At 41.4% G+C, this 134824-nt stretch overlaps 5 protein-coding genes across 8 annotated transcripts; 2 read left to right on the top strand and 3 right to left on the bottom strand.

Moving 5' to 3' along the window:
* The first annotated feature begins 9297 nt into the window (after nucleotides 1-9297).
* arhgap20b (Rho GTPase activating protein 20b) lies at nucleotides 9298-50688 on the top strand. 2 transcript variants are annotated; one of them, XM_071338344.1, is made up of 15 exons: nucleotides 9302-9788; nucleotides 16312-16394; nucleotides 33186-33350; nucleotides 33595-33744; nucleotides 33841-33882; nucleotides 34020-34104; nucleotides 34303-34377; nucleotides 34796-34862; nucleotides 36084-36269; nucleotides 41683-41855; nucleotides 42041-42202; nucleotides 42391-42500; nucleotides 43801-43990; nucleotides 47520-47634; nucleotides 47737-50688. In XM_071338344.1, the coding sequence occupies exons 1-15, from the start codon at nucleotides 9714-9716 to the stop codon at nucleotides 49365-49367; spliced, it is 3309 nt and encodes a 1102-aa protein (XP_071194445.1). In that variant the 5' UTR covers nucleotides 9302-9713; the 3' UTR covers nucleotides 49368-50688. The 2 variants fall into 2 exon arrangements, with proteins under 2 accessions (XP_071194446.1, XP_071194445.1); XM_071338345.1 differs by lacking the exon at nucleotides 16312-16394 and having other exon boundaries at nucleotides 9298-9788.
* Nucleotides 50689-53298: 2610 nt separating this feature from the next.
* Nucleotides 53299-56578, bottom strand: fdx1b (ferredoxin 1b). The gene is made up of 4 exons (XM_071338346.1): nucleotides 56336-56578; nucleotides 55846-55973; nucleotides 55559-55688; nucleotides 53299-55288 (listed from the first exon to the last, which is right to left on the bottom strand). The coding sequence occupies exons 1-4, from the start codon at nucleotides 56500-56502 to the stop codon at nucleotides 55183-55185; spliced, it is 531 nt and encodes a 176-aa protein (XP_071194447.1). The 5' UTR covers nucleotides 56503-56578; the 3' UTR covers nucleotides 53299-55182.
* A 14343-nt stretch (nucleotides 56579-70921) lies between these two features.
* Nucleotides 70922-75007, bottom strand: LOC139537248 (putative nuclease HARBI1). 3 transcript variants are annotated; one of them, XM_071338350.1, is made up of 10 exons: nucleotides 74277-75007; nucleotides 73909-73979; nucleotides 73645-73821; nucleotides 73493-73554; nucleotides 73324-73410; nucleotides 73195-73236; nucleotides 72952-73126; nucleotides 72837-72872; nucleotides 71791-72738; nucleotides 70922-71696 (listed from the first exon to the last, which is right to left on the bottom strand). In XM_071338350.1, exons 1-7 carry the CDS (start codon nucleotides 74432-74434, stop codon nucleotides 72959-72961), a joined length of 765 nt encoding a protein of 254 aa, XP_071194451.1. In that variant the 5' UTR covers nucleotides 74435-75007; the 3' UTR covers nucleotides 70922-71696; nucleotides 71791-72738; nucleotides 72837-72872; nucleotides 72952-72958. The 3 variants fall into 3 exon arrangements, with proteins under 3 accessions (XP_071194451.1, XP_071194450.1, XP_071194449.1); XM_071338349.1 differs by having other exon boundaries at nucleotides 72837-73126; XM_071338348.1 differs by having other exon boundaries at nucleotides 71791-71902; nucleotides 71999-72114; nucleotides 72184-72738; nucleotides 72952-73236; nucleotides 73645-75007.
* A 174-nt stretch (nucleotides 75008-75181) lies between these two features.
* msna (moesin a) lies at nucleotides 75182-112051 on the bottom strand. Its single transcript, XM_071338347.1, has 13 exons — nucleotides 111731-112051; nucleotides 95798-95881; nucleotides 89409-89504; nucleotides 89024-89298; nucleotides 88837-88920; nucleotides 82498-82644; nucleotides 82243-82339; nucleotides 81404-81567; nucleotides 80863-80993; nucleotides 80429-80589; nucleotides 79989-80081; nucleotides 76398-76628; nucleotides 75182-76261 (listed from the first exon to the last, which is right to left on the bottom strand). Exons 1-13 carry the CDS (start codon nucleotides 111740-111742, stop codon nucleotides 76097-76099), a joined length of 1740 nt encoding a protein of 579 aa, XP_071194448.1. The 5' UTR covers nucleotides 111743-112051; the 3' UTR covers nucleotides 75182-76096.
* Nucleotides 112052-129599: 17548 nt separating this feature from the next.
* Nucleotides 129600-131296, top strand: las1l (LAS1 like ribosome biogenesis factor; the record flags this gene model as incomplete). Its single annotated transcript, XM_071337311.1, is given in 8 exon segments — nucleotides 129600-129693; nucleotides 129824-129919; nucleotides 130093-130312; nucleotides 130359-130481; nucleotides 130483-130517; nucleotides 130636-130755; nucleotides 130802-131020; nucleotides 131163-131296. Coding segments are annotated over 8 exon segments (1041 nt in total), but the record flags the coding sequence as incomplete, so codon positions are not given.
* Nucleotides 131297-134824: the final 3528 nt, after the last annotated feature.

The raw sequence follows: 134824 nt of genomic DNA on the forward strand, positions 1-134824 counted from the left end.
ATTGTTGCAAACACTTACTTTGGATGTATTGTTCGCAGTCGGGCTATCTAGCATGCTAACTAGATACTGTAACTCTGTGTTATGGTAAGCATAGCTAGTTAGCATTTGAATTGAATTAATTGCAGTTGATTGAATCGATTGCAGGTGATTGGTGACAATGACATGAACATACACTCAATTTATTAGGTACACCCATCTAGTACCGGTCGGACCCCCCTTTGCCTCCAGAACAGCCTGAATTCTTCAGGCCATGGAAACGTTGCTCAATTGGTATCAAGGGACCGAATGTGTGCCAGGAAAACATTCCCCACACCATTACACCGCCACTAGGCAGGATTGGGCCATGGACTCATGCTACTGTACGCCAAATCCTGATTCTGCCATCAGCAAGGATTTGTTGGACCAGGCAATGTTTTTCCAATCCTCAATTGTCTAGTGTTGGTGATCAGATGCCCACTAGAGCTGCTTCTTCTTGGTTTTAGCTGATAGGAGTGGAACCTGGCGTAGTCGTCTGCTGCTATAGACCATCTGTGACAAGGACTGATGAGTTGTGTATTCCAAGATGCCGTTCTACACACCACTGTAGTACTGCACCATGATTTGCCTGTTTGTGGCCCACCTGTTAGCTTGCACGATTCTTGCCATTCTCCTTCGACCTCTTATCAACGAGCTGTTTACGCACACAGAACTGCTGCTGCCTAGATGTTTTTAGGTTGTAACACCAGCCTTGGTAAACCCTAGACCAAGGGTCTCCAACCTTTTCTAGCATGAGCGCTGCTTTAAAAATAAAAATACATGTCATGAGCTACAATTTTTTTCTCCCATCTTTCAAATAGGCACATTCTTATTTTCTCCTCTCCCCTGCAACTCTTCCCCTGGTCCTTAGTGTGGCATACAAGAGAAAGCAGTGCACTGTTTTCTGTCAATATACTTAGTAAAATAATGGTTAATAAACAACTCACCAAATAGCTTTCTCAGTTTTTTTTCCTGGTTTTAGATTTTGTTCTTCACACTCAAAATTACAATTGTTCATAGAGAAACAACCAAATTGGATGTTCTGAGTCCATGTCAAATCTTAAATCACATCAGAAGAACAATTTTTTTGGTCTGGAAGAAAAACAAATTTAGATTTTTGGGGGAATTTCCTTTATTTGTGTATCTGGCCCTTTAATTGTGCATCTAGAACAGGCCTGGGAAATGATTTTCATGGAGGGCTACATTAGAACATATTTTTGCCATTGCGGGCCAGAATCAAATTACAGGATTATACATCATGAGTATGACTGTGTTGACAGATACAGTTGAAGTCGGAAGTTTACATACACCTTAGCCAAATACATTTAAACTCAGATGGTTTTGGAGCAGTGGCTTCTTCCTTGCTGAGCGGCCTTTCAGGTTATGTCAATATAGGACTCGTTTTACTGTGGATATAGATACTTTTGTACCTGTTTCCTCCAGTATCTTCACATGGTCCTTTGCTGTTGTTCTGGGATTGATTTGCACTTTTCGCACCAAAGTACGTTCATCTCTAGGAGACAAAACACGTCTCCTTCCTGAGCGGTATGACGGTTGCATGGTCCCATGATGTTTATACTTGCTTACTATTGTTTGTACAGATGAACGTGGTACCTTCAGGCGTTTGGAAATTGCTCCCAACGATGAACCAGACTTGTGGAGGTCTACAATTCTTTTGCTGAGATCTTGGCTGATTTCTTTTGATTTTCTCATGATGTCAAGCAAAGAGGTACTGAGTTTGAAGATAGGCCTTGAAAGACATCCACAGGTACACCTTCAATTGACTCAAATTATGTTAATCAGCCTATCAGAAGCTTCTAAAGCCATGACATAATTTTCTGGAATTTTCCAAGCTGTTTAAAGGCACAGTCAACTTAGTGTATGTAAACTTCTGACCTAATGGAATTGTGATACAGTGAATTATAAGTGAAATAATCTGTCTGTAAACAATTATTGGAAAAATGACTTGTGTCATGCACAAAGTAGATGAGCCTAACCGACTTGCCAAAACTATAGTTTGTTAACAGGAAATGTGTGGGGTGGTTGAAAAACGAGTTTTAATGACTCCAACCCAAGTGTATGTAAACTTCCGACTTCAACTGTGTCTACTGTAAATCACGTCCAGATTTGCTACTTAGTTTACTTTTTTAACATGCACAGAAATAAACCACATCCATGTTCTCCTTTTGGTAGGTATTTTCATTATTAAACATGCAATGAACTACACAGAGGGAAAAGTACACTGTGCATTCAGCACCACGGACAGAACTCTTGTTTCAGCGGGTATGCCGAAAAACACAAGAAAGAGAGAGAGCTCAACATTACATTTAAACTACTCAATCAGTATGAGGAGTGAAGTCTCTGATGGGCATTGACTAGAGTAGTGAAGTCAGGTATAGTTTCTGATGTCGCTATGCACAGGATTGCTGAGAGGTGAGAGTCAGTAAGAGATGATCTGTGCCTTGACTTGTTATATTTCTTCACTGAAAATGTATGTTCACCACACCATCTACCTAGAGAGTTTATCTGTATTTTTCGTAGCTGTCTACATACCACCACAGACCGATGCTGGAACTAAAACCGCACTCAATGAGCTGTATACCACCATAAGCAAACAGGAAAACGCTCATCCAGAGGTGGTGCTCCTAGTGGCCGGAGACTTTAATGCAGGGAAACTTAAATCAGTTTTACTTCATTTCTATCAGCATGTTAAATGTGCAACCAGAGGGAAAACAATTCTAGACCACCTTTACTCCACACGCAAAGACACATACAAAGCTCTCCCTTGCCCTCCATCTGGCAGATGAAGCAGATGCTAAACTACAGGACTGTTTTGCTAGCACAGACTGGAATATCTTCCGGGATTCTTCCGATGGCATTTTTGGAGTACACCACATCAGTCACTGGCTTTATCAATAAGTGCATCGAGGACGTCGTCCCACTGTGACTGTACATAAATACCCCAACCAGAAGCCATGGATTACAGGCAACATTCGCACTGAGCTAAAGGGTAGAGCTACCGCTTTCAAGGAGCGGGACTCTAACCCGGAAGCTTATAAGAAATTCTGTTATGCCCTTTGACGAATCATCAAACAGGCAAAGCGACAATACAAGACTAAGATCGAATCGTACTACACCGGCTCCGACGCTCATCGGATGTGGCAGGGCTTGCAAACTATTATTAGACTACAAAGGGAAGCACAGCCGAGAGCTGCCCAGTGACGAGCCTACCAGACGAGCTAAATTACTTCTATGCTCGCTTCAAGGCAAATAACACGGAAACAAGAATGAGAGCATCAGCTGTTCCGGACGACTGTGTGATCACGCTCTCCGCAGCCGATGTGAGTAAGACCTTTAAACAGGTCAACAGTCACAAGGCCGCTGGGCCAGACGGATTACCAGGACGTGTACTCCGAGCATGCGCTGACCAACTGGCAAGTGTCTTCACTAACATTTTCAACCTCTCCCTGTCTGAGTCTGTAATGTTTCAAGCAGACCACCATAGTCCCTGTGCCCAAGAACACTAAGGTAACCTTCCTAAATGACTACCGACCCGTAGCACTCACGTATGTAGCTGCTTTGAAAGGTGGGTCATGGCTCACATCAACACCATTATCCCAGAAACCCTAGACCCGCTCCAATTTGTCTCACTGTTGGATACTGCACCAACAGATCCACAGATGATGAAATCTCTATTGCACTCCACACTGCCCTTTCACAGATCTGCATGACCCGACTCTGTCTCTTCCAACAGTGAGACAAACTGCCTGTGGTTTTAAGATTTTGCTCTATGAAGTTTACCACTTTGGTGACTGTATCCACAACATGGCTCATTTTTAGTGCACCTCCTGATGAATAATGCAATGCAGGAAAATAATTTTCTGATCTGGGTGCAGCTCAGCTACTTGATCTTGTATCCTTTTCAAAAGGCCAAAAATTTTTCCTGTCAAGTTTGGGCACCCGTCAGTGGTCAAATTGGATAACTTTTCAAAACTCAGTCCCAGCTTTGCCACACACTTATTAACCTCCTCCAATAACTCTTTCCATGTGGTTGTGCTCTTCATTGACTGCACTGAAGCAAGCGCCTCTGTAATTTCAAAGTCTGGGGTTATGGCTCGTAAGTATATCGACATCTGCACCGTGTCACGTGCATCACTGCTCTCATCCAGGGCCAAGGAGAAATAAGGTAAAGGATTTCACCTGTCTTTCAATTGTTGTTCCATATTCTCTGCGATGTCCTCAACGCGCCGTGTCACTGTTCGTCTTGACAGGGAAACATTTTCAAACAGCTCTTTCTTGTCAGGGCAAAGTATTGGTGCAGAGTCAGCGAATGGCTTGTTATGTTTAGCAATTTTGTGGGTCAGTACATAGCTAGCTCTCGCAATTCCGTAATTTGCTGAATGCAGTTTTGTGAAAAGTCCTTGCTGCTCTTGCAGCTGAGAAAGCAACTCTTTCGATACACTTGCCTTCTGCTTAGAAGACATATTCCTATATTTCTCTACATGCTGTCTGGAAGTGTCGGGACAAGTTGTAGTCTTTCAAGACAGCGATGCTCTCGTTGCACACTAAGCACACAGCTTTCACTGATACCTCAATAAAGAAATATTTCGATGTCCACTCTTGCTGGAACACCCTACATTCATCGTCTACTTTCCTTTTCTTTGAAATCTTAGAAAAAAAAATTTTGTGCAATTTCTTGCTAGCTTCTATTTGTAACTGTGTCGTGTGTGTCAGCCTGTCAGTCACTGTCTGTCCTCGTGCAGTTGTTATTTATACGTGTCTTCAAAATAAATGTCCCACGAGCGGTGGGAGTTAAATCATTACACAAAGGTGAGTATTCATAGGGCTTTTAATTTGAATAACATAAGTTTTGAAAAACATTACTATCGCAAATTCTTTATGTGATCTGAGCATGATTCTGTGGGCCGTATTGGATCAGGTTGCGGGCCACATACAGCCCCAGGGCCGGCCTTTGCCCAGGCCTGATCTAGACGGTCTATTGATGGTTCTGTACAATTGCTGCTCCTTTCATAGCAAAGTTTGCAAATAACAAATAATAGGTGCAAATGATATACTTACTCTGCCAGGTAAACCTACTTTGCAGTTAACATTTAATTGAGAATGTTTTGGGGAAGGAATTTCTTTCAACACACAAAACGTTTATCAAATCAACTGGCTACACATGAAGTGTAACACTTCGATCATACCGACAGCGACATTGCATTTTGGTACACCAGAATTACATGAATTTTCAATGAAACGCTGTGTTTGCCTCGCAGCATTGCGTTTGGTGTGGTGCATACTGTACGTTGGATTTATCGAACGTATGCTTCAAACTGTATGCATAGAAGGCTTGACAGAAATGGTAGCAGAAGGTGAATGTTGAACTTTTGATGATGATGCTGCATACTATTTTGCACAATGACACTGTCAGTGTGTTCAAAGAGATAGACAAATATGCGCACCACACAGACAGACGGACAATAATGGCAGATACTGGACTCGGCTCACCTGGCACCAACGATCATACCACGCTCAAAGTCGCTTATGTCAATCTAACGTTTAATCGAACAGTAACTGGATGCCTGTCTGCCCGCTTTATATAGCAAGCCAAGGCCACGTGACTCACTGTCTGTAGGAGAAAACTATTTTAGTGAATGGGGTGGTGTACATAATAAACTGGCCGCACCATGACATTCATGCAAATAATATAATATACACTGAACAAAAATATAAGCGCTGTAACGATATGCGCTGAGAGTCGGGAAGCAAGTTCAGGTAGTGAGTGTTTTAATCAAATAAAACATCATCCAAACCAAGAAACACTAACAGCACACAGACATGAAACAGAAACAATGACCCCTGGGGAAGGAACCAAAGGGACTGACATATATAGGGAAGGTAATCAGGGAAGTGATGGAGTCCAGGTGAGTCTGATGACGCGCAGGTGCACGTAACGATGGTGACAGGTGTGTGCTATACCAAGCAGCCTGGTGAACTATAGGCCGGAGAGGGAGCACACTGACAGTACCCCCTCCCCGACGTGCCCGATCGAGCTGCAGGACGCCGACCAAAAGGACCGGTCACCTCTGCTGAGGCACGGGAAACCTGTGAGTCCGGCTGAAACGCGGGAGCATGGCGACCTAGAGCGCCGGAGAGAGCATACGTGATGGTACCCCCTCCCCGGCGCGTATCGGCTCCAGCCGCAGGACGGCAACCAAAGGGACGATCCCGAGGATCAGGAGCAGACCTGTCACCCCTGCTGATGCACGGGAACCTGACAGACCGGCTGAGGCATGGGGGCCTGGCAATCCAGCTGAGGAATGAGAGCCTGATGAGCCGGTGGAAGCAGGGGAGCCTGGCGATCTGGTGAAGGCATAAAAGCCCGACAAGCCAGCTGTAGCAGGGGAGCCTGGCGATCCGGCTGAGGCATGAGAGCCTGTAACGGCTCCCGGACACAACATTCCCACCAAAACAAAAAAACACTCCCTGATGCGCTGAGAGTCGGGAAGCAAGTTCAGGGAGTGAGTGTTTTAATAAACATAATCCAAAACAAGAAACACAGAAATTAAAAAGAAACAATGACGCCCGGGGACGAAACCAAAGGGAGTGACATATATAGGGAAGGTAATCAGGGAAGTGATGAAGTCCAGGTGAGTCTGAAGACGCGCAGGTGCGTGTAACGATGGTGACAGGTGTGCACCATAATGAGTAGCCTGGTGAACTAGAGGCCAGAGAGGGAGCACACGTGACAAGCGCAACAGGCAACAATTGTAAAGGTTTATTGAGTTACAGTTCATATAAGGAAATCAGTCAATTGAAATAAATTCATTAGTGCCTAATTTATTTTAAGTAGGGCAACACATCTCTTTCGCACAGAATTGATCAGGCCATTGATTGTGGCCGATGAAATGTTGTCCCACTCCTCTTCAATGGCTGTGCGAAGTTGCTGGATAATGGCGGTAACTGGAACACACTGTCGTCCACGTCGATCCAGAGCATCCCAAACATGCTCAATGCGTGACTTCTGGTGAGAATGCAGGCCATGGAAGAACATGGACATTTTCAACTTCCAGAAATTGTGTACAGATCCTTGCAACATGTGGCTGTGCATTATCATGCTGAAACATGAGGTGATGGCGGCAGATGAATGACACGATAATGGGCCTCGGGATTGTATTCGTTGTCCATAACTTATTCCTGCCCATACCATAACTCCACCACCACCATGGGGAACTCTGTTCACAACGTTGACATCTGCAAACCGCTCGCCCACACGACGACATACACGATGTCTGCCATCTGCCCGGGAATAGTTGAAACCAGGATGCATTCATGAAGACCACACTTCTCTTCTGCACGATCCCTCAAAACTTGATACAGCTGTGGCATTGTGACAAAACTGCAAATTTTATGATGAATACCAAGCACTGTATAAACATTCAGAAAATGCATCACATTGTTTGTATACATTATCAATTAGAATATGTACCAATTTTCCTAAGAACAACAATTTAAAATATATATATTTAAAATCAAGCTGAGAATGCATTCAATGAGCATTATTACTACATATGGTGAAAATGTTATGGTGAAAAATTATTGGGATCATTAAGTCTGAAAAAAAAAAATTATCGTAGCAAAAAGGGAGATATAGTGAATCAGACATTGTGCCTGCACATGTGAATTGAGAATGAAATTGTTGATACCTGACCTGTGCTATTTAGAATATGATGGTAACTGTTAAAAGTGTCAGATAGTAAAGCCAGGGCAACCATATTGTGTGCAATTTAAGTTTTAACACAAGTTTGGGGTCCCTCCCTCATATCATAAGGGAAGTATCAAACCACTACCTATCTTTAGTGTTGTTTGAAGAGTTGTTGGTTGGTTGCTTCAGAGATGCAGGTGATTATTTTCCATGATGTACTTCATTAACAATGAACTTCCTATAACACTAATGTACTGTACTTTTGATTTTCAGGCCTTAGGTATCCTGAGTGTTAGCATTTTTCAAAAATGTGCTAACAGACACTACCAGTCAAAAGTTTTAGAAGACCTACTCATTCAAGGGTTTTTCTTTATTTTGACTAGTTTCTACATTGTAGAATAATAGTGAAGACATCAAAACTATGAAATAACACATGGGATCATGAAATAACCAAAACAGTTTTAGGCAAATCAAAATATATTTTATATTTGAGATTCTTCAAATAGTCACCCTTTGCCTAGATGACAGCTTTGCACACTCTTGGCATCAAAAGTACAGTACATTAGTGTTATAGGAAGTTCATAGTGCAATTGTCAAATCATTGAATAAATTACTAAATGAAAGCTTCTAAGCTGTGGACATATGGATGGAAAGTTAATCCATGAAAATGTCATTGTTCATGTTTGATAGGAGAAGCACATCTGTTGTGGTAATTAAATCCATATCAATATTTGCCTGGCTACCCAAACTCCTAGCTCCAGCCAAACACTACGCCATACCCACGTACGTTAGTTTCTACTCCGCAATGAGGGGGTTCGATTAATCTCGCTCAGGTGCCTGGGTTAGGCCCATGCCAGAACACACGTGGGTAAAGCTGCGTTTTGAAAATGAATCTCTTATTGGTTAGAGATGATCCAGTCATTGATTACTTTGTTTTGTACAACCACCCTCATTTTGACGTCACCACCACAAACAACTTCAACAATGGCAGTCTGAGACTGAAATGTATAAAGAACATAGAGCAGTGGAAGAATTCAGTTTGAGTCGTCAGGCAATATCAATATACCCTCTCTCATTAGTACACAGAACACAAACAGGATTGTATTCCAGCAGATTCACTAACTGATTCTCATCAGCTGTAACTGTAGTTTGCCTAAGGTTTACTTGGAAAGTTTAGTTCGTTGTTAAAATTGAATTTACTGTTAATTTTGGCTTTAGTGTAAACTTAAATTGGGAATAAATTATTTGATCCTTTAAGGAAAAAACACTGGAATTTCTGGTGACCACATGTGAAATGTTCCAAAAACACATGGATTCACATGTGAAATTTAATGTGAAATCATGTGATTTTCATGTGGTTTTTCTGTAAGGGATACCAAGCTACGATATATTTTCTATATTTCAATTGATGCATTGATGAAGGTCAAAGGTAGGCCTAACGTTAGTACAATCACACGTCGTTTAGGTGCCGAACAACCTTAATGGACTGTACTAGTGTAACACAATGAGCGGTACCTGTTGCATTAGGAACTTGAATCCTCTCCAACCTCAGTCATACCACAGGAAGAGGTTGAGAGCACTGTGCAGCCTCAACTCACCACAACTCCCTCCTTAGTGCCCCCTGGGTGAAGGCTTGATAATAAAGTGTAACCTGAGAAGGTCCTCCTGACCGACTGTCTGCCCCATCCTCAGTGGGCTGCACACTGGCTACTGTGTGAGGAGACTGGGATGGGATATCCTTATTTAGTCAGTGAGGAGGAAAGAGGGAGGCCCAGCTCAGAAAGCAGTGAGATTTGGGAAAGGGCAGGAAAAGGGTGCCTCTTACGGTACCACTGTAGAGGGCTCTCAGTACAAGCAAATTCTTTTGTCCAACAAAGTGTGACAATGATTTTTTGCTACCTTTAAAAACTTTCCTCTGTAGTGAACGGCAGCATCGAAGTGCACCGGGACATTACACTGACAGCGTTTGTGACCTGCTTGGCTTAAAAAGATGACCCCTCAACAAAGCATTGGCTCCTACTCCAAAGTAAACTGCAATGAATCAAGGATTCCAGAGAAGGAGAAGGTAAGTTCTTCTTACTTCATTTTATTTCACTTTCTACATTAGGTACTGTGCAATCTCAAATCATTGTGTGTGTGTGTGTGTGTGTGTGTGTGTGTATGTGTGTTAGGATGCACGTACATCGTCAAAGTTATTTGTCAAAGACTTGATGAATGTTTAGAATGTAGATAAATGTTTTGTATTAATTTCTGTAAACCAAGCTGAAAGCTGTATCAGGCTTTTATATAACACGTCCTACAATGTAGATGTACAGTGCCTTCACACCCCTTGACTTTTTACACATTTTGTTTTATTACAGCCTGAATTTAAAATTGATTAAATTGAGATTTTGTGTCACTGGCCTACACACAATAGCCCAAAATGCGAAAGTGGAATTATATTTTTTGAAATGTTTACAAATGTATTAAAAATGTAAAGCTGAAATGTCTTGAGTCAATGAGTATTCAAGCCCTTTGTTATGGCAAGCCTAAATAAGTTCAGGTGTAAAAATCAGCTTAACAAGTCACATAATCAGTAGCATGGACTCACTCTGTGTGCAATGACAGTGTTTAACTAATTTCTGTACTCCACACATACAATTATTTGTAAGGTCCCTCAGTTGAGCAGTGAATTTCAAACACAGATTCAACCACAAAGACCAGGGAGGTTTTCCAATGCTACGAAAAGTGCATACCACCCTGCATACCACTGCTGGCTTGCTTCTGAAGCTAAGCAGGGTTGGTCCTGGTCAGTCCCTGGATGGGAGACCAGGTGCTGCTGGAAGTGGTGTTGGAGGGCCAGTAGGAGGCACTCTTTCCTCTGTTTTAAACAAAGATCCCAATGCCCCAGGGCAGTGATTGGGGACACTGCTCTGTGTAGGGTGCCGTCTTTCGGATGGGACGTTAAACGGGTGTCCTGACTCTCTGAGGTCATTAAAGATCCCATGGCACTTATCGTAAGAGTAGGGGTGTTAACCCCGGTGTCCTGGCTAAATTCCCAATCTGGCCCTCAACCATCACGGTCACCTAATAATCCCCAGTTTACAATTGGCTCATTCATCCCCCTCCTCTCCCCTGTAACTATTCCCCAGGTCGTTGCTGCAAATGAGAACGTGTTCTCAGTCAACTTACCTGGTAAAATAACGGTTAAAAAAAAAGAAAAAAAAAAAAAAAAAAAGAAGGTCAGCTATTGGTAGATGGGTAAAAAAATAAAAGCTGACATTGTCTATTCCACTTTGGATGGTGTACCTCCACACCTAGTCACTACAAAGATAGAGGCGTCCTTCCTAACTCAGTTGCCGGAGAAGAAGGAAACCGCTCAGGGATTTCACCATGAAAGAGTTTAATGGCTGTGATAGGAGAAAACAGAGGATGGATCAACAACATTGTAGTTACTCCGCAATACTAAACTAAATGACACATTTTTTATTCCAGAACACGCATTCTGTTTGCACTAAAGTAAAACTGCAAAAAAATGTGGCAAAGAAATAAATGTATGTCCTGAATACAAAGCGTTATGTTTGGGGAAAATCCAACACAACACATCACTAAGTACCACTCTTCATATTTTCAAGCATGGTGGTGTCTGCATGATGTTATGGGTATGCTTGTCATCGGCAAGGACTATGGAGTGTTTTTTAGGATAAAAATAAACTGAAAAGAACTAAGAACAGGCAAAGTCCTAGAAGAAAACCTGGTTCAGTCTGCTTTCCACCAGACACTGGGAGACAAATTTACCTTTCAGCAGGACAATAACCTAAAACACAAGGCCAAATATACACTGGTGTTGGTTACCAAGATGACATTGAATGTTCCTGAGTGGCCTAGTTACAGTTCTGACTTAAATCAGATTGAAAATCTTTGGCAAGACTTGAAAATGGCTGTCTAGCAATGATCAACAACCAACTTGACAGAGCTTGAAGAATTTTTTAAAGAATAATGGGCAAATATTGTACAATCCATGTGTGCAAAGCTCAGAGACTTACCCAGAAAGACTCACAGCTGTAATCACTGCCAAAGGTGATTCAAACATGTATTGACTCACGGGTGTGAATACTTATGTAAATCAGATATTCTGTATTTCATTTTCCATAAATTTGCTAAAATTTCAACAACAACAAAAAATCACGTTGTCATTATGGGTTATTGTGTGTAGATGGGTGAGAAATATCAATTTAATCAATTTTGAATTCAGGCTGTAACACAACAAAATGTGGAATAAGTCAAGGGGTGTGAACACTTTCTGAAAGCATCATATCAACAATGGCAGTCTCAATGTATTATCCTCACTTACTTAACATGTTAATGGGTTTGTTTGTGGTCTCTTTTCATCACTCGGCTTGAAAATCCAAGGTTGAAATTGTATGCAACACCCTACACAATACTGTATATACAGTGGCTTGCAAAAGTATTCTCTCCCTTGGCATTTTTCCTATTTTGTTGCCTGACAAGCTGGAATTAAAATTGAGTTTTGGGGGGGTTTGTATCATTTGAATAACACAACATGCCTACCACTTTGAAGATCTTTAATTGTGAAACAAACAAGAAATAATAAGAAAAAAACAGAAAGCTTGAGCGTGCATAACTCTTCACCCCCCCAAAGTCAATACTTTGTAGAGCCACCTTTTGCAGCAATTACAGCTGCATGTCTCTTGGGGTATGTCTCTATAAGCTTGGCACATCTAGCCACTGGGATATTTGCCCATTCTTCAAGGCAAAACTGCTCCAGCTCCTTCAAGTTGGATGGGTTCCGCTGGTGTACAGCAATCTTTAAGTCATACCACAGATTCTCAATTGGATTGAGGTCTGGGCTTTGACTAGGCCATTCCAAGACATTTCAATGTTTCCCCTTAAACCACTCGAGTGTTGCTTTAGCAGTATGCTTAGGGTCATTGTCCTGCTGGAAGATGCACCTCCGTCCCAGTCTCACATCTCTGGAAGACTGAAACAGGTTTCCCCTCAAGAATTTCCCTGTATTTTGCACCATCCATCATTCCTTCAATTCTGACCAGTTTCCCAGTCCCTGCCGATGAAAAACATCCCCACAGCATGATACTGCCACCACCATAGTGGTATAGTAGGGGGATAGTGTGCTCGGGGTGATGAGAGGTGTTGGGTTTGGGCCAGACATAGCGTTTTCCTTGATGGCCAAAAAGCGACATTTTAGTCTCATCTGCCCAGAGTACCTTCTTCCATATGTTTGGGGAGTCTCCCACATGCCTTTTGGCGAACACCAAACGTGTTGGCTTATTTTTTCTTTCAGCAATGGCTTTTTTCTGTCCATTCTTCCGTAAAGCCCAGCTCTGTGGAGTTTATGGCTTAAAGTGGTCCTATGGACAGATACTCCAATCTCTACTGTGGAGCTTTGCAGCTCCTTCAGGGTTATCTTTGGTCTCTTTGTTGCCTCTCTGATTAATGCCCTCCTTGCCTGGACCGTGAGTTTTGGTGGGCGGCCCTCTCTTGGCAGGTTTGTTGTGGTGTCATATTCTTTCAATTTTTTTAATAACGGATTTAAAGGTGCTCCGTGGGATGTTCAAAGTTTCGGATATTTTTTTATAACCCAACCCTGATCTGTACTTCTCCACAACTTTGTCCCTGACCTGTTTGGAGAGCTCCTTGGTCTTTATGGTGCCGCTTGCTTGGTGGTGCCCCTTGCTTAGTGGTGTTGCAGACTCTGGGGCTTTTCAGAACAAGTGTATATATACTGAGATCATGTGACACTTAGATTGCACACAGGTGGACTTTATTGAACTAATTTTGTGACTTCTGAATGTAATTGGTTGCACCAGATCTTATTCATGGGCTTCGTAGCAAAGGGGGTGAATACATACGCACGCACCACTTTTCCGTTTTTTATTTTGTAGAATAATTTTGAAACAAGCTATTTTTTGCAATTCACTTCACCAATTTGGACTATTTTGTGTATGTCCATTACATTGAAATCCAAGTAAAAATCTATTTAAATTACAGGTTGTAATGCAACAAAATAGGAAAACACCAAGGGGGATGAATACTTTTGCAAGGCACTGTATACAGGGCATTCAGAAAATATTTTTATTTTTTTCTCACACTTATTTACATAGGTATTCAGATGCTTTATTATGCGACTCGAAATTGAGCTCAGGTGCATCCTGTTTCCATTGATCATCCTTGGGATGTATCTACAACTTGATTGGAGTCCACCTGTGGTAAATTCAATTGATTGGTCATGACTCGGAAAGGCACCAACCTGTCTATATAAGGTCCCACAGTTGACAGTGCATGTCAGAGCAAAACCAAGACATGAGGTCGAAGGAATTGTCCGTAGGGCACCGAGACGGCAGTATTGTGTCACAGATCTGGGGAAGGGTACCAAAACATTTCTGCAGCATTGAAGGTTCCTCAAGAACACAGTGGCCTCCATCATTCTTAAATGTAAGAAGTTTGGACTCTTCCTAGAGCTGGCCGCCCGACCAAACTGAGCAATCAGGGGAGAAGGGCCTTGGTCAGGGAAGTGACCAAGAATCCGATGGTCACTCTGACAGAGCTCCAGAGTGACAACCAGCACATGACAACCCGCTTGGAGTTTGCCAAAAGGCATCTAAAGGACTCTCAGACCATGAGAAACAAGATTCTCTGGTCTGATGAAACCAAGATTCAACTCTTTGGCCTGAATGCCAAGCGTCACGTCTGGAGGAAACCTGGCACCATACCTACGGTAAAACATGGTGGTGGCAGCATCATGCTTTGGGGATGTTTTTCAGCGGCAGGGACTGGGAGACTAGTCAGAATTGAGGGAAAGATGAACGGAGCAAACTACAGAGAGACCCTTGATGGAAACCTGCCCTAGAGTGCTCAGGACCTCAGACTGGGGCGACTTTCCAACAGGAAAATGACCCTAAGCACACAGCCAAGACGACGCAGGAGTGGCTTCGGGACAAGTTTCTGAATGTTCTTGTGAGTGGCCCAGCCAGAGACCGGACTTGAACCCGTTCTAACATCTCTGGAGAGACCTGAAAACAGCTGTGCACTCCCCATCCAAACTGACAGAGGTTGAGAGGATCTGCAGAGAAGAATGGGAGAAACTCCCCAAATACACGGGTGCCAAGCTTGTAGCGTCATACCCAAGAAGACTCAAGGCTGTAATCGCTGCCAAAGGTGTGTCAACAAAGTACATAGTAAAGAGTCTGAATACTTATGTAAATTAAATATTTCAATTTTTTTATTTTGCATAAATTTGCAATAAATTATAAAAACGTATTTTGCTTTGTCATCATGAGGTATTGTGAGTAGACTGATGAGAAAACAAATCTATTTTATGAATTTTAGAATTAGGCTGTAATGTAACAAAATGTGTAAAAATTCAAGTGGTCTGAATACTTTCCGAATGCACTGTATATATAAAAGGTTGGAGAAGACACTATGAAAACCCTACACAAACATTACCCAATTAATTCTTCTACATAACAATCCGTGTGCACTTATACTGCATACCAGCTGGATTGTAAAGTAGGAAAGGTTTAAATTGCACATGGTAATCATGCAGATGGACGAACCAACAGAGAAAATATTGAACTTCCGCTTTCATTTAAGAATAGAAAAAGAAAATGAAGGTGAATAAATCAAATGTAAATAGATTTGCAATACCATAGAAAATACTTGCACAGCACATAACACAATATCTCAACCACACAGATTCAATATTGAGGAGTTTAGAACCTCCCTGCAGCATTGTGTAGCTCTACCCCATGGGCTAATAATACTGACGTGGTGGAGAGGGCTTCCTTCACCCCACAGCTGCCTAGCAGAGGCAGGAAACAGATGCAACTATACCACATTCTGCTTTCCATCACTGATGGAAAAAACATGTTATCTTTTATTTTTGCAGTGCTACAATTATATTGTATTGTATTCTATGAGATGCAGTAGCCTACATGGATGATGAGAAAAATATATGACTAACCATGTACCGAGTAGGCCTACAGATATCAATTCCTGGTACTAACTATTTTACAAGAGCTCAACCCAGTGGGCAAAATTGGTTAAAAAGACATCAGGCTTACCATGACTGCTGGACTTCACTACAAATTACATCAGTATGATGTCTCATGCATAGATTTTCTCAATTATAGCCAGGAGAGAATGTAGTCTGCAGATCATATTTCTTTACTTCTTTGCCACTGACTGCAAACTTATTTTCCTGCTGCGTTGTTGTTATAAATTACAGTACATGGTCAAATCAAGGCTCTCCTTGGTAAAATTAGATAGATGAAGGTCATTGCAAACCAAGTCATTATGAAACACAACCCAATGCTTTGAAGGTTGGTCATGTGTAATGAAATAATAACAAAATGCACTAACTGTAAATCGCTCTGGATAAGCGCATCTGCTAAATGACTAAAATGTAAATGTAAACAGTCTCTCCTGTTCCATAGACTACGTTCACGGTAAGGAATCATCTGTTGTTGTTAATTTGGAGGAACTACCCCTTTACCAAGCCACTTTTGGCTCCATGAATGAATGATCTGTTTATTTCATCCCTGATTGGAAAAGCTATGTTTTTCTCACAGAAAATGAGGACAGCACTTCAGCGAAGACATTCTGGCCAATCAGCCATCACAAAGGCATTCAGCAAACCAAAGGGCCACAGCAGGTCAGCCATATTAATAATGTCAAACCATATGTCTGTCTGTCTGTCTGTCTGCACACTTGTCTCCAGACTTGTTTTCCCTTTTTACTCATGCTACACTACATGACGTATGTGTCACAGATCTGGGGAAGGGTACCAAAACATTTCTGCAGCATTGAAGGTTCCTCAAGAACACAGTGGCCTCCATCATTCTTAAACGTATGTGGACACCTGCTTGTCGTACATCTCATTCCAAAATCACGGGCATTAATATGGAGTTGGTTCCCCCATTTGCTGCCATAACAGCCTCCACTCTTCTGGGAAGGCTTTCCACTAGATGTCGGAACATTGCTGCAGGGACTTGCTTCCATTCAGCCACAAGAGCATTAGGGAGGTAAGGCACTGATGTTGGGCGATTAGGCCTGGCTCGCAGTCGGCGTTACAATTCATCCCAAAGTTGTTCGATGGGGTAGAGGTGAGGGCTCTGTGCAGGCCAGTCAAGTTCTTCCACACCGATCTCGACAAACCATTTCTGTATGGACCTCGCTTTGTGCATGGGGGCATTGTCATACTGAAACAGGAAAGGGCCTTCCCCAAACAGTTACCACAAAATTGGAAGCACAGAATCGTCATTGTATGCTGTAGCGTTAAAATTTCCCTTCACTGGAACTAACGGGCTTAGCCTGAACCATGAAAACATCCCCAGACCATTTGGGGCAGGTAGCATTCTCCTGGCATCCGCCAAACACAGATTCATCCATCAGACTGCCAGATGGTGAATCGTTGGTTCATCACTCCAGAGTCCAGTGGCGGTGAGCTTTACACCACTCCAGCCGACACTTGGCATTGTGCATGGTGATCTTAGGTTTGTGTGCGGCTGCTCGGCCATGGAAACCCATTTCATTAAGCTCCCGATGAACAGTTATTGTGCTGACATTTCTTCCAGAGGCAGTTTGGAACTCGGTAGTGAGTCTTGCAACCGAGGACAGATGATTTTTACACGCTACGCACTTCAGCACTCAGCGGTCCCATACTGTGAGCTTGTGTGGCCTACCACTTCCCAGCTGAGCTGTTGTTTCTCCTAGACGTTTCCACTTCACAATAACAGCACTTACAGTTGACCGTGGCAGCTCTAGCAAGGCAGAAATTTTATGAACTGACTTGTTGGAAAGGTGGCCTCCTATGACTGTGCCACGTTGAAAGTCACTGAGCTCTTCAGTAAGGCCATTTTACTGCCAATATTTGTCTATGGAGATTGCATTTCTGTGTGCTCAATTTTATACACCTGTCAGCAATGGGTGTGGCTGAAATAGTCGAAGGGGTGTCCACATACTTTTGTATATATAGTGTTTGTTTTCATAGCTCAATTTTTTCTCATGTCAGTGACTGATTGTGTTTAATCATGGTTCAGCCATAATAACTGTCTCATCTGACAGAAAAATGTAAGTTTTTCCAGCAATTGTAATTGTTCAGTGATACAATATTTGTATTACTGTCAGCTTTGCACAGGCCCTGTCGCTGCATTTACCAAGAAAGCAAACTAGAAGCAGACTGGTGACAGGCTTATGTTGTCATGAGTTATTGAACGACATTATGCCATACTGGATATGATATGGTACAGTATATTTTGTCAGTGTACAGCATAAGAATGCATATGCTCCATATGACCATAGCCACGGGAAGTAGGAGTGCTGAGGGTGCTGCAGTACCCCCTAAAACATGCAATTATTATTATTATTTTATTTATTTTTTTCTCCAAAAAGTAGTGCACTGGGCCTTTACTAGTCCTGTATTAGTGGACTGATATAAATGTCTGTAGCACCGGCAAACATTTTTTAAATCCCCCCCACAATTACTTCCTGCGGCTATACGACCTATGGATAGCCTATGGATGTGGTTTTCTATTCTCTCATTTTAATCTATTTAGTTTTTCCAATGACGTTTGTACTGCTCTTGAGCTGTGGAAGGGCTAGCATTTTGTTTCCATGTTTGAACCTCTCTTCTCCAAGCCCTGCTCTAGCTCACTGTCTCAATGACGCATAACGCACACGGCACTCCACAGTCCCAAGGTCTTTAGTGCTGCCATCTGCAAAGAATTCCTGCCTTTATTTGGTCTCAGAGCTTCTCTATCATGGTAACAGCAGCTAAATAGTGAGGAGTAACAAAAACAACCCCTGTGAAATACGGCCTGTGGGGCTCTTGCCATCTCGGATTAGCTCCTACAAAAAAAATGAAGATAATTTAGTCTCCATCTACCTTTTGGTTGGCTTTGTTTACAAAAGATCACTATTAATCGACACTTAATTCTGTAGACATCTAGATTCCCTCCCTCACTGTGCCCTTTTTTGTCTCATAGTCATGAACACTGTAGTACATGATTCTGCATTTGCAGCAACGATCATAGAGATTTCAACATTGATACTAACTCAATCATTGTCATTTGACACCTTTGTGTATGTGCTGGTAGTCCCAGGTGGTACTGGTAGCTCCGTTGTAGTCACTGGCATAGGACACACCCTGCACAAGCTTTTGGGGGCCCAGATAGCATATGAACACGTCATAAACCATTTTTATTTTTTTTGAATGACAGGAAATTAGCTTAGGGATTCTTTAAAGTCTGGACAATCCTTGTCCGGCAGGAGAACTTTATTTGTATAATTGAAAAAATATTTTGTTGCCTTATTTGAGCTTAACATTTACAGTTAGGGGAATTTTATTGGGAAAATATTTGTTTTGGGAATTTTCAAAATACTTTCAATATTATTGATTTCCTTGTCAGCTTTATGCTTCGAATTACCCTTGTCCGGAGCAAAGGATCCAAATTTCTAACTCTTCAAAAAAGTGTTAAAGTGTAATTTCTTGCAATAGCCCTCTGTAACTTTAAAGAATATTTCTCTTAAAACTGTGATTGTAATGTTCTTCGTCGGGCGAAAGAGAGGAGGACCAAAATGCAGCGTGATGATTATCCATTTTAATAGAATACTTTAAACAACAAACAAAAACAATAAACCGACAAAATGAACGAAGACGAAACAGTCCCGTAACGTGAACACAGAACACAGAAACACAGTAACAGGAACAATCACCCACAACCCATAAAGACAAAACAGGATACCTAAATATGGCTCCCAATCAGAGACAACGACTAACACCTGCCTCTGATTGAGAACCATATCAGGCCAAACACATAGAAACAGACAAACTAGACATACAACATAAAATGCCCACTCATATCACACCCTGACCAAACAAAACATAGAAACAAACAACGCAAACTATGGTCAGGGCGTGACAGTACCCCCCACCCCCAAGGTGCGGACTAAACCTAAACCTAAAGGGGAGGGTCTGGGTGGGCATCTGTCCGCGGTGGCGGCTCTGGCGCGGGACGTGGACCCCACTCCACCATAGTCATTGCCCTCTTCATTGGCCTCTTTAGAGCGGCGACCCTCGCCTCCGACCTTGGACCGAGGACCCTAATAAAAGGCCCCACTGGACTGAGGAGCGCCTCTGGACTGAGGGACGCCTCTGGACTGAGGGGCAGCTCCGGACTGAGGGGCAGCTCCGGACTGAGGGGCAGCTCCGGACTGAGGGGCAGCTCAGGACTGATGGGCAGCTCCGGACTGAGGGGCAGCTCCGGACTGAATGGCAGCTCCGGACTGAGGGGCAGCTCCTGACTGAAGGGCGGCTCTGGCGGCTCCTGACTGACGGGCGGCTCTGGTGGCTCCTGACTGATGGGCGGCTCTGGCGGCTCCTGACTGACGGGCGGCTCTGGCGGCTCCTGACTGACGGGCGGCTCTGGCGGCTCCTGACTGACGGGCGGCTCAGGCGGCGCTGGACAGACGTGCGGCTCATGCGGCGCTGGACAGACGAGCGGCTCAGGCGGCGCTGGACAGACGGACAGCTCAGGCGGCGCTGGACAGGAGGACGGCTCAGGCGGCGCTGGACAGGAGGACGGCTCAGGCGGCGCTGGACAGGAGGGCGGCTCAGGCGGCGCTGGACAGGAGGGCGGCTCAGGCCTGCCAAGGCGCACTGTAGGCCTGGTGCGTGGTGCCGGAACTGGTGGTACCGGGCTGGGGACACGCACCACTGGGCGAGTGCAGGGAGCAGGAACAGGGCATACTGGACCCTGGAAGCGCACTGTAGGCCTGGTACGTGGTGCCGGAACTGGTGGCCTGGTACGTGGAGGAGGCACCGGATAGACCGGACCGTGGAGGCGCACTGCTGGTCTCGAGCACCGAGCCTGCCCAACCCTACCTGGCTGAATGCTCTCCGTAGCCATGCCAGTGCGGTGAGGTGGAATAGGCCGCACTGGGCTGTGCTGGCGAACCGGAGACACCATGCGTAGGGCTGGTGCCATGTACCCAGGCCCGAGGAGACCAGATGCGTAGAGCCGGCTTCATGGCACCTGGCTCGATGCCCACTCTAGCCCGGCCGATACGAGGCGCTGCTATGTACCGCATCGGGCTATGCACACGTACTGGAGACACCATGCGGATCTCCGCATAACACGGTGCCTGCCCGGACCATCTCTCTCCACGGTAAGCACGGGAAGTTGGCTCAGGTCTCCTACCTGACTTAGCCACACTCCCCGTGTGCCTCCCCCAATACATTTTTGGGGCTGCCTCTCTGGCTTCCAGCCGCGCTTTCGTGCTGCTTCCTCATACCACCGCCTCTCGGCTTTAGCTGCCTCCAGCTCTTCACGAGGGCGGCGATATTCTCCAGCCTGTGCCCAGGGTCCCTTGCCGTCCAGAATCTCCTCCCAGGTCCAGGAGTCCTGCGATTTCGGCCGGTGCTGCTGCTGCTGCTGCTGCTGCTGCCCGTTACCACGCTGCTTGGTCCTTTGGTGGTGGGTGATTCTGTAACGTTCTTCGTCGGGCGAAAGAGAGGAGGACCAAAATGCAGCGTGATGATTATCCATTTTAATAGAATACTTTAAACAACGAACAAAAACAATAAACCGAAAAAATGAACGAAGACGAAACAGTCCCGTAACGTGAACACAGAACACAGAAACACAGTAACAGGAACAATCACCCACAACCCATAAAGACAAAACAGGCTACCTAAATATGGCTCCCAATCAGAGACAACGACTAACACCTGCCTCTGATTGAGAACCATATCAGGCCAAACACATAGAAACAGTCAAACTAGACATACAACATAGAATGCCCACTCATATCACACCCTGACCAAACAAAACATAGAAACAAACAATGCAAACTATGGTCAGGGCGTGACAGTGATTCCTAAAAGATTTGTCCAGAGATTTGGTCAACTCAATATATTAATAACTTAACAGTATATGCATTGATTTTAATTTGACTCAATTGATCTCAAAACCCACATTGCTAAATGTGAAAAATCCTGTTAACTCTTCATTGATTGATTTAATTCTTACTAATAACCCCCATAAATATTTGTCTCGTGGAGTATTTGCATATGATCTCAGTGATCATTGTCCCATTGTATGTATTAGAGATACAAAACAGCAAAATACTAATCATCATTTAATTAAGAAGATACATATTAAAAAGTTTGTTGAACTGATTTAGCCACTATTTCCTGTATTCCTGACCCTGAGTTGGCTCTAGAAAATATATCTTCCATATTTATTCATCCGGCAGATAAACACGCCCCTTTGAAACAATTCAGAGTCAAAGATAGATCGAACCCTTGGTTTTCTTCTGAATTTTCTGAGCTCATTCAGAGGAGAAATCAGGCCTGATTTTCTGTCCAGCGCCGCCTGAGCCATAGCAAGAAAAACTGACTGTAGTGGACTGGCAATCTTTCAGACAATTAAGAAAGGGAAAGGGAAAGGGGGATACCTAGTCAGTTGTACAATTGAATGCCTTCAACTGAAATGCGTCTTCCGCCTTAATCGACATCCACGTCTTCGGCGCCCGGGGAAAAGTGGTTTAACTGCCTTGCTTAGGGGCAGAACGACAGATTTTTACCTTGTCAGCTCGGGGATTCGATCCAGCAACCTTTCGGTTACAGGCCCAACGCTCTAAACAGATGTTAAAAATTTTGGAAAACAGTAAATGCACTTTAACCTGTTGGGGACCAGGAGGTGCTATTTTCACTTTTGGGGAAAATCGTATGATTTTTAAACGGCCTCGTACTCAATTCTTGCTCGTACAATATGCATATTATTATTACTATTGGATAGAAAACAGTCTCTAGTTTCTAAAAACGTTTGAATTATTTCTCTAAGTGAAACAGAACTCCTTTTACATACCATTTCCTAACCGGAAGTGAGATTTCCAAAAGCGAACTCTCTCTTCAGGAGCTTGTCTATAAAAGGGCATGTCACTTATGACTGTAGAAACACGTCATACGCCTTCGCCTGGGTGTCATGCGGAAGTGAGAGAAAAAATCAGTTGATTATCTCGACCAGGGACTGAACACAACGTCTTGGACTGAGACGTGCGCACTTTTATTTATTTCCTGGGCGCGAAGTCTGACCTGTACTCGGCTCATTGAAGAACCTTTTTAAAGGTGAATATGATCTCTGGCTTCGATTTTCTTTGATACATGTCACAATATCATCTAAAAGTATGTTTTTTCAATATAGTTTAATTATATTATTGAAATTTATTCTGGACTTTAGACGTGATGCGACGCAAGAATTGGTTCAAGAACGAGAGGCTAGCAATGCTAGCTAATGGTGCTTGCTAATTCTGAGGGAAATCGTTCGTTATGGATCCAAATAAAGTCGGTTCTGAACAAAGGACCCCTTGGAGAACATTCTGATGGAAGATCCACAAAGATAAGGACCCAATTTGGGATGCTTTTTCATATATATCTGTCGAACTGTGCTATGCTACCGTTTGACTAGAAGCAATGCTGCTGTGTGCTAGCTATTGTAGTAAGCTAATATAACGATATATTGTGTTTTCGCTGTAAAACACTTCAAAAATCGGAAATATTGGCTCTGTTCACAAGATCTTATTCTTTCATTAGCTATCCACCATATATTGTTCTGAAATGTTTTATGATGTGTAATTAGTAGTTGACGTTGGTGTCTGTATTTTCTCTGGCTACTGCCGTGCGATTTCTGACTGTAGCTGTGATGGTGGCTATGATGGTAGCAGTAATGTAAAACTGATTTATAGCTAAAATATGCACATTTTTCGAACAAAACATAGATTTATTGTGTAACATGTTATAGGACTGTCATCTGAGGGAGTTTTTTCTAGGTTATTTAGGTTGGTTCTAGGTTGGTTCTAGGTTAGTTAGGTTAGCTACTTGCATGCTACCGTTGCTGTGAAAAACTGTCTGTCTGTCTTTTGTATTTGGTGGTGAACTAACATAAATATATGTGGTGTTTTCGCTGTAAAACACTTCAACAATCGGAAATATTGTCTGTATTCACAAGATATTTGTCTTTCATTAGCTATCCACCATATATTTGTCTGAAATGTTTTATGATGTGTAATTAGGTAGTTGGTGTCTGTATTTACTCTGGCTACTCCCGTGCGATTTCTGACTGTAGCTATTATGGTAGCAGTAATGTAAAACTGATTTATAGCTAAAATATGCAATTTCTTTGAACAAAACATAGATTTATTGTGTAACATGTTATAGGACTGTCATCTGAGGTAGTTTTTTCTAGGTTATTTAGGTTGGTTCTAGGTTAGTTAGGTTGGCTTGTGCATGCTACCTGCAGCCTACTTGTGCTGTGAAAAATGTCTGTGTCTTTTTTTATTTGGTGGTGACCTAACATAAATATATGTGGTGTTTTCTCTGTAAAACATTTTAAAAAATCGGACATGTTGGATGGATTGACAAGATGTTTATCTTTCAAATGCTGTATTGGACTTGTTAATGTGTGAAAGTTAAATATTTCAATTTTGTTTTTTGAATTTGCCGCTCTGCCTTTTCAATGGAATGTGGGAGGAGTGCCGCTAGCGGCACCCCTGGCCTCAACAGGTTTTAATGTCCAAATTCTTCTTCTTCCCTGCCTAAGCAAGTTCTGTCTGACTCTGGCATCACAACTGAGAAGAATGTTATAAGTGTTGCTTTTAATCATTGTTTTATCTCTGCAGGCTTTTTTATTTTTAATTTGTCAGTCAATCAACTGCTCTTCCCTCTGCCAGCCTCTAGCTGACTCCATGGTTAACCTGTCAACCTCTAGCGAATCTCTGTTTTTATTTCAACAATTTACTATATGTGATGTGCTAGATGCGGGAGCTGATATGCTTGATCCATTTTGCAGCTCTCTGCCTCCCTTATTGCTGAATCATTAACCCATATATTTAACCTGACGATTATATCTGGTACTATCGCCAAGGTTTGGAAGGTGGCCCGTGTACTCCCCCTTCACAAAGAAAAGGTGGTGACCCTTGTGTCCTAAATAATTATTGGCCTATTTCTAAACGTTCTTGCCTAGCTAAAATATTTGTATTCTTGATTAATTCTCAGCTAAGAACTTTCTTATCTTTAAAATGTAATCTAAATGTACATCAGTCAGGTTGTAGACCAGGTCATAGCCCTATCTCTGTTGCATCCTTAGTTATTGTCACATGGAATGATGCTGGAGAGACGAAGCAGGTACAGGGAGTCAAACATTTAATAAATAACGGACATGGAACGAGACAGGAACAGCGTCAGCAAACAAGTAACACAAACAAAAGTAAATCAATGCAGAAGCGGGGAACAGAGCTGGGGAACTGACAAATATAGGGGAGGTAATAACAGGTGAGTCCAATATCGCTGATGCATGTGACGAGGGAAGGCAGGTGTGCGTAATGGATGATAAGAGTGCGTGATGCAGGGCAGTCTGGTGCCCTTAAGCGCTGGGAGGGGGGGAGTGGGAGCAGACGTGACAGTACCCCCCCTCCCCCCTCTTGGGGCGCCACCCAGAGTCCCACCTGGGCGAACCGGCTGAGACCTGGGCGCTGGGCAAGCCGGTTGGGGCGTGGGAGCCCAACGAACCGGCTGAGGTAAGATGCCTGTCAATCCCGCTGCAGAGAGGGAGCCTGAAGATCCGGTGGAGTGTGACGTGGGATGGGAAGCTGCCGAGCCAACCGAGGCAAAGAAACCTCTCGAGCCAGCCAGGGCGTGAAAGCTTGACGGGCTGGCTTAGGCACCCCCGGTTCCATCGGCGGCGGAATCCACCCCAATGTCACCAACAAAACAAAAAACAAACAAAAAAAACTCCTGGACCGGCTGGGCGAACAAGAACTGACGATCCGGCTGAGGCCCAACGTGGGATGGGCGCCACCAGAGCCAACCGGGGCAAGGAAACCTCTCGAGCCAGCTAGGGTGTGGAAGCCCGACGAGCTGGCTAGGCACCCCCGGTTCCATCGGTGGCGACCCAGAGCCGATGACACCATACCAACCGGAACGCCAGTACTCCCCGATGCTTTGTGTGTTGGCTTCTGCATTTTGTCACATGGAATGACGCTGGAGAGACGAAGCAGGCACGGGGAGTCAAACATTTAATAAAGAACGGACATGGAACGAGACAGGAACAGCGTCAGCAAACAAGTAACACAAACAAAAGTAAATCAATGCAGAAGCGGGGAACAGAGCTGGGGAACTGACAAATATAGGGGAGGTAATAACAGGGGATGAGTGAGTCCAGGTGAGTCCAATATCGCTGATGCGCGTGACGAGGGAAGGCAGGTGTGCGTAATGGATGATAAGAGTGTGTGATGCAGGGCAGCCTGGCGCCCTCTGCGGGAGCAGATGTGACAGTTATAAATTATGAAGTTAACTGTATGGATAAAAGGCTACATTGTGCTGTTCTCTTCATTGATCTGTCAAAGGCTTTAGATACTGTTGATCACTCACTGCTAATTCAAAGGCTTTTCTCAATTGGCCTAGGCTCTATTTGAACTACATTCTGCCTTCACTGTATACAGAAAACTTTAATGACCTGAAATTAGTACTGAATGCAGGTAATACTAAGTATATGTTGTTCTCTAAAAATAAGTCTGATTTAAGCATACTGTACTTTGGATGGTGTCCATACAGTGCATTTAGAAAGTGTTCAGACCCTTTGACTTTATCCACATTTCTTGTTACGTTAAAGCCTTATTCTAAATTTGATTACATGTATAAAAAATGTAAAACTGAAATATCACATTTACATAAATATTCAGACCCTTTACTCAGTACTTTGTTGAAGCACCTTTGGCAGCGATTACAGCCTTGAGTCTTCAGGAAAAGGACGCTACAAGCTTGGCACACTGTATTTGGGGAGTTTCTCCCATTCTTCTCTGCAGATCCTCTCAAGCTCTGTCAGGTTGGATTGGGAGCGACGCTCCACAACTATTTTCAGGTCTGTCCAGAGATGCCACTCATGCATTGTCTTGGCTGTGTGCTTAGGGTTGTTGTCCTGTTGGAAGGTGCACATTCACCCCAACCTGAAGTCCTGAGTGCTCTGGAGCAGATTTTCATCAAGGATCTCTCTGTACTTTGCTCCGTTCATCTTTCCCCCGATCCTGACTAGTATTCCAGTCTCGGCCGCTGAAAAACATCCCCACAGCATGATGCTGCCACCACCATGCATCAAGGTAAGGATGGTGCCAGGTTACCTCCAGACGTGACGCTTGGCATTCAGGCAAAAGAGTTGAATCTTGATTTCATCAGACCAGAGTGACCATCGGGAACTCTGGAGCCCTGTCAGAGTGACCATTGGGTTCTTCTCCCCCGATTGCTCAGTTTAGCCAGGCAGCCAGCTCTAGGAAGAGTCTTGGTGGTTCGAAACTTCTTCCATTTAAGAATGATGGAGGCCACTGTGTTCTTGGGGACCTTCAATGCTGAAGAAATGTTTTGGTACCCTTCCCCAGATCTGTGCCTCGACACAATCCTGTCTCGGAGCTCTACTGACAATTCCTTCGACCTCATGGCTTGACTTTTGCTCTGACATGCACTGTCAACTGTGGGACCTTATATAGACAGATCTGTGCCTTTCCAAATCATGTCCAATCAATTGAATTTACCACAGGTGGACTTCAGTCAAGTTGTAGAAACATCTCAAGAATGATTAATGGAAACAGGATGCACCTGAGCTCAATTTTGAGTCTCATAGCAATGGGTCTGAATACTTATGTAAATAAGGTATTTCTGTTTTTTGTTTTTTTAATAAATTTGCAAACATTTCTAAAAACCTGTTTTTCCTTTGTCATTATGGGGTATTGCATGTATATTGATGAGGAATCATATTTATTTAATCCATTTTAGAATAAGGCTGTAACATAACAAAATGTGGGAAAAGTAAATGGGTCTGAATACTTTCCGAATGCACTGTATATACAGTACCAGCCAAAAGTTTGGACACACGTTCTCATTCAAGGTTTTTTCTTTACTTTTACTATTTTCTACATTGTAGAATAATAGTGAAGATATCAAAACTATAAAATAACACATATGGAATCATGTAGTAACCAAAAAAGTCTGAAACAAATCAAAATATACTTTATTTTAGATTCTTCAAAGTAGCCACCCTTTGCCTTGATGACAGCTTTGCACACTCTCGTTTTCACTACACCCGCAGTAACATCTGCTAAATATGTGTATATGACCAATTAAATTGTATTTTATTTGGCACTGTATATCGTGTCCACGCTTACAAATATCTGGATAGTACTGTATATTGTTGAGTTAGTTAAACTCTCTTGGGTAGGGAGCAGTATTTTCACATCCGGATGAAAAGCGTGCCCAGAGTAAACTGCCTGCTACTCAGGCCCAGATCCTAGGATATGCATATTATTAGTAGATTTGGATATAAAACACTCTGAAGTTTCTAAAACTGTTTGAATGATGTCTGTGAGTATAACATAACTCATATGGCAGGCAAAAACCTGAGAAAAAATCCAACCAGGAAGTGGGAAATCTGAGGTTTGTAGGTTTTCAACTCTTTGCTTTTCCAAGATACAGTGGAGATGGGGTCATGTTGCACTTCCTAAGGCTTCCACTAGATGTCAACAGCCTTTAGAACCTTGTTTGATGCTTCTACTGTGAAGTGAAGTGGGGGCAAATGAGAGGGGATTGAGTAAGGTCTCTCCCAGAGTGCCACGAGCTGACCATGTGCGTTCATGTGAGAGTTAGCTTGAGTTCATTGCATTTCTGAAGACAAAGGAATTCTCCGGTTGGAACATTATTGAAGATTTATGTTAAAAACATCCTAAAGATTGGTTCTATACTTCATTTGACATGTTTCTACGGACTGTAATATAACTTTTTGGACTTTTCGTCCGTACTTTCCGCTGGACTTGCACGCGCGTCGTGAGCTTAGATTGTGTACTGAACGCAAAACAACAAGGAGGAATTTGGACATAAATGATTGACATTATCGAACAAAACAAACATTTATTGTGGAACTGGGATTCCTGGGAGTGCATTCTGATGAAGATCATCAAAGGTAAGTGAATATTTCGAATGCTATTTCTGACTTCTGTTGACTCCAACATGGCGGATATCTCTTTGGGTTGATTTGTCGTCTGAGCGCCGTACTCAGATTATTGCATGGTTTGCTTTTTCCGTAAAGTTTTTTTTAAATCAGCGGTTGCATTAAGGAGAAGTGGATCTAAAATTCCATGTATAACACTTGTATTTTCATCAACATTTATGATGACTATTTCGGTAAATTGATGTGGCTCTCTGCAAAATCACAGGATGTTTTGGAACTACTGAACATAACGCACCAATGTAAACTCAGATTTTTGGATATAAATATGAACTTTACCGAACAAAACATACATGTATTGTGTAACATGAAGTCCTATGAGTGTCATCTGATGAAGATCATCAAAGGTTAGTGATTAATTGTATCTATATTTCTGCTTTTTGTGACTCCTCTCTTTGGCTGGAAAAATGGCTGTGTTTTTCTGTGACTTGGCTCTGACCTAACATAATCGTTTGGTTTGCTTTCGTCGTAAAGCCTTTTTGAAATCGGACACTGTGGCTGGATTGACAACAAGTGTATTTTTAAAATGGTGTAAAATACATGTATGTTTGAGGAATTTTTATTATGGGATTTCTGTTGTTTTGAATTTGGCGCCCTGCAGTTTCACTGGTTGTTGACGAGGTGAGACGCTACCGTTCCACATACCCTAGAGAGGTTTTTAAGAAGCTGAGAATAAAAATGGGCTTCTTTGAAAGAAACAGGTCCTGCCTCTCGCTAAATAGTAGAAAGCAGATTATTTAGTCAACGTTCCTATCGCTCCTAGACTATGGCAACATCATCTATATGAATGTAGCGCACTGCACTTTATTACGGGAGACAATTTTAGTACTCATCACTGCATTCTCAAACAGAAAGTTGGATGGCTGGCTTTGATGTCACGTACATTACTATGTTTTCATTTATAAAGTCCTTTTACATAAAGCCCCACTGCACCTAACATCATAACTAAACTTTAGACATACGAGTTACCACACTCTGGAAATTCCTTTGGTCTTTACTGAGTTAGGTAAATCAGCTTTTAGTTTTCATTCACCTTATTTATGGAACAATCTTCAAAATGTTCTTAAATGTGATGTTCTGGTGCAACTAGGGCAATTCAGAAAGCTGATTGAGCAACTTAATACTGATGAATTTGTTTGTATTTTAGGACCGCGTTTTACTTTCTTTCTTTGTATTTATATGTGATGTGTGTATGTTCTGTAATTGTTAGGGGTGTGTACGGGAGGCGGAGTCAGGTGCAGGAGAGCAGAGTGTAGTAAACAGGCGCACTTTAATTACGGTCCAAAAATGACAGCACATAAAAACATAAACGTGCCAAAAACACAGAACATAACAAAAGTATTGTGCCTGACAATATCCACATAACAATAAACAATTACACACAAAGACATGGAGGGGAACAGAGGACTAAATACATGCAGTGATTATGGAATGAAAACCAGGTGTGTATGGAACAAGACAAAACAAATGGATATATGAGAAATGGAGCGGCGATGGCTAAAAAGCCAGTGACGTCGATCGCCGAACGCCGCCTCGAACAAGGAGAGGAGCCGACTTCGGCGGAAGTCGTGACAGTAATTTATGTAATTCAGGGCTCCCTGATAAAATAAAGGTTAAATTAAAATTTTAAAAAGCTAATTTGTCTTATTTAGTTAGCTTGCTGTTGCTAGCTGGCCTTAATCAATACCCACGTCTTTGGCACCCAGGGAACAGTGGGTTAACTGCCATGCTCCTGGGGCAGAAAAACAGATTTTTACCTTGTCAGCTCGGGGATTCAATCCAGCAACCTTCCGGTTACTGGCCCAACGCTCTAACCACTAGGCTACCTGCCACCCGAGGAAGCTCTAACCACTAGGCTACTTGCAGAGCGTTCTAAGCCACAAATAAAAGCAGGTAGCCAGTCACTAAAAAAAGGGGGGGAAAAGGATTTAAATATAAAAATCTATACAAAAATAAGACCCATAAATATCAAAAATAAGAAACAAAGACAAATAGAAACAAATTGTATTATATAAACACAAATAAAAAAGATAATCAAATTATTACACTATTACCCTATTGCTAACAAAAAACACACAAATAAAACTAAATTGCACAAATCCTATATCACTCAAATACACAAATAGAATAACACACTTATAAAGAAGAGAACCTGATTATTCCACGATTCCACTATACTACAGAAACACACAAACTAAATTGCACAACTACATTAGTACTGTACAAAGTTAGAGGTGCGCTATTTGATAGATTCCCCCGCTCCCCCTTCCTCGGACTTCCAGTGGGGAGACCTGAGGTCAACCTACCCCCGCCCCCCTCCCCATCTCGTACTTCTGAGTGGGAGACCTTCCCAGACAGTAGCCTACCTAGCTCACAAACTAGAATCAGGGTGCCCACTCTGACAAGGTTAATTGACCCACAGTCCCACACGGTGACATGATATCATTGACGTGACGTGCAAATGAGCGATAGAAAACCGATTGTGCAAATGTCACCATTCCGAATATTATTATTATTTGTAATTTTTTAATATAAATGTTTTTGTGCGGGCGCCCTGTGCCGCCCCCGGCAAGATGCCACCCTGGGCGGCTGCCCATGTCGCCTATACTTAAATCCGCCACTGAGTGTAGGTGCAATGTTTGAATCAGCATGTTAGACCGCTGTGCCACTCGGGGTCCCGAGTGTAGTGCACATGTGACAAACTCTTTCCATGGAGGGCTGAGTGTTTGCAGGTTTTTAGCTCCTTCCTTGTACTTGATTGATAAATTAAGGTCACTAATTAGTAAAGAACTCCCCTCATCTACAAAGTAAAATGCATTCATAGCCCTTGACTTTTTAAAAATGTTGCTATGTTACAGACTGAATTTAAAATTACATTGAGATTTTGTGTCACTGGCCTACGAACAATACCCCATAATGTCAAAGGGGAATTATGTTTTTAGAAATATTTGTACAAATTAATAACAAATGAAAAGCTGAAATGTCTTGAGTCAATAAGTATTCAACCCCTTTGTTATGGCAAGCATGAATAAATTCAGGAGTAAAAATTGCTTAACAGGTCACATGATAAGTTGCATGGACTCACTCGGTGTGCAATAATAGTGTTTAAGATGATGATTTTTTAATGACTACCTCATCTCTGTACCCCACACAATTATCTTTAATAAGACCAGGGAGGTTTCCCAATGCCTCACAAAGGGCACCTATTGGTAAATAGGTCCAAAAAAATGCAGACATTGAATATCCCTTTGAGCATTGGGAAAATTATGAATTCAACTTTGGATAGTATAACTAACTCAGTTGCCGGAGAGGAAGGAAACCACTCAAGGATTTCACCATGAGGCCAATGGTGACTTTAAAACAGTTACATAGTTTAATGGCTGTGATAGGAGAAAACTGAGGATGGATTAACAGCATACTCCACAATACTAAATGACAGAGTGAAAAGAAGGAAGCCTGTACAGAATAAAAAATATTCCAAGACATGCATCCGGTGTGCAATAAGGCACTTAAGTAAAACGGGAAAAATGTGTGTCCTTTATGTCCTGAATACAAATCCAACACAACACATCATTGAGTACCACTTCATATTTTCAAGTATTGTGGTGGCTGCATCATGTTATGGGTATGCTTGTCATTGGCAAGGGAGTTTTTAGGGTAAAAAGAAATTAATGGAGAAAAGAATGGAGAATGGAGCTAAGCACAGCCAAAATCTTGGAGGAAAACCTGGTTAGTCCGCTTTTCAACAGACACTGGGAGACAAATTCACCTTTCAGCAGGACAATACCCTAAAACACAAGGCCAAATATACACTGGAGATGCTTACCAAGACGACATTGAATGTTCCTGAGTGGCTTAGTTACAATTTTGACTTAAATCGACTTGAAAATGTCTGCCTAGCAATGACCGACAACCAACATTACATATTTTTTTTAAAGAATACTTTGCAAGTATTGTACAATCCATGTGTGCAAAGCTTACCCAGAAAGACTCACAGCTCTAACCGCTGCCAAAGGTGATTCTAACATCTATTGACTCTCTGTATTTCATTTTCAATAAATGTTCAAACATTTGTAAAATTATGTTTTCACTTTGTCATTATGGGGTATTGTGTGTCGACGGGTGAGAGAAAAAAATGTCATCCCCTTGGAATTCAGGCTGTACTGTAACACAACAAAATGTGGAAAAAGGGAAGGGGTCTGAATATTTTCCGAATGCGCTGTAAGTCAAGGGTTATGAATACTTTCTGAAGGCACTTTATGTAACCCCTGTGTGTTTTTTGTGTGATGTGATGAACGTATTGTAAATGCCTGTTTGATGGGAAACAACGTCCAGTATCATGTCTCATTGCCAGAGACATGATGCCCCCTTTACAGAGTGGTTTTTGTCTTTAGGGATGCCGTCCCAGTCCCATCACCAAGAGCAGCGCTGATCCAGAGCCTAACGTCCCAGAGTGCAGAGTTTGTGATGGAAGAGCACGTGCAGCTCAGCACTGGACTGCAGACCCAGGAGAGACACTTGTTCCTCTTCAGTGACACACTCATCATCGCTAAATCAAAGTTAGTCCTCAGCATATAAAAATAATGTTCACTTACTGAACAAGATGAATAGAGTAGATGAGAACTAACAATGACTTAATAGAAGTTATCATTTTCTCCATTATGTAAATTGTACAGATTTATCTTAGGACGAGAGGGGCACTTTAACAAAATGAAAATATAATGTGGAATTGATGATTGCAATTACTGTTGTATTTGTCCTGATAGATTGCTGATATCATTGTATTTACCTGTTGTCTTGCAGGTCTTCCACAAGCCGCAAACGGAAGGAGAGAGTGAGGCTGTGTGAGATGTGGTTGGCTTCCTGCACGGAAGAGGTTGCAGAGAGAAAACTGTGCTCAAAGAACTCCTTTGTCATTGGCTGGCCTACCACCAATTACGTGGTAACTCTCAGGTAGGCTACTCCAATCTAATCATTTTTGGTTAGTACTTGACATTTAATTAAATTCCTATTTTGGGAAATAAATATGACATTTGTTTTCCCTATCAGTTCATCGGAGTCAAAGGAGAAGTGGCTTTCCACTTTACAATGGTAAGGAAATACTCACAAAACCCAGATGTACAATATAGAAAATGATTTCTGAAATTAAATGTATAGGATTATGTACTGTACCTATCTGATGCATGCACATTAGCACTAATATATGCCACATGTGCTATTTGGCACAGGCACATCACAAAATCCAAGGAAGTGGAATATCTCAGTAATCTCACCATGAAGGTTCTTCTCATGGACATTGGAAATAGTGCAATGGTAAGAGAATTCACTCATCTACAACTACTGCTACTTCTCGGATGCTTATTGATTATTTTCCCCAAATGTTCACATTCTAAATGAAATATGATTACATGTATGACTATTTCTAGTTAACATAACATTTATTCAAGTAACCTCAGAAAATATTTTCCAATTTTATAAGATTATGAAGGAATTATTTGTGTTTTAATCTAGACGACTGTGAATGTGGACAATACATGTGACGTTGACAAAGTCATCAGGATCCTCACCCAACAATTTAGACTCACTGTGAGTTGTTGCCACCAATTTCTGTGTTCATTATGTCTTTGTTCTATTATTAGAAGTAATCCAAATGTTTTGTTTGGATTATGTATTGACAAACATTTTACTATAATTATAGAGTAATATATCATTATTATTATTACTATTACCAAGCTCTGCAATATTACACCTGTTGTAAATCTTTTTATTTTTATTTTTTTATGTTTACTCTTTAGAATTTAGATCAAATTCTGCTACCACTAGCCTACATGTTTACTCATAGATCTTTAGAAAAGACAGGAAGAGTATCAGAAAAGGAACACAAGGATCATTGACAACATTTTATGCTTTACAATGGCATTTCCTGTCTCTGACCATGCCTGGGCTTATAGATTACTCCGAGTTTCCTTTCTTCATCCTAAACATAATTTTTCTACTCCCATAGGGCAGACCCACTGACTACCGCCTCTGGGTAGTCTCAGGGAGAGAGGAAGCCCCATATCCTCTTATCGGTGAGGAAATGTGATAGTACTATCACTATGCACTGAAACACGCCTCCAAAAACAGTCAGGATGAAGACACACTTGGCTTGGATTTTAGACCATAGTTTCTGTCTAGTCAAAGGATTACCCAAACTAATATTTCAGTCGGGCAGGTTCTGTCTGTACTCATCTTGGTGTGTTCACATGGAGTGTTTGTGACTTGAAACTGTAATCTTGCGACCTGGCTACAGGAGCCTCTCACAAAGCCAAGGCATATTAGGAATCCTGGGGATCGAAAGAGGGATTTGTGAGGGCCTTTGTGTGTCTGGAATTAACAACTATTCTGTCTAAAGGGCAGATACCTATTTTTCTCAAGTCAATGCTGGTAGAAAAATATATAATTTAGTCAATGCTCATTTTTATATTTTAGCACTCTTATCCAGAGCGACTTACATGTATACATTTTCATACTGGTGCCCTGTGGGAATCAAACCCACAACCCTGGCGTTGCAAGCACCATGCTCTACCAACTGAGATAAACTGGGAAAAATACACCCTGGGAAATGTAGGTGATCTCAGTTTGAAAAATGTTTGCTTAGGACTGGTACTACAAGCATTTTTATCTAACATTTGCTTTGTCTTTAAGCCCATGTAATTATAAGGAGGTTGTGATTCATCATGTATCTCCCATATAATTTAATCACTCCTTTCGATTTGTTGGGTTTATTTGAACAGATAGTAAGCTAATGACAGATTACCAGGAAAGATAAAATGATAATGGTCACAGAGCAGTATAAGCCGGATTCAGTCCTACCGTGACAGCGTTATGTACATGTACCAGGAGCAGCAGCACTAACCACTTGACTATCCAGGTCACATCATCATTCATTCATGATTATAAACTGGGTGATTCAAGCCCTGAATGCTGATTGGCTGACATTCCCGTATACCACGGGTATGACAAAACATTTATTTTTACTGCTCTAATTACGTTAGTAACCAGTTTATAATGGCAATAAGGCACCTCGAGGGTTTGTAGTATATGGCCAATATACCACGGCTAAGGGCTGTATCCAGGCACTCCGCGTTGCGTCGTGGATAAGAACAACCCTTAGCCGTGGTATATTGGCCATTACCACACCCCTTTGTGCCTTATTCCTTAACTAAACAGAAATGGTAGCAGCAGGGAGTGAATGCATTTTCCAATTCTATACAACAAAAAAACTGATCTACACGTGTCGTGTCTGACAGGTCATGAGCATCCCTTCAGTATTATCCTGAACTCCTTGAGGGAAATGGACTGCCAAGCCTCGGCAGTCACCAACAACATTCTGACTGTAGATGGGAGCCTCTACCTTGATCACCTTCTTAAAGACACTTCCGGCCCTCGCTTCATCCTTAGGCTAAAGGCTGAAGGGGGAGGACATGGTCGAGCAGGTGAATCATTCATTAACTTTCACAGAGAGAGATAGAGAAAGAGATGCTGGCATGTATTGATTTTTAAGTTCCCCCGAGATACACCACAGGGGTAAACAATGTCATTTTCTTTAGTGCATTTTGTTTCTACTTTCTACACGTCAATTATCTAGCTCTCTTTACGGAAGTGGTTTATTCATAATGGAGATAGTAAATAACTTCCTGTCACGCTAGCACATGTAGTTCTACAGATGTTATCAGAGTCTCCTTCCTGTAATTAGAATAATTACAGTGTTCTAAATGTTCCATTGCTTGTTGGTGGCATAGCATACTGTCTCTCTGTCATAGCATACTGTCTCTCTGTCATAGCATAAAATTGTGAGAAAAAAATGATACAAATTATTTTATAGATGACCTTTTTGCTGCTCTTTATAATGAATCATGTATTCTCAAATGCCAATTGAATTGTTTTGCACAGTCATTTCTATGCACAAATGCGGAAAGTATATCTGAAAAACCATGCATGGCGATTTCTCTGCATGATGCCTTATTAAAACCACTTGACTATCCAGGTCACATCATCATTCATTCATGATTATAAACTGGGTGATTCAAGCCCTGAATGCTGATTGGCCAACATTCCAGTATACCACAGATATGACAAAACATTTATTTTTACTGCTCTAATTACGTTAGTAACCAGTTTATAATGGCAATAAGGCACCTCGAGGGTTTGTAGTATATGGCCAATATACCACGTCGAAGGGCTGTATCCACACATCAGTTCCTCACATCCTTGTCTTTTCATGTATGCCTTTGTGGCTGTATTGTCCCTGTCTGTGTCTGCACACTTAGAAAACAAGGTTCTTCAAGAGTTATTTGGTAAGGGTGATGGTTCTATGTGCAACCATAATGACTCTTTAAGTGGTCATTTAGCTGTGCGACCTGGAGTTTCATTTTGGGAGCACCAGTGGGAAAAAAACACTCTTCTCTACACTGTTCAAACAAGACAGGATGTCTCCCGCGGTCGCTTTCTTTATGCTCCTCGGCCACACACAGCAAGCGCCACCCTCTGTCACTCATGCAGGTAGCACACAATTCCTCCAGAGAAGGGTGTAATTGCGACCGGAAATTCAGGGCATTCCTGCAAGTGGGCATTCCAAATGATCAATGATCCCAAACACACCGCCTGGGCAACGAAGGAGTGGCTTCGTAAGAAGCATTTCAAGGTCCTGGAGTGGCCTAGCCAGTCTCCAGATCTCAACCCCATAGAAAATCTTTGGAGGGAGTTGAAAGTCCGTGTTGCCCAGCAACAGCCCCAAAACATCACTGCTCTAGAGGAGATCTGCATGGAGGAATGGGCCAAAATACCAGCAACAGTGTGTGAAAACCTTGTGAAGACTTACAGAAAACGTTTGACCTCTGTCATTGCCAGCAAAGGGTATATAACAAAGTATTGAGATAAACTTTTGTTATTGACCAAATACTTATTTTCCACCATAATTTGCAAATAAATTCATTAAAAATCCTACAATATGATTTTCTGGATTTTTTTTCCTCATTTTGTCTGTCATAGTTGAGGTGTACCTAGGATGAAAATTACAGGCCTCTCTCATCTTTTTAAGTGGGAGAACTTGCACAATTGGTGGCTGACTAAATACTTTTTTTGCCCCAATGTATATATAAAAAATAACAATGCTGCTTTCCACGTTGCTTCTAAATATGAATCCACATGTTTTCTCTATTATACTATTAGTTTGTGTATCTTGCCCTCTGTAAAACGTGATTTAGTTAGTCTAAGGAAGCTGGCAAACACGTTTGGTGTTTGCCAAAAGGCATGTGGGAGACTCCCCAAACATATGGAAGAAGGTACTCTGGGCAGATGAGACTAAAATGTTGCTTTTTGGCCATCAAGGAAAACGCTATGTCTGGCCCAAACCCAACACCTCTCATCACCCCGAGAATACCATTTTTCATAGGCAGGGACTGGGAAACTGGTCAGAATTGAAGGAATGATGGATGGTGCAAAATACAGGGAAATTCTTGAGGGGAAACCTGTTTCAGTCTTCCAGAGATTTGAGACTGGGACAGTTCACCTTCCAGCAGGACAATGACCCTAAGCATACTGCTAAAGCAACACTTGAGTGGTTTAAGGAGAAACATTTAAATGTCTTAGAATGGCCTAGTCAAAGCCCAGACCTCAATCCAATTGAGAATCTGTGGTATGACTTAATGATTGCTGTACACCAGCGGAACCCATCCAACTTGAAGGAGCTAGAGCAGTTTTGCCTTGAAGAACGGGCAAAAATCCCAGTGGCTAGATGTGCCAAGCTTATAGAGACATACAACCTGCAAGTCTCTTGGGGTAAGGCAACAAAATAGGAAAAATGCCAAGGGGGGTGAATACTTTCGCAAGCCACTGTACTGATGCTTTGCTTGTTTGATGGGCGTAGTGGGATTTCTTGTAAGCGTCGGGTTAGTGTCCCGTTCCTTGAAAGAGGCAGCTCTAGCCTTTAGCTCAGTGCGGATGTTGCCTGTAACCCATGGCTTATGGTTGGGATATGTACTGTATGTACATATGGTCACTTGGGGGATGACGTGGTCGATGCACTAATTAATGAAGCCAGTGACTGATGTGGTAAACTCCTCAAAGCCATCAGATGAGTTCCGAGAATATTTTTCAGTCCATGCTAGCGAAAAAGTCCTGTAGCTTGGCATCCACTTCATCAGACCATTTCCATATTGAAATGGTACTCCCTGTTTTGAGTTTTTGCTTGTAATCATGAATTAAGAGGATAGAGTTATGGTCAGATTTGCCACAAGGAGGGCACGGGAGAGCTTTGTAAGCATCTCTGTGTGAAGAGTAAAAGTGATCTAGAGTTTTTTCACCTCCAGCTGCACAGGTGACACGCTGGTAGAAATTTGGTAAGACGGATTTCAGTTTTCCTGCATTAAAATCACCGGCCACTAGGAGCACCACCTCTGGATGAGCATGTTCTTGTTTACTTATGGCCTCATACAGCTTGTTGAATGCGTGCCAGCATCTTAGTGCCAGCATCGGTTTGTGCTGGTAAATAGACAGCTACCAGAAATATAGATGAGAACTCTTAGTATGGTGTACAGCTTATCATGAGGTATTCTAACTCAGGCGAGCAGAACATCAAGTCTTCTTTCATATTAGAGATTGCGTACCAGATGATGTTAACAAAGAGACACATACCACCCCCCATGAGCTTACCAGGCGCTGCCGTTCTGTGCTGCCGATGCACAGAAAAAAAAGCTATTATCCATGTCCTTGTTCAGCTAAGTTTCAGAGAAACTGTAGGATATTAAAGTTCTTCAAAACCTCTCCTCGGCGACAGCCTGCCATTCCATGTATTTGATCTATTCCAGTGCTAGCACACCTGATTCAACTTTGCAACCAACACAAAAATAGCATCTATGGATTTTTTATTCAACACAAAACAATATTATATGGCAGAAACTTTTTTATAGAACCTTTGAAATTGAGAATAGTTCTTTCGAGAACCTTAATAAGAAAGTGTACTTTACAGCACCATACAAATTATATATATATTTTGTAGTACCAGAATAGGGTTCTAACAACAGAACAACAAAAATATAAACACAACATGCAACAATTTAAAATATTTTACTGAATTACAGTTCATATAAGGACATCAGGCAATTGAAATATATAAATATATTAGTCACTAATCTATGAATTTCACATGACTGGGAGTGCAGATATGAATCTCTTGGTCCCAGATACCTTTAAAAAAAGGTAGGGTCGTGGATCAGAAAACCAGTCAGTATCTGGTGTGAACACTATTTGCTTTATGCAGCGAGACACATCTCCTTTGCATGGAGTTGATCAGGCTGTTGATTGTGGTCTGTACAATGTTGTCCCACTCCTCTTCAATGCTGTGGGAAGTTGCTGGATATTGGTAGGAACTGGAACACGCTGTCGTACACGTCGATCCAGGGCAATCAAAAACATGCTCAATGGGTGACATGTCTGGCGAGTATGCAGGCCATGGAAGAACTGGGACATTTTTAGCTTCCAGGAATTGTGTTCAGGTCCTTGTGACAGTGCATTAACATTCTGAAACATGAGGTGATGGAGGCGGATGAAAGGCATGACAATGGGACTCTCATCATGGTATCTCTGTGCATTCAAATTGCCGTCGATAAAATGCTATTGTATTCATTGTCTTTAGCCCACGCCACATGGGGCACTCTGTTCACTACTTTGACGACAGCAAACCACTCGCCCACATGACTCCATACATGCTTTCTGCCATCTGCCCTGTACAGTTGAAACCGGGATTCATCTGTGAAAAACACACTTCTCCAGCATGCCAATGGCCATCGAAGGTGGGGGTTTGCCCACTGATGTTGGTTACGGTGCTGAACTGCAGTCAGGTCCAAACTCTGGTGAGGATGACGAGCACGCAGATGAGCTTCCCTGAGAAAGTTTCTGACAATTTGTACAGAAATTCTTCGGTTGTGCACATCCACAGTTTCATCAGCTGTCTGGGTGGCTGGTCCCAGATGATCCCGCAGGTGAAGAAGCCGGATGTGGAGGTCCTGGGCTGGCATGGTTACACGTGGTCTGTGGTTGTGAGGCCGGTTGGACGTACTGTCAAATTCTCTAACATGACTTTGGAGGTGGCTTATGGTAGAGAAATTAACATTCAATTCTCTGGCAAAAACTCTGGTAGAGATTCCTGCGGTAAGCATGCCAACTGCACACTCCCTCAAAACTTTAGACATCTGTGGCATTGTGTTGTGTGACAAAACTGCATATTTTAGAGTGGCCTTTTATTGTCCCCAGCACAAGGTGCACCTGTGTAATGTTCATGCTGTTTAATCAGCTTCTTGATATGCCACACTTGTCAGGTGGATGGATTATCTTGGCAAAGAAATCCACACTAACAGGGATGTAAACACATTTGTGCGGTAAACTTGAGAGAAATAAGCTTTTGGTGCGTATGGAACATTTCTGGGATGTTTTATATCAGCTTGTGAAACATGGGACCAACACTTTACATGTTGCATTCATCTTTTTGTTCAGTATAGAAACTTTTGGTAATGGTTCTTTATAGAACCTTAGGAAAGAGTTCTTTACATCACAAAACAAGGTTACATATAGAACCTTATGAACATGGTTCTTTTCAGAATCTTTGAAAAGGGTTCTACAGTATATACTGTAGCACCAAAAAGAGTTCCGCTATCGTTACGAGCCAAATAACCCTTATTTGACATTATATATAATTTTTTTGGTGTGTTCCCCTCTGGGAATTGCGTTGATTTGTTACTCCAAATGACATTTTAATATTTTTGTTTGGCTAAAAGCAGGTTTGATTGAATGACAACCACCTATCTGTCACTCAGAGTTTCTAAAGAATGCGCTGTTCATAATTTCCAACAGATTCCTTTCAGAAACACATAAAGAGAAAGAAGTCTCTGTTAGACTGGGCTCTGAGAAGAGGACATGGCAGCCAAGGAGGTGGATATCCTGAATCCCCCACAACTCCTCACAAGCTCTTTGGTCTTTCATTGTCCTCCATCTGTCATCATGGAACCCTACCCAGACCCATCATGGTGAGTTGTGATCCCCCTCAAATATGAAAAATGATAAAGTATTCATCTCTACTGCTGGGAAAGCAGTGAGGATAATTCTAGTCATGATGGGCAAATTAGGATAATATCAGTCATGGTGGGCAAATTATTCACAGCTTGTAATTGCGCCTGCAAACTACTACATGTCTGGTCTATTCTCCATACAGGACATGCTGTATCTGTTGTATCATGAGGGCCCCACCACCACAGGGGTCTTCCGGCGCTCAGCCAATGCTAAGACATGCCGGGAACTGAAGGAAAGACTGAACTCTGGCAACAGTGTTCAGCTGGAGGGGAAGTCTGTGTTTGTTGCTGCATCAGTCATCACTGTAATTGCTTTCTGAAGTCTCACTTATGTTTTAGATTATTTACTTGCCTGCATTGGATTTTAAACTGAAATTTTATGGCCAGCAGTAACAGTAACATGTTAAAATGGAGGACCAAAAGTAAAAAAATAACCATTTTCATACTGTACTGTATAGATTTTGATTGCTAGGACTTATATTTAAATGAACAGGACTTTCTGCGCAACATCCCTGGCAGTGTGCTAAGTACTGGTCTGTATGAGAAGTGGATGGAGGTCATGGCGGCTGATGATATTGAAGACAAGATTGAGTTGGTAAAAGGGTGAGAGATTCATACATCTGTTTACTTGTTTACCAACAATAGATTAGTGGCTAAAATAAAGGAGCTGTCATATGGTCCTTGATAAACTGAGACAATTGTGTTAGAGCAGGGATGAAACAAAAGACTCCACCCTCTGCACCCACCTCTGATATAATGGATCTGCTTACAATTGTTTTATTGAGATTTTTCCGCTTGAATAGGTGGCTACCTATTCTATGGGATTTGAAGCCTCCTGAGTGGCGCAGTGGTCTAAGGGACTGTATCGCAGTGCCACTAGAGATTCAGCTGTGCCACTAGAGATTCTGGGTTCAAGTCCAGGCTCTGTCGCAGCCGGCTGCGACCGGGAGACCCATGGGGTGGTGCACAATTGGCCCAGTGTTGTCCGGGTTAGGGGAGGGTTTGGACAGCAGGGATGTCCTGGTCCCATTGCGCACTAGTGACTCCTGTGGCGGGCCGGGCGCAGTGCACGCTGGCACGGTAGCCAGGTGCACAGTGTTTCCTCCGACACATTGGTGCGACTGGCTTCCGGGTTAAGTGGGCACTGTGTCAAGAAGCAGTGTGGCTTGGTTGTGTTTCGGAGAACGCACGGCTCTCAACCTTCGCCTCTCCCGAGTCCTTACGGGAATTGCAGCGATGAGACAAGACTGTAACTACCAATTGGATACCATGAAATTGGGAAGAAAACAGGGTAAAAAATTGATTTATAGATTAGATAGGAAACATTTGGGTAACAGTGAGCAGAAACAGAACAATATTGAAAATTGTACAACAGAATAACACCCTAGTGAATGTGTTCAGTCCTGTTCATATACCATTCTTTAGTCTGTCTGTCTTTAGTAAATTCCACTTCTGCACAGTACATACAGTAAATTTACTTGGGGAAAAACACATCAATAAATATATCTCTTCGTGTTGTTGAAATTGCTCTAATGTGCCTAATGTGTGTTTTTCAAAGATATTAAGATAAAAAACAGATATTGAATGACTTTGAAACAGGACATGAAGTGCTGAGAAGGCTATTGGAATTAAAAAACAAGCAATACAATTCTGTGTGTTATTCTAGATGCACAAAATGATTTAATGAATTTAGCTGAATTGCAAACCACTGCTCTTCTATTCTATTGAGGGCATTTAACCTCTATTAAAGACTATTCTTTGATATGTCCTTTTTTTTCACTTTTCTGCCAGTCACAGGTTTCAAGGTTTGAATCATTGTGTGCATCAGCCACTCACCCATTCCATTACTGGCCTCAATTAGCCGTTAGGATATTAATGGTACTCCATTTTCTGTCCCCTTCAGGCTATTGAGCCAGCTTCCAGAGGATAATGTTACCTTGCTCCGCTACCTGTTCGCCCTTCTCTATCACATCCAGGAGAGCTCGCAGGAGAACCAGATGAACGCTTTAAACCTGTCTCTCTGTATCGCTCCCAACATGCTGTGGCTGCCCGTGCCTACTGGGCCAGAGGAGGAGAGTCAGTCCAATAAAAAGGTAGATCTACTTAGGGATCCCCTGTCCAACAACAATAGTACCCTATGGACATTTTATAAGTACCATAAATAATCTTTAATAATTCATGTATTCTTTTATTTCTCTGTATTTCTTACACAGATAAATAAATGAATTATTGAAGATTATTTATTGTGTGCTGACCATCTCTATTGCTATGGACTATGAGAATCTAGCACCCGACAACTTCTGAAAAATAATATGAGAGTGAGCATGTTATCTATTATTCTATTTTATAAATATAATCAAAGATATAATACTTTATTAAGGCTTCAATGAAACACACACATGCAGTAATAAATCCCTAGTGAATTGCTGAGTTTATGTATTAATGCATAATATAATGATTATGCAAAATATACAATTCAATGTATATATGCTGAAATGGTCAGTTCCCACTGGGCACAGATGTCAATTCAACATTTATTCCATGTTGGTTCAATGTCATTTCATTGAAATGAAATGAAAACAACTTTGATTCAACCAGTGTGTGTCCAGTGGTTTCTTATTCGGTACAGCTTTTGGAATAGGCATCATCTCTTCAGTAGCTTATTGCTAAAATAATCATTTTAAAAGGCAACATGATGTCAAGGTTAAGAAATCAATTAAGTCTAATTTGCAGAGGATCAAAAAATGTCTAACTGGTAAATTATCTTGTCTGCGACACAATTTGGCCAATGCGATTCTTATGCCAATTAAACGTCAGAACATTGATCTACTGTTTGACGTTTGTGTTGCTGTCAAACATCACAAAGATAAAAACAGTTCTCAAGAGTTCTTAAAACATCAAAGTGTAAGTTATAAGCTACAGTGAGCTCCATAAGTATTGGGACAGTGACCATTTTGTTGTTGTTTTGGCTCTGTACTCCAGCACTTTGGATATGAGGACTATGAGGTTAAAGTGCAGACTGTCAGCTTGAATTTTCATCCATATCAGGTGAACCATTTAGAAATTACATCACTTTTTGTACGTAGTCCCTCATTTTAGGGGACCAAAAGTATTGGGACAAGTTCACTTATATGTGTATTAAAGTAGTAAAAAGTTAGGTATTTGGTCCCATATTCCTAGTACGCAATGATTGCATTAAGCATTAAGCTTGTGACTGTACAAACGTGTTGGATGCATTTGCTGTTTGATTTGGTTGTGTTTCATATTATTTTGTGCCCAATAGAAATTAATGGTAAATAATGTTTTGTGTCATTTTGGAGTCACTTTTCCATAAATAAGAATATGTTTCTCAACACTTCTACATTAATGTGGATGCTACCATGATTCCGCAAAATCCTGAGTGAATCGTGAGAAAGTTACAGATGCACAAATATCACATGATATTTATGCCTCAGTAACTTTTCTCACTCATCATTCACGATTCATTCATGATTATCCCTAATCGTGGTAGCATCCATATTAATGTAGAAATGTTCTATTCTTATTTACAGTAGAAGTGACTCCAATATGAAACAATACATTATTTACTATTCCTTTCTTTTAGGCACAAAACAATCTGAAACGCAACCAAAACAAACAGCAAATGCATCCAACAAGTTTGTACAGTCATAAGTTGATGTAGTCATTGCGTGCTATGAATATGGGACCAAATACGTAACATTTTACTACTTTAATAATGCACATAATGTAGATTTGTCCCAATACTTTTGGTCCTCTTAATTGTCAATAGGGGGAGCTGTTAGCACTTTTTTGTTTTTGACTTTGCCAAATTAAACTGCCTAGTACTCAATTCTTGCTCGTACAATATGCATATTATTGTTATTATTGGATAGAAAACACTCTCTAGTTTCTATAACCGTTGGAATTATGTCTCTGAGTGGAACAGAACTCTATCTACAGCACTTTTCCTGACAGGGAGTGAGATTTCAGAAATCTTGGCCTCTGGTCCCAGGTCAGTTTTAATGTCCCTGTGAATGCTATGAGGATACAAATACTGCCTACACCTTCCTCTAGATGTCAGTAAGTGGTGACAATTTGAATGGAGTCGATTGCGCAATCAGGGCCTGTATAAAACACCAAAGACCGGAAGTAGCTTTCCTTTGGACCCTGCGCTCGACGCACGATGCACGTTGGACCGACCTCTTTCCAAGCCTTGGTTTAGCCAGTAATATATCGCCGGTCATGTTTTTACTTGTTATAGGTGTTAAAAACATCATAAGGTAGTTAATTTAAACCGTTTTATAGCAATTTATATCCGTTTAGTGCGATTTTGAGGCATTTATTTGTGACGCCCTTCCATGAGCTGGGCACGTTTCCTGTACATACCGAACGTTAGTGGCCATTTCGACGGGACAAGAGGACATCTTTCGACCAAAAGACGATTAGACCGGAGAAAGGATACATTGCCCAAGATTCTGATGGAAGAACAGCTCATAGTAAGAACTATTTATGATGATAAATCGCTGTTCTGTTGAAAAATTTTAAACGCATATATCGCCATTTTGTTTTGTGTAGCTTCGCTTTGGCGGACCCGGTATTGCACAGTAAGGATAATTTTAGAAATGTAAGTCAGCGATTGCATTAAGAACTAATTTGTCTTTCGATTCCTGTCAACCCTGTATTTTTTAGTCAAGTTTATGATTAGTTATCGATTAGACTAGATCACTCTCAAAGATGGCGCCCGACAATTTCAGGCCAGTTTTGCTACTATTCTCATTGTATAACCACGTTTTTTTGTGGCTAAATATGCACATTTTCGAACAAACTCTATATGTATGTTGTAATATGATGTTACAGGAGTGTCATCGGAAGAATTCTGAGAAGGTTAGTGAAAAAATTAATATATTTTGGTGATCATAACGTTATCGCTCCCGTTGCCTTGAATTCATGCTGGGGTAACGTTTGCACATGTGGTATGCTAATATAACGATTTATTGTGTTTTCGCTGTAAAACGCTTAGAAAATCTGAAATATTGTCTGAATTCACAAGATCTGTGTCTTTCCATTGCTATGCTTTGTCTATTTTTATGAAATGTTTTATGATGAGTAAATTGGTAATACACGTTGCTCTCTGTATTTATTCTAGTCGAGTTGTGATTGAATGATATTTAGATGCTACTATTTACTTGTGACGCTATGCTAGCTATGCTATTCAGCTTTTTTACTGGTGGGGGGGTGGGGGGTGCTCCCGGATCCGGGTTTCTGAGGCGACTATCTACAAAAAGTGCTCTAATTTCTAAACGGTTCACCCGATATGGATTAAAATACACTAAAATTAAAGCTGACAGTCTGCACTTTAACCTCATAATAATTGAATCATTTCAAATCTGAAGCCAAAACAACAACAAATATTTGATGTCCAATACTTTTGGAGCTCACTGTATACGTTTTTTTTTGTTGGTGTAAATTGAAATAATACACTGAATTGAGAGTAATTTTCATTGGACCTCATTAATGACTCTGGTGTTGTAGTTAGCATGAGCAGATAGTGTATGTTCATCTCCTGTATCTCCTATTTGTTAACGGTTTCTGCCTCAATGTGTTTTCATGTCTCCATTGCAGGTTGCAGCTCTCATCCAACTACTCATTGAAAACACCCCAGCCATTTTTGGTAAAGATGTTGAGTGCATTTTTACTAAGCCAAATTGTGAACAAGGAACTGTAGACGATGTCATGGGTGAGATCTTTGTTAGATAACATATGGTTTATTTTTAATTTTTTTGCATTTTCATGGTAACCATGTGGTCTCGCTTTGATCCTTACGTGTTTTTTCTTTCAGTGGAGTCTTACCAGCAGCTCTACTTGTCTGATGATTTGGACTGGGAGAGGCAAGGAGGACTTCACTCTCCTAACAGGGAACCTTTATTCCTGTCTCCAGGGAAACTGGTCTTGAAAGAGAAGAAAGAGAATTTGGGCCTTCTGAATGAGGTTGACTCCTTGAAAAAGCTACATGTGAGTGAGGAAAGTGCTTATAGCTGTGGAAATCTAGACTTTATGTCTTCACTCTCCAGTGGGTCTATATGCTCCCTGATGGGGACCCAGAGTCTTCGCTCAGCCCGCTGCTCCTCAGAACCCAGTGTGTCTCTGGCTTCTCCCCAGTCAGGGTCCCAAAGCCAGATCCACACTCCTGTTGCCCGTCAGTCCAGCTGCGATGCGGCAGTTATGTGTGGCTGTGCAGACCACTCCCAACACAAACACAAACCCCACGCTAAGGGACTACTAAAGGGGGACAGCAGCCCCAGGGTAGGTGGCAGCAGATCTAGGTATGCCTTCTGGAGGTCCCCTCAGGTAGCTTCTAGGTTCTGGCACCCTGCCCAGAGGCTGGCCATGTCCAACAGGTCCAGTTTCTCCAGCCTGTCCTCCACAGCCACCTCACCGTCTGCCTCCTCTCTGAGCTCCATAGACAGTGCCTTTTCCTTCTGCTCTGACTCTGTGTCCTCTCCCAACGAGCCCAGCTCCCTACCCTTCCTGTTCGGCATGTCGGCACGGTTACGCCCTCTCACCCCAGACACCCCGAAGAAATTCCCAAAAGACTGGAGCATGACATTCCCAGTGGCAGTGGCTCAGGCACCCGAGGTTTTGGACTTGTATAATAAGTATGATGAGGGAGAGGAAGACAAGGAGCATTACCGTTCTATTAGCATTCAGAATAGAGAAGACTACCAGTTGCGTACGCAAAGCCTCTGTAGTTTAAAAGGTGAGAATCGTCAAAGCCCTGTCTCTCAACCAGATGACAGTGAGAATTTTATCTCTGATTGGAGTGGGGAGCAGGTGCACCAGAGCCAGAAGGATAAAGTGTTTGAGACGTCAGAGTCAAAAGGCCAGACCAAAGAAATATCCATTACACACATACAGCTGAGAAAAACAAACAACCAGGCTGTCAACAAAGAAGAGGTGAAGGGGACAAAAATTACATTTTACACCTCTAACAGAATGCTGATGAAGAAACAGTCTGATCAATCTGTGGAGGAGTGTGGAGTCTCTCTGGTGTCTGACACAGGGACAGAACATCAGGGAAATGAGGAACTGCTCGGTCAGAGTGTGCAGGTCCACATACCCCAGACAGTGCTCTATGGTCAAAACACTCCACTGGTCCTTCAGTCTGTGTCAATCAGACAATCTGTCAACAACAAGGAGAAAGGAGCAAAGACTAAAACAGAGATTGACTGTGGTGAGGTGGTCCCTGAACAGTTGGGTGGTGGATGCACCCCTCTCTCCCAGACATCATCTAAAACCAATGCCAAAACTGCAAGCACAATCAGCCACAATACTGCAACCACAATCAGCCACACTATAAGAATAAAACTGCCAGCAACTGTCAGAAACACTGTGAGAGAATACTTCAGCTCAAGTGACAACAAGAATGGCAACTCGGATGCAAAAGCAATTGAAAAAAAAACTTGTAAGTAAACTCCAGTAGCAAAGTAAAATGGCTGAACCAACAGAAAATGCCACAAAGCTATCACACGGTGAGGAATCAGTTGTCTGATTGTACAAATGCTCATCATTTGGTGTTTTATAATGGCTTATCAGAATGTAGATAATCAAGGGTTACTTTACCTCCCTCTTTGTGTGTAAATATCTACGTATTTCTTGCTAAATTCTAAATGAAGAATGGTGCAGATTAAATGCAGGAATTAGGATTAGTGATGAATGCAGATAAATGTATGATGAATGTGTAATGAAAGTTAAGCAAGGGAGTAAGACCGTGTCAGATGGTAAAGACTCAATGGGTTAGTACTTGCAGTTAATTTTGTCAAACTAGTCAGCTTGATAAGCAATTTCAACAGTCTCTGCAATGTCCTGTGGGTTGTTGCTTAGAGGAAATGAATGGTATTTATGCAAACCACTCAGACAGAGCACCTCTTCCAACTGAATGGGGATGCTTAATGCTTTTGTATAGCAAATGGCTGAAGCTATGAATAAGGACCAGACATCTTGCCTTCAATGTCATGTGTGTGTTTACTGGAGGGACTGTGACATGCTCAAGAAGATGATAGGGATAATATGTCAGGGGAAAAAGAAAAGTGTGAGACAAATTAGGTATAACATGCACAATTTGTATACGAGCAAACACTTTTACAAATGTAGTTCAGCTAACACACAAAATAGCTGTAAAAAATGTAAATACATGAGATGGAAAATTATCCAAACTGAGTTCCAAATAATGTTAAGCGATTGCATGGTGTTCACATTTTCCTGATTCTAACTTTTATCATTAAAGAAGAATTACAACATAAATCGCATTGAATAGTAGTGAGTTAAAAAAAAGAAGTTTTGTTTTTGAACAGTTCAGTGCCATTTTGCACCCTTATGTACACTGTGTGTGTGTGTGTGTGTGTGTGTGTGTGTGTGTGTGTGTGTGTGTGTGTGTGTGTGTGTGTGTGTGTGTGTGTGTGTGTGTGTGTGTGTGTGTGTGTGTGTGTGTGTGTGTGTGTGTGTGTGTGTGGGTATGTATGTATGTATGTATATATATATATGGAACACCTTATGTACACTGTGTGTGTGTGTATGTATATATATATACATATATACATACATACATACATACATACATACATACATACATACATACATACATACATACATACATACATACATACACACACACACACACACACACACACACACACACACACACACACACACACACACACACACACAGTGTACATAAGGTGCTCCATTTTACACGTGCAAAATGGCACTGAACTGTTCAAAAACAAAAAACAAATTTTTTAACTCACTACTATTCAATGCGATTTATGTTGTAATTCTTCTTTAATGATAAAAGTTAGAATCAGGAAAATGTGAACACCATATGGAACACCTTATGTACACTGTGTGTGTGTGTGTGTGTGTGTGTGTGTGTGTGTGTGTGTGTGTGTGTGTGTGTGTGTGTGTGTGTGTGTGTGTGTGTGTGTGTGTGTGTGTGTGTGTGTGTGTGTGTGTGTGTGTGTATGTATGTATGTATGTATGTGATATATATATATATATATATATATATATATATATATATATATATATATACATACACACACACACAGTGTACATAAGGTGTTCCATATATATATATATATATATATATATATAGATGCATTGATACAGTGCTTTCGGAAAGTATTCAGAACACTTGACTTTTCCACGTATTGTTATGTTACAGCCTTCCTTTAAAATGGATTAAATTAGTATTTTATTCTCATCAATCTACACAAAATACCCCATAATGACAAAGCAAAAATAGTTTTTTTGACATTTCTGCAAATGTATTAAAAACAAAAACAGAAACACCTTATTTACATAAGTATTCAGACCCTTCGCTATGAGACTCGAAATTGAGCTCAGGCGCATCCTGTTTCCATTAATTATCCTCGAGCTGTTTCTACAACTTGGTTGTGGTAAATTTAATTGATTGGACATGATTTGGAAAGGCAGACATCTGTCTATATAAGGTGCAACAGTTGACCGTGCATGTCAGAGCAAAACCTAGACATGAGGTCGAAGGAATTGTTCGTAGGGCTCCGAAACAAGATTATGTCTAGGCACAGATCTGGGGAACGGTACCAAGAAATGTCTTCAGCATTGAAGGTCTCCAAGAACACAGTGGCTTCCATCATTCTTAAATGGAATAAGTTTGGAACTACCAAGACTCTTCCTAGAGCTGGTCGCCAGCCAATGTCCTTGAGTAGCCCAGCCAGGGCCCGGACTTGAACCCGATCTAACATCTCTGGAGAGACCTGAAAACAGCTGTACAGCGACACTCCCCATCCAACCTCCCAGAGCTTGAGAGGATCTGCAGAGAAGAATGGGAGAAACTCCCCAAATACAGTGGTGCCAAGCTTGTAGCACCTTGAAGACTCAAGGCTGTAATCGCTGCCAAAGGTGCTTCAACAAAGTACTGAGTAAAGCGTCTGAATACTTATGTAAATATGATATTTCAGTTTTTTCTCTGTTATGCATTTGCAAAGAATTCTAAAAACCTGTTTTTGCTTAGTCATTATGGGGTATTGTGTGAAGATTGAGGGGGGGGGGTGATTTAATCAATTTTAGAATACAGCTGTAACGTCACAAAATGTGGAAAAAGTCAAGGGGTCTGAGTACTTTCCGAATGCACTGTATAACAGTCTTAAACACACACAGTAATAACTAGGACCCTGTGTTTTGTGCAATCATGTGACATGCCTGGAATTTAACCTTTATTTATAACGCATGTATACTGCACCACTTTAATCATTGTCTGTTTTTATGCATGTTTTATCCTAGAACACTAAGAACAGCAACTGTTAACGAGAATCCAATATGGCGTGAACCTTCATATCACTGTAACAATCAGGGGGGGAAATAATTGCCTTTTCAGATCTTGTAGCAACTGATAATTAAATAACTGCCAATAATGTAATAGCGGTTCATCATTTTTACATTTGTAATGCTGATAATGTAATAAATTGCCAATAAACTAATAAATATGCAGAACGCATAACGTAATAACGTTTTTGCACATAATGTAATCATTATTATCGATTATTACATTATAAAGTGTGTAAAAAAACATCTATATTGTAATAACTTAATACAATACTGTAATAACACACTTGAGGAACAGTTTGTATTTGCATCCATTGCCACAAAAGGGAGGGTGTAACTATTACACTTCCATTCTGACCTTATAAACATCCAATGTCTTCAGAGAGAAAAAACAACAACACTCCTCAATTTGAAGACAAACCTTGCAGTCATGTGATTAGCCAAATTCTAATGATCACAAAAATATTCAACAGGAGTTTCACTCCTCCTTATCCCAGGATTGACCAGGCTACTTTGCCTTACAGAGTGGAGATGGAACCAGACTCATGTCAGACAGACAGACAAACTCACTGATTCACTCACAGACTGACTGACTGACTGGCTGACTGATTCACTCACTTACTCATTCACTCACTCACACATAACCCATTGGACCAAGGCCAAAATCTGTGTTTTTTTCCACTACTTTAATTTATTTACCTTTACAGTCCCCTTATGAGCCACATATGGAAGTGTTACACATTTTTATTTTTCAGGTCAACCAGTACAAGAAACGTTTTAATACAAAGTTACTTTCACAGCTTCATTTTACATGTTCTGGTAGATATGACAACATTTTGGGACTGTATTATCTGCAATATCTAAGTGTGTCAGGATTGAAATACCACGATCTGCCCGTTTATGTCTGTTGAGAAACATGAGTATGAGCTCTCCAACATTAGCCCACTGGTTACATTCCCTTAGTAATATCAAATAACGACTCAGGAATGTGGTTTGGTGTGTAGTCAGCTATTACACATGACACTTGATATGCATGAAAAAGAGTGAATATAGATTTAGTATTTATTTTTAAGGTTGTTATTACATCATTGGTTAAAAGTTATTACACTATTAATGAAAAAACTTTTACCCACTCCATAATGTACTCATCAATGCATAATGTAATAAAAGCTTTTTAGCTATATAACGTTATTAGGTTATTGGCAATTTATTACATTATGAATGCAAAATGTATTACATTATTAGCAGCTATTACATCATTGGCAGTTATTACATTATCAGTTGCTACAAACCTGTATATGCCTATGTTTATTGCACCACCTATAATAAATCACATTTCTCCTCAAAACTCTCTGCATATGTTATTCCATGCATTCTCAGTCCCAACTTTCTAGACATCATATTTAAAATATGCAGGGTTATTAATTGCAACAACTTATTATTTTGCACAAAGATTAGTGGGTCAAATTTCACACAATGTAGTTGGATGAAAACACATTTGTTTTACTTACTTAAAGGGAATTTTATGTGGTTTAGAAAGTGCCTTCAAAAAGTATTAATTCCCCTTGACTTAGTCCACATTTTGTTGTGTTACAGCCTAAATTAAAAAGGAATTAAAAATAATAATACTTCTCACCCATCTACACACAATACACCATAATGACAAAGTGAAAGCATGTTTTAATTTTTGAACATTTATTGAAGATGAAATACAGAAATATCGCATTTACCTAATTGCTTTGCCACATTTTTTACAGTATTAATTTAGAACTAGAAATTTTTATTCTGTACAAGCTTACTTCCTTTCTCTTTGTCAATTAGGTTAGTTTTGTTGAGTAACTAGAATGTTGTTCATCCATCCTCAGTTTTCTCCTATCACAGCCATTAAACTCTGTAATTGTTTTAAAGTCACAATTGACACCATGGTGAAATCCCTGAGCAGTTTCCTTCCTCTCCGGCAACTGAGTTAGGAATGACGCGTGTATCTTTGTAGCAACCGGGTGTATTGATACACCAGTGTAATTAATAACTTCACCATACTCAAAGGGATATTCAATGTCTGCTTTTTTTATTTTTACCCATCTACTAATAGGTGCCCTTCTTTGCGAGGCATTCAAAAACCTCCCTGTTTTTTTGGGTTGAATCTGTGTTTGAAATTCACTGCTCGACTGAGGGACCTTACAGATAATTGTATGTGTGGGGTACAAAGATGAGGTAGTGATTCAAAAATCATGTTAAACACTATTATTGAACACAGAGTGAGTCCATGCTACTTATTATGTGACTTGGTAAGCAAATGTTTACTCCTGAACTTATTTAGGCTTGCCATAACAAAGGAATTTAAATACTTATTGACTCATTCAACTTTTAAAAAATGTATTAATTTGTACAATTGTTTTTCATTTAAAAAACATAATGCCACTTTGACATTTTGGGGTATTGGATGTAGGCCAGTGACAAAACATCTCAATTGAATCAATTTTAAATTCAGGCTGTAACACAACACATTTAGGAAAAAGTCAAGGAGTGTGAATACTTTCTGAAGGCACTTTGCAGAGAACTGCTGAATAAAGATAGTCCACTTTAATGTGCTTCCATATTTCCAATGGTTTCCTTTTATAAAGCCAGCATGCTAGGTGACATGTCATTGAACTACAGGCAATGTTTGTAACATTTAATAACTTACTATTTATAATTACAGGAATGTCTTCTTAATGCATGCCACTTCAGGCCATTTTGTATGCAATGTACAGGTAATATGTAATTGTTACAACCGATTCTCCAACAGAAGCTAGTTGATTGGTAGAGCAAAGGGTAATACATGTCAGAGTGGTCCTGAGTGATATGTTTCTGGAGATGTTTGATTATGATGATGATTAGACTTGGTACAGTAGGTGAGAGGTGTAGCAGGTTGCATGAAGGATCACTGGCTGCCTTTAGATCCCACAGCATCCCTCACCTCTTGGGGCACTTGGACAGTCATACCATCCATCCACTTCTGCACTGTCACCTGGCAACCAAGACGGGACCTGTCAATCAGAAGCAGATTAGAGGCAGACAGATGATTTCAGAGCATTTATATAAACTACTCCAGATTTGTTTTACTGAACTACCGAATTTCCTGCACTTTGTTGTGTCTATGTCAGTTCAGCAGTGAGGCCCTACCACTTGTTTCTGTTTTGACCGGATTAAATTGTGTGTGCCTGTTTTGATTGAGCTGTGATTGCGTATGTAAATCATAACATTTCCACAAGCGAAGGACAGCGAAGGACACTTTATCATTTCAAAATGAAACTCACGTCTTGGTAAGCCCGTAAGCTAGATCTAGCATATCCATCTCCTCATCCACCGTTGGTTCCATCTTCTCATAAAATGTCTTGTCAAAAATGAGATGACAGGTGGAGCATGCTAATGTCCCCTCACATGCACCTGAAGAACAACAGACGAGACAATAAAGGGACATATGTGAAAATCCTTAAAGACACCTGGATAGTAGATGGCATTTATACTGTAAATGCAACATACAGTGATACATATTTGCTAAAGATATTCATATTTTACTTGTCTATTTTTCCTGTTTACATACCAAAACCACTTATGTCCAAGTTTTTGTTCACGACAACATCCAACAGGGTCTGTCCTTCAGTAACAGCAGTGGTGGTCTTGATGCCATCTTGGTTAATAAAGTGTATAATGACTTTTTCCTCCGACAAGCTGTAAAAATCAGAGCTTGTTATAAGCCATGACTTTCCAGATAAAGAGTACATATAATTTATCTTAATCAATATGTTTGAAAAGGTCGAACATTTAGCGGTCTTTCTGGATGTATTGTATCAAAGCCTATTAAAATATTTTAATCTTCAGCCAACTGAATTAACATTTATCAGCAGTTATTATATTATCACCCATTGTAGAGGTACTCACTATAATATGGCTCTGGGTAAGAACAGAGAAAGAACAGTATGAATACATAATTAAAATGTACAGTAGATGATAAAATATATGGTTTCAAGAGACCTATAAACTAACCTTAGCAGATAATGTTATGGTCCTACAAGCAATTTCAAATCACTTACCTGTTATTTTCAGAGTCGGAGTGTATGGCCGAGTGGATGCTGATGGCTTTGCCTTGGCTGTGTGGGGTCCAGATTTTAATGAGGCAAGTTTTGACTCCCATTGAGATACGGGGTGTATTGACCATCTTAGTGAAAAGGAAGGAGCCGAGATGCAAACACCTTGCCATGTTGGCCTGTGGCGTGTCGATTGTGGACTGAGTGGTAAGGGGGCCTCTGGTGAATACCACCAGCCTTGAATAGAACTCAGCCCACAAGAAGGGCCAAGGCCTAGCATAGATAACCTAACCTCAGCTCTGCAGGTGGCAGAGAATGGTTTAGCTAACATCTATAAGAATTACACATCTCATCAACCCTAAGGTCAAACTGTAAGTCATCGTAGATCTTCAAGTATGCCTCCTCAATGACTTATGATGAGAGCTATTTGTTCCTCATAAGAATATGCTGTTGTTTTTCATTGAAAAAAGAATGCCATCTCTGTCCAGAAAACTTAGTTATAAACCAAATTTAATTTCATTTGGAGCAGCCACCTGTATGTGACTATATGGATAACCTATAAGACTTTATTACCTACAAGATGTTGAACATCTGTCTCATCTACTGTCTGTATAATGATGTGTGGCCATTGTAAACCTGCTTTAAGTTTTAGAATGTCTTACAAAAATGTAACGTTTTATAATTTCATTTAGTTCTACTCTTGTTGCTGGAGGGAACACATTTTTACAGGAGCTCACAGAAAACTGGCCCACATATCATCCTCTAGGAATGTATATACAAGTACATTATGTGCACATTAGGTTGTACAATGGTCAGGGTTAGCTCTTAATGTTTGTTAAGGCTAGACAATATACACACATCCGCACAAAGGTTGGAGCAGGGTCAGCCATAGGGTCAACCACAGTGCAGCACCCGTGGAGGAGTTTAGGGGTTAAGTGCCTTGAGCAAGTACACAGTGGCAGGAGAAGGCAACTAGAATCTCAAACAACTAAACAAATTACCTTATTGTTCTTTAACTTACGAGGTCAAGAAATGTTTTATTATGGTCCTCACACCGAGGGTGTCTCTGACCTTTACGAGCTCACAGCAAATCTGACCACATCATTTTAGAAAATGCATGTCTAACAACAAAGTTATTCCACTAAGCCAACTGCTTTGTGAGTGGATGAACATGTCATGCTCAATGTGAGAGCAGTATTGTGTCAATACATTTTGTCTAAGGACAGGTTTGCATGGCAACCAATGATGTATACAAACCCTGAATTGCTGATGTTATGTTTTGGCCATGGAGAGGCTTTGAAGCCACCGGTCAGCCATATTGGTACTGCCCGGAGCGGTCCTCCATAGGAATGAATGGAATTCTACAGTTTTTCAATTAAATGTTTCAAGGACAGAATTACATATATTTAAGTATTTTTTGTTGTCACGGGGACAGTAACATTTGTACTTTCAAAACATTATACTTTAAGGAAAATATTTTTATATATATAAAAAAAATTATTGGTATGTTTAGCATATCATTTAAAAGTATGCATTAAGGTGTCTGTAATAGAATAAACGTTGCAAAAACAAATGTAGCCATTAATAAGTTAATTTCTATAATATTATTTACAATAGTGGGGGAGTGCCAAGATGGAGGCGCAGTGGCTTCAAAACAGCAAACCCTAACAGTCATCTAGTATATACAGTACCAGTCAAAAGTTTGGACACATTTATTCATTCAAGAGTTTTTCTTTATTTTGACTATTTTCTACATTGTAGAATAATAGTTAAGACATTAAAACTATGAAGTAACACATATAGATTCATGTAGTAACCAAAGAAAGTGTTAAACAAATCAAAATATATTTTATATTTGAGATTCTTCAAAGTAGCCACTCTTTGCCTTGATGACAGCTTTGCACACTCTTGGCATTCTCTCAACCAGCTTCACCTGGAATAATTTTCCAACAGTCTTGAAGGAGTTCCCACATATGTTGAGCACTTCTTGGCTGCTTTTCCTTCACTCTACGGTCCAACTCATCCCAAACCATCTCAATTGGGTTGAGGTCAGATGATTGTGGAGGCCAGGTCATCTGATGCAGCACTCCATCACTCTCCTTCTTGGTCTCCTACTTGGTCAAATAGCCCTGTTTTGGGTCATTGTCCTGTTGAAAAACAAATGATACTCCCACTAAGCGCAAACCAGATGGGATGACGTATCGCTGCAGAATGCTGTGGTAGTCATGCTGGTCATGCTGGTTAAGTGGATATTAGCTGATGTACGAAGGGCTATATAAAATAAAATAAACTTGATTGATTGATAAACTTGCCTTGAATTCTAAATAAATCACAGACAGTGTCACCAGCAAAGCACCCCCACACCATCACACCTCCTCCTCCATGCTTCACAGTGGGAACCACACATGCGGAGATCCTCCGTTCACCTACAAAGACACTGCGGTGGAACCAAAAATCTCAAATTTGGACTCCAGACCACTGGTCTAATGTCCATTGCTTGTGTTTCTTGGCCCAGGCAAGTCTCTTCTTATTATTGGTGTCTTTTAGTAGTGGTTTATTTGCAGCATTTCGACCATGAAGGCCTGATTCACGCAGTCTCCTCTGAACAGTTGATGTTGTGATGTGTCTGTTACTTGAACTCTGTGAATAATTTATTTGGGCTGCAATTTCTGAGGCTGGTAACTCTATAATGAACTTATCCTCTTCAGCAGAGGTAACTCTGGGTCTTCCTTTCCTGTGGCGGTCTTCATGAGAGCCAGTTTCATCATAGCGCTTGTTTTTGTGACTGCACTTGAAGAAACTTTCAAAGTTCTTGAAATGTTCCGGATTGACTGACCTTCATATCTTAAAGTAATGATGGGCTGTCGTTTCTCTTTGCTTATTTGAGCTGTTCTTGCCTTAATATGGACTTGTTCTTTTATCAAATAGGGCTATATTCTGTATACCACCCCTACCTTGTCAGAACACAACTGATTGGCTCAAATGCATTAAAAAGGAAAGAAATTCCACAAATTAACTTTGAACAAGGCACAGCTGTTAATTGAAATGCATTCCAGGTGACCACCTCATGAAGCTGGTTGAGAGAATGTCAAGAGTGTGCAAGGCGGTCATCAAGGCAAAGGGTGGCTACTTAAAATAATATATTTTGATTTGTTTAACACTTTTTTGGTTACTACATGATTCCATATGTGTTATTTCATAGTTTTGACGTCTTCACTATTATTCTACAATGTAGAAAAGAGTCCAAATAAAGAAAAACCCTTGAATGAGTAGGTGTGTCCTAACTTTTGACTGGTACTGTATATAAATCATTGATGGCCACTGGTGTCCTTGTTACCATGCAACCCTGTCCTTCATGACCAAGGTCTCTGGAGTTCTCAGTATCCCTGACAAACTTGCTCAATGATAACAACATCCTAACAAAACATTAATTTTACACTTCATTAGGTAATTATAGTTGAGTACAGTCTTTATATTTTGACTTTGCGGGACATCAACTGTAGGCGGTGATTTTAATAAATTGGCAAAGCATGGACTTTTAATAGAAGTATGTTTATATTTTTCACCTCTCCCCTCTCATAAATAGGAGACTCATTACAGCAAGATTTGCTAAAGGTTAACAACACGAGGCAGCATAAGCAAAACATAATTTACGTACAAATTACAGCTGTGTCTATGTGATGCCCAATGACGTGTGGAAATATGCACATGCTACCATATATGCTACAACAGGCTGCGATGCAGGATATTGAATGCAATAACCTTCAAAGACAGACATCAGATAACACAGCCCTGTGTTTCAGCTTGTTGAAAAATGATCTCCAGTTATGTTTTTCCATTCAACTCACTGCAAAACAAAAAATAACTACAGGAGAGTATCTTTCTAGGTGCAGATCTTATGCACACATCTTATGCACACATCTTATGCACCTATATACCAGTGTCTGTAACACTGGATCAACTACTCTCATCCTACCAGGTAAAAATGCATGATTGAATCAACATTCTCTGTGTCATATTTAATTTCCCCCCCAACATACGGATGTTTACCATCCATTGAAGAAGTAGTAAACGTACATAGTTTGTGTTGTTATGTTGCTTTGATGATAACACTTTATATGAAGGGTATCCATAAGTTATTCACAACATTTTTATAAAACCAGTCATGATACCTTTATGAATGTTGCAGTATCATTCATGCATTTATTCAACATAATTCATACGTTTTTAAAATAAAAGTCCCTTTTCATTATAGTACAACAACAAAAAACCTGGTTGATGGTGGTACAGGAGATGGTTGCTAGGTTACTGACTAGGTGGGTTCAAGCTCAGGTCTTCTGCGTACCACAAGACTGTGTTCGCCGGCTGAGCTAGGGGCTAGGCATTCGTTTGTGGAGCTAGTGTATGTCTTCAGGTCTCAGCTAAGGTTGTATACTACCACATTACAATGGCAAATAATTGCTCTGTTGCCACCCAGACCTTGGTTCAAATAGTACTTGAAATCTTTCAAATACTTTTAGCGTTTGCTAGAGCAAGCCTGCCTGGATTGCCAGATGGGCGGGTGGGGTTTGCACTTTTGGGACTTATCAATTGATCCATTGTGCCAAGCAAGCTCAATCAAGCCCAGCTAGCTAATGTATGTAAAAGATCTACACCCAGGGCTGGTGCCATTCCATACCACCCTTGTGGCCTTGAGCAAGGCATTTAACACCTACACTACTACAAGGGTTATGCTATAAGGCCTACCCTGTGCTTCTCCCAGCCTGTTGAGTTGATAGTGTGTCAGGAGGTTGGGTACTGTGACAGTAAATATACACATTTTTGTTGTACAAAGGATGAATACAATTTAATTCAAGGGAACTTAAAAAAAAAAAATATGAATGATGTTGAATAAATGGGTTGTGATGGTTGTTACGAATGATACTGCAACACTCATAAAAGTGGTATGACTGGTATCATAAAGGTGTTATGTACTATATTCCCCCTTCATACAAAGTGTTACCGATTTTATATTTCATAAAGATTTTGCCTGGAGAGATCTCTTTATGCTGCAGAAAATAGTGTCCTAAATATATGTTGCCCTATTTGGTTTGATGTGAGAATACTTTAGATGCATGATGTATTTGGCCACTCCTGGAAGAAAAGGAAGTGGTTCTTAATTAATACAAATCATTATATTGAGCTGAACCGTAAGTCAACAAGTCATCTGTCCAAGTGTTAAAACAGGATTTGATTTAGGGGTTTAACGTATTCTGGTAGCCTACATGCAAACAAGAGAAGACTTTTCTGAGATTCCACAGCGTGCTGAGAATTAAACACTTTCTGAAGTTTTGAATACAATTCTTGGTCAACCAAGGACCTCTAGTGTCCCTGCAGGATATTGCATTCCTTGAAGAATATTGCATCTACACTGAACAAAAATATAAATTGAACATGTAAAGTGTTGGTCCCATGTTTCATGAGCTGAAATAAAAGATGTCATAAATGTTCCATACGCACAAAAAAGCTGATTTCTCTCAAATGTTGTGCACAAATGTATTTACGTCCCTGTTAGTGAACATTTCTCCTTTGCCAAGATAATCCATCCAGCTGACAGGTGTGGCATATCAAGAAGCTGATTAAACCGCATGATCATTACACAGGTGCACCTTGTGCAGGGGACAATAAAAGACCACGCTTAAATGTGCAGTTTTGTCACACAAAACAATGCCACAGATGTCTCAAATTTTGAGGGAGCATGCAAATTGGTATGCTGACTGCAGGAATGTCCACCAGAGCTGTTGCCAGATAATTTAATTTCTCTACCATAAGCTGTCTTCAATTTTGTTTTAGAGAATTTGGCAGTACATCCAACCAGCCTCACAACTGCAGACCACATGTATGGTGTTGTGTGGACGAGCGGTTTGCTGATGTCAAAGTTGTGAACAGAGTGCCACATGCTGGCGGTGGGGTTATGGTATGGGAAGGCATAAGCTACAGACAACGAACACAATTGCATTTTATCGATGGCAATTTGAATGCACAAAAATACCGCAATGAGATCCTGAGGCCCATTGTGAGGTATTTTTTTAATACACATCTGTATTCCCAGTCATGTGAAATCCATAGATTAAGGCCTAATTAATTTACTTAAATTGACAGATTTCCTCATATGAACTGTAACACAGTAAAATCTTTGAAATTGTTGCATTGCGTTTATATTTTTGTTCAGTTTATTTCAAGGGCTTTCTTACATGCAGGCCAAAATGAAAGCAGACAGGGACGGACTGGGACCAGAAATCGGTCCAGACATTTCTAAGGGCATTTTCACACATAGTTCTGAGCTATAATTCAAATCAGAGTTTGATAATATGTTACATTGTATTGGTTTCACATTGCCATTTATTCAACCAAAACCCCAACTCCACGCTACTGAAACACACAGGTAGTAAGGCTACTGACACATAACATAGGCAGTACACTATAGTACAGCGTTTATCAACTTTTACTGTACCAGGGACCGGTGAAACATAGTCCTCCTCTTTTTTAACCACTTATTTTTGACCAGCTCCTGTTTTAAGACAAATACAACAGGTAAAAACACAGCTGGAGATACAACTCACAACTACAGTGGGGAGAACAAGTATTTGATACACTGACAATTTTGCAGGTTTTCCTACTTACAAAGCATGTAGAGGTCTGTAATTTTTATCATAGGTACACTTCAACTGTGAGAGAAGGAATCCAGAAAATCACATTGTATGATTTTTAATTAATTAATTTGCATTTTATTGCATGACATAAGTATTTGATACATCAGAAAAGCAGAACTGAATATTTGGTACAGAAACCTTAGTTTGCAATTACAGAGATCATACGTTTCCTGTAGTTCTTGACCAGGTTTGCACACACTGCAGCAGGGATTTTGGCCCACTCCTCCATACAGACCTTCTCCAGATCCTTCAGGTTTCGGGGCTGTCGCTGGGCAATACGGACTTTCGGCTCCCTCCAAAGATTTTCTATTGGGTTCAGGTCTGGAGACTGGCTAGGCCACTCCAGGACCTTGAGATGCTTCTTACGGAGCCACTCCTTAGTTGCCCTGGCTGTGTGTTTCGGGTCGTTGTCATGCTGGAAGACCCAGCCACGACCCATCTTCAATGCTCTTACTGAGGGAAGGAGGTTGTTGGTCAAGATCTCGCGATACATGGCCCCATCCATCCTCCCTTCAATACGGTGCAGTCGTCCTGTCCCCTTTGCAGAAAAGCATCCCCAAAGAATGATGTTTCCACCTCCATGCTTCACGGTTGGGATGGTGTTCTTGGGGTTGTACTCATCCTTCTATTCCTCCAAACACGGCGAGTGGAGTTTAGAGCAAAAAGCTCTATTTTTGTCTCATCAGACCACATGACCTTCTCCCATTCCTCCTCTGGATCATCCAGATGGTCATTGGCAAACTTCAGACGGGCCTGGACATGCGCTGGCTTGAGCAGGGGGACCTTGCGTGCGCTGCAGGATTTTAATCCATGACGGCGTAGTGTGTTACTAATGGTTTTCTTTGAGACTGTGGTCCCAGCTCTCTTCAGGTCATTGACCAGGTCCTGCCGTGTAGTTCTGGGCTGATCCCTCACATTCCTCATGATCATTGATGCCCCACGAGGTGAGATCTTGCATGGAGCCCCAGACCGAGGGTGATTGACCGTCATCTTGAACTTCTTCCATTTTCTAATAATTGTGCCAACAGTTGTTGCCTTCTCACCAAGCTGCTTGGCTATTGTCCTGTAGCCCATCCCAGCCTTGTACAGGTCTACAATTTATCCCTGATGTCCTTACACAGCTCTCTGGTCTTGGCCATTGTGGAGAGGTTGGAGTCTGTTTGATTGAGTGTGTGGACAGGTGTCTTTTATACAGGTAACGAGTTCAAACAGGTGCAGTTAATACAGGTAATGAGTGGAGAACAGGAGGGCTTCTTAAAGAAAAACTAACAGGTCTGTGAGAGCCGGAATTCTTACTGGTTGGTAGGTGATCAAATACTTATGTCATGCAATAAAATGCAAATTAATTACTTAAAAATCATACAATGTGATTTTCTGGATTTTTGTTTTAGATTCCGTCTCTCACAGTTGAAGTGTACCTATGATAAAAATGACAGACCTCTACATGCTTTGTAAGTAGGAAAACCTGCAAAATCGGCAGTGTATCAAATACTTGTTCTCCCCACTGTATAACTGTGTCTCTGTTGCCTCCCTGTAGTGTAGTCTGTCTCTGCATCTTCTCTGCAGTCACTCTGTCTCTATCTGTCTGTGCTTCTCCTTGTGCTCTTCTGTTGTCACTCTTTGACACTGTGTCATGCTGTCTGTCTCACTCTGTCTGTCACTCCTAAGTGTTCATTGCTATTACATATAGAGCCAACATTTTAAGGAACTGGCAGTACATCTGTGTCTATGTTTTTTCCTACACTCTTAGAAAAAAAGGGTTTCAAAAAGGTTCTTCAGCTGTCCCCATAGGAGAACTAGTTTTTTGGTTCCAGATAGAACCCTCCATGGAAAGGTTCTACATAGAACCCAAAAGGGTTCTACATGGAACCAAATATTGTTCTTCAAAGGGTTATCCTATGGGGACAGCCAAAATAACCCTTTTAGGTTCTAGATAGCACATTTTTCAATACAACTTAATTGCAGTTCACCTGTGGTAAGTTCAATTGATTGGACATGATTTGGAAAGACACACACCTGTCTATATAAGGTCCCACAGTTGACAGTGCATGTCAGAGCAAAAACCAAGTCATGAGGTCGAAGGAATTGGTTGTAGAGCTCCGAGACAGGATTGTGATTGGAGGAAGTGTACCACAGAAATGTCTACAACATTGAAGGTCCGCAAGAACACAGTGGCCTCCATCATTCTTAAATGGAAGAAGTTTGGAACCACCAAGACTCTTCCTAGAGCTGGCTGCCGGCCAAACTGAGGAATCGGAGGACAAGGGCCTTAGTCAGGGAGGTGACCAGGAACCCGATGGTCACTCTGACAGAGCTCCGGAGTTCTTCTGAGGAGATGGAAGAGCCTTCCAGAAGAACACCCATCTCTGCAGCACTCCACCTATCAGGCCTTATGCTAGAGTGGCCAAACAGAAGCCACACCTCAGTAAAAGGCACATGACAGCCCGCTTGGAGTTTGCCAAAAGGCACCTAAATACTCTCAGACCATGAGAAACAACATTCTCTGGTCTGATGAAACCAAAAATTAACTCTTTGGCCTGAATGCCAAGCGTCACGTCTGGAGGAAACCTGGCACCATCACTACGGTGAAGCATGATAGAGGCAGCATCATGCTGTGGGAATGTTTTTCAGTGACATGGACTGGGAGACTAGATAGGATCGAGGGAAAGATGAATGGAGCAAAGTACAGAGAGATCCTTGATGAAAACCTGCACCAGAGCGCTCAGGACCTCAGACTGGGGCGAAGGTTCACCTTCCAACAGGACACCGACCCTAAGCACATAGCCAAGACAACACAGGAGAGGCTTTGGGACAAGTCTCTGAATATACTTGAGTGGCCCAGCCAGAGCCCAGACTTGAACCCAATCGAACATCTCTGGAGAGACCTGAAAATAGCTGTGCAGCGACGCTCCCCATCCAACGTGACAAAGCTTGAGAGGATCTGCAGAGAAAAATGGGAGAAACTCCCCAAATACACGTGTGCCAAGCTTGTAGCATCATACCCAAGAAAACTCGAGGCTGTAATTGCTGCCAAAGGTGCTTCAACAAAGTACTGAATAAAGGGTTTGATACTTATGTAAATGTGATATTTCAGTGTTTTATTTTTAATACATTTGCTAAAATTCCTAAAAAGCTGATTTTGCTTTGTCATTATGGAGTATTGTGTGTAGATTGATGAGAAAAAAACGATTTAATACATTTTAGAATAAGGCTGTAACGTAACAAAATGTGGAAAATGTCTGAATACTTTCTGAATGTACTGTACTTCCATGGCATAAGGGAATGATGAGCGGATAAGAGGCTATCCGTAATTTCAATTAAGACATTAATGAGCGTGCTAGGATGGACGTAGGCAATATAACTATTTGTTTAGCACTTTTGAAATGTACAGCGAAAGAATCCAAAACATGGGCCGTTCTTACAGTATTCTCCATCTACAGCAAGTCAGAACCATAGGATAAATAAAGGGGTCATGTAAGCAGATAATAAAAGCTCTCAATGATTACATTTCTCTGAAACAGGCTATAGACTACATGTGCACCACCAAGTCAGAACAGTAGGCTAAGTTAAGAGGGGGAAAGGGATCAAATGATTAGGGTGAGGCACATGGGCTACTAACAGCTTACTACACAACATACACTTAGTATTACTTTCTTAGCTACAGTATATATATCTCCCTGGCATATTACATAATTTATGCAGCAGAATACAATACCTTTTTGGACTCACCTTGTTGTGCTGTGCTCACTTGAATAGGAAGGTGGTGTGGCGGTCCTTTGTGCACAAACTTTGTCTTCAAAGTCTGGCATTCTCAAGATTTATGGTGCTTTCAAGACAACTGGGAACTATGAAAAACAAGGTCAAATCATGACGTCAGTGATCTTCAGGTCTGAGCTCTAGAAATAGGCCCAAGTTCACGACTTGGAATTCTGAGCTGGATGACTGTTCAAAACGTATTTTCCCAGTTGGAGCTCATTTTCCCAGTTGTCTTGAACTAACTGAAGTCTGAGATTTCGCAGTTCCGAATTTTCAGTTGTTTTGAACGCTGCAGAAGTCATCCTGGATTGACAGCGTGCCCAATGTATTCAACCTTTTCTAATGTAAATCTATGGCAGCACCCAAGGGAGTTGAATTCTTTAGCTATCCCCGTAGATTTTGCGGTGACGTAGTGTCCCCATGAGTGACAGAACACTGACCTAATCACGGCGCAACTAGAGAACATTACCAACCCTTACGCTCCGTATTTTCCACCACCACAAAAAGCACTGAGCTAGGCTGAAACACCTGCATTTCGGAGCTGCCTTACTCAAGAAAGCAAAAAAGAGACGATGTTTGTATTCGGCTTTATTAACTCCATTTTTTTACATTGTTTGCAAAGTGATATGTGAAATGTATGAATGCCAAAATAAAATGGAAAGCAGGCAACAAAAATACAAAAAACAGGCTCTGCCCCACCTGTCCTGAATGATGGGTTGCCACTGCTTGTATTTAATAAAAAGCAGTAGCACCGTATATAATGTATAAAAGATGGCTATTGGCTTATGTGATATTAAAGTATATCTAACAACTTTTTACGCTATTGCAAGTTAGTGTCTGTCATATGTGTTCTCCCAAATCCCCCGTTCCCTAATTAGGCCTACGTGTTAATTAGCCTACTATTTCATACAATATACAGCAAAAATATCAACTGGCAGCAGTAGGCTTAATCTGTGTCAGTATGTGTGTATTTCTGTTTTTTCCCTACCTCAACTGCACGTTTTTTTGCAGCAGCTGCTGATCTGTCACTGCTAAACCTAGCATAATTTCTCAGCACAGACACAGTCACAGCACTTGGATCAGCAGAATCTTTTGATACGGTAGACCATTCCATTCTTGTGGGCCGGCTAACGAGTATTGGTGTCTCTGAGGGGTCTTTGGCCTGAATTGTTAACAACATCTCTCAAAGAGTGCAGTGTATAAAGTCAGAACATCTACTGTCTCAGCCACTGCCTGCACCAAGGGAGTACCCGAAGACTCGATCCTAGGCACCACACTCTTCTCAATTTACATCAACAACACAGCTTGGGCAATAGGAAGCTCTCTAAACCATTTATATGCAGTTGATACAGTGTTATACTCAGCTGGTCCCTCCCCTGATTTTGTGTTAAACGCTCTACAACAAATCTTTCTTAGTGTCCAACAAGCTTTCTCTGCCCTTAACCTTGTTCTGAACACCTCCAAAACAAAGAGCATATGGTTGGTAAGAAGAATCCCCCTCTCCCCACCGGTGTGATTACTACCTCTGAGGGTTTAGAGCTTGAGATAGTCACCTCATACAAGTACTTGGGAGTGTGGCTAGATGGCACACTGTCCTTCTCTCAGCACATATCAAAGCTGCAGGCTAAAGTTAAATCTAGACTTGGTTTCCTCTATCTTAATCGCTCCTCTTTCACCCCAGCTGCCAAAATAACCCTGATTCAGATGACCATCCTACCCATGTTAGATTACGGAGATGTAATTTATAGATCGGCAGGTAAGGGTGGGCTAGATGTTCTTTACCATTCAGCCATCAGATTTGCCACCAATGCTCCTTGTAGGACACATCACTGCACTCTACTCCTCTGCAAACTGGTCATACGTCTCTCTTTATGTAGTGTTGTGGTGTCTCTCTTGTCGTGATGTGTGTTTTGTCCTATTTTTTATTTTTTTATCCCAGCCCCCGTCTCCGCAGGAGGCCTTTTGGTAGGCCATCACTGTAAATAAGAATTTGTTAACTGACTTGCCTAGTTAAATAATGATTCAATAAAAAAATATAAGAACTTTTAGAAAATAAAAATGTCACATATTTAGCAGCGTCGGCCTCAAGAAAATGCACCCCCTTTCCGTGCTTCATGATACATTATCTGAGCTGATGCGCGTTTGACTATGAATGTGAATTTTTTGCGCATCCTCAGCTCAGCCAATCGGAAAACCGAGCCGGCCCATCTGATCACGGCAAATGTTCAAAATATATATATATTATAACAGAGAAAACCACGCAGATATAATAAAAAAAATACCTTTTTGTTTTTTGTCCATTTTTTATTTTATATGACCTGCCCACCAAACAAAAAGATGGTCCATCTTGGATTTGCCAGATGGCCAATCGCCCATGCAGTAGCCTATATCCCCGGTATAGCCCCCATCTCCCCTAATCTACATCAGATGCACTCATATATGCCCTGCTTTTACAGTCTATGGCTGCTATTCACAGAATGTTTCAGTGCAGGCAGAGGCAAGAGCGACTTTGAAATTGAAGGTCTATCCATGTCCCGAGGACGTCGGGAAATACCTTCAAAACCGGTCACTAGGGGCAACTGTGAGCGCTATTACCATCAAGTAGGCTTGACTCTGGATCTGAAGGTTGTGTGTTTGATCCCACAGGTTGACACTTGTTTATTTTTTATTTTTTTACCCTATCCAAAACCTTTACTCATAACCTATTAAATTCGATGGTTGGAGCAACTAAAAAAATTGACGTTTGGAGAAATTGAATGATACTGAGCAGGAGTCAACCCACGGTGTCAAAAACATGTTGAAATTTGACATTTGGAGCAACCTCGAAATTTGACATTACAAACCATTTTTCTTTTCATTGAGGCCCCAATTATCAGCCAAATAATGATACATCTGCACAAAAACACATATTTGGACGTTCCCACGTCTAAAGATGGACCAGCCCATCCGGCATTTTCCCAAAATTCCTGTTTCTGAGATCATACAAAAAAATAAGGAAAAGGGAAAACATAACACATAAAACTGTGTCGTTTCTGCTTTTAATGACATTTGAAATGAAGACTAGCAGCAAATGTTTGCTGAAGAGAAAGCACTGCCTTGTACTGTAACATCCTTGTTTTGATTCTGGCTGGTGGCTTCCAGTCATGCATATAATTGAATTGACAAAAGGCTACATCTGCATACTAGGTTCGGTTTGCTCCTAGCCAAACTCAGCTCGGCGAAGTGAAAGTCTGTGCCTCGCATACTCCCTTAAAAGACCTTCGCTTGAAAAATGAAAAGTAGCGGCAATATGGGCGCGTGGCATGTAAGCGCGTTCCTATTTGACGTTGAGATGCAAGTCACGCGAGGATGCGCTCTTTGAAAGGAGGGAGTAGTGTATCGACCCTGGGTTTATAATGTAATGAAACAGGCAGGGAGCAGGGGCCTGTTGCACAAAACTAGGATAAGGGATTAAGCCAGGATATCTTGGTGATCCTGGCTCAATTGATCCGTAATCCGGTTGCACTAAAGATGGATAGGGGGCAGGAGGATATGTTATGGTATAAATTACCATGGAGATTTATTCTGTGGAGCTAGCCTGCTCCAGACCAGGCTAAATTCCAGGATCTATTTAATCTCATCCCTAATGTCAGTCAGCAGTCACCACAAATGGAAACCAATAGTTATTTCACTGCTCACTATACATTGTTATCACATATAACTAGACCCACTGTTATTATTTAAACGTTTGTGATCATTAATTTCAATGATTTTGGATAAAAAATGATTTTTAGATGATGTTGCTATCATTAGATAATTTACAGTTTCCCATAGACTATAAGGCTATATATAAAATGATAGAATATTAGGGCCACAGAGGGGAAAAAAACACAAGTCATAATATTGTAACCAGTTGTTTTAAAGGAGGACAGTTGTTAAAATGACAGATGTGGGGCATTTCGTGAAATTGTACTTCAGTATGGTTTCATAAACAAAGACATGCTGATGTGCCAGAATATTAAGTATCACATTGTCATAAGTATCAAAACTGTAAAAACAATATGTAGCTTTTCTGCAGAAAGAACCAGCCTCATAAATTTATGACTTTATCCTTTTTCTTCAGTGTGGCCCTAGTACTCTGTCATATAAACAAATACACATTCCATATGAATATAAAAACACAATGTGTAACATTATGTTCCTTTATTGAATAAGGACAAAACAAAGCAGGTAAACCATCAGCTCCTTTCGAAACTGAAGTCACAGTGACTCTACAAGATGGAAAGCACAGAATCCAAGCATATTATACAAAATGATACATACACATTCAAAGGTCTGTATATAACACACCCTGCATGTCTGCACACTAAAATAAATGCAGGACAAATCCATACACATCAACTGAACAGACAAATGAATGGATGCAGTAGCCTCCCTGCAGCCTTGTATTACACACAGTATACCGCACAAACATCATAAGAGGCCAAATTCGTCAAAAAACGAACCCAAAAAAACTCAAATTACTCTGCCACCGCAGGACATATTTAACCAAAATTGAAAGCACACATACTAACTAAAATAATTCAACACATATTGGTCCCTCAGCAGCCGACCACTGTCGTCATCAGGGAAGATTGCCGGATTGTCCCAGTCCATGGCTGGTGGCACTCTGGGGGCCCTCTCCTTCCTCAGGCAGGCCACATTGTGGAGGACAGCACAAGCCACAGTAATATCACATGCCCTAACAGGGCTGACCCTTAATTTGTGAAGGCAGTGAAAGCGTGCCTTCAGGAGGCCAAAGGTCATTTCAACTCTGGCCCTGGTCCTGGCATGGGCATGGTTGTAGGCCTGCTGTGCTTCCTGGGGGTCTGTGAAAGGTGTCAGGAGAAAAGGCTGGCAGCCATACCCCCTGTCTCCCAGCAACACACCAGAGAATTCACCTGTCAACACAAAATCTCATCATTACTACCTCATAAACACAGTGATATTCTTGACACAGCCATGATGGTTATAAATAGGGGTTGTGTGGCTTACCTTGTGATAGGCACTGATAGATTTCAGAGGCCCGAAAGATTCTGGAGTCATGGACTGAGCCAGGCCATTTTGCCACAACATTGCTGATCACACAGTCAGCATTGCAGACCATCTGAAATCATAAGATTAGGAATATTACACCAATCAATGCACATCACTGGCAATGAAGAGTGTTCGTCAATGGACAATATCAAAAAGTTATGTTCACCTGAACATTAATGCTGTGAAAGGATTTCCTATTCACAAAATCGGCCTCATGGGCACCTGAGGGGGCTTTTATCCTTATGTGTGTGCAGTCCACTGCACCAATGACAATTGGGAAACCTGTCACACAAAGTAATGAGTATCCTACTATGTGTTAACAGTTGTCCTGTAATTTGTAGATCCTCTTACCTGCAATCCTATAGAACTCCTCTTTGATGTCACAGAGTCTTCTGTGGCCAGGGAAGGAGATGAAGACATCTGCTAATGCTTTGATAGCCAGACACACACTCCTTATTGTGCGGCAAATTGTGGCCTTGTTCAGCTGTTCTGCATCCCCCACTGAGTACAGGAAGGCTCCACTAGCAAAAAAGCGCAAGGCCACACAAACCATTTGCTCCACACTCAGTGCATGGCTCCGTGCAGTGCGGTGCTTAATCCTGGGACCCAGTAGTCTGCATAGATACCTGATGCCATCTGCAGAAAACCTGTATCTTTCATATAGATGGTCATCAGGGAAGGCCAGTGGGTCCAACCGGTCCCTGAAGACCCTTTCTCGCCTGAAGGCTCTCCTCAGCACAAGTGCTTCTTCATCCACCACATCTCGCACGAATGGGCATGCCATTGTCAGAGCAGAAAGGAACACACAATTTTGGGCCTTCATATAGGCTAGTGGCCACACCTGGTGCTGGGGGGGTGGGCAAAAGAGGGCGATGCCTTATAACGATGACTTGGTTGTACTGATTGCTGGGAAAATAAAAAAAAACTTAGAAAGATGCCACCGTCCTGTGTGCTCACAATAAGAGCTCATATGTCATGGCTCACTTGACTTTACGAGAATATACCTAATTTTTATTTTGAGCTGTGTCATCTTCTTGGAGCTGGGGGAGGAAAGAAAAATAATGATTAATACATTTGTGTTACAGTTAGCATACAGTGTACATTGAAGGCATATCTCACCTCCCTCTCAAGTTTTTTTAATTTCAAGGTCCAGTTTCCTAATTGTCCTCTTTTTTATTTCGGACTCCAGTGCAAGATTTTCCATCTTTTTCTTCTTGTACTGAATGTCTATGTCTGCCAGTTCTATTTGGCGCCGGAGGTGGTTGCCATACAACTTTCTGATAGCTTGTGAGCTCTGTGAACACAATACAATTAGCGCAGCTGGAATTTGGCAGGATGTGGTGTCCTTTTATTAATACGCACTATGTTGCCAGGCTGGTTTTCCCACTGTATAGCATCTGGGTCCTGTAAAAGAAATTAGATTTTTTGATTTTGATGAGGACTCCTCACCATTGTAGAGTAAATAGTACTTTCACAGTCTTAACATGATACCTCATGCCTTCTGGAATCCAGAGAGATGGTCTCCTCCTCATCATCGTCTCCATCATGTGCTGTTGCTGCTGCACTGGGGCCTTCACCCTATCACATTTAATCGGATTCATATTGAAGCTAGTAGACAAGACATGCCAGGCCTACAGTATGCCTTTGATGGAGTACTCACTGGATCAGCATCGTCTGGTGCTTGTGCTGGTGGCTCTAACAGGAACACAGTGCTGCCAGACACTGCAAGGCAATAGGTAAACCAAAGTCAGACAGTCCAAATTGATTCAATATGAATGTGGTTGTATCCCATGTAGAGATGGAAGGACATACCTTGAATGAAGCGGGTGGCATCTTGGGAGGAACCTATGCTCGTCTCTTTCCCCCCAGGGATCCCCTCTAAGACGGGCCTGCCTTTATTTAGCTCCAAGGCCATGTCCTCTGCTGGGGTAAGGTCAGCCTTTGGTGACCCACCACCCGTGCCTTGTCTGTGGGTATTCTTTTTCACTGCTAAAACAGTACAGACAATGTGTGAGTAGGCACCTTCTGGGTACAATATATGCTTGTGCTTTGTTAAATATTAGTCAGGGACCATACCATTCTGCAGAATGTTCTTGTATTTGATTTTGACCTGCTGCCATGTCCGTTTTGGCCCGTTCATGTTTAATCTACACACACACACACACACACACACACACACACATTTAATGGAGTCACACTGCAAAAAATTACTTGGTATTTTTGTCTTGTTTTCAGTAAAAATATCAAAAACTGTATCATAGCTTTATACAGTGTGATGGAGTTACTTTACACAATTTCACTCATATCTGCAGTGCATTTCAATTAAAAATTTAACCGTTTCATAATTACAGTACAACTGCATTTTTGGAGATGTGAATTAAATATTTGAATTGTAATTGTGATGTTTCAGCGGAGCGGTGAGTGTGTAATTGTGCACTACTTACGCATTCAGGCGGTCTGCAATACTTTGCCACGCTTTTTCTCTTTGCTTTATCACTGTGGCGGTGTTGCCTTTCTTCTTAATTATATCTTTTACCTCCTCGTATGCCTCCATGAGGATTTGTGCTTCCGACGGTGAAAAGTACGCGGCTCTAGTTGCCATGGTAAATCAGTTAATCTGTGATCTGTGGCGGGGTCTATTTGAGTGAGCCGTGAGCGCGCACCTATCCAGGATTGGTTTCACCTGGCTTAATGAATCCGTGTCTGCTCATCCTGGCTTGGTCTTTGTGCAACCAATTAAGCCTGGACGCACATGTTTTGGCTTCATTGAGCTCAGCTGAGTCATTTATCCCGGATGTCTTAATTCTACTTTTGTGCAACAGGCCCCAGGTCTCGAACCCTCGACCTTCTAGCCCGAAGTCCAGCGCGCTATCGACTGTGCCGCAAAAACATGCTCAAGCGGCAGAGTCGATATCCGCTCTTATAAACCCAGGGTCGTTACACTACTCGTTGTCCCTCTTGAGGCGCTGTAGCCAGTGTACACTTCCTCAAAATAATCGGAATTAATCTAAAATAAGGTTTTAGTGGCGCAATTTTACATCTAAAATGTTTGTTGTAGTATTTCTCAAGTGATTTTGTTTTGCATGAAAACGAGTTGTCTCACGCTGACTGACAACAAACACTTGATTGAATAATCCCTACTGTTGACCAATGATGAAGACGCATAGACTTCAGTTACCGAATTTCAGTTTACCTCAAGAAACTAAAATTGTGTTCACGAACAGCCCAAAAAACAAACATTGCAGAAGACCAAAACGTCACAACATGTCGTCATAATATATACACTAACTATTTTGAACTGTTTCGGATGGGAAGCATGCATACAACTTTACATTTCATAAGACATCCATCTTTTTACACATCAACCTGTTTTATTGAAAAATCCAAATTACAAAATAAATCCTTCAAGGCAGGCCTTAGAACCATATTTCTTCAAATTCCATATAATAAAATATTTAGCAAAGGATTGATATACAAAAAGAAACTCCTAATCATGGTAGCTACTAGTGTGCATGGCTATATGGAATAGCAGATACACTTGGTCTATAAAGAGTCATTCAGAGGTATGTGTCTCTCTGAAAATGGAACATGTGGTATTCCAGCGCTTATTTCATATGGACTTAATAAAATCTTATGTAAAAGTAATACTGTTGAGTTTCCAAACAAAGATGTCCTTCTCTTAGAAAGACAACAATCTCTTTAAATGCCTAAGATTAGAATATAATAAAAAACTAAAATCTAATTACAGTTTGATGTTCTCTTAATTTGTGGAAAATGCTTACAGTAATAGGTCCACTTCAAAACAAACAAACCTGCTCTGAAATAATGACACCTAAAATGTGGCCAACCATAACGTAATTGCAGCTGTCCTGCATTGAGTTGTTTTGTTCATTTTTAGTTTAAAACAGTGTGAGAGATGAATCACAAAAATAACTAAATTATAGTCAATAAAAACACGCTCCATCTATAACCCAAATTCAAAGGCTGGAAAAATGTATTATCAAATTGTATTCACTTTAAACCATTCTTCTATAAAAATACATCCACTTATTTCATAATTCTGAATAACATTACTTGTAATGTGATTTGTGCACCATTATTCATATACATTTTGCTGTACTTTTTTTTGTTGCTTTTTGATATGTATTTTGGTCTTGTTTGGGTAAAAGGCACTGTAGCTTGTGTGAGGCAGGTCTGCAGTCTAGAATGAATGGACCAAGTATGGCACCGCTGTGGGGGTTATAGTAGTTGCAAACAAGATACATCACATACACTCAAACTCGTCTATACGCTGCTTGGTGTTGCCCGACCGAATTTGCCGGAGGGTCTTGTACTTGTCCCGTCCCGCTTTCACATTATCCGCATGGATGATGTCATTTGCGGTTTTCTTGGTCTCATCTCGAGCGATGGCCAACTCCGAGCTCAAAGCCTGGTAGAGGAAAGATAACATTACTGCCAAGTCTCACTACGGCTCACACAACAACACAGGCATACCGGGACATGTTTATAGGCCCCATTCTTGTAATCTCTACAATATCACAAAGAGTGATGCAACCCTCACTCACCAGCAGGTGTTGCTGCACGCGCTCGTTCTTCTCGGCTTCGGTCATACGCTCCTCCTCGCTGCGGTCTTTGTAGGAGATGCCGCCCGTGAACTCGGCACTGGCCTGGTCGCTGGTCTCGTCGTTCTCATCATGCTCGTTCTCGGCCTGCATAGGCTCCTGTATGTGTGATGCCATTATTTTGCTGTTCAGCTCCTCTTTGGTCTTCTCCAGGTCCTCCTGCACCATGCAGGCCTAAGGGGGGCAGCCACAAATGTTAATGACTCATGGTATGTATGAACTGATTCAGGAGAAGGAATATCAATCAATACAGTCAATCACGGATTATAAAAAGAAAACCATCCCCGTCACGGACCAGGATGTCTTGCTCCCAGACAGACTAAATCACTTTTTTGCTCGCTTTGAGGACAATACAGTGTCACTGACACGGACAGCTACCAAAACCTGCGGGCTCTCCTTCACTGCAGCCGAGGTGAGTAAAACATTTAAACGTGTTAAACCTCGCAAGGCTGCAGGCCCAGACGGCATTCCCAGCCGCGTCCTCAGAGCATGCGCAGACCAGCTGGCTGGTGTGTTTACGGACATATTCAATCATTCCTTATACCAGGCTGCTGTTCCCACATGCTTCAAGTGTGAGGTTATTTTCCTGACACCACACTCCAAGTGCCCTCACCTCCTCCCTGTAGGCTGTCTCGTCGTTCTTGGTAATCAAGCCCACTACTGATGTGTTGTCTGCAAACTTGATGATTGAGTTGGAGGCGTGCATGGCCACGCAGTCATGGCTGAAAAGGGAGTATAGGAGGGGGCTGAGCACACACCCTTGTGGGGCCCCAGTGTTGAGGATCAGCGAAGTGGAGATGTTGCTTACTACCTTCACCACCTGGGGGCGGCCCGTCAGGAAGTCCAGGACCCAATTGCACACCGCGAGGTTGAGACCCAGGGCCTCAAGCTTAATGATAAGCTTGGAGGGTACTATGGTGTTGAATGCTGAGCTGTAGTCAATGAACAACATTCTTACATAGGTATTCCTCTTGTCCAGATGGGATAGGGCAGCGTTATGTGATGATGGCGATTTCATCTCATGTGGACATATTGGGGCGGTATGCAAATTGAAGTGGGTCTAGGGTGGCAGGTAAGGTGGAGGTGATATGATCCTTGACTAGTCTCTTAAAGCACTTCATGATGACAGAAGTGAGTGTTACAGGGCGATAGTCATTTAGTTCAGTTACCTTGCCTTCTTTGGTACAGGAACAATGTTGGCCATCTTGAAGCATATGGGGACAACAGACTGGGATAGGGAGAGATTGAATATGTCCGTAAACACACCAGGCAGCTGGTCTGCACATGCTCTGAGGACACGGCTAGGGATGCTGTCTGGGCCGGCAGTCTTGCTAGGTTTAGCACTTCTAAATGTCTTACTCACGTCGGCCACGGAGAAGGAGAGCCCACAGTCCTTGGTAGTGGGCTGCGTCGGTGGCACTGTATTATCCTCAAAGTTGGCAAAGAAGCGGTTTAGTTTGAAGCAAGACATCAGTGTCCGTGACGTGGATTGTTTTCTTTTCGTAGTCCGTGACTGCCTGTAGACCCTGCCACATACGTCTTGTGTCTGAGCTGTTGAATTGCAACTCCACTTTGTCCCTATACAGTCATTTCACTTGTTTGATTGCCTTTTGGAAGGAATAACTACACTGTTTGTATTCAGCCATATTCCCAGTCATCTTTCCATGGTTAAATGCGGTGGTTCACGCTTTCAGATTTGCGCGAATGCCGCCATCTATTCACGGTTTCTGGTTAGGGTAGGTTTTAATAGTCACTGTGGGTACAACATCTCCATTGCACTTCCTTATAAACTCACACACTGAATCAGTGTATAAATCAATATTATTCTCTGAGGCTGCCCGGAACATTTCCCAGTCTGTGTGATCAAAACAATCTTGAAGTGTGGATTCCGATTGGTCAGACCAGCATTGAATAGTTCTTGTCACGGGTACATCCTGTTTGAGTTTCTGCTTATAGGACAGGAGGAGCAAAATGGAGTTGTGGTCAGATTTGCCGAAGGGATGGCTGGGGAGGGCCTTGTATGTGCCGCGGAAGTTAAAGTAGCAGTGATCCAGTGTATTGCCCGCATGAGTGCTAGAATCAATATGCTGATAGAATTTAGGTAGCCTTGTTCTCAAATTTGCTTTGTTAAAATCCCCAGCTACAATAAAGGCAGCCTCAGGATATGGTTTAGAGTCCAGTGAAGTTCCTTGAGGGCCGTCGTGGTATCGGCTTGAGGGGTGATATACCCGGCTGTGACAATAACCGACGAGAATTCTCTTGGGAGATAATATGGTCGGCATTTGATTGTGAGGAATTCTAGGTTAGGTGAACAAAAGGACTTGGGTTCCTGTATGTTGTTATGATTACACCATGAATCGTTAATCATGAAGCATAGACCCCCGCCCTTCTTCCCAGAGAGATCTTTATTTCTGTCGTTGCGACGCATAAAGAATCCCGGTGGCTGTACCGACTCCGACAACATATCTCGAGAGAGCCATGTTTCTGTGAAACAGAGTATGTTACAATCCCTGATGTCTCTCTGGAAAGCAACCCTTGCCCTAATTTCGTCCACCTTGTTATCTAGAGACTGGACATTGGCGAGTAATATACTCAGAAGCGGTGGGTGGAGTGCACACCTCCGAAGTCTGACCAGGAGGCCGCTCGGTTTACCTCTTCTGCGGCAACGTTGCCTCTAGGATCACATCAAATGCTCTGGGTGGTGGTGCGAACAAAGGATCCGCTTCGGGATAGTCATATTCCTGGTCGTAATGTTGGTAAGTTGACGTCGCTTTGATATCAAACAGATCTTCCCGGCTGTATGTAATAAAACGTACAATTTTCTGGGCTAACAATGTAAGAAATAAAACATTAAAAAACAAAATACTGCATAGTTTCGTAAGGACTAGAAGCGAGGCGACCCTCTCTGGCGGCGCCATCTTGCTGTTGCCCCCTGGCAGAAGAAATATGACGTCCATAAGATTCTACAGTCCTAATGGACCCAAAATGTACATTCATTCCCTGGGTGACAGGTGCACCAATCAGTGACAGTCTAAGATCATAAATCCATCGCATGAAAATGGGTTTGTTCTAGACAGCACAATCACAGGACATTTGGGACCTGCCATTTAGATTTGCTTTCTTTCAAATGCTAAAATAGGGAAACAAGCACAATGGGGTGAAATATATCCTCCCAGGCAAACAGGATTTCCCTAACGTAAAGACAGAGAACCCTCCCCTTTACAACCAGGCCCACACCACAGCATGAGTCACCATGCCCACAGGGAGGAGAGGAGGGGCCCTTCCTATGTAGCAATGCCCTGCACCAGAGGGAGTCTAAGTATCGTATCTTAAAACAAACAGTGCCCAACTGCTATAACTTCAGAACAGCAAATCAGGGCTAAGCTTTAATGTTAGGCTATGGTTCATCCTAATTTTTACTTTTTTCTAATGGATGAATTACTGTAACATTGACTATAGTTTAATGACACATGGGACTAAACCATTTGAGAAGGTGGGGGAGGTGAATGAAGAGAGCAGTAGCTGAGACCACACCTTCTGTTGCCACTGCGTTGCCTCATCCTCCTTTTTCTGCTTGGCGTCCTCCAGTAGGGAGATCTTTGAGGTCAGCTCAGCCAGTTCCGTGGCCTGTGGAAACAATTTTTTTATTTTCACTTTCTTTCCATGAATTTGGATTTGAAAGTTTCAACAGATGTTAGCTTATTTTAATTTCCAAACCATGTGAAGACTACCACAGTTAGAAAGCTAGAAGTTAAACAATGATTTTCGTACATTTCACAATTTCTAGAATAATAATATGAACTATCATGATAATACATGTTTCTATACAATACAAATAATAATTGATGTGTTATATTCCAATGAATGAACTACAGTAATTAATAATCATCACTTTACTCAGCTCATCACTCTGTAGCACAATGCTACGTGCTGACACTGCGTGTGCTGTTCATTAATGTGTGTGTGTAACTCACCAAGTGTTCCTGGTTCTTCATCTGGTTCTCAGACTGCTGGAGCAGGGCGGTCTTGGCCTCCTCAGCCATCCTGCGTTCCTTCTCCAGACGCTCCGCCTCCTCCTGAGCACCCTTCCTTTCCTGCTCCAACTCCAGGGCCCTCCGTGTCTGCTCCTCCAACTCTGCACACACAGTAATGATGATAATAGACAGAATTACGTGTACTGTAGCTAGGGCTTCATTAATCTCTCTTGCAAAATATGTTTTACCTCAACAAGACTAAAGGTTAAATTAGGCCTTACAGTGCTTTACATTGTATTGGGTGAACACACACAACTTATGTGTATTTCGACAACAATCAATAAAAAGCTATGAACAACCACACTTATAAGACTCCTAGCTTTAAGAGTAAAGATAATAGTTTGTTCATACTACAGAAATAGGGTGTTTCCAACCTTGCTGAGCTTTTTTTGTCTGTTCCTCAATCTGTTTCAGTCTCTCCATAAGCTCCTCCTTCTCCTTTTCAATCTTTTCCTTTTCATTTTCAGCAAGTTCTCTCTTCTTCTTTTCATTCTCCAGCAGTGCCCTGGTGGACAGAGGCCGTAGAGTAAACAGGGTTATAGAAGGGAGGGAACATGGACAACTTCCTAACATTGTCAAGCCTTCTTTATCAGACAATAGGCCAACCTAAACATTAGCTAAATAGATCTGTCATTGTTCTGATGGCTACTTTCTTAAGAAAAATCCACTCATAACAAAGACCCTCATGTGTGGCCAGTGGCCACCAGTTGACACCCACAACAGTCTGCTGATTTTAATCTTCGAAACTATCAATTCATGCACAAATGCCCTTCATGTTCAGCTTTCTTTTTGAGCATTGCTGTTGGGCTTGTACAAGGACGACACAAATACAGAGGCAGGAGTAACCAAAGGTCTGATGTCTTGAAATAGACTCATGTTAGCAGTAGCTGAGTGTGTGGTGGTGGTGACACTGACCTCTCCATCTTCTTGTGGTTCTTCTCCTCTCTGGCCTGGGCCTTCATCTGCTGTACCTCGATGGTGTCTGGTTTGCGGCGACGCATATACAGCTCATGGTTGCCCATGCAAAGTGCCAGGATGCGCTTGTTGATACGCAGTCGTGGAGCATAGAATACAAAGTCCTAGAAGAGAAAGCATGTTTGACTATCCAACGTGGTCTCAGAGCATTTCGTATTATTTTATACATAAATCTCAGACACTCCATTTAGTATGAATTGTTACATTTCGTATGGTATGTATTAAATTGTGGATGTCCATCATCCATTTTGTATAATATGTAACGAATTGCAATTCGTACAATATGTTACGAATTTCCAAAATGTACAATATGTTACAAATTTGCTAAATGTATATGTTAAGAATTCCATTTGTTGTGGCCAATGTTAGCTAGGTGGCTAACGCTAACATTAGCTGGCGCTAGGGGTTAGGGGTAGGAGTTAGGTTAAGGTTAGGGTAAAGGGTTAGCTAAAAGGGTTAAGATTAGGGGAACATGCTAAGTAGCTAAAAAGTAGTAGCTAAGTAGTTAAAGTTGTCTTTGATGAGATTCGAACATGCAACCTTTGGGTTGCTAGACATTCGTTTTTTCCTCAAGTAACTTATGTAACCATACCAAATGTAACATATACTAATTACAGTGTCCGAGATGTATGTTTACTATGTTATGTCTGATCTATGAGACCAGTCTATACCAGTAATCTTTCTAAATATAATTATGGCAACAATAATTATTTTTTGTCCCTAGGAGATACTGTATAATCTTATAAACTATGGATGAGTACAGAGAGGTGGTTACATACTGGTGCTTTTTTGTCAATGGGTTTGATGACAAACTTCTTGTCGTTGAAGGAAATATTCCTGATTTCACTCCATGGGAATCCAATTTTAGGCGTCATCCTGTTGAGGCAAAAATAACATATAAACAGTGATATTTGCACTATTTTGCACTTAGTCATAATCAGAAAACAACCATTGTACCTAAGTTTGTACAGCATATGTTTAACATATTTCAGTCCCATATGTTTGAGTACCCCTGTGGGGTATATTTCACTCACTTATCATTCTGTTCGTAAATGTTGAGTCCCAGGGCGTCCACTCCTAACCACAGCTCTGATCCTTTCTTGTTCTTGATGCTGAAGTAGTTGACACCGTACATCTCCAGGTCCTGGGCGATCTTCAGGTACTCCATCATTGAATCCTCTCTGTGGAAGTATTACAAATTACATTAAATCCTTTCTTTTTTTTTTCAATGACTGGTGCAATGTTCACAAGTATGTGGTAAATGTTCACAACTGTAAGCACAAAAATCAAAACAGATGTTTCAAAAACAAGTACATTTTCAATTGATTGAGTACAAAAAAACGAAATCAAAGTAATTTGTTCACTGCACCAAATCACTCTTTCAATTTGCATACATATTCAATCTAGGTATCTGCTTTTCAAAATGTAATATTCACATTACTTTTGATATAATTTGCTTGTCATTTGTTAACAATACCTTTAACTATCACTTAATCAAACTGTTCTAAACTGATAACTACTGAACAAAAATTATGTAGTGCCTAGTTTACGTACATGTATATAGTTTGATAACTGCTGAACACTGTAAAATAAATGTATCAATTTGACATCAATTTATGTTGGAAGGTAAAACCAAATCATATATGGATGTGGCTGTAAATACTATATCATAATTCTCCATCAGCCAGTGTGTTTCAATAGGACAAAGTGTAACGAGTCACTGTATGTGCTACCATTTGGAATTATAGTGTAGTGTACAATGCACTGCTGAAATAAATGGTTGTATATAGCAATATATTCCACAAATCTGAATTTCATTGATGAATCAATTAGAGAGAAAGGCGATACTGTATCAGTTGTCAAGTCATGTGGAAAAGGTGATCTTGTACAATGTTGCATGGGGCAGAAATGGCATTCAACACCATGCTACACCAACATACATCTTTAAAATCACTTATTTAAGTTTTTTTACAATCATAATAGGCTAGTTCATATAAATACAATTTAGCTTCTACATCAATACATGCGTTCATAATTACATTACATAGTTTACAGATTTAATAGTGTCCATGGAGGTTTCTGTAGGCCAGCTTTCTTCTTTTTAGTTTACATTTAAATCATTTAGCAGATGCTCTTATCCAGAGCAACTTACAGGAGCAATTAGGGTTAAGTTCCTTGCTCAACGGGACATCGACAGATGTCAGCTCAGGGATTTGAACCAGCAACTTTCCGGTTACTGGCCCAACGCTCTTAACCGCTAGGCTACCTGCCGCCCTAGTTCTGTTTTGATTTGTTTAAAAATAGAGTTCGAGGGGACAAAAAGTTGTTTCATAGTCAATGCAGCTTGTCTTCCAAATCTTATTGTTCACAATGCATATTATTGTCCACCATCATTCTTTAGTATTGTCATCTATATGAGTATCGAAGACACCTACATCAAAATCAAAACTTCTCATCAGATCCCATATTTCTTTAGTTCTGTAGCAGTTGCATAAAAAGTGTTCTAAACTCTCTTCATCAAGACAATTAGGCATAAGACAAAATGTACTTTTAGCAAAACAGCTCCACTTTACTACAGCACGCACTGGTAAACGTCATACAGAAATCAACCATGCAGTATCTCTGTCAATTGTGTACTGAGTAGATTTTGAATGCACTCTTTAATCAGATATCACTTTATAAATAGTTTTGTTCGAGTCACTGTTCCAGAATCCTTAAGAGTCTATTGACGCACGCGTGCCACGGGACTTGTCTGAAGGTAAACGGTACCAGTTTTTAAAAATGAATGGACGTACAGTGCCTTCGGAAAGTATTCAGACCCCTTGACCTTTTCAATATTTTCTTACATTAGTCTTAATCTAAAAAAAAATTGGGTTTATCCTCATTAATCTACACACAATACCCCATAATGACAAAGCGAAAACAGGTTTTTAGAAATGTTTCCACATTTATATAAAAAACAAAACAGAAATACCTTATTTATATACCGTGAGAAGAAAAAGAATGTGAACCCTTTGGAATGACCTGAATTTCTCCATATCAAATTTGATCTGAACTTCATTTATTTTTAATTGAATCTTTATTTAACTAGGCAAGCCAGTTAAGAACAAATTCTTATTTACAAACCCGGACGACGCTGGGCCAATTGTGCGCCGTTCTATGGGATTCCCAATCACGACTGGATGTGATGCAGCCTGGATTCAGCACTGTTGCTACTCTCCCTAGGAGTGGCCGTCCTACAAAGATGACTGCAAGAGCACAGCGCAGAATGCTCAATGAGGTTAAGAAGAATTCTAGAGTGTCAGCTAAAGACTTACAGAAATCTCTGGAACATGCTAACATCTCTGTTGACGAGTCTACGATACGTACAACACTAAACAATAATGGTGTTCATGGGAGGACACCATGGAAGAAGCCACTGCTGTCCAAAAAAAACATTGCTGCACGTCTGAAGTTTGCAAAAGTGCACCTGGATGTTCCACAGCGCTACTGGCAAAATATTCTGTGGACAGATGAAACTACAGTTCAGTTGTTTGGAAGGAACACACAACACTATATGTGGATAAAAAAGGCACAACACACCAAAATCAAATCCTTATCCCAACTGTAAAGTATGGTGGAGGGAGCGTCATGGTTTGGGGCTGCTTTGCTGCCTCAAGGCCTGGACAACTTGCTATCATCGACGGAATAATGAATTCCCAAGTATATAAAGACTTTTTACAGGAGAATGTTAGACTATCTGTCCGCCAATTGAAGCTCAACAGAAGTTGGGTGATGCAACAGGACAATGACCCAAAACACAGAAGTAAATCAAAAACAGAATAGCTTCAACAGAAGAAAATACGCCTTCTGGAGTGGCCCAGTCAGAGTCCTGACCTCAACCCGATTGAGATGCTGTGGCATGACCTCAAGAGAGCAGTTCACACCAGACATCCCAAAAATATTGCTGAACTGAAACAGTTTTGTGAAGAGGAAATGTCCAAAATGTACTTTTCCCACCCTACACTGTGAATGTTTACACGGTGTGTTCAATAAAGACCTGAACACGTATAATTGTTTGTGTGTTGTTAGTTTAAGCAGACTGTGTTTGTCTATTGTTGTGACCTAGATGAAGATCAGATCAAATTTTATGACAAATTTACACAGAAATCCAGGTATTTCCAAAGGGTTCACATACTTTTTTTGCTTCTGTAGGTATTCAGACCCTTTGCTATGAGACTCGAAATTGAGCTCATGTGCATCCTGTTTTCATTGATCATCCTTGAAATGTTTCTACAACATGATTGGAGTCAACTGTGGTAAATTCAATTGATTGGAAATTATTTGGATAGGCACACACCTGTCTATATAAGGTCTCACAGTTGACCGTGCATGTCAGAACAAAAACCAAGCCATGAGGTCAAAGGAATTATCCGTAGAGCTCTGAGACTGGATTATGTCTAGGAACAGACCTGGGGAAGAACACAGTAGCAGAGGTTTGGAACAACCAAGAAAAAGCTGGCCACCTGGCCAAACTGAGCAATCGGGGGAGAAGGGCCTTTGTCAGCGAGGTGACCAAGAACCCGATGGTGACTGACAGAGCTCCAGAGTTCCTCTGTGGAGATGGGAGAACCTTCCAGAAGGACAACCATCTCTGCAGCACTCCACCAATCAGGCCTTTATAGAAGAATGGCCAGACGGAAGCCACTCCTCAGTAAAAGGCACATGACAGCCCGCTTGGAGTTTGCCAAAAGGCACCTAAAGGATTCTCAGACCATGAGAAACAAGATTATCTGGTCTCATGAAACCAAGAATGAACTTTTTGGCCTGAATGCCAAGCGTCACATCTGGAGGAAACCTGGCACCATCCCTACGGTGAAGCATGGTGGAGGCAGCATCATTCTGTGGGAAGGTTTTTCAGGGGCAGGGGCAGGGACTGGAAGGCTTTGGGACAAGTCTTTGAATATAGTAGAGTGGCCCAGCCAGAGCCCGGACTTAATCCAGATCAAACATCTCTGGAGAGATGTGAAAATAGCTGTGCAGCAACGCTCCCCATCCAACCTTAAAGAGCTTGAGAGGATCTGCAGTGAAGAATGTGAGAAACATCAAAATACAGGTGTGCCAAGCTTGTATCGTCATACCCAAGAAGACTCGAGGCTGTAATCGCTGACAAAGGTCCTTCAACAACGTACAGAGTAAAGGGTCTGAATAGTTATGTAAATGTCATATTTCCGGCAAAAAAAATGGAAGAAATAAAATCGCTAAAACAGTTTTTCTTTTGTCATTATGGGGTATTGTGTGTAGATTGAGGGGGAGGGGGGGACATTTTAATCAATTTTACAATCAGACTGTAACCTATCAAAATGTGGAAAAAGTCAAGGGGTCTGAATACTTTCCGAAGGCATTGTATATAGATCCCGAGTAATTTCATGTCATATTTAATTTCTATATGGATGGGAGTTTTAGAAAGCTCATCAGCCATTCAAACTCCTTCTGTTTTTACCATAGCCAACTACTTAACAATACCCCTAGTAGGATAATGAAACTGTATTTCTCAACATGCTCACAACATGCCATTGGATTAAAATGAAACAAATTGTGGTTTGCAAACAAATAAATGTGCATGTCAAGTTATGGTAAAATGCTCTCATGATATTTCACAAAAGACTCACGAAAAACCTAGATTTTGCATGAATGACTCAGGGGTGAAAGATGTGTTAAACTCCAATGAATACACAATCAAATGTTCTGAACATAACATAGGGGGCATTACAAGTTTTATCAGTTTAGAGTAGTGATTGGACGATTGATACCAGAACTCCGACGCTTGTATCAAAGTAACAATACCACGTGATGATGACGTTTGAAGCTTCGAACGTCACACTACTGATTTATTACTAGTTTCGAAGCATATACCATTGACGGATCATTTCAAAGTAACATTACCACATGATCAATGGCGTCTGAAGCTTCGGTTGATCACATGCTTTTTCGAAACTGTTGTTGCAAAATGCGAGATCCCACTGATTTCGCCGTGGTGCTTTCTTTGATACAAAGTTGCTTTCAAACACCAACCTCTACTGGACACCTTATTTACCAATTTACTTAGATGTTTTTCAGTTTATAGCACCTAAACGATAGCTCAGCAGGTAGGGATGGAGATTTGGGATAAGACACCAGCATAGGCACAAGATTGAATCTTGGCTATAGTTTAAAAATTATTTACTGTGAACCCATCTTCCCACTGTTGTTCAAATAATTAGTTTTATTTAGTGTAGCCTATGATCATCTTTTGTCTTCAGCATCCTAAATAATACCACGGATGCACAGTTTTAGAAAACATAGCGTACCTGGAGGCAAATAGGGGAAGTAGAATGTGGGATGCAAACCCCATATTCTAACTAAATTTAGTTTACCAACACTCACACCCATCCATTGCGCCACAAAGTTTTGATAGATGCAATGGGAAAACAAGTCTATATAAACATTTAAAAAACGCTAATTTATTCCTGTTCAGCAGATGTCAATAATGTGTTAAAAGATCAGTGTAATAAAAAAAAATGGCACCACAATTTGGTGAAAGCCCCAAAAGGGTTTAGAAAGCCTTGGTTTCCCATCACTAGTTTCCAGTTTTTAAAGGTCCAATGCAGACGTTTTTATCTCAATATCAAATCCTTTCCGGGTAACAATTAAGTACATTACTGTGATTGATTTAAATTCAAATGGTAAAAATAAATTACAAAATCTGGGAGTGGTCTAAGTGGGGAGGGAAAAACTGAAATCTAGCTGTTATTGGCAAAGAGATTTGGAACACTCTTTCTTATTGGTCTATTAACGAATTTACCACCTGGTGATGTCACCAGGAAGGCCAAAACTCCATCCCACCAAAACAGGCTGAAATTTCAGCCGGTCTTTTCAAACAGCTCTTACACTAAAAGGGCATTATCATTATTTTCACAATTTCACAACCTCATAGTGTGGAAATATACTGTACATATAACACAGGAATATCACGTTATTGACTGCACTGGGCCTTCAAGAGTTTTGAAAATACGCCACTTACATCTAAAAAATGCACCAAAGTAAGCACAGAAGGAACACAAGCAGTTAAGTTATTTGAAGACTTACAGCTAGGTAGCTGCCATAGTTGTTAATAGGAGTTGATGGTCAGGATGCTTCAAAACATCACAGCACATGCTTTCACATCATCAAGCTCTCAGAGTGCAAATCTATTCACTCTATGACAGAAGCTTAAGCAATTTTCACCATGATGTGGTATGTCCTACTGTGCAGAGATACTCAACTTTCAATTGAAACCAATAGAGATGTTTCTCAGGCCAGGGACAACAGAGCTAGGAGGGGTGAGTAAGTAATGTGTGTGTGTGATTCAGTACCTGAGCATGCCCTTGTGTTCCTCATGCCACACCTGGATTCTCTCCTCCCACTGCTCCTTATTGAGCTTGTGTTGGTCCAAGACCCTAAAAACACAAAGACAAAATTATATGACACCATAAAAACATGAGAGTACGAAGGTGCAATCAAAAGGTGTTATGTAGACTCTAGAGATGGTGGAGGCCTCACCTCTGAGGCAGCAGTTTTTCACTGGACAGGTATCCTGGCAAGTGAATCTCCTTGTTGTAATCGGCGTACTTGGCCTGCACGGCGTAGGAGGCCAGCAGCACAGCCGTCTCCGGGGGGCAGTAGATGTCATCGTTGAGGATCCCTTCCTTTACTTGCAGGAAGAACAGCCTCTGGGTGGCCTCCTGGATCAGCTCCTCTGACACATCCTCAGGGAAGAACTTGGCCCGGAACTTGAACAGCAGTGGGCTCTCCTTCCTTACATCCTGGGCTGTCACCTAGGGCCAGGGGTCAAAGATGAGTGGAGGCGCCAGGAGCAGTTTCTCTTTTACTTAAGGTGGCACGGAAGCCTTGTTCACTATATCCTTGTTTAAATGGAGGCGCTCACCTTCTTATTGAGCTTGAGCCATGTCGAGAAACCCTTTGTATCCTGGTACTGCAGACCAAAGAACCACACCTCCCGCAGTCCGATTGTCTTCACAACCTTAGGGCACACAATTGTTTTTAAATGTAACCCAACTCTTAACAGGGGTTAACTGTGTTAAATTGTTTGTGAAAACAGTGTTACATGACATTCTTGTTTCAGGTCAGGTTTTAACTTAGGTAATGGTGCATGATGGTTGAGTCATTCATTTATAAGAATCTGAAGATTTAATCCTCTCAAGTTTAGTCTTTCTATACAGTTATATCAAATTATACTGAGGAAATGAATACAGAAACATCTTAGCTTAGTACTTAGATATTCAACTTAGCTACCTCAGTACAAAGTCGCTACAGATAAGGTAGTCAAGCGCAGGAGAGCAGAGATGTCAAAGTAGCGTCTTTAATAGGCAAGTCCAAATTGTGTCAGGTACAATACCAATAAACAGCCAAGACATAGGAACACACAGTCACTCACGGAAGGAGAAAAAACAATGCTCCTTACTTTCCTACAACACTGTGCACACGTGAATAAACTGAGGAAAACCTCAACGAGCAACATGAAAATAATCCTGCACAAACCTAAGTGGGAAACAGGAGTAAATATACACACAGAAATTAAAGCAAATGAAAACCAGGTGTGAATGAACCAAAGACAAAACAAACGGAAAAAGAAAAATGGATCGGTGATGACTAGTAGGCCGGCGACGCCGACCGCCGAGCACCGCCTGAACAAGGAGAGGAATCTTTATCTTTAAAATGAATAACGTGCTTGATTTAATTTTCAGATTAAAAAAAATACAGAATCAAATACCCATTTCAAAGCTAAACCTATCGACAATGCTAAAATAGTAAGCTAACTGCTTGAATTTTTAAACACACTGAACTCATTCACAAAATTGGATATAAATGAATAAATGCTGGCCTGAGGGATAATGCAGTTGCCAGCCATTTCCTAAGAGTAATTGCTTGGACCTACGTGGTGAACAACAGTTTAAGCTCAACATAACTTAACTCCTCATGTTCTACCCTAAACATTGGTACTCTTTTTTTGTTATATCAGTAGATCATCTCTCTCTCACACTCACACACAAACAAACAGAAGATTTGGATCCATTAGGCTAACTAGTGAAAGGCACCCATTGTATGTATTATCAAAACTAGATTGAAATAAGAATTGAGTCACACGTTAAACTTTGTGCTCCAGCATTTCTGCCCACTACAGCTCACTGTCTGATAGACCGAGTAAAAATACAGTGGAAACTCTTATCTAATGGCTGTGGAGATACAGATATGTCAGGACAGCAAAGTCCACACTTCATATAAAAATCTATCATAATAAATGTAAGAGAAACAAAAAATCTATGTGATTATAAGCATGAAGTGAAATAGGGATGACACGACAGCCATAATAACATTGGTGATGGATGCCTTGGGGGTGATTCAAGAGTCTGGCACTTTTGCTAAAACAATACAGACATTCTCTGAGGCCAGGCTGGCCTGCCATACAGCCATGACATATTTCTGTCTGAGAGAGCCACTGTAAAACTGGTGGGAACAAAACCTCTCCTCTCCTCACACAAACAGGCATGGCAGAAAAGTTTGAGACGGTTAGGGACTGATAACCACTCATGCATTAAATTCCTTGGAGAAAGGAAAGGGGGATACCTAGTCAGTTGTACAACTGAATGCCTTCAAGAAACATCTGCTGTGTTTACATTGGCTGTGTCAGCAGCCTGGTAGGGGTGTTTCCCATTAAGAAGACAATGTTTATACACACCACCACTGCCTGCACATCACACCATCACCAAACCTCAGTCAAGGCAGTTTAGAATCACGATGTACAATATATATATATACTAAAGTATGTGGACACCCCTTCAAATTATTGGATTTGGCTATTTCAGCCACATCCGTTGCTGGAAGGTTTATAAAATTGAGCACAACGCCATGCAATCTCCATAGACAACCATTGGCAGAAGAATGGCCTTACTGAAGAGCTTAGTGACTTTCAACGTGGCACCATCATAGGATGCCACCTTTCCAACTGGTCAGTTCGTCAAATTTCTGCCCTGGTCAACTGTAAGTGCTGTTATTGTAAAGTGGAAACGTCTAGGAGAAACAATGGCTCAGCTGCAAAGTGGTAGGCCATACAAGCTCACAGAACGGGACCACTGAGTGCTGAAGCACGTAAAAATCATCTGTCCTCAGTTGCAACACTCACTATGTTCGTGGGCAATGAATAATTAATTAGATCATATCCACCCCTCAACCAGTATTCTACAAGAGAACAGACACAAGGGACAACAGGCACACCGGTCTCTACTAGAGGTCGACCGATTAATCGGAATGGCCGATTTCAAGTTTTCATAACAATCGGAAATCGGTCATTTTGGACGCCGATTTTTTTTTATTTTTAAATTACATCTTTATTTAACTAGGCAAGTCAGTTAAGAACACATTCTTATTTTCAACGACGGCCTAGGAACGGTGGGTTAACTGCCTTGTTCAGAGGTAGAACGACAGATGTTTACCTTGTCAGCTCAGGGATTCAATCTTGCAACATTACGGTTAACTAGTCCAACGCTCTAACCACCTGCCTCACGAGGAAGCCCGCCTGTTATGCGAATGCAGTAAGAAGCCAAGGTAAGTTGCTAGCTAGCATTAAACTTATCTTATAAAAAACAATCAATCAATCAATCATAATCACTAGTTATAACTACACATGGTTGATGATATTACTAGTTTATCTAGAGTGTCCTGTGTTGCATATAATCGATGCAGTGCGCATTCGCGAAAAAGGACTGTCGTTGCTCCAACGTGTACCTAACCATAAACATCAATGCCTTTCTTAAAATCAATACACATAAGTATATATTTTTAAACCTGCATATTTAGCTAAAATAAATCCAGGTTAGCAGGAAATATTAACCAGGTGAAATTGTGTCACTTCTTGCGTTCATTGCACGCAGAGTCAGAGTATATGCAACAGTTTGGGCCGCCTGGCTCATTGCGAACTAATTTGCCAGAATTTTACGTAATTATGACATAACATTGAAGGTTGTGCAATGTAACAGGAATATTTAGACTTATGGATGCCACCGGTTAGATAAAATACGTAACGGTTCCGTATTTCACTGAAATAAACGTTTTGTTTTCGAGATGATAGTTTCTGGATTTGACCATATTAATGACCTAAGGCTCGTATTTCTGTGTGTTATTATGTTATAATTAAGTCTATGATTTGATAGAGCAGTCTGACTGAGCGATGGTAGGCACCAGCATGCTCGTAAGCATTCATTCAAACAGCACTTTCGTGCGTTTTGCCAGCAGCTCTTCGCTGTGCTTCAAGCATTGCGCTGTTTATGACTTCAAGCCTATCAACTCCCGAGATTAGGCTGGTGTAACCGATGTGAAATGGCTAGCTAGTTAGCGGGGTGCGCGCTAATAGCGTTTCAAACGTCACTCGCTCTGAGACTTGGAGTAGTTGTTCCCCTTGCTCTGCATGGGTAACGCTGCTTCGAGGGTGGCTGTTGTCGATGTGTTCCTGGTTCGAGCCCAGGTAGCGGCGAGGAGAGGGATGGAAGCTATACTGTTACACTGGCAATACTAAAGTGCCTATAAGAACATCCAATAGTCAAAGGTATATGAAATACAAATCGTATAGAGAGAAATAGTCCTATAATTCCTATAATAACTACAACCTAAAACTTCTTACCTGGGAATATTGAAGACTCATGTTAAAAGGAACCACCAGCTTTCATATGTTCTCATGTTCTGAGCAAGGAACTTAAACGTTAGCTTTCTTACATGGCACATATTGCACTTTTACTTTCTTCTCCAACACTTTGTTTTTGCATTACTTAAACCAAATTGAACATGTTTCATTATTTATTTGAGGCTAAATAGATTTTATTGATGTATTATATTAAGTTAAATTAAGTGTTCATTCAGTATTGTTGTAATTGTCATTATTACAAATAAATAAATAAAAAATTGGCCGATTTATCGGCATCGGCTTTTTTTGGTCCTCCAATAATCGGTATCGGCGTTGAAAAATCATAATCGGTCGACCTCTAGTCTCTACATTGCAGATGAGCTGAAGGCAGTCATCAATGACCATGGACCACAGAAGGTATTTTAACTGGTGACAGACAACGATGCGAACATGAAGGCTGCTTGGTCTAAAGTGGAGGAGTCCTACCCTCACATCACGCCCATTGGCTGTGCTGCTCATGCATTGAATCTGCCCCTGAAAACTGAAACAATGGATATACTCTACAAGAGAGCCAAGGAAATGGTTAGGTATGTGAAGAGTCATCAAGTTATAGCAGCAATCTAACTCACCAAGCAAAGTGAGAAGAATAAGAGCACCACATTGAAGCTGCCCAGCAACACCCGTTGGGGTGGTGTTGTCATCATGTTTGACAGTCTCCTGGAGGGGAAGGAGTCTCTAAGAAATGGCCATATCACAGTCTGCCAATATGGACAGCCCCATCAAGAGGATCTTCCTGGATTATGTATTTTGGGAGAGAGTGGTAAGCAGCCTGAAACTCCTGAAACATATAGCAGTAGCCATTGCATGGATTGAGGGAGACAATGCCATCCTGTCTGGTGTTCAGAATCTGCTTGCAGATGTAAGAGAAGAAATCCGTAGTGCCCTGCCCACTGTTGCTCCAAGCAGAGGAAACTGCAGTTCTGAAATACATCAAAAAGCGTGAAGACTTCTGCCTGAAGCCCATACACGCCGGAGCATACATGTTGGACCCCAAGTATGCTGGCAAGAGCATCCTGTCTGGTGCAGAAATCAACAAGGCCTATGGTGTCATCACTACTGTGTCTCGCCACCTTGACCTGGATGAGGGCACGGTTCTTGGCATTCTGGAGAAGTACACTTCCAAGCAAGGGCTTTGTGATGGAGATGCAATATGGCAGTCGTGCTATCTCATCTGCCACCTGGTGGAAGTGACTTTGTGGATCTGAGGCTCTTTACCCTGTTGCCTCCATTCATCCTCCAAATCCCACCAACATCAGCTGCCTCAGAGCGCAACTGGTCCTTGTTTGGGAACACACAACAAGCTGACCAATACAAGGGCTGAAAAATTGGTGGCCATCCGGGCGAATTTGAGGCTTTTTGAGCCTGATAACGAGCCATCCTCAACAGGGTTGGAAAGTGACAGTGAACATGAGGCCTCAGAGTCTGATGTTCAAGAGGTGAACATTGAAGAGGTCCAGGGAGAAGACATGAGAGGAAGACAACCAAAGCTTTAGTTTCTAGACTATCATTTTACAGATGTATGTTGAAAACGTTTTTGGGAGATACAATGGATCATTGGGGATCATTCAATATTCTCTTTCTTTTGTTGTTCAGTGAAATCATCCCATGTGAAGAGTCAACTCACTTAATTAAAGTTTAATTCGTAACTAAAATGTTTTTTAAATTATTTCTATTGGAAGGATTTCATCATTTGCAATTATGTCTACTTATGATAAGGTAAAAGGTTTATGTTTCTGTCTCTATATGATATGATAAATATATCCAATGCAAAAAACATCTACATTTAAATGGTACTGATATTCATTTGCATTTATTTCTGTTAATTCCCATATATTCCAGTTACTTCCCATATATTCCCGTTAATTCCCACGGAAAGTTTCCACCTCTGAATATTCCCCAAAATGTACAACCCTAGGTGTGACACTAATTCTCGTGGCTGAATGGAAGCAAGTCCCTGCAGCAATGTTCCAACATCTAGTGGAAAGCCTTCCCAAAAGAGTGGAGGCTGTTATAGCTGCAACGGGTGTACTGTATTGTAAAATAAGAATTTGTTCTTAACTGACTTGCCAAGTTAAAGGTTAAATAAAAAATACAAATAAATAAAATAGGGGACCATATTAATGCCCATGATTTTGGAATGAGATGTTCGACGAGCAGGTGTCCACATACTTTTGGTCATGTAGTGTATTTCTAATGGTGTAATTTCAATGAGAGAGCACATGTTCACCAGGGGAAATTACTCTGCCCACTTGGAAAGCAAGTGCAAATGAAAAGTTAACAGGACAAAGCGTGCCTTTATTGTCTTGGAAATGGAGTTCCTTTGTGCTGCCAGTGGATTCTATGACTAACATTCTGTCTGCAGCTGAAATAGAGACTAGAGCCTACGCCATAGAGCACAGCTTGACTCAATGAAAGGAACAGTGAGAGGGTGAGAGTTCCTCTTAAAATAGACCCTCCACTCCAGTCCCACAACTGGGCTTCCATTCCCCTGCTTGCAATTTACACTGATTGGCAATGAATGAAAGCACAGCAATAACATGTAATTTGCCTTGTTTCAGTAGAGCAAGCAATGTTCTTACCTGATCGAAGAGTTGCTTTCCCGTTGTGTTGGCCTGGATGGCAAACTCCAACTCTGCATCCATGGTGGTAACTCGCACACTAATCTGTTGAGGAAACCAAAATAATAGAGTTAGTACGCTATGACTGACAACCAATGAATTCCGTCAAAATAAATGTTACTTTTTACATGTGATGGTATAACTGATTTACAACAAATGTGCTTATAAATTTGATGCCTCCGATTGAGAATTTGAGATTGATTTGAGAATCAATCTACATTATAGAGACTGTTATAGAGTTCCTTACAGTGATTTATGCAAATACAAAAGTAATGTTTTGATTGATCAATGGGGAATAGGCCTTATAGGCATTAGAATGAACCATCATCTGCCTATGACCCCAGGCATTAGGGTTTTCACAGCAGGTCAGGAGTGAACCTACATGACAATACAGGGCCAGGAAAATAAGCACACTAACTTCGCAAAAACTATTTTTGATTAAACATTTTGTCAGAGTAACTTATAACATCTCTTGAAAGATTTTGAGTTATAGCAGGGTGGATACACATAGTTTCAGAATAAATGGTGTCCAAAATATCACAGTGGAACAGATTAATGAGCAGGCAGCTAATGCATCATAGTACATCAGTTAGGTTCCAAATACTACTTCGACGGCGGTAACCAAAAGCCATAATACAACCATAATACATAATACAGATATCCCTCTAGTGGTGTGGGGACTGTGCTTTGGCAAAGTGGGTGGGGTTATATCCTGCCTGTTTGGCACTGTCCGGGTGTATCGTCGGATGGTCATCTATGAACATTTGAACATCTTGGCCATGTTCTGTTATAATCTCCACCCGGCACAGCCAGAAGAGGACTGGCCACCCCTCATAGCCTGGTTCCTCTCTAGGTTTCTTCCTAGGTTCTGGCCTTTCTAGGGAGTTTTTCCTAGCCATGGTGCTTCTACACCTGCATTGCTTGCTGTTTGGGGTTTTAGGCTGGGTTTCTGTACAGCACTTTGAGATATCAGCTGATGTAAGAAGGGCTTTATAAATTGATTTGATTTGATACAACGATTTAGGCTGATATTCAACCACAACTTTTATCAAAGCAGCGTGAAACATTTTTGTCTTAATTCGAGATACTTTTTGCATGTTCATACTATTCCATTAAATACTACTTGCATGTTAATTTACACTCCCTTACTCACTAGAGAGGGGAGGGTGGGGCAGACAATAACAATGTTTCAAAGGTATGGGAGAGAGGCGATTGCACAAGGGGACAAAAATTATTGATCAGCCTCAAACCCCCCAAAAATGTTATAATAATAATGTCAGGAAACCTACTGATGGAGGTATTATCAGCTTATATTAGAAAAAGAGGCACACTGACTCCACAGAAACCAAAGGGAAAATATATCAGTCTTTTCTCTTAATGATGCATTAAAACTTGTTCACTAACAGAAATTTGATAACAGAACACTGAACAGAATTTATTGGGAGAAGATTTTACACAGAAGTAAAAACAATCTCTATATAGCTACTATACTGGCACTGTGTCAAATGAAAGAGTTGAGCCACTGAGTATACCTCTCTGAATGAGTAGCTGCAGCAGAAAAACGTTTTTGGTTTTAGCATACTAAGGGGACATGTTTTCCCCCAGCTCTCTTTCTCTACTAAGCTGCTCCACTACAGGAAGTAACCACATCCTCTGGTAGCTGGGCCTCGCAAGGCGAGGGCGAGCCACCCAACATGCGGCTCACTGAGACTGCATCCTGTAATTCATCACATTTCTGCTTGCCTGCCTGCCTCTCAGAGATCACTTGATTGATGTGATTACACCAACACAATTTCTCTTTTAGATTTTTTAACACCCACACACACGTACATGCATGCAAAGAGGATAGCTCTCTATCTCACGGTTTTGCTCTCATTCGACATTTACTGTAGGCTAATATGTGATTATGATAAAACGTTGCTCTAATACCTGTGCAGTAACACAGTAATAATATGAACATTTTTGTAACAGCAAGCTCTACCATTTTTGAAATTACACAAGTGTTATAAGGAATAGTAGCCTATTTAAAGACTTGGTTTTTACCTCTGGAATGTTGAAACACATGATGAAAGACTATCTACAGATTCATATAAATGAGCAAAGTAGCTGGTCATGTACAGAAAAACACTTGCATATACTAGCTTTGGGTTATTCAACACATATACTAATACTGGGTTATCTTAATCATGATACCAAAACTGGAATTTAAAAAAATTAACAAATTGATTGAAGAATGATTCATATAACAGCAGGCATACAAAACCTGATGAGTTAGCCATCATCACCTCAGTCCAGACAACTAGTGCATTTGGAAAGTATGCAGAAACTTTGACTTTTTCAAAATGTTGTTACGTTACAGCCTTATTCAAAAATGTATTTAAAAAAAAATCCTCATCAATCTACATACAATACCGCATAATGATGCAACACCCCAAAGCAAAGCAAAGCAAAATACCAGTCTTTTTTTTTGTTGCAAATATATATAAAAAACAGAAATCATCAAAACTATGAAATAACACATATGGAATCATGTAGTAACCAAAAAAGTGTTAGATAAATCAAAATATATTTTAGATTTTTCAAAGTTGCCACCCTTTGCCTTGATGACAGCTTTATACACACTTGGCATTCTCTCAACCAACTTTTTTTTAACCTTTATTTATCTAGGCAAGTCAGTTAAATTAAGAACAAATTCTTATTTACAATGACGGCCTACCCCGGCCAAACCCAGACGACGCAGGGCCAATTTTGCACCGCCCTACGGGACTCCCAATCACGGCCGGATGTGATACAGCCTGGAATCCCAACCAGGGACTGTAGTGACGCCTCTTGCACTGAGATGGAGTGCCTTAGACCGCTGCGCCACTCAGGAACACTGAGGTTCATGAGGTAGTCACCTGGAATGCATTTCAATTAACAGATGTGCCTTGTTAAAAGTTAATTTGTGGAATTTCTTTCCTTCTTTAATGCTTTTGAGCCAATCAGTCGTGTTGTGATAAGGTAGGGGTGATATACAGAAGATAACCCTATTTGGTAAAAGACCAAGTCCATATTAAGGCAAGAACAGCTCAAATAAGCAAAGAGAAACGACAGTCCATCATTACTTTAAGATATGAATGTCAGTCAATACGGAACATTTCAAGAACTTTGAACGTTTTTTCAAGTGCAGTCGCAAAAACCATCAAGCCCTATGATGAAACTGGCTGTCATGAGGACAGCCACAAGAAAGGAAGACCCAGAGTTACTTCTGCTGCAGAGGATAAGTTCATTAGAGTTACCAGCCTCAGATTGCAGCCCAAATAAATGCTTCACAGAGTTCAAGTAACAGACACATCTCAACATTAACTGTTCAGAGGAGGCTGCGTGAATCAGGCCTTCAAGGTCGAATTGCTGCAAAGAAACCACTACTAAACAACACCAAAAAGAAGAAGAGACTTGCTTGAGCCAAGAAACACGAGCCATGGACATTAGACCGGTGGAAATCTGTCCTGTGGTCCAAATGTTTTATTTTTGGTTCCAACCGCCGTGTCTTTGTGAGACACAGAGTAGTGTGGTGTGGTTCCCACGTGAAGCATGGAGGAGGTGGTTTGATGGTGTGGGGTGCTTTGCTGGTGACACTGTCTGTGATTTATTTAGAATTCAAGGCCCACTTAACCAGCATGGCTACAACAGCATTCTGCAGTGATACACCATCCCACCTGGTTTGCGCATAGTGGGACTATCATTTGTTTTTCAACAGGACAATGACCCAAAACACACCTCCAGGCTGTGTAAGGGCTATTTGACCAAGAAGGAGAGTGATGGAGTGCTGCATCAGATGACCTGGCCTCCACAATCACCCAACCTCAACTCAATTGAGATGGTTTGGGATGAGTTGGACCGCAGAGTGAAGGAAAAGCAGCCAACAAGTGTTCAGCATATGTGGGAACTCCTTCAAGACTGTTGGAAAAGCATTCCTCGTGAAGCTGGTTGAGAGAATGCCAAGAGTGTGTAAAGCTGTCATCAAGGCAAAGGATGGCTACTTTGAAGAATCTCAAAAATAAATATATTTTGATTTGTTTAACACTAGTGTTGGTTAATGAATGATTCCATTTGTGTTATTTCATAGTTTTGATGTCTTCAATATCATTCTATTGTAGAAAATAGTATGAATAAAGAAAAACCCTTGAATGAGTAGGTGTGTCCAAACTTTTGACTGGTACTGTAAGTATTCAGACCCTTTACTCAGTCCTTTGTAGCACCTTTGACAGCAATTACAGCCTCACGTCTTCTTGGGTATGACACTACAAACTTGGCACACCTGTATTTTTGGAGTTCCTCCCATTATTCTCTGCAGATCCTCTCAAGCTATGTCAGGTTGGATGGGGAGCGTCGCAGCACAGCTATTTTAAGGTCTCTACCGAGATTTTCGATCGGTTTCAAATCCAGGCTTTGGCTGGGCCACTCAAGGACATTCAGAGACTTGTCCCGAAGCCACTCCTGCGTTGTCTTGGATGTGTGCTTAGGGTCATTGTCCTGTTGGAAGGGGAACCTTTGCCACAGTCTGAGGTCCTGAGCAAGTTTTCATCAAGGATCTCTCTGTACTTTGCCCCGTTGATCTTCCCTCGATTCTGACTAGTCTCCCAGTCACTGCCGCTGAAAAACATCCCCACAGCGTGATGCTGCCACCACCATGCTTCACCGTAGGGATGGTGCCAGGTTCTCTAGATGTGACGCTTGGCATTCAGGCCAAAGAGTTCATTCTTGGTTCTCATGGTCTGAGAATCCTTTGGGTGCCTTTTGGCAAACTCCAAGCAGGCTGTCATGTGCTTTTTACTGAGGAGTGGCTTCGGTCTGGCCACTCTACCATGAAGGCCTGATTGGTGGAGTGCTGCAGAGATGGTTGTCATTCTGGAAGGTTCTCCCATCTCCTCAGAGGAACTCTGGAGCTCTGTCAGAGTGACCATCAGGTTCTTGGTCACCTCCCTGACCAAGGCCCTTCTCCCCCGATTGCTCAGTTTGGCCGGGCGGCCAGCTCTAGGAAGAGTCTTGGTTGTTCCAAGCTTCTTCCATTTAAGAATGATGGAGGCCACTGTGTTCTTGGACCTTCAATGCTGTAGACATTTATTGATACCCCTTCCCCAAGATCTGTGCCTCGACACAATCGTCTCGGAGCTCTACAGACAATTCCTTCGACCTCATGGCTTGGTTTTTGGTCTGACATGCACTGTCAATTGTGGGACCTTATATAGACAGGTTGGTGCCTTTCCAAGTCATGACCAATCAATTGAATTTACCACAGGTGGACTCCAATCAAGTTGTAGAAACATCTCAAGGATGATCAATGGAAACAGGATGCACCGGAGCTCAATTTCGAGTCTCATAGCAAAGGGTCTAAATACGTACGTAAATAAGATATGTTTTTTATTTGTAATACATTAGCAAAAATGTCTAAAAACCTGTTTTTGCTTTGACATTATGGGGTATTGTGTGTAAATTGACAAGGATTTTTTTCTATCCACTTTAGAATAAGGCTGTAACGTAACAAAATGTGGAAAAAGTAAAGGGGTCTGAATACTTTCCGAATGCACTGTACATCATGGCCCAACACTCACAGCAGACTTATAGCCAGTATGCCCATAAAAGGAATGAAAAAAAAGTGTGTAAGTCTTATGTCTGTTTTATGATGTTTTATGGTATACAAGCTTTCTCCTGCTGTGTACCCTAAACATATTTCCTATGCTGTGAGAGTGATTAATACAGCTATATTGACAAGGCTCCATGTTCTCTTTCCTCTCAAAAAGGTAAATGCACAATCAGCCAGCCTGTATTTCAGTGTGTGTGGAGTGGACGGGGGGGTGACAGTACGCCTGAGCTGAGCCACAACAGCATGCCTTATTTTCCAGTTGTGTGGCTGATTAGGGCTGCGTTCTTTCCCCTCTGTGTCAGCAGGCCCCGATTCGCTGGTCAGGCCACTTGTCACCCTGCCACTTCCTATCATCACCGGCGGGCCGGTGGGACAGAGCAGGGAGCTGGAGAGAGTAAAGCTTTGGCTGGAATGAGGCCTGGCGGCGTCACACAGACAAGAGGGCTGTATAGTAGAGCTGTGACTGGGGCAAGGTCTGTAGGAGCAGGAACTAACTAGGACCCAGACACATTCAGCCATCTACAAGTGAATAGTACAAACCCTTGACATGGTTGGTTTTCAAACAAATACAACTCTACTTCAACAGTGCATATTTGAATTCCTTGTTTTTTTTAAATGTATGATTTAACAATATCTGGGACACATTTCTCATAAAGATTTTACCTAAGTTTGTAGGGCGAGAGATGAATAAAGCAACTGTGTATTTCTGACAAAGTCAGAGCCCAGTTTTCTATGGAGTGGTTAGCCTGATGATATTTCATAATTTCCTCTATCCATGTCTTGGCAACATGAACATAACATTTGCCAGTGAAATTAAGCTTTAAGTGCATTTGCAGAGCACTGGGAAATATTTCACCATGATTAAGATACAAGGCTATTCCATGAGTGACAACTTATATTTGTAAACAAGTTAGGGCCTATAACTATCTATTACCATAGCCATTTATTTTATGGTATAAACTATGAACTGAGTCACACCACAAATGTGAGTTGAATCTAACTTCAGTGATTCTTTGAACTTTGTTAATTGCCCTACAAGATCCAGTAAAACATTGAAAGTAGATTGCATGTAAGGCCTACATTGTGTCTCTGTCACTATGCTAAAAATGGATTTGCATTAATGATTTGATGAATCACCTAAATCATACACTATACTGTCTATTTTCCCAGCCAACCAAACAGACTGCTTAACATGACATAGCCTTACTGATTAGACATCATTTCATTGTGTAGTTCAGGCCAACAGGTTCTTGGCTGCCAGTCATTGTTAAGAAGTGACTTTTCTGGGTAAAAATAGTTCATCTCTCACATGAAAAGGGAACTAAGAATGTGCAGTTCTGCCCGGTAAGGGTGGGTCTCGCATGGCCAGAGTTCAAAAAACTTCTCACACACTATTATTAGAACAGCAGCAAAACATCACTCATCATAACAGGACCAAGGATACATGTTAATGTTTCCATTTTGCCCTTCGGAACATTCAATGCCTTTTCTGTCTTGTAAAGGGAGTTTGTTCATACTGAGCAGAAAACAAAGCTATAAAAAACCTTAGCTATAGACTGTATTTCAGTAAAGTATGCACACTTTATGACAGCAAATTATTATAAACTGGGACACCAATCACTAGAAGAAAAGAAAAAAGATTATTTCCAACATTTCGGAATGCCTCCTCCTTTAACTATCTCCTCGAGACATCTGTCTTTTTCAATTCGGCAAAGCCAAAAAGCCAAATATTTTACTGATATGATGATTGAAATACAAACAAATAAACATTGAAGGGGATTTTAAAAATCCTAAATATGTGGAAATCAGGAACTGATGGATAATCCCTATACAGTACTATGTGGTTAGATTCGTGGTAACATATACTTGTATCTGTTTTGGGGTGAATTTTAACCATTCACAAAGTAGAAGCTAAAAGCTCACTCTAATTCCACGAAATTCTGAGATTTAGGTTAGCCTCAAACTATTACCTCTCTTCTCCATAGAGCAAACATGTTCTAAACTACCACTAAAGTCAGTTTTACAGAATCACTACATTTTCAATATTGTAGATATTTTTCAGGTTGAACGTGTGAGTCTCTATTAGATTCAAGTTAGTTAAACTCACTGTACTATGACTTATCCTTTTTTCTAAACAGGTTCATGAATCACAGATAATGCCATCTCCTGTGTATTCAAACATCTTAAAAGCAACTACTTCAGCACATATTGACAAGGTCATTATCAGAATCATTATTGTTCACTTACTTAGTAATACTGCAGTGCTTTATGCTAACCAAGGGTGAGATCCTATGTAAAACACGAGGTTTGTTAGAAACAAAATTACACCTAAATCAACAACAACAAAAAACACAAAAAACAACAAAAGACAACTCACTGGTTGGTTTTCTGCAGCCAGGGAGACGTGTCAGACCTGCCACACAGTTACTCTCCATTTACGGGCTAAAGCCCCCAAAGGTTTGCATAATTTCTGCCTTTCACACACTCTACCGCCTGTGGCTTAGTTTATTACAAATTGTTAATCTCAACTCTGCTATGTGCATTTACAGAGCTGCTTAATCCCTTTCTTACATAGCACTGGTCTTTCCACTTCATTTGTTTCTGTTTCTTGTTGTTTGTGAAGAACTAACACTTTTCAGCTAACACAATTATACTCAAGCCAATATAGTAGTTCACTGCATGGACGGTAAGAAGTAGAAATGGCTGTTGATTAGAATATCATATTTCTGAAGGAAAGTAACCTCATAGAATACCAACACATTTCTTAGTGATGTGTAGAGTTATATAGTCTAAAGGTACATCAAAAGGAAAGTTAACCAGAGTGCAAGTAACGTTTTATTGATGAAAGGGTCTTATAATGTAATAAGAAGTTTAATTTTATGTAAAATAGCATATTATAACATATGTACTATAATATTATCTGGGTAATCTGTTAACGAGACAGGAGTCAATTTGGTTTCTGACATGGGGTGACCTATAGAAGTGCTTAAAAACATCAAGGGTCATTCCACATCAAAAAAGCACAAGAAAGAGGCTTGACGCCAACCATCTCAGATTGTGCTGAAATCGTTTCTGTAGTTAGAGAAAAAAATAAGATTAACATTTTATTTAAATATAATTTGATCTCTGAGAAATTAAGCTAATTGATTTGCACCTAGGGATGCACGGTATATCAGTGAACATATCGGAATCGGCCGATATTAGCTAAAAATGCCAACATCGGTATCGGCCGATGTCTAGTTTAACGCCCCGATGTGCAAAACCAATGTCAAAGCTGACGTGCATACCTATATAACGTAGGCACATGACGTAATGACGCCACGTAAAATGGTGCGCTATACGTGTAACACAGCATTCCTAAACTAGCCCACAATGTCTGCTGTGTGGATCGAGCAGTCATTTGAAAGAGTAACAAAATTTCAGCGAGACAACTCAAAGGCGAAACCCATTAAAGCCAAGATATTGCCCTTGACAATCAACCATTCTCTGTCGTGGGTGATGTTGGCTTTCGCTGACTGGTCGAGCACCGGTACACACTACCAAGTGAGCTATTTTTCAGATGTTGCCCTACCGGAGTTACACAGTAATAGCGTCACTGCTATTAGCTTCACGACATACACACTACGGAACGCCGTTTGGGTCTATGAGTGTCAAAAAAGATACTGTAGCACTGTCAAAGCAGTACAAAAAAGTCTGCAAACAAGCAAACACCGGCCACGATGTGTTTACAATACCCCGTTGGTAATAAAGAATAATTTGTTCAACCGCAACTTCTGAAGTAGCTAGCTTTAGCTTGGTACCTAGCTAGCACCAATACAACCAGCCTGAAAACAATGACCAGTAGAACCTGCAGTCATTTTCATTATTTTTAGCAATGATTTAGGAATCCTCGTGAGTAAGTATTAGCTAGGTTCCCACTTGATGTTCGCCTATTGAAGTTGAACTTCAGTTCATGAAAATAAATAGCTAGTCAGCAACTTAACTCTGTTGCCCAAAGCTAACGTTATAAGCAGCCAGCTAGCTTCATCTAGCTAGTGAGGCTCCACAGCACCAGGTTATGTGTTGTGAAGCTAGCCACAATAAGGATTAGGCACAACAGTGGAATTTGCGGTTTGCCTTCCAAGTAAAAGTATGTCATTGACAGTAATGCAAATGAATACAAATAGTAGAATTATGCCATACTTTTATTTTTAAGTCCACTATTGTGTCTAATCCTTATTGTGGCAAGCTTCACATAGATGGGTCCGACCACCATTAATCAAATAAGAACTGTCTTATAAACTAGGGTTATTTTAGATGATGACACCTAGCTAAATAGTTAGCTAGCTAACTATAGCTACTGAAACAGATGTTGCGTTATTTGACAAGCAAAGACCCAAATGGCATTCCATAGAATTCCTGGTTGAGAATGAAACAACTGAACTAGAGGTCGACCGATTAATCGGAATGGCCGATTAATTAGGTCCGATTTCAAGTTTTCATAAGAATCGGAAATCGGTATTTTTGGACACCGATTTGGCCTAATTATTATTATTATATTTTTTTGACACCTTTATTTATCCTTTATTTAACTAGGCAACTCAGTTAAGAACACATTCTTATTTTCAATGACGGCCTAGGAACGGTGGGTTAACTGCCTTGTTCAGGGGCAGAATGACAGATTTTTACCTTGTCAGCTCGGGGATTCAATCTTGCAACCTTACAGTTAACTGGTCCAACGCTCTAACCACCTGATTACATTGCACTCCACGAGGAGACTGCCTGTTACGTGAATGCAGTAAAAAGCAAAGGTAAGTTGCTAGCTAGCATTAAACTTATCTTATAAAAAACAATCAATCAATCATAATCACTAGTTAACTACACATGGTTGATGATATTACTGGTTTATCTAGCGTGTCCTGCGTTGCATATAATCGATGCGGTGCGTATTCGCGAAAAAGTACTGTCTTGCTCCAATGTGTACCTAACCATAAACATCAATGACTTTCTTAAAATCAATACACATAAGTATATATTTTTTAAACCTGCATATTTAGCTCAAAGAAATCCAGGTTAGCAGGCAATATTAACCAGGTGAAATTGTGTCACTTCTCTTGCGTTCATTGCACGCAGAGTCAGGGTATATGCAACAGTTTGGGCCGCCTAATTTGCCAGAATTTTACGTAATTATGACATAACATTGAAGGTTGTGCAATGTAACAGGAATATTTAGACTTATGGATGCCACCCGTTAGATAAAATACGGAACGGTTCCGTATTTCACTGAAAGAATAAACGTCTTGTTTTCAAGATTATAGTTTCCGGATTCGACCATATTAATGACCTAAGGCTCGTATTTCTGTGTGTTATTATGTTATAATTAAGTCTATGATTTGATAGAGCAGTCTGACTGAGCGATGGTAGGCACCAGCAGGCTCGTAAGCATTCATTCAAACAGCACTTTCGTGCGTTTTGCCAGCAGCTCGTCGCTGTGCTTCAAGCATTGAACTGTTTATGACTTCAAGCCTATCAACTCCCGAGATTAGGCTGGTGTAACCGATGTGAAATGGCTAGCTAGTTAGCGGGGTGCGCGCTAATAGCGTTTCAAACGTCACTCGCTCTGAGACTTGGAGTGGTTGTTCCCCTTGCTCTGCAAGGGCCGCGGCTTTTGTGGAGCGATGGGTAACGCTGCTTCGAGGGTGGCTGTTGTCGATGTGTTCCTGGTTCGAGCCCAGGTAGGGGCGAGGAGAGGGACGGAAGCTATACTGTTACACTGGCAATACTAAAGTGCCTATAAGAACATCCAATAGTCAAAGGTATATGAAATACAAATTGTATAGAGAGAAATTGTCCTATAATTCCTATAATAACTACAACCTAAAACTTCTTACCTGGGAATATTGAAGACTCCTGTTAAAAGGAACCACCATCTTTCATATGTTCTCATGTTCTGAGCAAGGAACTTAAACGTTAGCTTTTTTACATGGCACATATTGCACTTTTACTTTCTTCTCCAACACTTTGTTTTTGCATTATTTAAACCAGATTGAACATGTTTCATTTTATTTGAGGCTAAATTGATTGTATTGATGTATTAAGTTAAAATAAGTGTTCATTCAGTATTGTTGTAATTGTCATTATTACAAATACATTTTTTTATATTTTTTTTTATTTATGTTTTTTAAATCGGCATCGGCTTTTTTTGGCCCTCCAATAATCGGTATCGGCTTTGAAAAATCATAATCGGTCGACCTCTAAACTGAACAAATGAACAACGAAACAGCACAGCAAGTAAGTGAAAGAAATAGGTTTTGATTATGTTTTACTGGTAATGGGGACATACGTAAATGCCAACAAAATAACTTTTTGGTCAGTGTGGTGTGTGTGTGTGTGTGTGTGTGTGTGTGTGTGTGTGTGTGTGTGTGTGTGTGTAAACTTTATTTAACTAGGCAAGTCAGTTAAGAACAAATTCTTATTTACAATGACGGCCCGGACGACGCTGGGCCAATTGTGCGCCGCACTATGGGACTCCCAATCACGGCCGGATGTGATACAGCCTGGATTCAAACCAGGGACTGTAGTGACGCCTCTTGCACTGAGATGCAGTGCCTTAGACCGCTGTGTCCATGTGTGTGTGTTAACTATTTAACTGTACTAGAATGCTTAAAAGGCCACTAAAATTGTAAATATCGGTTATCCGTATTGTTTTTTTTGTCAAGGAAAATATCGGATATCGGCCAAAAATGTTATATCAGTGCACCTCTATTTGCACCCAAATTGTCCTTTTAATCTATAGGATTCTTAAGTAATCGTAAATAAATATAGCACCTAACATCTGATTCTCAACAATGAATAAGACTTGAGGAAGCCAATAAAATTTACAAAAACCAACCCCGGACACACCACACCACATGCCAAACCCACCACAACAACCAGTATACAGTATCAGTTCGCTATGTCTAACAAATAGTATAGAGCTGTGGCTTGAAGGATTGGTCTTCATCTTATGTAATGTATTCCCTGTGAATCTGGTGATGGTTTCATGGAGGAACTAAAATGTTTTCATGGAGGACTGGCTTGACTTGTGAGGATGACTACACAATTTATTTTCATCATTAGCAAAAGCTATTTGTTTTCTGCCCAAAGTCGCAAAGAAAATGTTGTGTTCCATTTAATAAACACAAAAGACCAGCAACATTGATAAAATGATGTAGCGGTAGGAGGAACAGCAGCACCTAGTGGGCAAAAACTGGTACTTTCACACTAATGCGAATACAATGGCTAATCTCTCTTAACAGGAGAAAAAAACAACAACACCATATTCAAAGGAAATACATTACACAGGATGAAGAAGTAATACTCCAAGCTGCAGCTCCATACTACTTGTCAGACATAGAGACCTACTATACTGTATACTGGTTGTTGGGGTGGGATAGGTGTGGGGGTCCACTGGTGGCCATTTTATTGTATTCCTCGTGTCTTACTCAATAGTAGGAAGAAGTTTGATCCAAATCAGATGTTGGGTACTATAATTATTAAATATTATGTGAATCCTATAAATTAACCCAATGAATCCCACTATTGTGCGGGCGTGATTTAAGACTTTTAACCACTTTTAAACATTGTGTGTTTGAGCTACAGACTTATTGGTTGTACAATTGGATTCGTCTTTTTCTTCTGTATCCATTGGGGGCTGAGATAGAGAGGTGTTTGTGAGACAATGGCTGATCCCGAAGGAGCCCGGAGCGGGGTCTTTTTACAAAAATGTCTGTTGAGTCTTTGAGCTAAAAACTATTACGCTATCTATGAAAAGCTGAGACTCTCACAAACACGCACGTGTAACATGTTTGCTCTATGACGCTCACAAGCTACACAAGAATTATTACAAGGTAAGGGGTTCTTCTACATAGAACACAATAGGAAATCTCAGGACAGAGTGTCATAATACTGTAATAAGCTCACATAGTTGCTGTCATAAACTCCGCACAGTTGTCACTGACTAGTTGGATATTAATTTCCGACTGAGCAAACTATTTCTGTACTTACAGCATTCATATTAATGTATTTTTATCAGGTTTTTGCTTTGGCAGACCATGACTGCAACTGTTTATGTCAAATTGTTTTGCGTTCTACTAGTAACCCAATCTTATCTCGATCTCTTTATTCAAAGACTCAATCATGGACACTCTTACTGACAGTTGTGGCTGCTTTGCGTGATGTATTGTTGTCTCTACCTTCTTGTACTTTGTGCTGTTGTCTGTGCCCAACAATGTTTGTACCCTGTTTTGTGCTGCTACCATGTTGTGCTGCTGCCATGTTGTGTAGTGTTGTGTTGTCTCTTGTCATGATGTGTGTTTTGTCCCATATTTTTATTTAATTTATTTGTATTTTTAATCCCAGCCCCCATCCCCGCAGGAGGCCTTTTGCCTTTTTGTAGGCCGTCATTGTAAATAAGAATTTGTTCTTAACTGACTTGACTAGTTAAATAATGGTTAAATAAAATAAAAAAACCCTGGCTGTCCTAGAAAGAAAATGGTAAAACACTTCATTGTGAGGCTAAATATAAGGGCTGCAGATGAATGAAAAGCCTGGGTTTTTCTGGGGTATCGGGACTGATACGGTTAAAAGGGACAATTCGGGGACAATCAACTACCTTAAAGTTATGGTAAATAATGCAATAAATAATGTTGCAGGAATGCCAATCTTATCTGTTTCTAACTACAGAAGCAATTTCAGAACAATCTGAGATGGTGGGCGTCATGGCTTGCTGAAATTACTAGAACGACTCTCAAGTGCTGAAACGATGGCTGAGGACCATGCAGTTGCAGTTGTGCAGGGCGGAGAAGGGGGAGTCTGTGCTGTGAAACACCAAATAAGGCTTTCAGTGGCAGTGTCAAGAGACTGCAGGCCAGGAAATAGCTAAAAAGGAACTGACGTAATCTCAGAAACCTTGAGTCACTAGATTACAGTTCCTTGGGAAACTGTAACAATGCCAAAAGAAGACACTAATGGTAGGGGGACACATGAATGACATGTTAATACAAATACAAAGATAACAAATAAATAAAACTATAATCTTCTCATGAGTTAAAAGTCTTAAAAGCTAAATGTCACAACACCGCACTGTATTTTACTGTCATTACCTGAGGCGCATTTGATCGCAGTGATTTTTTTTAAATCCTGATGTCTTACTTTTCTGTCTTGCGAATCATGTAGTAGGCCTATGCTACACAGAATAGCATATTCAATGTTCCTAATTTGATGTAAATACTTGATAAAGATAATGTAGAAATGATATCAATTACAGATGCAATGCAATGTAACATCAATAGAACTGATTCAGTGGATTCTACATTGAACAAAATTTCCCTGGGCTCGGCTATGTAGGAAAAACCTAATCACACAGGCCTGGTAAACTTAACAAAGGTTTGCCATAGATCAAACTTTAAGTACTATTAGATTCTGTATAGACGACATTTTGATAGAGCAGATTGCATGTGACCTGACCTGCATCATTCAATAGCACAGACTACCATAGGAGTTCACTGTTGAAGAGTGCATCTGTCAGGCTAGCTGTTGTACTACTGGGTACCACAAAGACAAACACAACGTCAACGAATGGGCCATGGGAACCTCCGGTAAACCCACAGCAAACAAAACCCAAACTAATAGGCCGCATTGATATGAATAATAACGTAAAAAATGTCTGACATAATTGTTTATGAACAGGGATAGAGATGATATGAACACAACGAAGCGCCATTCAACTTCTTTTAAAGTTCATTCGGAAGCCAATCACGTTCCAGGAAGGGGGGATTGTCGATAGCGCATAGGTTGACACAAAATAACGGTTAATAGAATTGACACAAACATAGGTTAACAAAAAATAACTTTGGGCAACATTGTAAGCCATCAATTCATTGAAATCGTTAATAAAACAAGTTTTGGAGATGCTGCAGGGAAAATATAGGTGACAGCGATTTAGACAATAAACGTTTCATTCATTTAATGCGCGCGAAACTTTTTCGGAACCTATAGCCCTAGGCTACTTTAGGATACAAAGTCAGACAAATTCAGTATCCTAATTTAGTTTATTGCGTCGAATAGATGCTTATGAAGACATATAGTGTAGTCAATCCAAACAGTTGACCTTCTATCATGGGCTAAATTATCTTTCTCGACCTAACAAGACCGGAATACATTTTGACCAGAGTGGCGTTTTAAATAACGTTTATGTATATGTGAACGTTGGAAATAAACTGTTCCCAAACACAAAAAAAATTACTCACCGTCTTTGGCATTTTTGCAGTTCTCGGTCTTCAGTCACTGATGTCAGGAATTGGATGATGGCAACAATGGAGTCAACTAAAACGTTTGTCCATTAGATAAGGTGCGCAATCTGAAATAGCGTCAGTCACGTTCAGTTAATGTTTGATTTCAAACTTTTCCCACAACCTAAAGAAGGCTACTCGTATTTTACTATTTCTGTGTTTCGCCTCAAAGTCGTGGTCCAGAGCTTGATTTCCTGCTAATAGCACTGTGACTGAAAAACCACACCCAACGCAATGAAGACATACTAAAAGTAGTTTTCAGCAGACTCCGCCTGTATTCTCATGACCCGTTATGCCTTTGTAAAACAGTTAAACGTAAATAGTTTAACTATACTGAACAAAAATATAAGAGCAACTTGCAACAATGTCAACGATTTTACTGAGTTACAGTTCATATAAGGAAATCGGTCAATTGAAATAAATAAATTATGGATCTATGGATTACGGATTAAATAAAGGTTAAAAAAAATAAAAAAAGATATAATAATCTATGGATTTCACATAACTGGCAGTGGTGTAAAGTACTTACGTACTTATTTTTGACAACTTTTACTTTACTACATTCCTAAAGAAAATAATGTTATTTTTACTCCATACATTTCCCCTGACACCTAAAAGTACTCGTTACATTTTGAATGCTTAGCAGGGCAGGAAAATGGTCTAATTCACACACTTCTCAAGAGAACATCCCTGGTCATCTACTGCCTCTGATCTGGCGGACTCACTAAACACAAATGCTTTGTAAATTATGTCTGAGTGTTGGCGTCGTGTGCCCCTGGCTATCCGTCAATTAAAAATTAAAAATTAAAATTAAAAATGGTGCCATCTGGTTTGTTTATTGTAAAGGATTTTAAATTATTTATACTTTTACTTTTGATACTTAAATACATGTTATCAATTACATTTACTTTTGATACTTAAGTATATCTAAAACCAAATACTTTGACTTTTACTGAGTAGTATTTTACAGGGTGACTTTCACTTTTACATTACATTTAAGTCATTTAGCAGACGCTCTTATCCAGAGCGACTTACAAATTGGTGCATTCACCTTATGATATCCAGTGGAACAACCACTTTACAATAGTGCATCTAACTCTTTTAAGGGGGGGGGGGGGGGGTTAGAAGGATTACTTTATCCTATCCTAGGTATTCCTTAAAGAGGTGGGGTTTCAGGTGTCTCCGGAAGGTGGTGATTGACTCCGCTGACCTGGCGTCGTGAGGGAGTTTGTTCCACCATTGGGGTGCCAGAGAAGCGAACAGTTTTGACTGGGCTGAGCGGGAACTGTACTTCCTCAGAGGTAGGGAGGCGAGCAGGCCAGAGGTGGATGAACGCAGTGCCCTTGTTTGGGTGTAGGGCCTGATCAGAGCCTGAAGGTACGGAGGTGCCGTTCCCCTCACAGCTCCGTAGGCAAGCACCATGGTCTTGTAGCGGATGCGAGCTTCAACTGGAAGCCAGTGGAGAGAGCGGAGGAGCGGGGTGACGTGAGAGAACTTGGGAAGGTTGAACACCAGACGGGCTGCGGCGTTCTGGATGAGTTGTAGGGGTTTAATGGCACAGGCAGGGAGCCCAGCCAACAGCGAGTTGCAGTAATCCAGACGGGAGATGACAAGTGCCTGGATTAGGACCTGCGCCGCTTCCTGTGTGAGGCAGGGTCGTACTCTGCGAATGTTGTAGAGCATGAACCTACAGGAACGGGTCACCGCCTTGATGTTAGTTGAGAACGACAGGGTGTTGTCCAGGATCACGCCAAGGTTCTTAGCACTCTGGGAGGAGGACACAATGGAGTTGTCAACCGTGATGGCGAGATCATGGAACGGGCAGTCCTTCCCCGGGAGGAAGAGCAGCTCCGTCTTGCCGAGGTTCAGCTTGAGGTGGTGATCCGTCATCCACACTGATATGTCTGCCAGACATGCAGAGATGTGATTCGCCACCTGGTTATCAGAAGGGGGAAAGGAGAAGATTAATTGTGTGTCGTCTGCAGAGCAATGATAGGAGAGACCATGTGAGGATATGACAGAGCCAAGTGACTTGGTGTATAGCGAGAATAGGAGAGGGCCTAGAACAGAGCCCTGGGGGACACCAGTGGTGAGAGCACGTGGTGCGGAGACAGATTCTCGCCACGCCACCTGGTAGGAGCGACCTGTCAGGTAGGACGCAATCCAAGCGTGGGCCGCGCCGGAGATGCCCAACTCGGAGAGGGTGGAGAGGAGGATCTGATGGTTCACAGTATCAAAGGCAGCCGATAGGTCTAGAAGGATGGAGAGAGAGTTAGCTTTAGCAGTGCGGAGCGCCTCCGTGACACAGAGAAGAGCAGTCTCAGTTGAATGACTAGTCTTGAAACCTGACTGATTTGGATCAAGAAGGTCATTCTGAGAGAGATAGCAGGAGAGCTGGCCAAGGACGGCACGTTCAAGAGTTTTGGAGAGAAAAGAAAGAAGGGATACTGGTCTGTAGTTGTTGACATCGGAGGGATCGAGTGTAGGTTTTTTCAGAAGGGGTGCAACTCTCGCTCTCTTGAAGACGGAAGGGACGTAGCCAGCGGTCAAGGATGAGTTGATGAGCGAGGTGAGGTAAGGGAGAAGGTCTCCGGAAATGGTCTGGAGAAGAGAGGAGGGGATAGGGTCAAGCGGGCAGGTTGTTGGGCGGCCGGCCGTCCCAAGACGCGAGATTTCATCTGGAGAGAGAGGGGAGAAAGAGGTCAAAGCACAGGGTAGGGCAGTGTGAGCAGAACCAGCGGTGTCGTTTGACTTAGCAAACGAGGATCGGATGTCGTCGACCTTCTTTTCAAAATGGTTGACGAAGTCATCCGCAGAGAGGGAGGAGTGGGGGGGGAGGGGAGGAGGATTCAGGAGGGAGGAGAAGGTGGCAAAGAGCTTCCTAGGGTTAGTGGCAGATGCTTGGAATTTAGAGTGGTAGAAAGTGGCTTTAGCATCAGAGACAGAAGAGGAGAATGTAGAGAGGAGGGAGTGAAAGGATGCCAGGTCCGCAGGGAGGCGAGTTTTCCTCCATTTCCGCTCGGCTGCCCGGAGCCCTGTTCTGTGAGCTCGCAATGAGTCGTCGAGCCACGGAGCAGGAGGGGAGGACCGAGCCGGCCTGGAGGATAGGGGACATAGAGAGTCAAAGGATGCAGAAAGGGAGGAGAGGAGGGTTGAGGAGGCAGAATCAGGAGATAGGTTGGAGAAGGTTTGAGCAGAGGGAAGAGATGATAGGATGGAAGAGGAGAGAGTAGCGGGGGAGAGAGAGCGAAGGTTGGGACGGCGCGATACCATCCGAGTAGGGGCAGTGTGGGAAGTGTTGGATGAGAGCGAGAGGGAAAAGGATACAAGGTAGTGGTCGGAGACTTGGAGGGGAGTTGCAATGAGATTAGTGGAAGAACAGCATCTAGTAAAGATGAGGTCAAGCGTATTGTCTGCCTTGTGAGTAGGGGGGGAAGGTATTTTATTTGAGTCATTTTATAATAACATGTTTACTTTTACTCAAGTATGACAATTGGGTACTTTTCCCCCCACTGATAACTGGGCAGGAGCACAGCAATACTCCTCAGGTTCATCTGCTGTCCGGTTGCTGGTCTCAGACAATCCTGAAGGTGAAGAAGCCGGATGTGGAGGTCCTGGGCTGGCGTGGTTACACATGGTCGGTTGTGAGGCCGATTGGACATACTGCCAAATTCTCTAAAACGATGTTTGAGGTGGCATACGGTAGAGAAATGAACATTCAATTATTTGGCAACAATTCTGGTGGACATTCCTGCAAAAAACATAGAAATACAAAACTAGACTGCCCACCCCAACTCACGCCCTGACCATACTAAATAAAGACACAACAAAGGAAATAACGGTCAGAACGTGACAGTACCCCCCCCCCCCCCCCCCCTCCCCCCAAGGTGCGGACTGCGGCCGCAAAACCTGAACCTATAGGGGAGGGTCTGGGTGGGCATCTGTCCAGCTCTGGCGCTGGACGTGGACCCCACTCCACCATTGTCTTTGTCCGCTTTCTTAGCGTCCTTTTAGCGGCGACCCTCGCCGCCGACCTTGGCCTGGGAACCCTAATAAAGGGCCCCACTGGACTGAGGAGAACCTCTGGACTGAGGGGCGCCTCTGGACTGAGGAAACTCCTCCGGACTGAGGGGCAGCTCCGGACTGAGGGGCAGCTCCGGACTGAGGGGCAACTCCGGACTGAGGGGCAACTCAGGACTGAGGGGTAGCTCCGGGCTGAAAGGCAGCTCCTGGCTGAAAGGCAGCTCCGGACTGACGGGCGGCTCAGGCGGCTCCTGACTGGCGGGCGGCCAGTAATTTCCCACATACCCTAAAACTAGGCAGCTAGGCTACTATAAGTAGCCATTTGCAATTTTTAAAGTCCCTAGCTGCCTAGTTTTAGGGTATGTGGGAAATTACATCAATCAGAATTCGGAGGGATATCCTGGCTTTAATTTATAGTCCAGGAATTTATACTGAACAAAAATATAAACGCAACATGTTTCTGGGACAGGCACACCGGATTGTTTATTTGATAACTGCCATTGCCTATTGCCTATTCTTTTCAACAAACATCTAGAGCTCAATTTCTATAATGGATTGAATATAAAGAACAGTTTTACAAAAATGATTCAACCTCAGAGGAGTTTTGTATTGTGACACATAGTCAGGCCTACACATGTGTACCACCCATATGAAAAACAGGCCTATTGAAGTCGACTTTCAAGCAATACAATCATTTGAATTTCATATGAAGTGAATTTTTGTGTATGCAAATACCTCATTGCATCCAGCCTCATTCCACTTCCCCTGACCCATGGACAAATATGGACACCTACTGAAATAATTACAGAAATAGGATAGCCCTGTAACCACTCATACAAATATGGGCCAGATGTCGATACCAGTAAGATAGACTGTACTGTACAAAAGCTATAATATTAGTAGCCTACAATATATTTGATTTCCTGTATAGGCCTATAATCCACAACAGCCAGCAGACGTATGAGAATAAATTACACCTCATTACTGTATGATTGAATAGCAGTCGGGGGTTTTATTCAAAATTCAAGAAATATTACTACATAGTGGACTACATTTTGTAGACTTTACCCTTTGCAAAAGTTTTTTTTAAATGGCGTTTAGTAGGCGTTCCCTAACGGAAATATGTAAATGTAATAATATATCTGGCCTGCCAGATAGCTAGTTCCTGCCGTCCGGCCAGATAGCTAGGTCCTGCCGGCCGGCATGCTGGAAAGCTAGGTCCGGCGGGCTGGGCATATAGACGTCAGACACCTAGTTCCGGCTGGCCGTCCACCATATCAGAAATCTAGGTCCGGCCGGCCAGCTAGATAGCTAGGTCTGGCTAGGTAAGGGATACACGTATTTGATCTTCAGATAATGTTATGCTGTTGCAAAATGACTATTTTGTTAGATAATCACAGAACAGTTGATCTGTGTTAGCTTAGCTTGTAGCTAGTTTGTGTTCAGTTGAGGTTGAGGTTGAGGTTCCGGTAAAAAATGTTAAATATTGGTATGCCGACAACACTCACATCGATCTAGAAAGCACAGCAAACCTGGTCAGATGTCAGATACTTGACAGATCAGGATAACTTCACACTGGCGACCTGGTTTTGCTTTATCGAACAGCGCTCGTGAGTTAGGAATCGCCATAGTGTCCTAACTCTATGTGAATTGCTTTGTTAACTTGTTTCAATATTCAAATGTTACATTATGTCACATGACAGGTTGGCAGCTGTATTGTTTGCAATCGTTGTTACAAATAATACTCACACAATCAACAATGTAGGGTGATTGCAGGGCCGGAGGCAGAATGAATCAGCTGGATTGTCACGCCCTGACCGTAGAGAGCCCTCGGGGTTCTCTATGGTGTTTTAGGTCAGGGCGTGACTAGGGGGTGTTCTAGTCTTTAATTTCTATGTTGGTGTGAGTATGGTTCCCAATTGGAGGCAGCTGATGATCGTTGCCTCTAATTGGGGATCATACTTAGTGTGGCCCTTTCCCACCTGCGTTGTAAGATATTGTTTTGTTTAGTGCTAATGTGCATTACGTACTGCACGTTAGTTTTATCATTGTTGTTGTTTTGAAGGTTTACTTTAATAAATATGTGGAACTCTACGCACGCTGCGCCTTGGTCCGCTCATTTCTATCACGAACCTGACATGGATGGGCATTTGATTTCCATAGGGGGGAACGTTTTTTTCACGGGGCCTCTTATTTGTACACTGCACAATAAAAAATAAAAGATAAACTAAAACCGCCCCTTCAAGCTAATTCTAACAGTGTAATTAATACATGTGATATTTGCTAAAGCAAAAATAAATATTTGGTTGTGTTTATGAAGGTCTTAGGTAACAGTAGAATACGATTTTTTACGCAAATAACACAAAAGCATTTTATTAGTTTACGTTAATGTAAGATATGTAAAAACAACACAAATTCAAGTGTTCAATATATTTTATTGCCTTTGTTACAACTATCAAACAGAAAGCATGTGTTGAAACACCAACCACCAAGAGTATGGTCTGCAAGATGCTCGGTCAAATTATGAAAACATCAGTAGCCTAAACATCATTACAGTATAAGTGGCAAGTGTGCTTGATTAATAGTGAAAATCATATACAAAAGCAATAATGGCATTATAATGAATATAAGTGTCAATATGACACGACAGCAATTATTGTCAGATTTTGTCTTCACGCAATGGTATCAGTTGGAGCATGTGCATGTTACAAACAACAAAATCTGGTGAGTGCATTGCTGATGTTGTTTTTTTTGCTTTATATGTAGGGCCTGCTCTCTCTTTTGAATAAAAGTGTGTGCTAAATGGTGTATATTATCCAGTGATGACATTTTGTGTTTATAATCCTGATAATCCAAACGGTGCCACAGTTTAATTTGTTGGTGGCACAGGCAGTGCGCACCGTTATGTCTTTTTTGTGCTAAGGCCTCGGAGGTGTATTTTATTAATTTAATTTATTATTAATTTATTAACTAGGCAAGTCAATTAAGAACAAATTCTTATTTACAATGATGGCCTACCCCGGCCTAATCACGTCCGGATGTGATACAGCCTGGATAGGTTCAGGCTGAGGCTCAGAATCCGAAATATAATCATCAGAGATATGATTAAGTATTCAGACCCCTTCCCTTTTTCCACATTTTGTTACGTTGCAGCTTTATTCTAAAATTGATTAAATAAATAAAAATCCTCATCAATCTACACATAATACCCCATAATGACAAAGTGAAAACAGATTTTTTGAATTTTTGCAAATATATTAAAAATGTAAAAACAGATACCTTATTTCCATAAGTATTGAGACTTGATGAAAACCTGTTCCAGAGCGCTCAGGACCTCAGACTGGGGCAAAGGTTCACCTTCCAACAGGACAATGACCCTAAGCACATATCCAAGAAAATGCAGGAGTGGCTTCGGGACAAGTCTCTGAATGTCCTTGAGTGGCCCAGCCAAAGCCTGGACTTGAACCCGATCGAAAATCTCTGGAGAGACTTAAAAATTGCTGTGCTGCGACACTCCCCATCCAACCTGACAGAGCTTGAGAGGATCTGCAGAGAAAAATGGGAGAAACTTCACAAATACAGGTGTGCCAAGCTTATAGCGTCATACCCAAGAAGACTCGAGGCTGTAATCGCTGCCAAAGGTGCTTCAGCAAAGTATTGAGTAAAGAGATTGAATACTTATGTAAATGTGATTTTTAAAAACCTGTTTTTCCTTTGTCATTATGGGGTATTGTGTGTATATTTATGAGGGGGGAAAACTATTTAATCCATTTTAGAAGAAGGCTGTAATGCACTGTGCCTTCAGAAAGTATTCACACCATTTTAATTTTTCCACATTTTGTTGTGTTACAGCCTGTTTTTAAAATGTTGATTTTGTGTCACTGATCTACACACAATTCCCCATAATGTCAAAGCGGAATTTTTGAAATTAACAAACAATTAAAAGCTGAAATGTCTTCAGTCAATAACTAATCAAATCCTTTGTTATGGCAAGCCTAAATAAATTCAGGAGTAAATATGTGCTTAACAAAGTTGCATGGACTCATTCCATGTTCAATAATAGTGGTTAACATGATTTTTGAATGACTACCCCATCTCTGTACCCCACACATACGCATATCTGTAAGGTCCCTCAATTGAATAGTGTATTTTAAGCACAGATTCAACCACAATGACAAGGAAGGTTTTTGATAGAATATTTAAAAAATAAATGCTGAATATCCCTTTGAGCATGGTGAAGTTATTAATTAGGCTTGGTATGGTGTATCAATACACCCAGTCACTAAAAAGGTACAGGCATCCTTCCTAACTCAGTTGTCAGAGAGGAAGGAAATTGCTAAGGGATTTCACCATGAGGTCAATGGAGATTTTAAAACAGTTACAGAGTTTAATAGTTGTGATATGATAACTGAGGATGGATCAACAACGTTGTTGTTACTCCACAATACTAACCTAAATGACCGAGGGAAAAGGAAGTCTGTACAGAATAAAAATATTCCAAAACATGCATTTTTGTTTGCAACAAGGCACTTATTAAGTACTACTGCAAAAAATGTGGCAAAGAAATTTACTTTTTTTCCTGAATACAAAGCGTTATGTTTGGGGCAAATCCAACACAACACATCACTGAGTACCACTTCATATTTTCAAGCATAGTGGTGGCTACATCATGTTATGGGTAGGCTTGTCATCGGTAAGGACTAGGGAGTTTTTTAGGATACAAATAAATGGAATACAGCTATAAGCACAGGCAAAATTCTAGAGGAAAACCTGTTTGTCTGCTTTTCAACAGACACAAATTCACCTTTCAGCAGGATAATAACCTAAAACACAAGGCCAAATCTACACTGCTGTTGCTTACCAAGACGACATTGAATGTTGTAGTTCTAGCCTAGCTACAGTTTTGACTTAAATCAGCTTGAAAATCTATGACAATTCAGGTGTGCAAAGCTCTTAGAGACTTATCCAAAAAGACACTGATATAATCACCACCAAAGGTGCTTCTACAAAGTATTGCTTCAATGGTATTGCAAATTAGATATTTCATTTTCAATAAATTTGCTAACATTTCTAAAAACATGTTTTCACTTTGTCATTATGGGGTATTGTGTGTAGATGGGTGAGAAACAATCTATTTAATCCATTTTAAATTCAGGCTGTACACAAAAAATGTGGAATAAGTCAAGGGGTACGAATACTTTCCTGAAGGCACATTATATTTATATTCCAGATTCTGACATTTCTCATTATAATACTTCTATATTTCTTTATTCCTTTCTTTTTATTTTTGGGATTTGTATGTATTGTTAAAAAAAAAAAATGTTACCTTTATTTAACTAGGCAAGTCAGTTAAGAACAAATTCTTATTTACAATGACGTCCTACCCCAGCCAACGCTGGGCCAATTGTGTGCCGCCCTATGGGACTCCCAATCACAGCCGGATGTGATTCAGCCTGGTATTACTGTACCGTAGGAGCTAAAAACATAAGCATTTCGCTACACCCATGATAACATCTGCAAAATATGTGTACGTGACCAATAAAATGTCATTCATTTATAACCACATCATAACACTTTTCCTATGATTTGTGAGACTTGTGCACTCAACTCAATATACTATATTAATAGAGGGTCAAGACGTTCTGTCTGTTCTCTAGTCGTCACAGCATCTCCTCTCCCACATCTATACACAAGGGCCTCTCAAGAGAGACATTTTGTTATTAACATCACTGTAGAGTAATGTTTATAGCATATGGTTGTGCACTCATCCCAGCCTTTCACTGTGATGCCATTAAGTTGTGTTGAGGGGTAGGGTGGGTGCAATAAACAGGTGGCATGTGTGTTTTTCGGTTGTGATGCAATAGGGCTCAAAGCAATCATAGACTATACTTATCTTTTCAATTCTATGATCTATACATTCGGTCCCAGAACATGAATTGTGAGCTTGGTCACCATTGCGGTGTTCTTTTGTTGTGTAGACGTTTGATTTTTCGTCATTTCCGGTCACAACTTGCAGACTTGTTTATGTGTTACTGTGCGTTTTGTTTCCAACCTTACTTTGCTACCTGACAACTTTACGGTTTTTACTTTTTAATTACCGTATATATTTTTTGTTTTTCCCTCACTGAACTTTTTTTCATTCAACTTTTTCACTCCGGACGCTTTATCTGGACATGGTTCGTCAGGACTTCCAACAGCCGAAGCTAAGTAGTAACATTAACATGATGCCTTCTAATTGCAGTCGCTGTACTCATAATATACAGGGGAACGATCGGCTTACGGCGAGGATAGCTGTGCTGCAAGCCCAACTTCAGACGCAATCGTTAGGCAAGGGTAATTTCAGTGTAGGAAAGGATGAAACAACGTCTGTGCCACCAGTAAGTACAGATAGTAACGTTAGTATAAATCCTCTCGCACGGTCCCCGCAGCCGGACAACTTTCTCATGGCTTCTGGAGGGAAATGCTGTAGGAATGCTCAACCGGTGTCGCTCATTCAGCCGACAGAAACTTTCAACCGGTTTTCCCCATTAAGCAACGGGTCGAAGTCTGAGGCCAAGCCTTCTCTGGTCCCTACTCCTCCCGTTACGGGGTCTGAGACGCCGAAGCTTCCCACCATTAGCTCTGACAAATTGAAAACCCTAGTCATTGGCGACTCCATTACCCGCAGTATTAGACTTAAAACGAATCATCCAGCGATCATACACTGTTTACCAGGGGGCAGGGCTACCGACGTTAAGGCTAATCTGTAGGTGGTGCTGGCTAAGGCTAAAACTGGCGAGTGTAGAAAATATAGAGATATTGTTATCCACGTCGGCACCAACGATGTTAGGATGAAACAAATCAACTAGAAAGATGTGTCGGCATCGAGTAATTGTCTCTGGCCCCCTCCCAGTTAGGGGGAGTGATGAGCTCTACAGCAGTCTCACAACTCAATCGCTGGTTGAAAACTGTTTTCTGCCCCTCCCAAAAGATAGAATTTGTAGATAATTGGCCCTCTTTCTGGGACTCACCCACAAACAGGACCAAGCCTGGCCTGCTAAGGAGTGACGGACTCCATCCTAGCTGGAGGGGTGCACTCATCTTATCTACCAACATAGACAGGGCTCTAACTCCTCTAGCTCCACAATGAAATAGTGTGCAGGCCAAGCAGCAGGCTGTTAGCCAGCCTGCCAGCTTAGTGGAGTCTGCCACTAGCACAGTCAGTGTAGTCAACTCAGCTATCCCCATTGAGACCGTGTCTGTGTCTCGACCTAGGTTGGGCAAAACTAAACATGGCGGTGTTCGCCTTAGCAATCTCACTAGAATAAAGACCTCCTCCATTCCTGCCATTATTGAAAGAGATCGTGACACCTCACATCTCAAAATAGGGCTACTTAATGTTAGATCCCTCACTTCAAAGGCAGTTATAGTCAATGAACTTATCACTGATCATAATCTTGATGTGATTGGCCTGACTGAAACATGGCTTAAGCCTGATGAATTTACTGTGTTAAATGAGGCCTCACCCCCTGGTTACACTAGTGACCAGCTGGTGTCTTCACGCATCGCGCCGACAGAAACAAGCATCTTTCTGGTAAGAAGAGGGGCGGGGGGGTATGCCTTATGATTAACGAGACGTGCTGTGATCATAACAACATACAGGAACTCAAGGCCTTCTGTTCACCTGACTTAGAATTTCTCACAATCAAATGTCGACCGCATTATCTACCAAGGGAATTCTCTTCGATTATAATCACAGCCGTATATATTCCCCCCCAAGCAGACACATCCACTGCCCTGAACAAATTTTATTTGACTCTATGTAAACTGGAAACCACATATCCTGAGGCTGCATTCATTGTAGCTGGGGATTTTAACAAGGCTAATCTAAAAACAAGACTCCCTAAATTCTATCAGCATATCGATTGCGCAACCAGGGCTGGTAAAACCCTGGATCATTGTTATTCTAACTTCCGCGTCGCAGAAGGCCCTCCCCCGCCCTCCTTTCGGAAAAGCTGACCACGACTCCATTTTGTTGCTTCCAGCCTACAGACAGAAACTAAAACAAGAAGCTCCCGCGCTCAGGTCTGTTCAACGCTGGTCCGACCAATCTGATTCCACGCTTCAAGACTGCTTCGATCACGTGGATTGGGATTTGTTCCGCATTGCGTCCAACAACAACATTGACGAATACGCTGATTCGGTGAGCGAGTTCATTAGAAAGTGCATCGGCGATGTCGTACCCACAGCAACTATTAAAACATTCCCAAACCAGAAACCGTGGATTGATGGCAGCATTTGCGCGAAACTGAAAGCGCGAACCACTGCTTTTAACCAGGGCAAGGTGACCGGAAACATGACCGAATACAAACAGTGTAGCTATTTCCTCCGCAAGGCAATCAAACAAGCTAAGCGTCAGTATAGAGACAAAGTAGAGTTGCAATTCAACGGCTCAGACACAAGAGGTATGTGGCAGGGTCTACAGTCAATCACGGATTACAAAAAGAAAACCAGCCCCGTCGCGGACCAGGATGTCTTGCTCCCAGACAGACTAAATAACTGCGGACTCTCCTTCACTGCATGAGTAAAACATTTAAACGTGTTAACCCTCGCAAGGCTGCAGGCCCAGACGGCATCCCCAGCCGCGTCCTCAGAGCATGCGCAGACCAGCTGGCTGGTGTGTTTACGGACATATTCAATCAATCCTTATCCCAGTCTGCTGTTCCCACATTTCCTGTTCCCAAGAAAGCTGAGGTAACTGAGCTAAACAACTACCGTCCCGTAGCACTCAATTCCGTCATCATGAAGTGCTTTGAGAGACTAGTCAGGGACCATATCACCTCCACCCTACCTGACACCCTAGACCCACTCCAATTTGCTTACCGCCCCAATAGGTCCACAGATGACGCAATCGCAACCACACTGCACACTGCCCTAACCCATCTGGACAAGAGGAATACCTATGTGAGAATGCTGTTCATTGACTACAGCTCAGCATTTAACACCATAGTACCCTCGTCATCAAGCTCGAGACCCTGGGTCTCGACCCCGCCCTGTGCAACTGGGTACTGGACTTCCTGACGGGCCGCCCCCAGGTGGTGAGGGTAGGTAACAACATCTCCACCCCGCTGATCCTCAACACTGGGGCCCCACAAGGGTGCGTTCTGAGCCCTCTCCTGTACTCCCTGTTCACCCACGACTGCGTGGCCATGCACGCCTCCAACTCAATCATCAAGTTTGCGGACGACACTACAGTGGTAGGCTTGATTACTAACAATGACGAGACGGCCTACAGGGAGGAGGTGAGGGCCCTCGGAGTGTGGTGTCAGGAAAATAACCTCACACTCAACATCAACAAAACAAAGGAGATGATTGTGGACTTCAGGAAACAGCAGAGGGAGCACCCCCCTATCCACATCGACGGGACAGTAGTGGAGAGGGTAGTAAGTTTTAAGTTCCTCGGCCTACACATCACGGACAAACTGAATTGGTCCACCCACACAGACAGCGTTGTGAAGAAGGTGCAGCAGCGCCTCTTCAACCTCAGGAGTCTGAAGAAATTCGGCTTGTCACCAAAAGCACTCACAAACTTCTACAGATGCACAATCGAGAGCATCCTGTCGGGCTGTATCACCGCCTGGTACGGCAACTGCTCCGCCCACAACCGTAAGGCTCTCCAGAGGGTAGTGAGGTCTGCACAACGCATCACTGGGGGCAAACTACCTGCCCTCCAGGACACCTACACCACCCGATGTCACAGGAAGGCCATAAAGATCATCAAGAACAACAACCACCCGATCCACTGCCTGTTCACCCCGCTATCATCCAGAAGGCGAGGTCAGTACAGGTGCATCAAAGCAGGGACCGAGAGACTGAAAAACAGCTTCTATCTCAAGGCCATCAGACTGTTAAACAGCCACCACTAACATCGAGTGGCTGCTGCCAACATACTGACTCAACTCCAGCTCACTTTAATAATGGAAATTGATCAAAAATGTATCACTAGCCACTTTAAACAATGCCACTTAATATAATGTATATGTATATACTGTACTCGATACCATCTACTGCATCTTGCCTATGCCGTTCTGTACCATCACTCATTCATATATCTTTATGTACATATTCTTTATCCCTTTACACTTGTGTGTATAAGGTAGTAGTTGTGGAATTGTTAGGTTAGATTACTCGTTGGTTATTACTGCATTGTCGGAACTAGAAGCACAAGCATTTCGCTACTATCGCATTAACATCTGCTAACCATGTGTATGTGACAAATAAAATTTGATTTGATTTGACCATATCCCCCGCGCATCCCGCAAAGGCGGAGGTGTTGCTAACATTTACGATAGCAAATTTCAATTTACCAAGTTTTTGTCTTTTGAGCTTCTAGTCATGAAATCTATGCAGTCACTTTTTATAGCTACTGTTTACAGGCCTCCTGGGCCATATACAGTGTTCCTCACTGAGTTCCCTGAATTCCTATCGGACCTTGTACTCATAGCAGATAATATTCAAATTTTTGGTGATTTTAATATTCACATGGAAAAGTCCACAGACCCACTCCAAAAGGCTTTCGGAGCCATCATCGACTCAGTGGGTTTTGTCCAACATGTCTCTGGACCTACTCACTGTCACAGTCATACTCTGGACCTAGTTTTGTCCCATGGAATAAATGTTGTGGATCTTAATGTTTTTCCTCATAATCCTGGACTATCGGACCACCATTTTATTACGTTTGCAATCGCAACAAATAATCTGCTCAGACCCCAACCAAGGAGCATCAAAAGTTGTGCAATAAATTCTCAGACAACCCAAAGATTCCTTGATGCCCTTCCAGACTCCCTCTGCCTACTCAAGGACGTCAGAGGACAAAAATCAGTTAACCACCTAACTGAGGAACTCAATTTAACCTTGCGCAATACCCTAGATGCAATTGCACCCCTAAAAACTAAAAACATTTGTCATAAGAAACTAGCTCCCTGGTATACAGAAAATACCCGAGCTCTGAAGCAAGCTTCCAGAAAATTGGAACGGAAATGGCGCCACACCAAACTGGAAGTCTTCCGACTAGCTTGGAAAGACAGTACCGTGCAGTATCGAAGAGCCCTCACTGCTGCTCGATCATCCTATTTTTCCAACTTAATTGAGGAAAATAAGAACAATCCAAAATGTATTTTTGATACTGTCGCAAAGCTAACTAAAAAGCAGCATTCCCCAAGAGAGGATGGCTTTCACTTCAGCAGTAATAAATTCATGAACTTCTTTGAGGAAAAGATCATGATCATTAGAAAGCAAATTACGGACTCCTCTTTAAATCTTCGTATTACTCCAAAGCTCAGTTGTCCTGAGTCTGCACAATTCTGCCAGGACCTAGGATCAAGAGAGACACTCAAGTGTTTTAGTACTATATCTCTTGACACAATGATGAAAATAATCATGGCCTCTAAACCTTCAAGCTGCATACTGGACCCTATTCCAACTAAACTACTGAAATAGCTGCTTCCTGTGCTTGGCCCTCCTATGTTGAACATAATAAACTGCTCTCTATCCACCGGATGTGTACCAAACTCACTAAAAGTGGCAGTAATAAAGCCTCTCTTGAAAAAGCCAAACCTTGACCCAGAAAATATAAAAAACTATCGGCTTATATCGAATCTTCCATTCCTCTCAAAAAAAAATTAAAAAGCTGTTGTGCAGCAACTCACTGCCTTCCTGAAGACAAACAATGTATACGAAATGCTTAAGTCTGGTTTTAGACTCCATCATAGCACTGAGACTGCACTTGTGAAGGTGGTAAATGACCTTTTAATGGCGTCAGACCGAGGCTCTGCATTTGTCCTCGTGCTCCTAGACCTTAGTGCTGCTTTTGATACCATCAATCACCACCTTTGAAGAGATTGGAAACCCAAATTGGTCTACACGGTCAAGTTCTGGCCTGGTTTAGATCTTATCTGTCGGAAAGATATCAGTTTGTCTCTGTGAATGGTTTGTCCTCTGACAAATCAACTGTACATTTCGGTGTTCCTCAAGGTTCCGTTTTAGGACCACTATTGTTTTCACTATATATTTTACCTCTTGGGGATGTCATTCGAAAACATAATGTTAACTTTCACTGCTATGCGGATGACACACAGCTGTACATTTCAATGAAACATGGTGAAGCCCCAAAATTGCCCTTGCTAGAAGCCTGTGTTTCAGACATAAGGAAGTGGATGGCTGCAAACTTTCTACTTTTAAACTCGGACAAAACAGAGATGCTTGTTCTAGGTCCCAAGAAACAAAGAGATCTTCTGTTGAATCTGACAATTAATCTTGATGGTTGTACAGTCGTCTCAAATAAAACTGTGAAGGACCTCGGCGTTACTCTGGACCCTGATCACTCTTTTGACGAACATATCAAGACTGTTTCAAGGACAGCTTTTTTCCATCTACGTAACATTGCAAAAATCAGAAACTTTATGTCCAAAAATGATGCAGAAAAATGTATCCATGCTTTTGTTACTTCTAGGTTAGACTACTGCAATGCTCTACTTTCCGGCTACCCGGATAAAGCACTAAATAAACTTCAGTTAGTGCTAAATACGGCTGCTAGAATCCTGACTAGAACCCCCAAAAATTATCATATTACTCCAGTGCTAGCCTCCCTACACTGGCTTCCTGTTAAGGCAAGGGCTGATTTCAAGGTTTTACTGCTAACCTACAAAGCATTACATGGGCTTGCTCCTACCTATCTTTCCGATTTGGTCCTGCCGTACATACCTACACATACGCTACGGTCACAAGACGCAGGCCTCCTAATTGTCCCTAGAATTTCTAAGCAAACAGCTGGAGGCAGGGCTTTCTCCTATAGAGCTCCATTTCTATGGAATGGTCTGCCTACCCATGTGAGACACGCAGACTCGGTCTCAACCTTTAAGTCTTTACTGAAGACCCCCCCCCCTTGGGTTGTGCCGTGGCGGAGATCTTTGTGGGCTATACTCGGCCTTGTCTCAGGATGGTAAGTTGGTGGTTGAAGATATCCCTCTAGTGGTGTGGGGGCTGTGCTTTGGCAAAGTGGGTGGGGTTATATCCTGCTTGTTTGGCCCTGTCCGGGGGTATCATCGGATGGGGCCACAGTGTCTCCTGACCCCTCCTGTCTCAGCCTCCAGTATTTATGCTGCAGTAGTTTATGTGTTGGGGGCTAGGGTCAGTCTGTTATATCTGGAGTACTTCTCCTGTTTTATCCGGTGTCCTGTGTGAATTTAAGTATGCTCTCTCTAATTCTCTCTTTCTTTCTCTCTCTCGGAGGACCTGAGCCCTAGGACCATGCCTCAGGACTACCAGTCCACCTGGCCGTGCTGCTGCTCCAGTTTCAACTGTTCTGCCTGCGGCTATGGAACCCTGACCTGTTCACCGGACGTGCTACCTGTCCCAGACCTGCTGTTTTCAACTCTCTAGAGACAGCAGGAGCGGTAGAGTTACTCTTAATGATCGGCTATAAAAGCCAACTGACATTTACTCCTGAGGTGCTGACTTGTTGCACCCTCGACAACTACTATGATTATTATTATTTGACCATGCTGGTCATTTATGAACATTTGAACATCTTGGCCATGTTCTGTTATAATCTTCACCTGGCACAGCCAGAAGAGGACTGGCCACCCCTCATAGCCTGGTTCCTCTCTAGGTTTCTTCCTAGGTTTTGGCCTTTCATGGGAGTTTTTCCTAGCCACCGTGCTTCTACACCTGCATTGCTTGCTGTTTGGGGTTTTAGGCTGGGTTTCTGTACAGCACTTTGAGATATCAGCTGATGTAAGAAGGGCTATATAAATACATTTGATTTGAAGGATTTCTAGAGGAAGACAAACAGAAGAGCTTGTGGCCAGCACCCTCTGCAGACATGAGCTGGATCCTTGCCCAGATCAAGCACTTTGCACTAGTCTTAGTCAGTTAACAGATTCATTGGTATTGTAATAGTTATGTCAACTCGACAAACTGCATCAGATTGTATTTAACAAATAATAATTGTATTGAAATGGAAAAGCTCCAGGCCCTCATTGTTCTTTTTCCCACATAGTGAAATACTAATATATGCATTGATGGAGGATGGAGTCATGGTTCCAACCATTGTACAGCTGGAGTCACTTGGTGTTGACCCCTCAGGTAAGACTGGGATTAGGTTGTTTCCCCCAATAAAGTTCTTAAAATAAATCTGTGTAAATTTTATGATTAATTTATTGATGAATGGATGTTGTAGTAATACTGGGGTCATGTCAAAAATAGTGTAAGCCATACACACTTACCTTACTAAGAGAAGAATGCCTTAGTTTTTTAAGAAAATGCCTACCCCACTGCTCCCGGCCTTCCTCGAGTCATCCTGCATTTCTGGCTGCCCCTCCTGAAGGCTCTCAACTCTCAGCTCTTTATTCACTTCCTCCTGGAGAAACTGTTTGTGGAGCTGCAGCAGCTCTCTGAAGAAGTCCAGAAACACAGACCCTTCTATATTGCTGGGTGGATCTCTGAGGTCATCCTCTGCAACGCCAACTGTACAATCATGTTCTACCCCAATAATAAACTAAATTTAAAGACAAAACAGTGCCAGATTTACCTGATAACATTATGAATCAAAAAGCCAAAGGAATGCCAGACTGGAGGACAAGATCTTCATGAATCGTATCCAGCTGAGGTGGCAGCAACTCCTTGCAGCATGTCTGAACGCTCCGTGTGGCCATGCCTCACCTGCTCCAGCAGCAACTGACTTAATTGTGTACACACATCACTTATTGTATTCTCTACTGCGCTGTACCAGCTTATGAAAAATATTTTCTGCCATTATGTTTGAAAATGACTTACTGTTTGAACTTTTGGTATCCTGGTGGACATGGAGCACCTGATGCCTTTGGACACCTGACAGAAGCTACTCAGACTGAGTAGTATCTACACCCAGGGAGCAGACTCAGGGTATGATCCTTCCATTGAGCACGCAGATCAGCCTAGCTGTATCTCAGCCTAGCTGTATCTCAACCTAGCTGTATCTCAACCTAGCTGTATCTCAACCTAGCTGTATCTACACCCTGAAGAGCCTGCATGAGAAGCTGCGGCTGCAGTCCAGACGCCAGGTTCACACGATGTGCCCAGGCACCGTGTCTGACCCATGCAAGGCCCAGCCAGAGAGGATGGAGGACGTCCAAGAGTACCTGAGCCCATTTGTCCTGGCCGAGAGGGCCGCGGAACTCAGGGGTTCTCCCTGGCAACTTTGCACAGGTCAGTTCAGTTGTCATGCCAATTTGCAGAACATGAATGTGATTGGATATTCTGATTCCATGTTATTTCATTATATCTAAATAGGATTGTATTGATAAGCAATAATCAACTTACAATGTATTTTGTGTTCTCGCCTCTTTAGACAAAGTCCAGTGAAAGAACACTTGGGAAAGTCCCAGGCCGAGGACCGGCCTGATGGTGAATAACTTCTCTACCATGACCGTGTTTGACCATCAGGTGGAGATTACAAGTCAGCACGATGCACATGCAGGCTAAGAAACAACAAAACATCAGTTATACTCTAAATCAGTTGGCTTCCATAGAAATATAACTAGAAATATAGAAGAGTTGGTTGTTTAACAACAAAAACATTGTGTGCGCAACCATGGGGCAAAACAGATGAGGTTGGCTGGCTTACATTGTTGACAACATGTAAGCTATATTTCATCTCCACTGTTTAATGAAAACAAATACATTTGCACAATGACCACTTATATCTCAAATACATCGTTACAGTTGTTGGTTCACTAGCTAGCGAATTTTAACATTGACATGAAATCACTCAAAACACCTCAAAACAAGACATAGTAATAAGATGAAACGAGTCAGTTACGATTGCACACATTGCAGTTTGTCATTCTTGCTATCAATCTAGCCAGTAAAATCACAACCAGCTGACCTCTGCCCCATGGAAGCACGCACATCGTTTGTGACGTTTTCAGCCAACCCATCTATGAGTAAGCAATAGATCAATGCAAACATAAGGTTCCCCTCATCACTTTTATGCCACTAATATGTATCAGAATTACAATTGATAAATTCTTATGAATTATAGTCAGTCAGAACAGTTTATTATTATATATTTTTTTAATCTAGTGGCATATAAATCAAAGTTCATTTGTCATAAGCACAGAATACAGAGTAGTATACACTGTACACTACTTTGCAGACATGAGCTGGATACTTGCAAGCTCTCCTCAGTGACTATACAATGGTGACTTGTCAGCAGCCATCCTGCACCCCTCTGCTGGCCCTTGGATGAGGGACTGCTGTAGAATATCAAAATGCTGTTAAAAATGTGACACCTGAAAGAAGATGAAATGCTTGATAGGGCCAACAAAATAACACCTTATAAACATAGTTTTGCTTTATTTGAAGAAACAAACACACTTGGTCATAGAGACTTACATTTTGTTTGAGCCAACAGACCCAAAGAGTTCCGTGTTTTTGTCTTTTTGTAATTGTTTTCTTACTTAAAACAATTTAAAAGCAATGCGTTTCATTCAACATAGAATAGAACAAACTACTGCAGCTCATAACACATGACCTAGTTGTCAACTCACTCTTATAACCCTTTTACATTGCAAAACCACAATACAAGACAGTTCAATTTAGCTTTAGGACATGAGACCTGAACTAATTCACAAATCTGACTTTGTAAGCGCATTTATCATTTATAGTAATAGCACACATCAATAATATTGTTTCTGAAGTAATTCGCAGTAAATCTCATAGTACCTGAGAATTGCTATTGTGGTGTATAAGAGAATTTACAATTTCAGGTGAGCTGGTCTATTTAGAACATTGATTCAAGGTTAATCTACACATTGAAAATATCTGTAGCTTTTCAACCCTCTATCTGCTGTGTTCAATTCCAACAATAAAATCAACCGCAAGCCTAGTTGCCGAGACCACCAATATTAAGATAGAGTAAAATCAGTCATCACAAACATAGGCCTATCTTTTAAATTCAAATGTAATTACAAATGCTCCGGGCTAAAATAACATTTCTCATTTGAAACATATAACTAAAACCAATATAATCTCACATGCTTTAAAATACTTAAGGCTAGATCAAGTGCCATTTGTGAGAGTGACAGATTTACCAAAGTAAACCATACATCAATAAAGATATAATCTTGTTACCAAAAAGAGGGTTATTCATCAAATCCCTTTCCACACGTTTTACCCTTGTCCAATCAGAGGTAATACAAATTACCAGTCTCAAATACTCACTTAATCATACTGACACACAGTCACTTGACTTTACTGTGTCAGTAGACTAAGAGTTGAATATAGTATTATCTGGGTAAAATCCTTTTTTCTTTATAGAATTTAACAAATAACCCCCAAAGTTTCGTAACCCAAGCAATTATGACTGGCATTTCAATCTATTCAGTTTTCTGTGAAGCAACTAAAATGTAACCAGATTTGGCATGTTTTTCAATGTATACATGTCAATACATTTAAATACGGATGGTATCAAGAGAGCAGAAAAGAGCAGAAAATATATTTTTTTTATCAAGCTGCTTGGGTTACAACACAGCAAAAGACTTTAATGCAACAAGTTTAATAGCACATTAAAACTGTACATGGAGTGGTAATTTTAGTATACACACACACACACAAAGAGAGAGAGTGAGAGGACACAATGCTTACAGCTACACACAGGGTATCTGTGCACTTCTATGTAGCACGTAAGTGTCCCTGTAAATAAACTACTGTGCCCAGTAAGAAATAATACATACCAATGGGCTACTCCCAGTGACACATAGTGTCACAAACATTATGGCATTGTATTTTTTTCTTCTTAAATAAAACAATTTTTTATAATATACATTTCATAAATATATTTTACAATCAAGAAATAGATACAATTTGTATCAACAAACAAATGTCATTTCTAGACATTTTAGGCTTTGTCGTTTGCGGCACTTCAAAAGGCGAGGGTGGGGGGGCTTTCTGCTATCATCAAAAGTATGAAACATGCACATGCCATGTCAAAATAAACTAAATACTAATGTGTATTGGATATGGCCCAAGACCTTGATTTCAGATCATGATATTTTACTCACTGAGAAAAGAAACATGATTCCGTGACAGATTACATTATAACCAACAAATTTCACATTTCAGTAGTCTATTCCCACTTTTATGTCACTTAGTGTAAGTGGGGGGTTCTTTATTTCTTTACCATTATGAAGCCTTTCAAACTTGAGGGAAAGTAGTGTGGGGAAAGGTAGGCACGCAAACTGTAAGCCAAATGCCAGAAACAACCCTGACGGCAGCCTCGCTTTCTGAGTGTTTCACAGGAAGAAACATTTAGGCAGTGTGTCACACCTTCTCATGAAGAGACAAGAGGCCCAACATGGCCTGCTCTTAGTTCATGAAAAAACAAACTCAACAAAGCCCGAAAAATATTTTGGGCAAATAACATTCAGAGATGTTTTCGTTTTGTGTGTTCATTTACATGGCTTGTCTCTCAGCATAAATAAGGAAATTGATGCTTTTCTTTAAAGCATTTTGCAGATGAGACTTCACCAGTTCCTTAGTAATTACAAATATAAGTCACGTTAAACACTGGATGTGCCATCAAGTCACATGCCAGGTCCCAAGGTGCAAGACATGGATATATACACGCTCAAAAGTGTTCCCAATCATTTCCATGTAACAGTTACATTAAGGTAACTAATCAACACAGCCAGCCATACAATACATCAACGGTTAAGTCTTACAACACTGATGTGATGTTACACTACTACCCAATCAATTGTCTGCATCAAAACTACGATCGCTTTATAATGACAAGGTTCATTCTCAATTTTTGGCATTATTTCAGCAGCTTTGAAATGTCTTTTAAATGGCTTTCATGTGTTTTATATGTGAACAGATGTTTTAAGTATAATCTTTCCCAGTTGTAGTTTGGCTTGCTTATGTACGTGCACTCGCAAGTTCTATCAAAATAGTAGCTTTGTAAAGTGAGATTGAGAAAATATATATCATTCTAAATACTTAGTGCTTAAC

This window comes from Salvelinus alpinus, chromosome 13 (assembly GCF_045679555.1).
Source record: "Salvelinus alpinus chromosome 13, SLU_Salpinus.1, whole genome shotgun sequence".
Taxonomy (NCBI): Eukaryota; Metazoa; Chordata; class Actinopteri; order Salmoniformes; family Salmonidae; genus Salvelinus; species Salvelinus alpinus.

Bases quoted from the DNA above. Each gene is read 5' to 3' on its own strand.
- arhgap20b (XM_071338344.1), top strand. From the start codon at position 9,714: ATGACCCCTCAACAAAGCATTGGCTCCTACTCCAAAGTAAACTGCAAT. The intron at 36,270-41,682 runs GTGAATCATTCA...AATTTCCAACAG, and splicing joins GGGAGGACATGGTCGAGCAG to ATTCCTTTCAGAAACACATA. The intron at 43,991-47,519 runs GTAGATCTACTT...TCTCCATTGCAG, and splicing joins AGAGTCAGTCCAATAAAAAG to GTTGCAGCTCTCATCCAACT.
- fdx1b (XM_071338346.1), bottom strand. From the start codon at position 56,502: ATGGCAAGGTGTTTGCATCTCGGCTCCTTCCTTTTCACTAAGATGGTC. The intron at 55,689-55,845 runs GTATGTAAACAG...GTTGTTCTTCAG, and splicing joins CTTGGACATAAGTGGTTTTG to GTGCATGTGAGGGGACATTA. The intron at 55,289-55,558 runs GTGAGTTTCATT...TCTGATTGACAG, and splicing joins GCTTACGGGCTTACCAAGAC to GTCCCGTCTTGGTTGCCAGG.
- LOC139537248 (XM_071338348.1), bottom strand. From the start codon at position 72,655: ATGAAGGCCCAAAATTGTGTGTTCCTTTCTGCTCTGACAATGGCATGC. The intron at 72,115-72,183 runs GTAAGAGGATCT...TTTGTGTGACAG, and splicing joins GGAGTTCTATAGGATTGCAG to GTTTCCCAATTGTCATTGGT. The intron at 71,697-71,790 runs GTAAGCCACACA...TTGTGTTGACAG, and splicing joins CTATCAGTGCCTATCACAAG to GTGAATTCTCTGGTGTGTTG.
- msna (XM_071338347.1), bottom strand. The intron at 80,994-81,403 runs GTCAGTGTCACC...TCTGTCCACCAG, and splicing joins AACCACAAGAAGATGGAGAG to GGCACTGCTGGAGAATGAAA. The intron at 80,082-80,428 runs GTGAGTTACACA...TTGTTTCCACAG, and splicing joins TGAAGAACCAGGAACACTTG to GCCACGGAACTGGCTGAGCT.